The 143,598-nt window shown below is 43.7% G+C and overlaps 4 protein-coding genes across 8 annotated transcripts; 1 reads left to right on the top strand and 3 right to left on the bottom strand.

Annotated features, from left to right (window-relative positions):
- Nucleotides 1–7,783: 7,783 nt before the first annotated feature.
- Nucleotides 7,784–23,845, bottom strand: COQ2 (coenzyme Q2, polyprenyltransferase). Of its 2 annotated transcripts, XM_058667109.1 has the most exons (8): nucleotides 23,567–23,696; nucleotides 20,836–20,950; nucleotides 19,920–20,086; nucleotides 15,749–15,870; nucleotides 14,425–14,510; nucleotides 12,518–12,651; nucleotides 10,490–10,678; nucleotides 7,784–8,437 (listed from the first exon to the last, which is right to left on the bottom strand). In XM_058667109.1, exons 2-8 carry the CDS (start codon nucleotides 20,873–20,875, stop codon nucleotides 8,273–8,275), a joined length of 903 nt encoding a protein of 300 aa, XP_058523092.1. In that variant the 5' UTR covers nucleotides 20,876–20,950; nucleotides 23,567–23,696; the 3' UTR covers nucleotides 7,784–8,272. The 2 variants fall into 2 exon arrangements, with proteins under 2 accessions (XP_058523092.1, XP_004590703.2); XM_004590646.2 differs by lacking the exon at nucleotides 20,836–20,950 and having other exon boundaries at nucleotides 23,567–23,845.
- Nucleotides 23,846–32,689: 8,844 nt separating this feature from the next.
- On the bottom strand, nucleotides 32,690–61,630 carry HPSE (heparanase). Its single transcript, XM_058667108.1, has 13 exons — nucleotides 61,478–61,630; nucleotides 60,848–60,972; nucleotides 51,833–51,978; nucleotides 49,184–49,309; nucleotides 45,147–45,320; nucleotides 43,958–44,126; nucleotides 43,591–43,638; nucleotides 42,916–43,009; nucleotides 41,694–41,800; nucleotides 40,592–40,706; nucleotides 38,616–38,734; nucleotides 37,389–37,535; nucleotides 32,690–32,855 (listed from the first exon to the last, which is right to left on the bottom strand). Exons 1-13 carry the CDS (start codon nucleotides 61,625–61,627, stop codon nucleotides 32,696–32,698), a joined length of 1,680 nt encoding a protein of 559 aa, XP_058523091.1. The 5' UTR covers nucleotides 61,628–61,630; the 3' UTR covers nucleotides 32,690–32,695.
- A 33,563-nt stretch (nucleotides 61,631–95,193) lies between these two features.
- Nucleotides 95,194–95,934, bottom strand: LOC101532548 (mitochondrial import inner membrane translocase subunit Tim23-like). Its single transcript, XM_058666711.1, has one exon. The coding sequence runs from the start codon at nucleotides 95,932–95,934 to the stop codon at nucleotides 95,311–95,313; it is 624 nt and encodes a 207-aa protein (XP_058522694.1). The 3' UTR covers nucleotides 95,194–95,310.
- An 11,875-nt stretch (nucleotides 95,935–107,809) lies between these two features.
- Nucleotides 107,810–143,212, top strand: KLHL8 (kelch like family member 8). 4 transcript variants are annotated; one of them, XM_058667103.1, is made up of 10 exons: nucleotides 107,810–108,071; nucleotides 120,310–120,665; nucleotides 125,669–126,217; nucleotides 129,432–129,618; nucleotides 133,367–133,510; nucleotides 135,508–135,619; nucleotides 138,711–138,879; nucleotides 139,093–139,252; nucleotides 142,108–142,309; nucleotides 143,073–143,212. In XM_058667103.1, exons 2-10 carry the CDS (start codon nucleotides 120,453–120,455, stop codon nucleotides 143,194–143,196), a joined length of 1,860 nt encoding a protein of 619 aa, XP_058523086.1. In that variant the 5' UTR covers nucleotides 107,810–108,071; nucleotides 120,310–120,452; the 3' UTR covers nucleotides 143,197–143,212. The 4 variants fall into 4 exon arrangements, with proteins under 4 accessions (XP_058523086.1, XP_058523090.1, XP_058523088.1 ...); XM_058667105.1 differs by lacking the exon at nucleotides 107,810–108,071 and adding an exon at nucleotides 108,089–108,383; XM_058667104.1 differs by lacking the exon at nucleotides 107,810–108,071 and adding an exon at nucleotides 108,089–108,398.
- The last annotated feature ends 386 nt before the right edge of the window (nucleotides 143,213–143,598 follow it).

Here is a 143,598-nt window from a genome sequence, read left to right as displayed (position 1 = left end):
CTAAACACTTGGACCATCTTCTGCTGCCTCCAAGGGTGCACACTGGGAAGCAGCTGCATCAAAATCAGAGCAAAGGGGACTTGAACTAGAACTCTAGCATGTCCAAGCATTGGTTTAACTCACTCCTCAAACTTCAATTCTTACTCTAATTCTCCTGTGGCAATAAATGATCTGATTAAGAGCAAATTATTTCTTCAGGGTTTAGTTTCTTTATATGCAAAACTAAAGAACAGTGTGCAGTGATGTTGCATCCAACCTGAGCCTCTCCCCAAGAAGTGCAGCCCAGACACCTCTGCTAAGTAGCAAAGTTTATTGAGGACGCAGGTAACCAGTTGGGGTCAGTTCTCCTTTCCTTCAGAGAACGACTTTGAGGTGAGAGTTAGATGGGTTTTTATGAAGAGTGAGTTATACAGCCATGGGAACCAGGTGAACTGGACAGCTGCAGGAGGCTGCCATGGGAACAATGGGTGGACAATGGGCAGGCTATAGCAACCACAGGAGGCTGCCATGGGGACAATGGGTGAACAATAGGTAGGCTATAGCAACCACAGGAGGCTGCCATGGGGACAATGGGTGGACAATGGGTAGGCTATAGCAACCACAGGAGGCTGCCATGGGGACAATGGGTGGACAATGGGTAGGCTATAGCAACCACAGGAGGCTGCCATGGGGACAATGGGTGGACAATGGGTAGGCTATAGCAACCACAGGAGGCTGCAATGGGAACAATGGGTGGACAATGGGTAGACTATAGCAACCACAGGAGGCTGCCATGGGGACAATGGGTGGACAATGGGTAGGCTATAGCAACCACAGGAGGCTGCCATGGGGACAATGGGTGGGCTTGAGCAGCCACAGGAGGCAGTCATAAGAACAGTGAGTGAATAAATTATACAATATTGATTCCTGGAACCTAAGGGTGCTAACAGGGCATGTTAGCCTAGTGATCTGGCCCAAAAAGCAGGAAAACTGGCAAAGCATCTTGTACAGAAGCATAAAGAGTAGGTTAGTAAACTTATGCAGGCCTGAACCAAAGTGACTCCATTTTGTGACCGGATTTTACAGTGATCCCTAAAAGCAAGAGGCGTGGAAGGCAGGCTTCTGGCATCCTTGCCCAGTTGAAGGGTCATCTCTCTGCTTTCCTTCCACATTCCCATGTCAGGGCGTTTTGTACAGCTAAATTTTCAGGAGTAGGGAGTGAGGGTGGGGGTAGGGAGCTATTACCATCACCTTCTTAACACAAGCTGGAAAAAGTTACTGCACTGCCATGTCTCCAGGACCCTCACCTGTTCCAATAATTCATTCAACCAGTAGCTTGGTTTGCCTACTCCCTGGGCTCTTCGCTGACCATTCTGGCCCAATGTTGAGTGAAAGGAAGAAGAGGAAGGGGGTTATTCTCCTTTAACGATAAAAATGTCAGGAGATAAGTGAACATTTGCCTACCTGCTGGTCTGCTTATCCATCCTTCCTTACTCTCATCCATCCATCCATCTTTTCCTTCCTTCCTTCCTTCCTTCCTTCCTTCCTTCCTTCCTTCCTTCCTTCCTTCCTTCCTTCCTTCCCTCTTTCCTTCCTTCCTTTATTCCTCATCTATCTCAAGCAATGCCTCATTTCTCCCATAGCTAATCGCCTTTCAAATGAAAGGAATAGAGGGAAAAAAGAAAGACTATCTTTCGAGGTTTTGGCTAGGGAGTAGGGATGGGTTCAATAAATTTTCAACTCTCCCCTTTGGAGAGTACAGTCATGCACCTCAATATTTCAGACTCTTGTGCGGGTGTGGGTGCACGTATGAGCCTAGGGAGCAGAGAAGCAGATTAAGTGAGGGGCTCAGACACCTTTGGGTCAGAAAGACATGTGATTGTAGAGAGTGGCCAAGGGCGGTTGCTAGCTGAGAGCCACTGGGAGCCACTGTGCTAGTAGCCGCATCTGCGCAGTTCTCCAGCACCCTCCTCTGGAGACCGGGCGATGTCTGCTTCTGGTGTTGCTGGCGTCGGTTGTGAGGCCAGGGCTGCGGTGGCTGCTGAGGGCCTAGTGGTGGCGGGGACCCTGTCCCCCAGCTCCTGAGCACCCCTTACCCCTTGCCATCCCGAAATGGAGGCTTTGTGGGTTATCTGTGGCCCGGAAAGTACCTCTCCCCGCAGACGCAATGACCAAGAGTTGTGCCACTCCTCGTGTTACCCAAGACCCAGGCTGCCTGTCCTCACCACTACCACCTGCACCTCTGAGTCACAGGAGCTTCCTCTCTGAGACCAACAGCCAGTGCTAGGCACTTTCCTTGTACTCAGTTTATTACCTTCCACTCCCACTATCTAGCATAAAAGATTTCCTGTCTTGATTCCATGTTGCCAAATTGCTTCCCCAAAGCGGTGACCAAGCCTGTTTTACCACCCAACATCTTCTCCACACTTTCCAACACTTCGGATCACTGAGTCAGGTTCTGGGACACACTAGTTGGGTTGGAGAGCTTAGCCTGGCCTGGCTGCTCCACTTCGGATCTAGCTCCTTGGCAATATGCTTAGGAAAGAAGTAGAGGGTGGCTCAAGTGCTTGGGCCTCTGCACCCATGTGGGAGCCTTGGAAGAAGCTCTTGACTCAGGCATGGGCCTCTCCTAGCTGTTTCAGCCATCTGTGGAAGGAACAGTAGATGGAAAGTCTTCCTGTCTCTCCTTTTCTCTCCCTGTGACTCTTCTGATTCAATAAGGGTATGTGTGTACACAAGTGTACGCCAGTGTAACAGGCAGTTCACCAGGTTGAATGTTCTTTGATGGTCTTTTCTGCTATAACCTTGGGCGTTGCAGGTGCTTTCCAGCCTGCGGAAAGCTTGCCGCCAGCTCAGTGCTCTGTACCAGATGGCTAACTTTCCCACATCTGCAAGTCTGCAGCAGCTGGTCTGTGCCAGGACACAGATGGAAATCTGATGCCTGACTGGATAGTATGTGCTAAGGAGAATATCTACAGAAGAATTTAGTTAATCTCATGAAGATGGCTCTGCATGAAGCATGAATCTCAAATCCCACTACTATTAATAAGATGTTGATCTTGTCAAATGAGAATATGGATCCAAGTCTGTCAAATGCCACACCTTGGGGTTGTGATCAACAACATGACTCCAGTCTTATTTTTAAAAATGGCTATATGCCTACTAGATATCTAAAAGACCAGCAATCTGTACATCTTTCTTTTTCTTAAAAAAAATTTATTATTTAGTGGAAATGCAGATTTAGAGAGAAAAGGAGATACAGAGAGAAAGATCTCCCATCCACTGATTTACTCCCCAAGTGTGTATGACCGCCGGAGCTGAGCTAATCCGAAGTCAGGATGCAGGAGTTTCTTCTGGGTCTCCCACATGAGTGCAGGGTCCCAAGGTTTTCCTGGGCCATTGTGCTGGCAACCCTGTGAATATTATTTTTTACAATTACGAGATGGGGCATGCATTTGGCTTGGTGCTTATGACTCTGGTTGGAATACCCATCAATCAAGGTGTTGGGTTCCAGTCCTGGCTCTGCTTCCAGTCCCGCCTTCTCCCCATGCAGACCTTAGGAGACAACAAGTGATGTGTTAGCTGCTTGGACCCCTGCCATCTATGGGATTGAGTTCCTGGCTCCCTGATTGGTTTGGCCCAGCCCTAGCTGTTACGAGCATTTGAGGAGTGAACTAGTAAATGAAAGCTGTCTTTTGTTTTGTCCCTCATATACATACATTTTAGAAAGTTTAAAGAAGATAAAAACAAGCTGTGGGTCACTTTTTGTGTCATGTCCCTGATCAATACCTGAAGATACAGTCTTAATTCTGACAGTGACATTTTTAATAATTCTGATATTGTGTAATGTGTCTAACTTATTATCCATACTACAAAGGCTTTTTGACATCATTGGTTAAACAGCACTGGTTTCATTGTGACGTGGGAATGTGACAGTTTTATAATGTGACTAACTGGTAGCCCAAGAGATACTCCAACTTTATTACAGCTTGGCTGGGGTTTTTAAAGTCTTCTTTTTCAGAATAGTAATTCTTTTTCAGATGTAGGCAAGAATTATGCTTAAGGTAAGACACTGAAATACGAGACTACTTATACATCTTCCTCTAACAATATTATTCCTTATTTTGAGAAGAACTTCTGAAAATAATATTACTTCTGTTTTTGTGGGGGCTATATATAGGTTAGCTTCTAGTCTGTTTTAAAAATGAATACCTTAAAAAGTACAACTTATACTAGAAGATTTAATGTTTGTAAGCTTAAATTTAAAACCAATGCCCTTCTATTTTCCATTTCAAAGCCATATTATAACAACCTGTGGTATAAGTTTTCCATTCCTTTGGTCTTTATTACCTATATTTTACATCATTCTGATCATGTATACATGACAATATTTTAATTATAGCATCTAATGTTATAAATTTCTTTTTACATGTTGATGAAAGGCATTTATAATTTCCAACAGTTACACCTAACACTGTGACAGGTGACTGCAATGCTGGCTTCCCCAGTGTACACTATTTGAAGGCTTACAGTGTAAAATTTGGGAAATATTTCTGTGAATTAAGACAAGGTCCATTACCATGAAATCCCTATTCGTGCAAGAGAGACTGAAACATTGTAAACTCAGGAGAAAAATTCTTGCTATCTCCTTCTTGAACATCTGGATCATGGAGCTGTCAGGGAACTTAGCAAAGCCACCACCTGCAACCCAGGGAAGCCACTGACAGGCTGTTTTCTCAGCTACCACTCTACTACCCAAGGATGGGCCAGACAGAACTGGAGTCATTGTAGTCTACTCATTGCTGCTGCAACAAATTACCACAATTCTAGTGTCTTAGAACAAGTTTATTACCTTAGAGTTCTGGAGATGAGAAGTCCAAAATCAACTTCACTGGCCTACAGTCATGGTGTCAGCCGGGCTGGTTCTGTAGGCAGGTGGAGCACAGATCCTGTTCCTTGTCTTTGTTTCCCAGATCACCTGAATTCCTGGGATCATGATGCTTTCCTCCCATCGTGCCATTTGCTTGCTTCTACAATAGCTTTCTCTACTTCCACCTTTTACTATGAAGGGCAATGCATCTGTAGGTTCTAGGATGGTGACATGGACCCCTTGGGAGGGCTTTTTGGAGCCTAGCACAGCTGTGGGCTCTGAAAGGCCAGAACTTGTGCTTTGGGACAGAAAAATAAGGTGGGACTAGAAAAGGGACCCTTTCTAGTGAGTCAGGTTTACAGAAAGCCTTTCCCAGGTCAGGTTCAGTGCTAGCGCAGTGGGGCTGTCATGACAAAATGTCACAGACTGAGTGCCTAATAACCAATTGCTTTTCTGAGCTCATGGTGTCAAGTTGGTTCAGTTTCATCAAATCCTCTCCACTAGTTTTCTTGCCATGTGTGAACACAGCTTCCTCTCCATGCACACTCTAGTGTCTCTAGTGAACCTCGATTTGCTTTTTGATGCCAGTCATCTCGGATTGGGGCCCACCCTGAAGTTCTAAGGCCCTGAAGGTTAGGACTTCAACAGAAGACTTTGGGGGCACCATTCAGCCCTAACATGCCTGGACAGATGGCTGACAACAGCCTGGTTTGGAGGTTTGAAGGGATGAACATGGGGCTGAGGGCTCTCAGCTAACTGCACCAGAGGCCAAGGCCTTCCCCACTCTGCCAGCTGGCAGGACAGCTGTGATGAAAGAGGATGACCTGTGGATGGTGAGGAGACCAGCCTAGAGGAAGGGAAGGGTGGGGCTTGACTTGGGGAAATGGCAAGGTGCGGCCTGATTGGGAAAACCTTTAGACTGGTGGGGCACTGGGCAGATCACTAAGGAAATCAGCAAGAGGAAGTCATACATTGTTGACCCTAGCACACCTTTACTTCCTTCCCCTCCCACTAAGTAACTACTATGGTTTGTTGTTTCACGTTTCTCTGTGCAAGCTCACAGCACCTGTGACACAACAGATAAGGGCAAGGCCATCTCTGGTGGACAAGTTTCCCCTCACAGTGTGCCCAGATCACATGATGCCAACATGAGGGAAGGCGGCAGCACTGTCCTCCAACCCTGTGGTTTGGAGACCATGTCTAGAGGCTGAGACTGCCTCCAGGAGTCCTCCTATCTGGATCTTTCCCTTTTGTGCAACCTTGTGAGCCTTTCCACTGTGAGAAAGGTGGAGAAATAAAAAGATTGGAACAATTTAAATAAGTCTACAAAGCCTTTTGGGAGAATCTGTAAATTTTACGTCCTCTTGTCCTTATTTATTATAACAGGAGCAGGATTTTCATGGGTCCTTCTTTTAACTCCCCCCACTCCACCCAAAAAAAGTCTCATCTGATTTACTTGAAAGGCAGTTAGAGGGTGAGGAGGGAGCCTCCATTTTCTGGTTCACTCCCCAAGTGGCCATAATGGCCTGAGCTGAGCCAATCCAAAGCCAGCAGCCAGGAGCCTCCTCCACTTCCGCCTTGTGATTGCAGGGTCCCAAGGACTTGCAACATCCTCTGCTGCTTTCCTAGGCCACAAGCAGGAAGCTGGATCAGAAGTGGAGCAGCCAGACACAAACTGGCACCACATGATGTATTGGTGCCGGCAAGCAGAGGATCCATCAGGCTGGCCCCAAATAAATGACTTTTTTAAAAAAGGAAATAAAATTGAAATATACTACAATCAGCCTCTTCCAACTGGAACCAGTGCTAAAGGAGTAAGATTTTTTGAAGAAAAAAAAAAAAAAAAACCACTTAAACATATAGAGTGATACGAAGAGAATGGAAAGGAACAGATTCCAATTCTGTCTACCTGGTGCAATATCAGAATTAGAGAAAACCAATTCCATCTCCTGAAAAGCAGTGTACAATGTTCCTGCTGCTTCTCTCAAACTGACTGCCACAGCAGAGCTAAGCTCTACCAACACCCTACATCTCAACCCTCTCAGCACTCTCAGCAGCTCAGTCAGCCCAGTCAGCTTGCTTATTTATCAGCACCCACACTCCTACATGCTCTACTGGTTGCATTACCATTGTTGAACATTATTACATAGCTGAACATTGACTGCTGCCCACGGTCTGAACAACCGCTGTCTCTCCCATACCCTGTCCCTGAGAGCCACTTACCATCAAGCAAAATGCACTGTAGGGTTACACTGCTACGTTCTGCAGGAAGAACAAGAAATAGCAGGGGGACAGGAAGGATGGGAGCATGGGCATGTGAAGCTTTACAAGAAAAGCCTCTTGGAGAAGATGACATCTGAGAAAAGCCAAAGTGACCAATAAATGCAAAGGCCCTGGGGTGGGAAGCTGTCCAGTCAGCCTGAAGAGCAGTGAAGCAGCCAACGTTGTTCTAACAGGTGAGTGCCAACAGCTGTGAGAGATGAGGTCGATCACGCAGGGCCTAGCAGATGACCCGGGAGACCCTGGAGGGTGCTAGATAAAGAAGTGACATAAGCTTACGTAAGTTTTAAGAGAATTACTCTGGCTGCTGAAAACATTCTCAGGGAGAGAAACGAAGAAATAGCTCACTCCATATGACACTGTCCTACCAATTATAATTGGATTAAGAAGGAAAAAATATATAAATTACAATTGTCTAGAGATTCCCCCAAATAAATGTCAGGGTTAGCAAAGGCAGGACTTACGGGCACTGACAGGAAACATTTTCTTGCTTAAACTCCCATAAGACACAAAAATACAGAATGGTCTCCCAAGTCACAGCTTTTGGCAGTAATGGTTATGATAAGGGATGATACGGCCAAACTTTATTTTTCTCTTCAAAAAATAAAAGTTCAGTTTTCTACATTCATTTAGATGAGATACACATCTGGTTTCTTCTTATTTTTTTTTAAGATTTATTTATTTTTATTGGAAAGGCAGAGAGAAGGAGAGACAGAAAGATCTTCTGTCCGCTGGTTCATTCCCTGAGTGGCCGCAACGGCCGGAGCTGAGCCAATCCAAAGCCAAGAGCCAACAGCTTCTTCCGGGTCTCCCACACAGGTACATCTGTTTTTTTCTAAAGTGCTAAAATGCATAACCTAGAACTTCAGTTGAGAATTACACTGGGCAGCAGAAGACACCAAGTGAAATACTCAACGTCTGAGAGCCCAAAAAGTCCCCGGTTTCTGTGACATAGGAAGCAGTCTGCTAGCAAATGACTGGGCTCACAGCGAGGTCACCGAGCTCCTAACTCTCCAGCTTCCGGTTCCTGATTCTTGAAGACAGTCCAGTAGAGTGCTGGTGCAAATCTCACTGTGGGGCAGCACGACCCAAGAACGTCCTGTAAAAAATCTGCCTTCACAATTTCCAGAGAAGCTTCAGTTGCTAATTTTCTATCCTATCATCTATATTGTTCTTTGTAGCCTCTGTCTTCTTTCCTTTCTGCAAGTTCCCAAGAACAATCCCGAGGAAAAGGATCAGTCCTACTGTCCGGTTGGAGGTAAATTTATCCCAGCAGTCCTCAGGTCTGTGGATGTCTAGAGTGTGAATCTGTAAGAGAGGAACACATCACTGCTTTAGGCCCGGGTGTGGACTTCTGGGACATCACAAAGGAGCAAAGTACAACAGTGGGGGAAGGAGCATTCTGTTGTATAATTTTGATCAAAGGGAAACCCTTGATATATACCAAACTGATCTCCAACCTAGAAACATCTCCCACATTGTATGATTCATTAACAATCACCCAAGCTGTGTCCTAAAACCTTCTGGAAGAGGAGCGCTTTGGAAGGCAGCCCAGGCTCCTTCTCGGCCTATGTTGTACACAGCTCTCTTAATGTGGATGGACCTAACACCCACTTCCCCGCACTCCCCACCCTGCAGCCAGGGCTCTCCTCTCCAGGGCAAAGCTCCTTCACTGGCAACAAGTCACTTCGGGGCAGGACAACCTTCAGTGTCCACGGCTGTCTGGTACCCTGGAAGAAACTTCATGCACCTGGCAATGTGACCCCTCCTAGTTTGTGAGCAAAAATATCCCCAAGCACTGCCGAATCACTTTCCCAGCCACTGTACAGAAAGGGAGCCAGGGATCTGGATCTGCTGCTTGTGCCCCAGACTAAACAAACTCCCTTATACCCTGTGGCATCACAGCCCATCAGGAAAGTCTCCTGCTCCTAGTTTGCACTTCTCTCTGCTCAGGGAGTCATCATTTATTTACGTGGCTACGGACTTAAAATCATCCTGACTTCCTTTCTCTTCAAGTATCAGAAGCTGTGTCCACTTAAAAATACTGCATTAAGGACCAAACGAAGGAACACAAATGAACTTTAAAGCATAGAGTGGGATCCCAATATCGCTTGTATTTGCGACTGGCATTAATGTTTGTTTCCTCTGCTGTCTTGATATTAACAGGGGTGGACAACCAGAGCAGCAGGTAAGCCGCTGCTTGGGGTGCCTGCATCCCACATCAGAGTGCTGGAGTCCCCACTCCAGCTCTGGGTCTAATCCGAGATTCCTGCTAATGACCACTGGCAGGCTGCAGGTGAAGGCTCAGGTACCAGGGGCCCTACCACCCATGTGGCAGATGCAGACTGAGGTCTTGGCTTTTGGCTGCTGCAGACGTTTCGGAAGTAAACTAGTGTAAGATCTTCCCCTTTCAAATAAAATTTTTTAAAATATCGGTATCTACTGATTCTTCACACCATAGAACAAATTGATGATGACAGCTCTCATGGAGCTGGGTTCCCATCCAATGAGGATTCCAGGAACTTCTAAAGAGGAGCAAAACCACCAGATCTTGGTTTTTCACCTCCATCCACAGGAAAACAGTGTGGGGGTATGCAGCCTGTGGCCCACTCTAGAGAACAGATTTCCCGTCCCTCCATGGCTAAGTATTGGCAGGTCCTTTCCATGTTGTGAAGTAATTCGTAATCACAACATAGATCAGATAAATGCAGAATCAGTGACATCTTCTGATGCCATTCAGCAAAAACAACAGTGACATAAAAGTAGGGTCCATTTGTCAGTAATTGATTTGATTCAAATTGGATCGTGTTCATTCATTTTATAAGTCAAAACCGAAGGCTTTTTTTTTTTATGAATTATTATGCATTATGTGACAGTTTAAAACCGAAGGCTTTTAATGGAAGCTGGTGTGGGTAAGAGGCAGGGTGAGGTGAATTTCCTGAACTGAGTCCCACTGTCTAGGCAGGATTTGGACATTTCACGTCTTAGTTGGCCCTGTTCTCTATGCCAGTGAGACCCAAGCTGAAGGATGTACTGTCTGCTAGCCATCATCAGAAATCCAGATTTAAGATAAAAGCTTTACCAATCTGTTTACAGAGTAACTCAACCCACAAGCTGCAGACACTGAACATTTCCCCACACATGTTATCAGAAGTAATTCCATACAAATTCCAGGGGAGAGCCCAAGTTTGGCTGTCGGAGAGGACAGAGTTGGGCCGGGGAGGAGGCAATTCCAGGTGGCACAAACCAAGCAGCTGTTTGTTTTAAGCATTCCCATGCCTAGTTAGCACAGGGGCATTTTCCTGGAATCATTTTTGTAGGGTGTCCCCAGGAAAATAAGAGGAAAGCAAAAGGTCAAACCTGGTGCGCCAGATGGGCCCCTACGGCGACCACAGCGGCGTAGTAGGGAGCGGTCTGATGGCAGCTCATGCCCGCCAGGCTCAGCGCCCCCAGCATGGCGACTCCAAAGCCACCAAGCCACTGCTTGGTGTTCTCCCGGAAGCGCAGCGCCGTGGACTTCAGGCCAAGCAGAGCATCATCTCGTTTGTCCTAACACCGAAAAGCAAGAAGGTTTTTGAGATTTCATTCACATGGCACAAAACCCACGGGCTGTGTGGAAGCAGCTGTCTGCTGGAGACGGCTGCTGTGTTACCCTGAGACACAGGGTGGCACACACCAAGGGGCTGAGCAGGTTGCACCCTCCTGCTCTACACTGTACTACACCTGCCAGGACTTTCAATTCTGCTTCTTCTACCTTAGGATGAACACTCAACCCCTTCTCTGTCTCATTTCTTGTCCCTTTCAGTTTCAATCTCGCTAAAGCCACAGACACAGACAAGTACTCATAATAAACCTAGCCTAACCCTAACCTCCACTCAGCTCCACTTCTAGTCTGATTTAGCCCTTGCCTCGCCCATCACATTCTCACTTTATACAGAGCTGGACCTTGATGATGCACTACCGCCCAGGCTCCTCCAGCCACCTGACTTGTCAACATTCCCGGATCACGTTGTCACGAGTGGATGCAGACATTTGAGGCTGCATGCTGAACACCCTACTGACTCCAGATGGACAGCTACCGGCCAGCCAGCCTATCTCTTGCGACTCAAATACAAATAATGAGTGTGGGATTGGCATCTGTTTTTCCTCTCATATGGCAATCCCTGTATCTCTGCAAACAATCTGTTTATGTAAATCACAAAGTGTCAACGAGTAATGGCATTTTGCTGAAGAAGTTAATCTATGTGGAGGACAGTTATATTAACTCCTGGTTTCAAATCTTACTATGAAAAGGATAAGTTTCTCTCCTAACCAAGTCAAGTGTCACTTTGGCAATCGGATCAGTTACAGTACTGCTTCTCCCTGATACCACAGACATGATTCGGTGGAGAGATGAGTAGAAGAAAGCAGGTTGTAACTCAGCTGGAAGATATGAGATGTACTCTTTTATCAAATGCTTGGGAATACATAACTGTATTTTGGAAAAAAAATGTTGAGAAAAAAATGTTACAATAAGCTCCTAAACTTATACAACAAAACATTACATAACAAAGTGATATTACACAAACGAAAGTGGTAGCTGTAATGATGGATGTAGTGATGAATGCGATCCTGGCAATCCTTCACACCGCAGGTGTTTATCAAATGGTCACCTTGTGCACTCTGAATACATAAACACAACTTTTACTTTTGTCAATTATGCTGCCATAAAGTATGTGTGTGGGGGGGAGGGGACTAATAAATATCAAAGGAAAATTAAGCCCATGATCCAAGAAAAGCAAAACATTTCTTAAAATGAACTGTATCAGAAAACACAGTATCAAAAGCTATAAAAATGGTTCACCCTTCAATTACTAGTACCACTCCCAAAAATGTCCTGGGGAAGTTCATACTCACAAAGTATGCCTAGAAGAGTACTGCTTATTCCTTATAACTGTGAGAACTCTACAGTAGCTTACATGGCCAAAACAGACAAATGCTGCAATTTTACAAATTATGGTATAGCAAATCAGTGGATGGCACTATGTGGCCCTAAAATGGCGATGGCAACTAACTAGAAGTGTGGTGAGATGGCCATCACCTCCACCAAGTCAACAGGTGTATGCCACAGTGATGAGAGGCACATGGGAGGATGGAGGCGCTCAGTAGATTCTGGAAACCGCTTGGGTCTGTCACCCTCCCACCATGTGACACCAACAGGTCTGTCACCCAACACCATGTAACACTAACAAGTCGTCACATCTCCAGCACTTCCTCACCTGAGCACGGAAGACAAAAACACACCTTCCTTGTGGGCTGTTTTGGAGACTAAGTCAGTATTTTGTTAAGCAGTCCAAAGTGTATAGCAAGTTAGAAATCTGAGTTAACAAAAAGGGCTCCTTTTCTTACCTGATGGGCATAAATAGTGTCATATATTAAGGTCCACATAACTCCAGAGAAGTACAGAGGCAGGCAGACGGAAGGCTCACAGGAGCCCTGCACAGCAGACCAGCCGAGTAGTGCCCCCCAGTTAAAAGTCAGCCCTGAAGTTGGGAAACACAAGAAGGGAGACACTGCAGTGTGACCGAGAGTTCCACAGTGAAGACAGGAGTGCTGGAGTGTGTGAAGGGCCTGCAGTGTTCCAGACTGTTCCTTTAGTGGTTCCAGTCCAGGAAAGGGGGCAGGCTCAGGGAGACTAAGCCACAGCTGAGGCAGCAGGGCTCGCAGGGACAGCCACCAGCACGACAACACTGGCACCTGTGCTGGGGAGTGGCTGCGGGGCAGAATGCAGACCGATGCTCCCAGACCTCGGCTGACCTGTCTGAGCTCCAGCCTGGACATCATGTGCCGACCAGGCTCGGTGTGCACCAATGCCTTTCCCAGCAATCCTGCTCTCTCCTTTCCTATTTCTACTCTACACCTTGCCCTCGTGGTCCTTGGGTACTCAGGTTTTCCACTGGACAACGACCTCCTGTCACCTCCTTCCCTGTGTTCCTTAAAAGTGGTGGATGTACTTCTGATATTTTTATTCCCCAAGAAAATGTCTGGTTCAAAGTCAAAGTAGAGGTTCAATAAATATTTGACGTAAATACAGCAGTGTCTTATTGGTTTGTAGCTAGGAAATGCTCACGCTTCTTTTCCCAAAATTCCCCAGGTCAGCTGAGGATATATAATCTTCCATCACTTTCTCAATTATGCAAAGAAGGATTATTCAATGAGGATCTTAGAAGCTGAAGATTCCACCACAGGTTTCCCACAACAAAGGTTTGTCTATTTATTGGAAAAGTGGTTCAGGGAACTAGAATCATTCCAGGAATATTCCAGGACCAAACCAGAATAGCTCAGGAGCAGGCAGGCTTGGCAATGGGCTGTGAAGTACCCACCTACCTGTTTTCCTCTTTAGCACCTGCACTGTGTCTGGTGGTAGGATACATGCTGGACATCACCTCCACCAAGTGGTAGGATAAAGGGCAAGGACCACCCTTTAGTCATTTATAACTCCCTCATGGGGATGCATGGGAGGCCCTTAGCGCTTTGCTGTTGAGTAAGTGCTGCTGAAAGGCGTGCCACCACAGAGCACTCTGGAGGTCCTGTTACGGAGAATATGTCTCCTCCCTCAGAGCTGTCTCTGCCATCACACAATTTCCACTCCACCCTGAGACCGTCCAGTGCTTCCTACCTTACCCCCAAATCTCGAGGATACCAGTCCCCTTTACCTGACACCTCAATTTTTTAAAAAAGCATGTCAGAAAGTACTGAAGTGTTATGACAATCTTAATAAAAACGCACAATTTCAGGCCCGGCGGCGTGGCCTAGTGGCTAAAGTCCTCGCCTTGAACGTGCCCAGGATCCCATATGGGCGCCAGTTCTAATCCCGGCAGTTCTACTTCCCATTCAGCTCCCTGCTTGTGGCCTGGGAAGGCGGCTGAAGACAGCCCAAAGCTTTGGGACCCTGCGCCTGCGTGGGAGACCTGGAAGAGGTTCCTGGTTCCTGGCTTTGCATTGGTGAGCACCGGCCACTGCGGTCACTTGGGGAGTGAACCATTGGATGGAAGATCTTTCTGTCTCTCCTCCTCTCTGTATATCTGACTTTGTAATAAACTAAATAAATCTTTAAAAAAAAAAAACCCGCACAATTTCTCAGCTAATAAAAATGGCTCACTGCCCACCTTCAAAAAAGGAAAACACCTGTTCTTGATTGGGAAAATCTCCTAACCAATTTGACATCAACACTTCATCCCTGCCACTGTAATCACACTACATAAATAAACTCTGAGAGTCTCAAAAGGAATACTTAAAAGTTACTTTCAGCTCACCCAAGGCTAACTGAGGCCAGTAGGTAATCCTTTTCATCAGTGGGTAGGTGACGACAAGAAGCAAGGATGCTGCTCCCAGAGCTATACTGCAAACAAAAACCATGGTCAAGATTTAGTCACCATCCGTGAGAAATCATTCACTACTTTAAGACAGTAACATTTATACTCCTAAAAGCAATTTTTAAAAATTTTCAACAATGTTTGCTGTGTAAAATTCTCTTCCTAGATGCTCACTTTCCTTATCGTGAAAGAGGATTAGAAAAATATTTTGAGTGTTACAGAAAATCAAAGTAACAGCTACCATCACCACATATAGTACTTCCAGGTTTTAGGCAAATGCCGTGTATTTGCTAACTCACTGTAATCTTCACAACAGCCCTGAGATGCAGGCAGTTTTATTCTCCTCTTTTTTTCTTTTTAAATAGATGAGGAAACTGAAGCATCAAGAGATGAAGCAACTTGCCAACAGCCACAGAGTGGATCTGGAGCTGAGTTCCCAACCCAAGGCAATCTAGCTCCAGGATGCCACCCGTTACTCCCATCAGCTATAGCCTCCCTAAACTGGACCGGCAGGAGGGTGTCTGCGGGACTGAGACACCCCAACAAAGAACTCAGAGAGCCCTCCCTACATGGACCCCACAGTGGCTAGAAATGGGACGCACCTACAAAACCTGACAGAGATTCTCAAGGTGCCTCTAGGTTCACCTAATTCCAGCCTAGGGGAATAAACCTCCCAAAGGGTTTTCTGCAAGTTACTGCTTGGTACCAGGACTAGGCAAGCAATGACATCTCTAGAAAGTCATACTTATTTGCTGCAGTCCCATCTCTTTGTTTTCCTCTCCTCACTGAAACATTTTGGGCGCGCTTATCTGATGCACAGAGGTTTAATTCTGTCTCAGAGGCACACGGATGAATCCTCACACTTTTGTCTTTTGCCACTGGCCCTGGGGAAAGACAGTTTTTCTTGTAAAATGAATACAGTCATTTTGACTTTCATTACCTTCAAAGAATACTGTCAAAACACACACACACACAGCACATACTTATGAATCCCCTGCAAGGGCCGTGCCCTGCAGGGACTGCACAAATACTGAAGGTAGTCCTGACTAAGTTAAATGTTGGTGTCTTAACTCCTGTGGCTGAAACCATTTGCCAAACAGGTTACACAAGGCATGCTGACTTTCTTACACTTGCTAACTTACAAATGCTCAACAGTTAGCCACTGAACGATATTGTGATAGAGATATTAGATTTCAATATTTTACTTTATTCCTACTTTCTCCATTTCGAGGGAGAGATTTTATATACAACACATTTACTATACCTGTAGTAATTTAGACACAGAAGAACACACAGTGCCAAGGTCAGCTGTCCCCCGAGGAAAACAAAGGACTGGAAAGTTGAAATGTGTCCAGCGGCTATGGGGCGATTTGCTGTTCTTGTAACCTTAACACAGAAAACAGACACCTTAGCCTCATGGAACAGTTTAATCTCAGTCTCAACATTTAATCAAGGCTGATCCATAGCAGGCACTAAGGCAGAAACATGAATAATGAATAAAATCAACATGTGAAGTACTGCCAAGAATCAAAACTGCATATTTAGAATAGCTTTGAAAAGAACAAAATTTCTACCTCTTAACTCTTTCTTGGAATTTCCCATTGCCCATCACCAAATAAATAAAACAAAACCTTCCTTATCTAGCTCTGTAACAACTCCGCTTACCAAGCATGTGCTCAACTTCCAAAGTGCAACAATGGGAATTTCTGGAAGGAGGAAATTGCAGTGGTGTTGGGTAGGCACATGAATGCTCTGGCATGGCCATGCACTACCATCAGAAACCAGATGTGAGGAGAGAAGGAGGGAGGACGGAAAGACTCCTTATGGATGAATCTATAATATTATATCGGTTGCACCCAAATGCAAAGGGCAAATTCACTGCAAGAATGAGGATTAAAGAGGCTGTGGATATGATTCTACTAAATTCAACCACAAATAAGGAACTAAAGCAACACTATCAACACTGCAGTATCTGGGGTGAAAGCCTAGTATTTGAATCTCATTCTGCCACTTAGTGGCGGTGTGAATTTTAGCAAATTACTTAATCTCTCTTGGCTCTAGGCAGCTACCCATTGGAAGATAAACAAGGAGGAGAGGTACTAACAGCACTTACTAAAGAATTAAATGCATGACCGAGGCATGCAACTCTACAATGCTGGCATTAATTTAATATGTTTATGTATGATGAATATGAATTGTTCGTAAGCCATACCCTGTGGGTCAAATCTACAGACCACTGTTTGTTTTTATTTATTACAATATTCTTAATCTAATGCTTATCCCATATCACATGGACAAATTACCTGAATGAAGATGTGGTAAGCATTATAACTTGGCTGAGATTTTAAAATGCATCTTTTAAAAGAAATGAACCTGACATTTTGAAATTCAGGTTAGCAAAACTGCTTCATCTGCTTTAAAACATTCATCTAGTGCCTTATTTAATGTCAGTAAAAAAAAAAAAGGGTTCTTCTAATCAGAGAAAAGAGGCATGAAAAAGATACAAGACATTCAGGTAGATACTTTTTATCAAAGGGAGGGGAAAAAATCACTGTCTCACTCCCCAAATGGCAGCCATGGCAGAGCTGAGCCAGTATGAAGCCAGGAGATTCTTTCATGTATCGCACACAGGTGCAAGGGCCCAAGGATTTGAGACATCCTCTGCTGCTTTCCCAGATTATAAGCAGGGAGCAGCTGGGGCATGAACTGGCACCCAGCACATGGGAGCTGACACCATAAGTGGAGGATTAGCCTACTGTGCCACTGCACCAGCCCTGGATGTATTACTTTTTTTTTTTAATTGAAGTTTTCCCTTTTGAGATAGTAACAGGTTTATATGCAGTCCTAGCATTCCAGAGCACAATGGGGTAGGCTTTGTAAGCAAATAAGAGAAGCTCCAAGGCTGCAAGCTTCAAGAAATAACAGGGAGAGGGCAACACTGACTGCCCAGGGCACACTGTATATCCACTAAAAATCCCATTGTCCTAAATAGAGACACAATTATTAAAGGAGAAACAAAACCAATTTTCTGAATGTTGAAGAAAGTGGAAATGCTAACTAACCTGTTTTAATAAGCACACAGTGAATACATGTGCTGTATTATCACACCATATTCCACAAATATGTACGATTAAAACAATCACAGTACTGCTTTTCCAATAAAAATAAACAAATCTTAAATAAAAAGAAAGGGGCGGCATGATGGCACAGTGGCTAAATCCTCCTCTTGCAGGTGCTGAGATCCCACAGAGGTGCTGGTTCATGACTCACTTACCATTCATTGCTTGTGGCCTGGGAAAGCAGTTAAGAATGGCCCAAAGCCTTGACCCTGCACCCATGTGGGAGACCTGGAAAAGGTTCCTGGCTTCAGATCAGCTCAGCTCCTGCTGTTGGGACCACTTGTGGAGCGAGCATCACTGACTGCCACATGCCAGCCAACACAAAAGCTATGGCTGGGGACCTGCCTGGTAGAGCTAGATTCCAGTACCTGACTGTCAGAACAGGGGATGGGTCACATTAGGTAGGGTCATAACACTAACCAGCACACAAAACAATCAGGCCGGGGGTAGATTCTGTAGGGTGATAGGTGGATACAACCCTATTGAAATACAAGTCCCACTGGTAAGCTTAAGAGTTGGGGTGGGGATGGTGTGAACTAAGAGAAACCACGGAATCCACCAACACTCAGGGGTGCTGGGACTGGAAACAGGCTGGACAGGTCCAGGCTGCAGCACCCTCACATGCATCCTAAAACAGGGTGTGAGGCAGGTTGGGCCACAATGTCCTCCAGCTCATACAAAGGACAAGATGGAGTGGCAGGCAATGTGGGCAAGGGCCTCGCACCTGCTGGAGCATGTGAGAACTGGGGAGGGGAGTGGGCCAATGGGGGAACCTGAGACACTCCCCTGTTGGGGTCACAGCTACCACTGGTGATTATGTGTTCCAGGCCTGGGTGTTGGGCAGCCTGGGCAGGGTAACTCTAACTGCTGGCTAATGTGTGGGGTAGTTTTCGAGGGAGGCTGACCAGCCAGGGCCTAGCCAAACTCACCTCACCAATAAGAGCAGAAACCAGGCTGGAGCACAGGTCAAGCTCAGCTAGACTGTCACACCTACCAGGTTGCATGAGCCTGGGATGGGAGCAGACAGAGCAGGGCCAGGTTACAGCACCTACCAGCAAGTAGTGGGACTTGGGGTAGGCTGGGTCAGACCAGGCTACAGCATCCAAAGGCAAAGGTCATTACAGGTGAAGGACTAGGCCAAGTTGGGTCAGAGCAACCACTGCAATGTACAAGATCCATAGCTGGGAACAGACCTGGTTGGAGAGCTAAGAGGACGCCCTGGCTGGGTTATGGTTCACACTGGTAAGCACAGGGCTGGAATGGGAGCTGTCTTCTGATCTGGACATGGCTACAGTGTCCCTTGGCACAAGTGTAGACTGGGGCTGAGTGTAGCAGACTGGGCTAGACCCCAGCATCCACTGGTGCTTTTGAGGACCAGGGTAGGTATAAGACGGGCTAGGCTAGGTCAGAGGCAAACCAGGCAGGACCAATTCACATCACCCACTGGGGAATCTGAGCACCAGAATGGAGTGTAGGTCAAGCTGGGTTTGGTCACAGCACACACCAGTACACATGAGGGCTTTGACTGGGTGCGGCTGGGCTGAGCTAGGCTGTAGCCCCCACCAACCTGAGCTGGAACTGGGGGTGGGTCAGGCCCAGCCAGGCCACAGCACCCACTGGCAAAAGCTGAGGTGAGGCAGGCCATGGCAGACTGAGCTGCGGCACCCAACCAGCACACACAAAACCTGTCGGGGAAGGGGTGGCAGAGCTGGTAGGGGGATGTGGAGTGCTCCCCTGCTGGATCACCACTCCCATTGGAGAGCATGAGTTAAATGGAGGCAAACTAGACCCGGCAGAGCTACAACACCTGCTGGCCTCATATGAACTGGACCAGGAAAAACCAGGCTGGGTAGACTGTTCCTACTGTCTACCCAGAGTGGGTGTGGGTTGGTTGGGCTCTGCTGCAGCATCAGCTAACAGATGCTGGCATGGGGGGCTAATTCTGTCAGGCCAAACTGCAGAACCACTTAGAGAATGCCTGGTCTGGGAGTAGGAGTGGGTCCAGGACTTCAAGGGTTCAGGACAGATTTTCCACTTTCACACCTGTTAACTCCATGACCTTTGATATTGTACATTTTCAATTCACTTGGTAAAAGAAGTGCAGCCCTTGCACCCCTGTGGCCACTGCTGTGCTGTGAAAGGCAGGACACTGCATTAGCAACATTAGCTGTGCAACCAGCACCAACAACTCCTGCACTAGAATCCCATGATCATATTAAGCCATCTTATTGCTTGGTGTGAGATTAAAAAGTGATGCCCCCACGTATTCTGCAGAGCTGGGAAAAGGTTCTCTGTTCCTTTCCAGGACAAAATTACCTTTTTATCGTAGTCCTGGTCCCACATGTCATTTATGGTACAGCCTGCTCCACGCATCAGAACAGCTCCAGCGCCAAAGAGGGATAATAGGTACCAATCTGGAAAACAACCTGGTTCTGCTGCCAGACCAATGCTCCATGTGCACGGCAGATACAGCAACCAGGTGCCTGAGCAGAAACAGGGAGACCAAAGGAAAGCACAACTGAATTGGTTTACTGTTATCATTTGTCTCAACACCAGAACTCAAAGAAATAAGCAGCAGTATTAGCGGAGTCAAACACATGCTAAAACTGAACTATCTCCCTAACATGCAAAGAGATCAACAGTCTAATCACACACATAATAAAAGTTCACAGAAAATATACCAATGACTCAATACATATGAAGAGACACACTTTGAGAAACACACTTGAAAACAACACTGAGACTGCAGTTTCTTAAGATTTTTTCCATACACTAAATATGCTAAAAGCAAAGAGATTATGCAGATAAGAACTTGACAAGTAAGTCTACTTTGTAAGCAGTGACTCAAACAGTGACCCTGAGACCGACCCACCATCCTGGAATCAGATTCAGGACTCTTGGATGCCTTCAATACCTGTTTATCCAGAACGATCATAAATCCCCTAAGTCTTGGCCCCCTCAAGGCCCATTTACCTAAGCAAGCTTAGGGACCTTCAGGTTTAAGCTGTGCACTCCACCAATGCCTGAGGTATTTATCGCTGGTGTCCACTTATAACTGCATCTGCCAATCCTTGACCTGGTACCCCCATACCCACCTCAAGGCTATAAAGATGCCCCTACCCTTTGTTCTCTCTCTTCCTTGTGCTATCTCTCTCTACTTTGCTCTTCTCTCTCTCTCTCTGCTTCATGGCTACTTCTCCCACTGAAATAAAGTCCATCTTGAGTGACTTACTACGTCTGGCTTTTGGGTTTGTGGCAATAAAAGCTAACATAATTTCCAAAGAAAATTTTCCAACTAATGCTTGGAAATGATGCTTATTAGAAAAATTCTGGGGTTTCTTTACCACCTAGAGATCAAAGAGAAAAGAGGTTCAGGGCTGAAGAAAGATTATCTTCAACATCAATAAAAGTCACAGAAGTTCCTAAGACTGTAAATAAGCCTCATGAAGTGCAAACTTTATTCAATGCAAGTCTTTATGACAGATTCTGTCAATTCTGTGCTAACTGGGAATACGCTGCTGACCAATGGACAGGCAGAGCTGGCTTCTACCTTCCTGCAGCTTACAAGCAAGAGATGCCATTAACACAGCAATAACCAGGAAGGACCAACTCCCCAACAGGGCAGGCAAGCAGTCCTACCGAGGTCTGTTAACTGGAAGAGGGAGAAAGTCATCAAGGCTTTCCAAGGAGGGCTAAGCCACATGGCAGAAAGGCAAGAGGCCTGGGGCTTCCATTTTGAGAAATGACCAGTCCCACCCCCAAGTAAGGATGTCCTGGACAGACTCCAAGTCAGTGGGTGCCACCTGAAGCCTAACAAGAAGAGCTGACATTGATTTACTGCACACTTAGGGCAGACCAGGCCGTGTTCCAAACGCTCTATGTTAGTGTGCACAAACTCATTAAGACCTGAATAGCATGCTTATAAGGCAGATACTATCAACAATCCTTTCTTACAGATAAAGAGGTTACCTAATACCTATTAGGCTTAACTACTTCCTTTACCCTGGAGCTACCAATTTCCAGCACACAGCAAGGTGATCCTGTCTTTCTAGGCTAGGAAACAAAGACCATGTCTGCATTCTTGTCCTGTGCAATTAGAACTGAAGGTTGCATTAAAAAAAGAAATCCCAGTGAGGAAGAGGAGTGACCACAGTGTTTGGCTCAAGTCTGTAAAAGTACTGCACTTATTTGCTAATAGCTACAGAGCTCCCACACAGATGCAGAGGCCTCCTACACACCAGATGCTGAAGAATAACCCCAGGAAAAATGGAATGAGGAGAGAGAAGTTGATTCTGGTGCCAAAAATATCAAACATCAAACGCATACACGTAATCTAAGGTTTCAAACGTCTCAATTTCAATCCTGAAGGAGGGAAAATAATGCCTATCCCCATTGTTCTTACGGTATTCCCAGTGAGGGCTGCAACGACGACACAGCTCCTACTGTGTGCCAGAGGCTTTAATGGGACACTCTGAATTCACACACAGTCCCATTTGACAAAGATGGAAACTGAAGTACAGAGGGACTAACTTGCCTAAGGCCACACGGCTATAGAGTGGCCAGGGTGGACAACCCTACCCAGGCCCTAAGTCCAGGGTAGCACTTTCTATACCTGAATCTCTACCTCCACTGACATTCTTCTGCCCCATTGATTTCTCATGACATTTCTTTTTCTGTCTTGCCTCAGACTGCTTCCTTATGCTTCTTCTAGGTAGAAAGATGCCAAACCATGTGTCTGGTCTTTTGGTAGGATTCCTGTGTCCCACCCCAAAGTGCCTGGGTTCAACTTCCAGCTCTGGTCACTGACTCCAGCTTCCTGCAAATGCCAAACTTAGGGAGAGAGCAGAGTTGACTCAAGTAGCTGAGGTCGCTGCCACCCACGTGGGAGACCTAACCTGCCGTTCCAGCATCTAAGGAGTGAAACTGCACAATGGGAGCTTTCTTTTCAAAAAAAAAAAAAAAAAAAGTAAGGGTATGATGCAGAGGTGGCACGGAGAAAAGACAGTCAGGTCAGAGAAGGAAATGAGTATTGTAGAAATGGAAGAACGCTGGGAAATGAACTAAAATGAGTGAGTTCAGAGAGGTGACAGGCAGAGAAAGAGTTGTGGCAATTGGGTTGGTGATTCATCCACCAGCTAGAGTGCAGTTATGACAATCAATTGCCCAGGTATGTAGTCAAAGAATTAGGCTTGCAATTTACTGGAATGAGCGCCACCTGCTGCAGTTTCCTGAATTCAAGGTCGCTGACCGAATTCTCTGAAACAAGCAATGCTTTCTCAAAGAAACCTACTAATGGTGTCTGAAGGCAACAAGACATAAAGATGAAACAATGAATATAAAACTGTCCCCACAAAAGACCTGAAATAAATATCAAATTCTGAATTCTAGTGCTGTCAGTTATTGTTCCCTGAATGTGGTAGGGTCCCCAAAATATGATGAATGAATTCTAACACACTACTGTTCTCTGAAAAACCCTGCAGTCATCATCTTACACAGGTTGGTATTTTTAACCAACAAAATAGCTACAGACACAACTTTCTCCAATACCTGCTTCTGAAGTGACACCGGCTAACATTTGAGCAATTATTATCGATGGCAGGCATTATTTTAAGCACTTCACATGAATGGATTTTCATGACCCCCTTACAAAGGTCTGCTTTAACAGTATTTCCTTTTTACACACCAGAAACGAAGGTCCAGAGAAGTAAAGCAATTTAATTAAGGGATCTCCTACGAGCGACCCCAGGGACTGACTGCAAGAACTCTGCCGCCTCCTGTCGCGTGGCGAGATGCCCCTGCAATTGTGGGAAGCTGATGTTTGCTGGATGACTCTGCCCAAAAGGCAGTTCTGCGACGCAAACCCCAAGTACGGCAATTGCAGGCGCTGCACCTGCCGCGCCCTCATCAGCCACATCCCAGCAGGTGACACACAAGACCTTGGGACTCAGCATCCCAGCACTCACCGATGGGCTTGTCCAACCGCATGAGGCGCAGGTACGGCTGCAGAGGGCGGGGCGCCGAGTTCACCACCGCCGCGGCCGACAGGCTGAGGGGGCGCCCGCCGGCCTCGGGCCCGGCCGCCGGCTGCCGGTCGGCAGCGCGGGGCGCCAGGGCCAGCGGGCGGCCGCAGGAGGAGCCCCGCAGCCATCCCCGCGGCCCAGCCAGCACAACCCGCGCCAGCCCCACGCCCCGCCAGCCCAGCATGGCGTTCCAGAGGGCGCGGCCCCCACCCACCACCTTGCGCCGACGTCATCGCCCAGCGTCGCCTCGCGCGCGGGCATGCGCAGTGGCATCAGTGGCGGTGGTGGGGCCAGCCCTAGGTGTGGGCAGAGTTACTTGTCTAATAATCACAGTTGACCGCGCTGGGCCCAGGCCCTTTGCCCGAGTTACTCCATCGAACTCCTTCCCCGAGGGAACCCCGGCAAGCCAGCTGAACGCGTTTCAGCGTATGTATTTGTTCTGGGAAATCTTAACGTCTTCCAAATACTTCCCCAGAGTCACCTGCCAGGCCGCGTCGGGTGTAAGCTGGCAGAGGGCGCCCTCGTCTGTGCCAAACCTCAAAAGGATGGAGGATCAGTCAGTCATCTATCAGTTTGGGCTCAAGTCCACCGACTTGACATTGACCGTATTCTACTTTTCCAAACATTGCCTTCTCACTGTTTCTACAACCCTTGTCCCGGAGGTAGCAGGTGATTGGAGTGCCAAACTCAGGAGGCTCTTCTACACCTGGAAGCTATTTCCATGGCCTGTTAGCTTGCCTTAAGTCTCCACCTGTTGGTCTAAAATTCAGGAGGCATTATGAATGCTCTCCACGTTAGAGACAAAGATAATAAAGCTGTTTTTTTTTTTTACAAGGCTTGAAGTACACTATATTCAAATGTAGTAATTGTATGTTATAAATAAATCCTGTTGGAAGATATTGGCATTTGTTTTCAGAATCAATGTCGCTCGCAGTTTTAATTTACTTACAGATAATGACTGTTCATACAATTTGAACACAGACAGGAGCCCAACTGACATACAAAAGGAGATAGCAACATTTATTGCGCCCAATTTTCGTTCCAACCGTACACTTACTTGGGATGGTTCTCCTTTTGTGCTGAGTAAATCCATGCTTTCTTAGATAGGTGGCTAGACAGACTCTTAGGATCCGGCATACAGTAGTGGTTTTGAGTCTGGCTGGATTTACTTTGTTCAGCACAGCGGCAAAGGGAGAACACTCGTGCATGGCGCATGGCGCATGTCTGGAGGAAATGACGTGCCAGCTTCCGTGACGCCTGTCTCAGTGGGCTCACACAGAAAAGAAGTGAATTCCTCTAGCTACGAGGGCATAATTTCACCAGCAGGGCAGCTCATCAGTGACTCGGGGACCAGATTGGAGCTTTTTGTTTGTTTTGTCTTTGTTTTTATTTTTTGAATCAGGTGTTGGTCACATAATCATTCTTTGTGTGGCATATACTACAGTTCCAGCAAGCTGTGCTGATCTGGAGGCAGGAGCCAGGGTCCAGGAACTTCTTCCAGGTCTCCCATACGGGTGCAGGATCCCAATGCATTGGGCTGTCCTCTACTCCCCTCCCAGGCCACAAGCAGGGAGCTGGATGGGAAGTGGAGCTGCCGGAATTAGAACCGGCGCCCATATGGGATCCCAGTGCGTTCTAGGAGAGGACTTTAGCTGCTAGGCCATGCCGTTGGGCCCATGGTTTATTTATTTTTATTGGAAAGTCAGATGTACAAAGTGAAGGATACACAGAAAGATCTTCCATCCACTGGCTCACTTCCCAAGCGGTCACAATGATCAGAGCTGAACTGATCCAAAAGCAGGAACCAGGAGCTTCTTCTGGGTCTCCAATATGGGTGCAGGGTCCCAAGGTTTTGGGCCATCCTCCACTCATTTCTCAGGCCATGAGCAGGGAGCTGAATGGGAAGTGGGGCAGCTGGGACATGACCTGACACCCATATGGGATCCCAGTGCATGCAAGACAAGGACTTTAGCCACTAGGTTACTGTGCCTTGCCCAAATGCTATCTCTTCAATAGTCAATTTGATATGCCTGCCTTCCCAGAATGCACCTGTTGGATCAAGGACCAATGCGCATGCTCACACCCTATCCTGGTTGTGTATTTGATGGAGGCTACCGTCCCTTTCCTTATATGAAGAGGTGGAAGAAGGGAAAGGACTCTCTACCACGGGCCCTTGTAAGTATTGTTCCTGAATCCTCTTCTTACTAGCACTACTCCTGTTTTCTCTCCTTCCATCATGGATGGTCTTGGATGGACCTATCCCAGTCTCCCATCTTTAGTGGACCTCATCCACTGTAGTATTGTTTTCAGGGATTTTTTCCCCACTCTTTTTCATGGGTGACTGATCCACACATGTTGCGCAGGCCACACTGGCATGTGAGTGTGTGTTTATTCCTTCACTGTTACATAAATTCTCTTTCTTTTGTACATGATACTAGTCTTTGCTTAGTATTTCTCTGCGGGAGGCAAGAAATTGGATTAAGTATACATATCTATTTATATATAATATAGTATATTGTCTTATATATTATCAAATTGTATGTTTGTATATAACATATTTAATATTTATATATGTGGGCATGGGATGGAGATATATCAAGTCTGCATGGGGGTTTAGCTAGGAAGCAGCCTTGCTATAGGGGCCTCAGTTTATGCAGCCATCCTTATCCAGGTGTTCAGTGCTACATCCTTCTGGATTCTAGACCGCAGATAGACATTCTCTCGATCTTTGCAAATATGGTCATACATCCTTTCTGTAGCACACTGAGTCCTTAGGTTGTCATCAAAGCAGAAAATAACCCACATCATGTGGTTCTAGAAAACTAATCAAGTTTCCACAGAATTTGGAGACCATTTCACCTTTTTTAAAGTTTGCTGATGCTGTGAGAATGCTGTCTGTTGTTGACTCTCTCTTGGATCAAAATAACTCAAGGAGACCTAGAGAAGACAGAAACTTCCAGAGTGGCCATCAGCTTTCTGCAGAAGCAACAGTTCCAAACCTAATGCCATGGTCATCACAGATCATGGGAGTACCCTTATGTGGAGCTAGGTTTCTTCCGGCTTCCTTGGTAGTCAGATCTTCTTTAGAGCGATCTTTTGACTTGTAATCAGAGTAGTTTCTGGATTTTGCTAGGGGAGAGAGACAGAGCCCCAGGTCCTGGATGTCTCATGGGGTAGACATGAAGGTTGAGTTTCTGTTTGCTGCCTTGACTCTGCTCTCCATAACTGAAGCCGATGTGCCAGACAGTGGCCTCCCCATGCCACGGACATTTGGAATGAGACCTAGTTCTTCAACTATAACAAGTTGTTTTTCTCTCATTAAAATATGAATAGAACTTTATCTATTTTAAAGACATTATAATTTCATTTATGTAATTTTTGTGCTTACAGTTATTAACAGGTCATTTTGATCACAAAACCCTTAAAGTCAAAGATGGTAAATAACACACCACATGTTGGATTCTTACATTGTTAAAGCACAGAGCACATCAAGGAGAAAAAGTTCTATTCTCAAGAGACACACAGGCTGGAGAAGAAAACATGGCCATTTCCCAGTGACTCTCAGTTCTCTAACACCACCTGTGTGTCCTACAATTCCACTTAATTCTGATGCTTAGAAGCCTGGTACCATCATGGAACCCAGAAATTAGGGAATTGACCTCAAAACACTGCCTCCACTTCAGGCACCAGCCACAGATGATGTCACCAGGTTACCTGCATTCCTCCCTTACCGACTATAACTGTGAAGGTCCCCACATGTGCCTTGCTGAGATTTGATAATTGCCTAGGAACTCAGTACTCACAAAAGTCTTAAACTTGGGAGTTTAGTTCATTATACAGGCTCCAAACCAATAGCCAGGTGGACAAAGCTCTGAAGGGTCCCACACCCAAGGATTTCTGGCCATTGGAGCTTGAGGGTGCTACCCTCCTGATGCATGCACATGTTCACCTGCCTCCAGTGATTCCCTGCTAAGTTCATTATTCAAAAGAGTTTGGGAACATTATTGCATGGGCATGATTCATGAAATCACTGGCCACTGGTGATCAAACTCAAATTCTGAAAGTTCCAACCTTCTAGTCTCCTGGGTTTGCCAGCACTTATCTTGAAATGATTTGAAAGCCTACCTTGAGTGACACCTCATGAGCATTAGTTAACTCAGGGATGATAGCAAAAGACTCCTTATGAATAACAGCCTATCTGCCTATCATTTAGGAAATCCCAAAGATTTCTAGAGCACAGTGCAAAGACCAAATACATGTATTTTGTTGTTGTTGTTGTTGTTATACCACAAGTTCCCAAAGCACCAGGAAGACTACGGCACTATCTCCACAGGGAGTAGCATTTCAAGGAGAAATGAGATCTAGAAGTTTGAAGGTCCCTCTAAGTCATAATAGCTACTGACAAGTGGGGGCTTTCTGGCCCTGAAAGGATGCTATTTAAGGACCCAGAACACCTTTCTACCAAGTGCAAGGGTTTTTCTCTTTTCATGGGGTGTACGGGAGGCAACTGCCTCTTTCTCCTGTATAGAAACAGGAAATCTACTGGCCTCCATTCCTCATTGGTGATAAGATATTGATGTTTGTACAGGATTTGGCTTTCGTTGCATTGCCCAGGAGGGGAAGCATGTTATCACTATAATACATGAATGGTAATGAGCTGTTTCTGATCTAAACACCCTGTGAAGATGAATATGAAAAGTCCAGCAGAGAACAAAAGAGACCTGGCTCATTTTTGGACGTACACACACGACTGAACTTGAAAGACAATGTGTTGAGGAACAAGACAAGAGGGTTGAGACTGATGCTCAGAAATGCCACCACGTGAGGACAGAAAATATGGACAGAGGAACAGAGACTAAGGAAAGACACAGAGGAGGGGCAGTCAGGGAAAATGGAAAGCCAGGGGAGATGATGTCATAGAATTCACAGGATTAGTTCAAGAAGGGGACGTGGTCAACAAGAGAAACTGAAATGTGTCCACTGAAAACATCCTTGATTGAATCTTCAGGAGGAGCTGCCTTGGTGATCTTTCTGAAAACCAGAGCTGATATATTTATTAAACTGAAAGGTAGGGAAGATAAGTACCGAATGGTGACTTGATAGCATCACTAACTACATAGCATGTTCTCTGTTACAAGAATTTAAAACTTTCTCACGACTGAGTGCAGCCTTTACAAAGAAAGTTTTCTCAGCTCCCTTTACCTGGAATGTTAGGAACCTACCCTGTCCTTATACAACATTCCAAAAATGATTCTCAGTGACTGCAAAATGGCTTCTTGCTTCAATGTGTCATAATTTTTTTTTTAGCCATTCTCTTGGCTGACCATTTTCTGACATTTAGACAGTTCTCAGTTTTCCTACTATATATAATTTTCCCTGCTATCCTTGTAGATAATTTTTTAGCCACACTATTTCCTTAGGGTAGATTCCTAAAATAACATCATATTTTTACATTCTTATTCAATTGTATAGCAGATTTTCATAAGAGCCGTAAATCACAGTGTCCTGACAGACGAGTTCAGAGATACATGAGAAACCTGCAATGGAAGATGCTTTTAAAAATCACTAAGGAGGGCCCGGCAGTGTGGCCTAGTGGCTAAAGTCCTCGCCTTGAACGCGCCGGGATCCCATATAGGCGCTGGTTCTAATCCCAGCAGCTCCACTTTCCATCCAGCTCCCTGCTTGTGGCCTGGGAAAGCAGTCGAGGACAGCCCAAAGCCTTGGGACCCTGTACCCGGTGGGAGACCTGGAAGAAGCTCCTGGCTCCTGGCTTCGGACTGGCGCAGCACCGGCCCGTTGCGGGTCACTTGGAGAGTGAATCATCAGACAGAAGATCTTCCTCTCTGTCTCTCCTCCTCTGTATATCTGACTTTGTAATAAAAATAAAATAAATCTTTAAAAACAAAACAAAAAATCGCTAAGGAGAAGTCAAGAGGTAAATCAGGTATTGGACAGAAGAGGTTCATGTGCTGGGCGGTGATGCCGATTAAGCAGCCTTTCCAAGAGCTGCTCAGAGAAAGCTTTACTGGCATGTCAAGGTGTACATGGGGAAGGTAGAGTACCCTAAGGAAATTGCCTTCCTGGGAAGTGATTTGCCAGGGGTCTACAGCCAGGATGGTAGTCTAGCTGGCTCTGATGTTCTAGAACATCCTCTGCCAGTCAACTGTTTCAGATTTTCTACTCCTGGACCCTCCTTTGGCCCAGATCCTACACTTACAAATTTAGCAGAGAATACAGATGCTGGGCATATGCAGAAGCTGAGTGGTTTATTCTTTAACCAAAGACAAGATTGATTGATCACACAATTTTTTTTAAGTTGCAAAATGCAAATATGTGCAATTGCAGAACTAACGACCCCTGAGCACACAAGTTTTATGGCTGAACTTTAGGGTTCCCATTCTCACAGAAATGGAGTGAACCGCAAGAACCAAATTAAAGTATTTTGAGGCAGTTCGATATATTGCAGAAAATAAATGTATTTGATCTAACGTCAATACATGGATATGGTCAAAAGACTATCACTGACATGACAGACAAGAGTTTCCCCTAAAAACTGTAAGAAAATGTTAATATTATGGAATTTCATCTTCATTGGCTTTGGCTCCTGACTCCAGCTTCCCGTCAACTCAGACCCCGGAAGGTAAACAGTAATTTGTTTTCTGCCCCCTCGTGGGAGGAGACCTGGGTTAGTTTCCTGGCTTCCACCCCAATCCAGACCCGGCTGTTATAGACATTTGGGAGAGAGACAGCCAAGCCATAAATAGAGCTCTTTTTCTGTCTTTCACCCAAATAAATAAAAAGTCAAAAATGTGCTTGTTTCTCATAAGTCTAGAGTCAAGTGGGACAGATATATGGATACAATTAAAAGGTACTATAAATGCCATAGGAAATGGGTGAAGTACTGGGGAAAGAGAAGAAAAATGATGAAAGCTCCCAAAATGACAGCAAAGGCACTGAAGCTGATGTTTGCACCCAGTGTTAGCAAACACTGATGTCCCATGTAGGGGAGTGTTGGAGTGGCCCAGGTAGTGAGCAGGAGGAGTAACAGGCAAAGAAGCATGGGCTCCCTGGTCTGTGTGGAGTGGGAGAATACCGTGTATGGGGAGAGTGACAAGAGCTGAGATCAAAGGAATGGGTGGTTTTTGGGTTATAGAGGAACTTAGGAGACTATAAGCAATGGGAGGTTATTGGGGGGGGGGGGGACCAGTTAGGAACTTTACACAAAGATGAGTGAAATAGTAAGTGATTATTGTAATAATAAACTTGTGACATTAAATCTTGAATTTAGGAAGTGGTGGAAGGGACAGGAAAAGGAAAGCAGACTTGACAGCATATTGATGGACTTGACAGAGGAGGTAGGAAATACTCTTCCTCCAGCTCAAACCTTGAAGTCTTGGGGCAGCTGAACACACAAGTAAAGGAGGTACAAAGTGGCATAGGAAGACAAGGCTTCCTGTATTTTCCACTTTTCTGAAAGGAATCAGGGACAGGCTTTTGGCCCCATGGTTAGGAGGCTGGTTAGGATGCCATGTGCTATCTTGGAGTGCCTGGCTTCAAGGCCCACTACTGACTCTAGCCACCTGCTGGTGTGACCTCTAGAGAGCAGTGCTGACTCAGGTGCCCACGTGGGTCTGTAGCTCCAGGGGTTAGGCACAAGTGTAGGGACTAGAGTGGGCACAGGGGGAATACATCAGCAGATGGGAGCTCTGTCTGTCTGCCTTGTCTCATCTTGTCTCACAAAGTTTAAGAATAATCATTTAGCATTAAGGGCATTAAAATCATTTTATTTAAAATGTGAAAATATAACAAATGCATATAAAACTAAAGAAGATTGAAGCCTCCAATGTTTAAAGTCTAGCTTTATAAGTGTACATAAATTCCACTGAGACAATATTCATAGCTGGCATAAATATAAATATTAATCCTTAAAAAGGATTGAGCTACAGGCGAATACAGTACATTCTGTCACTGCCGGAAAGCACAGGAATGTCATGTTCAGTATTGTAGTCTCTGTGGCACCCACTCTTCTCCCCAGGAGGATGACGTGGGGACACTGCTGTTTTGCAGTGATTGCAGAAATGGCTGCATAACCTACTCATGATGACCAGCAGGATGTGAGGAGACATCTGCTGGGAGAATCTAAAAATGACTTCAAGTTGAAGGAGACACAGAAATAGCTGTTCAGCTTCTGCCCTGGGTTGCTGTCATGTCTGAATGGGTCTGTGGGATAGCTACAGCCAGCCTGCTGCCAGCTTGGGAATGAAGCCAACACCAAACACAGCAGAACACCAAGAGGGAAAGGACCTTGGTGCTTGGGACCACCGAGCTGCTGGGCTCTCCTTGCTTGGACACAAGATGATAAGCTTCCTTCTGATTTAATCCCATGAACCATGGCTTTCTGTCACTTGCAGCCCATACTTCCCAACTGAGACAAGAACCAAAAGTGGAAGAAAGGTGACAGATGGCTCTTGTGTATTGGATGTTCTCTCTAAACTCCTCCCCCTGATAGATCAATCTTATCAGCAGTCATATTTTCATTTCATTTCAAACCATCACACCTCATCATCTGTGCTGTCACATGACTACTGCTGACACAGGCACGACACAGCAGAGCAGCAGCAGCTGTGCCTGGCTCTCTGTTAAGGGACAGATTGGTAGTTTCTCACTTACAACCAGTTTCAAGATAATGACTCTAAACTTTATCCTGTGGGACACCATAAATACGTCACATGAAAGTGAAGAATCTGACATCTTCCAGTGAATTTTTTTTTTGAAACGAAAAACACCTAATCTTTTTTAACTAATAAGAAATGCCTTTACTGACTTGCCTCCTGGCTGTATTGGGTGCACTTGTATATTTTTCATAACCTCAAATAAAAATAGCACATGCAAAGTGCTGAGTGTTATTAGCAGCAGTGTTCTACTTAGAGAGTGTTCTGGATTTAGGGAGCCTAAATCTAGCACTAAGAGTGTCCCAAGGACCCAGAAGCTCCCTCGGGTTGGTTTGTAATCCCTCCTCTAGCTTGAGTTTTGCTTGCTTTTATCGATGCATTTGACCTCATCCTTTCATCATCAGATGCAAGCAGCAACCTTGGCATTTCTTATCACAAAAAACCCATATGAGAAAGGCGGCAAGCCCAGTGAACTTCCTGGGCGCAGAGGTTTTTCTATCAAAGTTGGGAGGGTTTGGTCATCCACCATCCTCAGAGTTTGCCCATTGAGTTGGATGGATCTGCAAAAAGGAAAGACAGGAGCAAGTTAGCCAAAACCTGCAAGCCCTATGACTCCCTACAAAAGTCCAGAAATCAATTTTAGAATCAAACTTTTCTTTGTGTGGCCTACATGATGTAACTAGTATTTCAACACCAAGTCAGTTACATATGGGACTTATGTAAAAACTACACTCATAGCATGCAGTGATTGGAACAGAGACCATGTGCCCCACAGCACCTGACATAGTCACCAGCCTTCTCAGGGAAAAAAACACAAATCACCTATCAAAGGTGCCAGGACGGCAGGATTAAAAAGCAGAAGCATAGGCTAATTTCTGGAGCTGTGGTCATTTTACTGACCCATAATAAAAAAATTTTTTATAAAGTTGGAATTGTGGCGTAACTGTTAAGCCACACCTGCAGTGCTGGTGCCGATTCAAATCTTAGCTGTTCCATTTCTGATCCAGCTTTCTGTTAATGAACCTGGGTAAACAGCAGAGACCAACCCTAGTCCTTGGATCCCTGGTGAAGCTCCTAGCTCCTGGTTCAAGCCTTGCCTAACCCTAACTGTTGCAGCCATTTGGGGAGTGAACCAGCACATGGAAGATCTCTCCTCTCTCTTGGTAACTCTGCTTTTCCAATAAACCAAACAAAGTATGAAGCAAATAAGATATATGTAGAATGTCACATGAATTTTTGTGGACATTAATCTAACACAAAAATGGCAGTCAGTTGGTTTTTTTTAATCTGTAAAAACACCCATAAACCTCTCCCATAGGACGTATATATTTATTTGCTTTAACAAATATTTTGGTAGAATGCATATTGATGGTGTGAGATAAATATAACTTCCTTTTGCTAAACCACAGAAAAATTTGTTTCCTGCATATTTCACAATTGGAACACAAATTCAAAAGGGAAAAGAAAATGTAAGATAATGTTACTGTTTTTCATATATATCTCTTTTTAAATTTGAGAGACAGAGGGTGAGAGAGATGGAGACAGAGAGAGTGATCATCCACCAGTTCACTCCCCAAATGCTTGCAACAGCCAGGCCTGCACTGGTTGCGACCTGGGAGCTGGTCCTCAGATGTCTGGCGGGATCAATTGTCTAAGTCTTCCTCGCTGCCACCCAGGGTCTACTCTGACAGGATGCTGGAATCTGGAATGGATCCCGGATGTGAGGAGCAGGCATCCTAACCACCAGGTCAAATGTCCACTACTAAGTGTGATTCCTTACATGTATTTATTATCATTTCAATCAAATCAATGCAAGCTAGTGACAATAAATCCAATATGGGCAAGAGTTCATGGCGAAAAGCTTTCATTCCCCTGACAGTTAGTTCCATAATTCTAAATAATACTTACATCTTTATGTTTTTCTCAAATGGTTTTTAAAAAGGCTTACATTTTTTTATTGCTGAAAACATGGATGCTTAGTCAATATCAGGGCTTTGCTTGTGATATAGGACATCAGCAGAACACCTGTCCACAATAAGCACTATAAAAACATTGTCTATATCATCATCATTGTTCAGATAAATGAATTTAAGAAGCATAATTTTAGTGATAATTTTTAGTATTTTGATGTATATTCATTCCTTCATCTCTTTTCTATGCCTATATACAACTTTTTACTTGAACAAAATAGGTGTGCTACACATATATTTTGAAAAGACCTGTTTTATTTATTTATTTGAAGGTGGAGTGACAGAGGGAAAGAGATCTTCATCTGTTGGTTCATCTGCCCATATGGCCACAGTGGCCAGGGTTGGGCCAGGCAAAAGCCAGGATCCAAGAACTCTAGGTCTCCCATGTGGGCAATGGGTGCCCACGTGTTCTGGCCATCTTCCACTGTTTTCCCAGGCACATGAGCAGGGAAAGCTGGATCAGAAGTGGAGCAGTTAAAACTTGAACAAGTGCCCATATGTGATATTGGGACTGCAGGCAGTGGCTTAACTTGCTATACCACAGTACTGCCCCAAACATATTTTCTTAAAATCTTATTCTTTATCCCTTAAAAGAGCTTCACCATTCCTCACACTATTAAACATACTCACTACATCATTTTAATGGTAGCACAGGATTCCACGATGTAAGTGTATTAGCTTATTGACCTAATCTTCTAACATATGGCATCTTGTGTCTATGTAGCATTATTATATCCATTTCATCCTTAAAGATCTCTTACAGCTGGTCCTCACTATGTATCAGGAAGCAGAGAAACTGGTTCCCTTTAGCCTTGGTTAGCTGCTCAGCTTTTGGGTTCCGTAACATAAGACACAAAAATACCACACCCAGAAGCTAACAGGCCTGCATTGTTATTATACTCAAAACCACATAGGTCAGCTCTTTTATCACACCAGTTTCTAGATGGGGAAGGAGAGGAAATGCCATGACCATCATTTGGAAACCACAAGCAAAAATAAGTCTTAAGAACATCTAGAAATGACAGTAGGAACAGTTTGTACCATGTGAAACTTAGAACCTTGCAAGAATACACTTAAATGTCCCACATATGCTTTTGGAGAATATATTTGCAATCTTAGGAGAGTGCTTTCAGGTAAATATGATCCTTGTAGATCATGGTGGGTAAGATGAGGAACACAGCAGGATACTGCACAACAAAAGTGTATGATTTCATCAGCTATAAATAGATCTTAAAAATTGCTCTCAGCATACTGAGTACAAGCTGAAGGCATGCTAATTATTTTGTGCAGTCTTTATAAACAAGTGTACAGACTATGTATTCATTGTAATTTTATAGACTGATACACACACATATATGTATTTGTAGTAAAACTTTTTCTTTGAGAGACAACAAGAGAGAAAAGAAGTCTGTCTGGTTCACTCCCCCAAATAACACTATGGCTGGGGCTTCACTGTGAGAAAGCAGGAAGCCAGGAATTCAATCCAGGTCTGCCCCCTGGGTGGCAGGGCCCCCATCACTTGAGCTGTCATCTGCTGCCTCCCAGAGCATGCATTGGCACAAAGCTGGGATTGGGAGCTAGCCAGGACTTGAGCCTAGACACTGATATGTGATGTGAATGTTCCAACTGGCATACTGAACTCTAGACCCAATGCCCAACCCCATTTTCCACAAAATTTAAAGAGATGAAAATAAGCAATATGTGGTTATGTGGTTACCAAAGATAATTCAAAAGAATAAAGCTTCTCCATAATCAAAATTAATATTCCAATTATAAAGGATAAAATGAGAGATAAAACACAGCAGAAAGAGGCATTTTCAAGCATATTTAGGCTAGAGAGACCATCCAAATGCCACTCAAATAAGAAAGTTTTGCTGGAGAAAATGACTCTATTACTCCAGCCTAGTGGTCGCAAACTCAAGTGACCATTAGAGCCAAGGAACTTGCAACTGTGTAGCCAGAAAAGCAACTTCCTTATCAACATTTAGATACAAACATACTAAAAATTACTCATTTCAACAAGGTTAAGAAGCTAACAGAGGGCCGGGCGAGGTGGGTCCTTGCCAGGTTCCTCTCTGTCTTTCCTCCTCTCTGTATAGCTGACTTTGCAATAAAAAAAAAAATCTTAAAAAACAAAAACAAGCTAAGAGAAAAGTATTTGTTGCCCAAAGATGCATTATTTACAAGGGGAAAAAAGGAAAATGGTAAAGTACACCATAATATTTATTAAAAACACACAACCCATTAACAGTGTCTACAAAGGCTGGTATGGCAAGGTACCTGGGAAGTTTGAGAAACTTCCCTTTCCTATGGTTACGTTACAGTGAAATAAAGCAGAGATGAGGGGAGTTAAGGAGTGGCACCCCAGTGTTCATAACTCAGAGGCCAGGCCTACGGAGCAAATGTGCTTACTGTGTTGCCGTCTCAGATTCCCATGCTAATGGACCCTGAGAACATCATCACTCAGTATTTGCAAAGAGGAGACAGTGAGGATTTGACCGACTCTTCATTTATTACACTCCAGCGAAGTGAGAATATTCCCTCCAACACACACTAGACAGGACCCTTTCAATGTTTATGTCTCACTCCCCAAGACCTGGTCATTCTTTAGCTCTCTGCTGAATGAGGACTTAAATAATATTTCTTTACTTGTTGTTTTTTAAAACCAAAATACATTTGAATCAACCTCAAATAATCCACCTAGGAGTATATTTATGGTCATTCCCCCTTTATTCTAACCAATAAAAATTTAATGCTATAGGAGAATTACATTCAACTCAAATGGTAGAGCATTTTATACCAAGACTAACATCAACATAAATCCATTAATCACAATTATACCTAAGTATGTTTCCATACATATATTTCTTGAACATTAATAACTGGTAAAACTTGGTATGAAGAACCATAATACAGTAATAATATAGGGGAACTCAGTGAGGGGTGGGGGAGACTTGAGAAGAGGGTAAAGGAAATCCCAGGACCTATGGAACTGTATTATAAAATATGATAATAATTTTAAAAGTTTAAAGAAGCTTGAAATAACTGATTTTTGTTCTTTATTCCCTACTAAAACTCTATAATAAATATAGTGAAGGTCTGAAATGAAGAGGCATCACTCACTTGGAGAGTAATCCACCAGAGCCTGCTGGCTTTAGCAGGTATTTATCCACTTGCTTGTTGAATAAATGAGACGGTAACTGCAAGCGCTTGGTGACATTGTGGAGGTTTAATGCATATAAGGTTAGATCTCCCTCCTTATACCTTGGGCTAAAAGAAAATAGGTTAACTCAGGAAAAATCCTTGTGTGATTGAGGCCATTTAGAGCTGTACTGCAACATCACAATACTTACCATGAGGCTCCCTAATGACAATGGCCTTGTTAGTACCCTCCTCCAGTGTTTACAGGACAGCCCTCCCATGGTCCTAGTGTACTATCATCATCATCATCATCATCACCATCATCCACTTCCCACTCCCATTGTCTGAGGTGTTGCCTGCTTGGCAAGGCTGAGTGGTTCACAGATCAGCTCTACCCTATTTCCAAATATAAGTGAAACGTGATTTGTGTGGATTCGTGTGAATTCAAATGGCAAACCATGTAAACAGTCCCTGGACTTACGAAAAAGACTGAAACAAATAAGAAAGGTAAAATCTATTGACACTTTCCAGATGTATCCATTCAAACCATTCTCCTTCTGCTTCCTTGTGGGGTCTCACAGAAATAGCAGGTGACTTTTAAAGCTAGAATTTATATTTTGCATCATTCTAACAGAAGAAGAGCAAATCTCTGGGATTTAGGAATATTTTTCCCTATGGACAGGCAGAGGAAGGAGCTACAGAAGTCTCCATGACCTCTCACCTCAAACGCTGCAGCTTTTGAAAATGAGATTGTTATTGTTCCCTTCTCCTTCGCTACTCCTTTTTCTCTTTATAAAATGTATAAGGCACAAAGCCAGATGACAAGTTCATAGAAAATGAAATAAAAAAGGATACTTTCCATGAACTTTTGGAAGTACCCATATACTCATAGTTAATCAGTAATTCAAATTACTTCAGAGTCTTTATATTCATTCCCAGTTTAATGAATTAGTTATTTATATTTAAATAGCTACCTTTTTATTTGTACTATTCTTATTCTTTTGGACTACAAATACCTATATATAAGCAAAAAAAAAAAGAAATATTAAAGTCTGGCACCATATCACTAATAATTGTTTCTTAAAAGGAAACAAAAAGAACAATGACACACATTGGACGCACAGCATTGAGCGGCACAATGCTCCAGTAGGAAGTTGCACGTGTCTCAATTAAGACCGTTTGACCTGGAAGGCTATGTTGCCTACTTACTGGTTGACGTTTGTGCAGTGAAGGTAAACTCGAAGTTTGCTTCTGTCTGGCCCTTTCACACGTGCTGTGAACACAGTGGAGCCCACCAGTTTCTTGTACAGAAGAGAAAGCCAGTAATCCTGGTCAAAAAGAGAGGGACAAAAATTTACCTTTATTTAAAATTTATCTTTGGATCTTAGCTTATTTAAAAAGACCAGTGGTGAGCCAATAGTTTTGCTACAATGAATGTGACTGGTAGGTAACCTATGGACGAGTATCTAAGTAGGATTCACTTTTTAAATTTTAATCTGATTAATTTAGCTTTTGGTACATGTAACTACCAAGAATCTGCAGGCAAGTGGTGCTTGTTGCTTTTATCACTGGAAGCCCATGTTTTTGTAATTCAGAGAACCATCGCCATGAACAGATGGATGTCAAGAATGTAATTTGGGGCCTGGTACAGTAGCCTAATGACTAAAATCCTCTTCTTGCATGCACTGGAATCTTATATGGGTGCCAGTTCAGTTCATGGCTGCTCCACTTGCCTTCCAACTCCCTGCCTGTGGCCTGGGAAAGCAACTGGGGATGGCCAAAAACCTTAAAACTCTGCACCTATGTGGGAGACCCGGAAGAGGCTCCTGGCTCCTGGCTTTGGATTGGCTCAGTTCCAGCCATTGCAGCCACTTGGAGAGTGAATCAGCAGATGGAAGATCTTTCTCCCTATCTCTCCTCTCTGTAAATCTGACTTTCCAATAAAAATAAATAAATTTTTACAAAATGTGATTCATTGCTCAGGGAATTTAAATATTCTTAGTTGACTTTCATTCAAGAATTAAAACGAAGCTTAGAGTGGAACCTTAAAATACATGTACTCACAAAGACCAAGTTTTGAAATAAAACTTCTGTCTAGAGAATAATTTTCCTCCAGCCTCTGTAACAAAGTAATGTCAGAAAGAGAGACCACCAGACGTGTGCTTCCTGATGCCAGCTGGCATTGCCTAGGAAGAACTCTTGTAAAAATGAAACAAAAACCTCAACGTTCAAGCTTCTAAGTATAACCTTCAGTTTACAGGAAATAGTGGCAGAAAAGGCCATGCTAAATAATAGCACAAGAATACATTTAGCAAATATAACAATATTGGAAACACTAAAGAAGAAATTACTTCCCTAAATTAATAAGCTGCAAGGGACATAAGCAGAAGGAGGGCAATTTAAAATTGAACAAACGCATCAACCAGACGGGATGTGTGTACACTGCTTGGGTTCTGATTTGAATAAATAGACATGTAACAATGTTTTAGACAATAAAGAAAATGCAAAACACTGACTCAATATTATGCTTCAAACAATTCTCCTATGAATTATTCTTAAATGCAATTTTACAAAATAATAACCAAGATCCTCCTTCTTCCAGCTACATCTATATTATCCCAATTTGTATACAAATATATCTTTCAGACAGATTTTTTGATACAAAGGTTGTATTTCCTGATTTAGCACCAAATGCAGTTGGCAGTAGAGTGAAAGTGAGACATTATTCATAAATATCTTGAAGATTATTAGCAACGTAATCAATTATCTTAAAACAGATCAGTACACAATACCGCCTGATTAAGTTGCACTAATGATGATTTCATGCACAAAGTTTTGAAGCTTCGTAATCTGATTTATTTTGCAAAACATCTGTTATACCAAGTTTATTATCTTAATGAATGAATCATAACATTTCAAATCATCCTTTTCCTAAAAAAAAAAAAAAAAGAAAAAGAATGCACACCAGATCCTAAATGGCCCACATTTAAAATGATATTCCTAACTCCTGATTGCTTCTCTTGAGGCACAACAATGTTGGAAGAGATGATTTTCAGGATTTTTTCCAACTTGTCCCGTGGCATAGTGGCTCCTCACTGAGTGGACTATCCCAGGGGAATAATACCAGCCCCCCTAACCCCACCCCTGAAGTTAATCACGGAAAGAGGAAATAAACAGCCACTCACGGGCAGAGGTTCAAAGTTCCTGTCCACCAGGTGGTAGTTTCCAGCTCCAAAGAGCACTTGCCGCATCACCACGTCCATGCCCATGCGGGCTGACACACCCAGTTTATCCAGCCACCTGCGACAGGGCAAGAGCCGACAAAAATCCTTCCATTCCAATCACACAATACCTGGGGTTTTTCATCTCTGAGAGAAGGATTAACGGAAAGCAAGAAAATCAGTCTTAATTAGAGAAGCCAGTCAAGGGCATGGTGAGTGCAAGCAGGTACAGAATCCTTGTCTTTAAGTCCTCCCCATTTGCAACCTGACAACAAAGTTTAGGACACTGCTGATCCCCCATAGGAGTTCCTTGAGGGTAAGACACCTTCTCCAAGGACAGACACTTCCTCACTCTGGAATGCTAGGTAAGGGCTGGAGAAAAGTTGCAATCAACAATGTTACCATTGTGAAATAAGTATAACCACACCTAACCTACTAACCACCTCCTTCCAGACTGACACTGCCATGCATCCATAACTGTTAGTTAATGGCAAAACAAACATCACTCTTCCATTCTGTTCCTCCTGCTCCCAGCACCAGACAGGGTTTGTGCTTTAGTTGAGGTTTGTAAGTGCAAGGATATAAGAGGAAAGAGAATCAAATTTTCCATGTGAGGATGTAGAACTATAGATTCAGAGTCCTAACAGTTACTGAACCTAAGTCATCAAGTATGTGCTTTGAACACAGGTGAATCAATCTTTTCATCGTCAGGAGGTAAATCTTTTGATTCACTGATAGTCCTTATACTGTGACCTCCTGCCATGCACTCTAAGCCTTGCGAGACTGGAAAACAAGCCCTGAAAACTAAACCAAAAAGCCCTAGCTGACTTCTTTTCGGGGGAAAGGGCATGTTGGCACAGACATCAACCATCATTGAGGATTGGAGTCCCTCAAACAGTGCATTCTTACAATGGCTCATGCGGGACACCTGTAGAAGATGCCCCGTAGCTTTCAACACTTTCTAGCCCCATCTGACTTCCGGGGCTGAGGGGCACATGCCATCAGTAGTCTGCTCTGGGGGATCCCACTGCTGTCTGGTTCCCGTGCTTAGCACAGTGTCACTCACATAAAGCCAGCTGCAAAGGTGTTGGACAACAAGGGCGCTCCGCCCCCGTAGGCAGAGCTGGTTTCTCCCAACCAGATTTTCTTGCCGGGTCTGGTCTCCTCCACCACCTGTGCAACACAGCAAAGTTTTCATGGTGATTGCAAACTGAGGTACTACAGATGACCATGCATCACCACACTCCTCCCTACCACAGAGTTCCAGAACACATTGTAGCCATCTGTGTCTTGGACCGTTTTCTTTTATGGGACAACTGGGATCCGGAAGGAATGTAAATAAAGCCATTTTTCAAGGTCTCCAGGAGTTAGCTGTACTAAAAGTATGTTGGAGGGGACCTGGTGCAATGGCTCAACTGGCTAATTCTCCACCTTCAAGCGCTGGGGTTACATATGGGTGCTGGTTCATGTGCTGGCTGCTCCACTTCCCATTCAGCTCCTTGCTTGTGGTCTGGGGAAGGAGTAGAGCATGGCCCAAAGACGTGGAACCCTGCACTTGCATGGGAGACCTGGAAGAAGCTCCTGGCTCCTGACTTCCGATTGGCTCAGCTCTGGTGATCATGGCCATTTGGGGAGTGAACCAGCAGATGGAATATCTTTCTATTTCTCCTTCTCTCTGTAAATCTGCCTTTCCAATAAATATAAACAATAATCTTTCAAGAAAGGATATTGGAAGTATCTTCAATTTCTTTTTAAAAAAATCTGTGTCATGTTGTTATTAAACAATATTGTAATTTTTTATTTTATTATTTTGTGATACAGTTCCATAGGTTCTGGGATTTCCATTCCTCTCTCCCCAAATCCTCTTTCCCCCACACTGATTTCCCCTATATTATTACAATAGTAGAGTCCTTCATAAACAGTCCTAAGTCCATCACATTTAAATGTGTCCTGACATTTTAGGCATGGATAATGGAAGAGAGTTCAGCATCCTATCATCAAGATATATTTAAAAGTTTCATTGGAAGTCCATCTTTGATTTGGAAGTACAGATGCATACTGCATTATATCTTCACATCTGGACATTATAGTCTCTTACAGTTACTGTTCAATTTTTAATCAACACACATGGGTAAGACCCTTTGCCAGGGGGCCACCAAGCAGAACATGGTGCTTGTTCTCTGAAACTGGGAAACATGGACATCTTTATACCTAAGGAATTCAGAATTAGCTAGCATATAAAATAAGAATGCTGGTATTATAATAAAAATACAAACACTATTCACTACCTGGAGCACTTTCTGCACAGAGGAAATAAAGGTGTCCAACACATCAGGGTTCAGGAAATCATCTTTGGTAGCAATTCGTCCATTCAAATAGTAGCTAAATTATTAAAAAAAAAAATTTTTCAGGGCAAAACCCAATTTAATTTTCTGCTTTTGATTAATTGCTGGCCTTGTTCTTCTAATCCCTCCCATCCCCATGCAATAATAATAATAACAATAATAATAATAATAAACAAAAGGTAGAAGTTCTACTAAGGAGAGACTAAGAGGGAAGGGGAAAAAGAGGAAGAGCCAATTCCATTCAAATAACTAGAAAACAATGACCCAGTCTCGAGACGATATGGACACAAGTACGTGTGTTGGTGGGTTACCTGTTCTTTGACAAGCAATTAATTTAAGCTGTTTTTCCTGTTCCATGGGTTAATGGACAGTGTAACTTAATTTTATAGAAATTAGCACATCATCTAAAATAATTTAGAATTTTTGATGTTTAAAATAATAATATATATTCTTATAATATTACATAATGTGTTATTTTAAAAATAATAATAATATAGTGCTATTTAAGACACTATTTCTTACCTAACAAGAAAATTTGAAAATCAAAGTTTTGATAACTTAGGTAATAAATAAAAGCAGTGTTACTTTCCTTGTATAAAGAATAGGACACATACTTACTGATGCCATGTAACTGAATCAATCACTGCTCCACCAACCTTCAGGAAACTAGAACAAAAATCCTATTATTATCATTCACTCATCATATGCAAAATAGCATACGATATATGCATAAAAGTTTCACTCCCTAGAAACGGCAGGTTACCTAGTTAGAATCAGACGAACCTAAACATCCCAAGTCTCACAGCAAACCTTATGCTAGGTGTTGTTTGCCCCAGAATCCTTAGCCTTCTGAGTCAATATATGTTCTTTCAGTGAACCACATGGTCAGACAATAAACTGTTTAATGACATAGGGACTACTGAGGATTTGCCCTGAGAGAACATTCATTTTCAAGCAAAGCAGCTCTGTATTCCCCAGCTCTCACCTGCTCAGCATGTTCACCGTCTTTCCTCGGGGCTGACCCACATCGGGACCATAGAGCTTCGCATTTTTGAAAGTGGACTTCTCCAGAAGTTTATGTAGTTCTATAAAGTCTTCTCCCAACTGCAATCCATCAATGAAAATACCAGCCTTCTTCCTGAAACTGTTAGGTTCTGAAAGACAGCCATTCTCAAACGACTTAATTACCTGGAGATATTTTATTTAAAAGCAAACACAACAGAACATCTTCCAGATTACAAAAGCTTAGACTTCAAAGTCAAAGAATATAAAGAGGATATTGTGGAGAAATGTTAATTATATGAGAGTATTCCACAAAGTTTGTGGAAAATGTGATTAAAAGATGAGTTTATTTTAGTGCAAAATTTTGAAATCCAGGCATAGAGTTTATAGAATATATATTCCCATGAAATCTTGGATTATTCTCATATAAATCAGGGTATTAATTTTAAATTAAAGCATAATAGTTTGAAGTTAAACGAAGACATAAGTAAAAATCATCTGTATCCAGTATTTAGTACTTCACTCTTAAAAAGTTGAGGAAGACATTTAATACTCAGAACAGTGCTTCGTCTATCAGTATGTGCTGATCATATTACCAAACCTCATTTTCCATTCTATATCCAGTGTCACTGGCTGATGCATGGAAAGTCAGTCTAAATATTTTGTGAACAAATGAGGCCAGCCTGAACATTACCATTTTAGTTATAAGGTTCTTACAAGAAGGAGTTCAAAAAAGTCAACGAGCAGCTTGACTTGGGTAGAATGCTAGCCAACTTGAACAATGTAGTGATAGTTGAGATGAGCAGGTTCAGAAACAGACAGGAAGGGAAGAATAAAGCAAATGGCCTCCGCACAGTTGGACCCAGTACAGTTTGTCAAGCATGAAGTGATTCTGAAAAATCTCTAGGGATTCTGGGAGTTAGGAAGGCTGCTAGCTGCACTAGCTGCTCTCACCTCAAATGTCACATCAAGTGGGATAAGCAGTAAACTCTGGAATATAGACAAGAGTTTTTTGCTCTATCAAGTTCCAAAAGGTGGCACTGGTAAGAATATGCCCAGGCAGAAAGCTATACTGCTGATAGTAAAAAGAACACCACAAATACAAACAAACAAGAAACCAACAATGCCAATAGGGAATGTCTTTACAAATTAAGTGTTCCAGGAGTGCTTACCATTGCCTAGTTCCCAAGAAATGTTGTAACTCTTGGAGGAACAGTAGTCCAGGAGCAGCTGAGCATTTGAGCTGTTCCACTGCAAATCTGCTGTCCTTAGTAAGGCATTCAGACCAAAAATCAAACTGAGTCCAGAGCAATTTGCAAAATCGTACAGCATATCCACCGAGCTCTCTGCAGGACAAGCATTTCAATTTAATGGTTAAGGAACAGAACCTCCAGGTTTAGTCTTCATAGCGAACCACTGCTTTGGTGGTTGCATCAAAGGAATCCCAGTCATGAAATGATTATAAATAAGATTAACAAGAGAATTAGGCTGGCAATTTGAAAAAAAAAAAAATCAGCTTGATGAGTCTGCTTTGACTGTTAGATGTGTATGGAAGGCACCAGAAACTCTAATCCAGCACCTGGGTTTTGTTCAAGTGACTTGGGTGAGTTGGGGAAACCACAGTTTGTGACTCAGTGCCCAGCATGCAAAGCCAGGTAGCTATAAGTCACCACAAACCCCACCCTCCATTGTCAAAATATTACAACTCATGAACTCAGTTACAAAATATTTTTAGCAATTTTAATTACATCTAAAATAATCAAGATTTATGTGTGTGTGTGTGATATAATTTTTTTTTGTGAGACAGGAGAGCACCTGTGTACTGATTTCCCCTCTGTACCTATAGTGGCTAGGACTGTACTGGGGACAGAAACCAGGAGCCAGGAACATGACGTGTGTCTCCCATGTGGGTGGCAGGAATCCCATTATGTCAGCCACCACTGGTGTCTCCAAGGGTCTACGTTAAAGGTTAACTGGAATCAGCAGCCAAAACTGGGAATTGAATTCAGGCACTTGAGTGTGGAATTGGATGCTTCAGCTGCTAAGCTATGCAGTTACTCCTACATTTGAAACAATTTTTTGAAAAATTCCTGCGTGGAGCATATGTACTTAAAATGAAGAAGCCCTTATATTTTAAAATTGGCCTCTTGGAGCATCAGTAGGAAACAATTCACTGAGGACTGTCTAGACCTCATATGTCATTCAAGAATTCTTATTTGTTTCCCCATTACATTTCAAGCATATTCTAATTATAAACTCTCTGTATTGTATTTTGATTATCACTTGCTCCCCTAGACTGAACATTCTCTAAGGGACAGGAACAAAATATTTTTTCACTTTGTTATTAGAAAGAGAGAAAGAGAAAAAGGAAAGAAATAAGGAAAAAGGAAGGAAGGAAGGAAGGAAGGAAGGAAGAGAGAGAAAGGGAAGGAAGAGAGAGAAAGGGAAGGAAGAAGGAAAGGGAATTGACCCAGCACTACAGGTGCTATAGTTTCCCAAACTATGTGCCAAGGCACACCGGAGAGAGCCACGGGAAATTCACCAGTACATTTGTCAGACTATGCCAACAAAAATATAAGATACTTAGTTAAATCGAGCTTTGGGCAAATGAGTAATTTTTAATTTAGTTAAGTATGTTCTATGTAATAGTTCAGAAACACTTAAATATTAAACAGCATAAAATAAAAATGTTTGCATTTTAGAGTATCCAACTTGTATTTACTCCGCCTGCATTTCTTCATTTCCCAAAATGTGCTTGAAATTTAGGTAGCTTTAAATTCTATTACACACTCCCTATAACATCATAAACAGTAACAATTGGAATAAACTTTGCATGTTGCTAAGACCAAATGCACTCTGCACAACACAAGGGGCAGGCGTTTAGGCGGGCCATGACAACACCTGTGTCCTGCATCCGAGCGCCTGAATCTGATTCCTGGCTCTTCCTGCCAACTCCAGCTTTCTACCAGTGGAGTCACTGAGAAGCAGCAGGTGATAGCCCAACTGAGTCCCTTCCATCCACGCACGGGACCTAGATTTCCTACTGTGTTGCTGCAGCTCCAGCCCAGCCTTTCTCCTAACAGTGGGAGTTCTTCCTAACCCCCAAGTTTGGTCTATTTCTGTCTTTCTGCCTCAGAAAAACCTTGTTACCTACTTCTTCTCTCAAATAGGGAAAAAATAAGTCACAACAAATATTCCACTGCTAATAACTTTCCAAACTTTGAATTCTGAGTATAAGGCTAGAAAGCCCTCAGGACGAAGATCATCTAGACAACACATTACAAAGGGGCATATTAAAGAATAGTGGCTTGCAGTCCACCAGGTAAATTTAAAACGGTGTTCAGCTTCCAGCACGAGTGCAGGGCAGATGGAGGGAGAGCAAAGCAGTAGCTGAATCAGCATGATCAGTTTAATGAGGGAGTTGTCCTTTCCGTAGTCACACCCAGAGTCACATCCATGGCACTGCTTCCTTCTCCTGTCCAAACAGGTTTACAGCGTGAATCTATATTCCGGCAACAAATGTTTCTGCGGTGTTTTACTTCAGTGGAACACATCACCTAAGGGGGCTTGCCTTAGCAAACTTACCTGTCTGTTTTAAGACACCTACTTTAAGGGTTCAGGCCACTAACTGGCCAGTGACCATCTCGGTCATCATAAGCTTTTTCTGTCTCTTCTTTGGTGAGGTGCCCCCAAGTCATGACCACGGTCATGGTCAGACATGACCAAACCCAGCCACAGATTGAGAACTACACGTGGGAACACCTCTCAGCTTCTGTGACATTTGTCATTATGGTGAGCGCTGTGATTCATCCAGAGAGTTCTATGTTTCCATGACATGCAGGTTCAAATGGACAATTTCAGACCAGAAGTCAAATGTTTGCACATACAGGTTAACTTTTTTTTATAGATCTTACACAGTTAACCATTGCTAGTGGGCTGATTGGAGTTATAACAACCCAGTGTGTATGAAGGTTCCCTGCTATGTGAAGGTCCAAGTCCCACAGGCAGGAAAAATGCTAAAACTGTACTGTCTCGGTAGCAGAAAGATCATGGGAGATAGCCAACTGTTTTCAGAAGCTGAAGATAAACTGGTACCGTGTTGAATGTGACCAAAGCCAGAGGGACACCAGTGACTGCCTAGTTCTGTGGCAGTCTTCTCCTAGCAAGTGTGTATCCTAATGGCTTCTCACAGATGAGGCCTGACTGCTGTGAGTCTCTTGTACTTGTCATCCCTTTGAAGGGATCCGAGATGGCTGTGCCCAGGCCAACAGTAAACCATGCTGACTAAAGTGTCCAAGCAGTTCAGAGGGCTGCATTAGCTATTAGCATGTGACCTATTTTCCGACTTCTATTGTATCATGCTTTTCTATACCTTATTAATTATACATATACACACATACACTTATATACACATCCATATACATTTATAAAGCTATCTGATACATTGGAATCCAGGTCTTATACAATAAGCTTTTACAAACATAACTCATTTATTTTAAATATTGTGCTTTAGAAAAATGTTAACTCACATAAAGTTAACTTTAAGATGACTTACTTTCCTAAAGTCGAAAGATAATAGCATGTCATAATTAAATGTATATCATAGTTAAATGTATATCATAGTTAAATGTATATCATAGTTAAAATGTATATCAAAGTTAAATAAGGGTTGGTTGTTTCATTTGTTATAAAGTTCTGCAGGACAAAGTCATCACATATTGCTAAGACTGAAAGCCACTTCAATGAGTGGAAATAGCTGGCTAGTTGAAGTGGTCATGTGTTAGCCACAGAAGAAAGGCAAAGTCGTTTGGTGGCCAGGATTATCTGGGAAATCCCAAGGTCCCTCTGCCTAAAGACATAAATCACACCATCCTCAGGTTGCATGCTGGAGTTTTAGATTTTTTACTTTTTGTGGGTCTATATCTTTACATGACAATCATACATCTTTCTTGATTCCTAGTTCTCATCAAGTGACGAAAGTGTTTACTAGTTCGTGAATGGTTAAATTTTGTCCCTTTGCTCTGTAGACAAAGTCCGACAGAAAGAAAAGAAGTTTTGAGGTTGAGATTTCCTGAGACTTCTTAATAGCATTTGAGTATTGCAGAACTTCAAGTAACTGCTAATAATACTTACTATATTCAAGCCCAGGTTCAACCTATCTACATACGTTTGGGGCTGGGACACCTACATGGTGCCTTTTGCTCCTTACTTGAGTAGGTGATGTTCTTGAACTTCTTCTGATACTGTTCTGTAAGCAGCAGTTGCTCCTGGGAGGGCCATTCAAACTGTAATCTCTCCTCCACATCAGATGGGATGGGTCCAAACTGGCAAACATCTGCAAGTAGAAGAGGTAACTTAAAGAATTTGTATTCACAGAAAGAAGGTTAACATCCTATACACATATCTAGTTAGTTGAGATGGCAAGGTGGGAGAAGTTTCTGGTTTTTAGACATGAGATCAGGGAAAGATATGAGGGTACTTTTTAAAATCCAAGGAAAACAGTGTTGAAAAAAATCATTTGATTTTGGTCTCCCCAAAAGCTTAGAAATCCATGCACAGGAGAGATCTTCAAAATGTTGATGGGAAATATACATTGTTAAAATCCCATGTTCAGATTTAAGAGTAGTTTTGCATCCAAACGTAACTTTTTAAAAAATATTTATTTTTATTGGAAAGGCGGATATACAGAGGAAGAGAGACAGAGAGGAAGGTCTTCCATCCAATGATTCACTCCCCAAGTGAGCACAACGGCTGGAGCTGAGCCAATCTGAAGCCAGGAGCCAGGAGCTCTTCCAGGTCTCCCACACGGTGCAGGGTCCCAAGGCTTTGGGCCGTCCTCTGCGGCCTCCCAGGCCACAAGCAGGGAGCTAGATGGGAAGTTGGAGCTGCTGGAATTAGAACCGGTGCCCACATGGGATCCCAGTGCGTGCAAGGCGAGGACTTTAACCACTACGCTATCTCGCCAGACCCTAAACATAACTTTCAAATTCCATTTTTTCACAAACTTTTGGAAGTACTCTCATATATTCTCTTGCACAAATCAAAGTGGCAGTCCAACTAACCACCACAAACACAGGCACCCAGAGAAACAGCAGGCATACATGGGACAGAGCCTCAAGTTACTGAACAACTTGAAGGCTCCTCAGAAGCAGGAGACAATCTGAGAATGTTCATAAAGAAGTCACCTTCCAGGCCTGGCGGCGTGGCCTAGTGGCTAAAGTCCTCGCCTTGAATGTGCCGGGATCTATATGGCTGCTGGTCTAATCCCGGCAGCTCCACTTCCCATCCAGCTCCCTACTTGTGGCCTGGGAAAGCAGTTGAGGACAGCCCAAATCCTTGGGACCATGCACCTGCATGGGAAACTTGAAGGATATTCCTGGATCCTGGCTTTGGATTGGCTCAGCTCCAGCCGTTGCGGCTCACTTAGGGAGTGAATCATCAGACAAAAGATCTTCCTCTCTGTCTCTCCTCCTCTCTGTACATCTGACTTTGTAATAAAAATAAAATAAATCTTAAAAAAAAGTCACCTTCCTATACATAGGAAGTTGTTCAATGTGAGCTCTGTCTGTTGTGGGGTCAGCTCCTCTCAACATAATAAAGGAAAGTCAGGGAGTGTTGACTTCTGTCACGTTCACTGTGGTGGTGTAGAATCTTCTGGTATCAGGATGTACATCCTTGGGAACTTCCACCACCATCCTGTCAGGCTGCCTGGCTTTCTTTATCACTTGACAGCAGGTCCCCCGGCACTTGGTGCCATGGCTGGCTGACCGGCCACCAACTTCCTTTCTGGGAAGCCTCACATTATGACTTACAGGTCTTGGTGCCCCATCCATCTCTTTACTCACAAAGGAATGTTCCAGAGGAACTCAGAGAATCCCATTAACCTCCACCCCATCCTATAAGATAAAGAAAACTGATGAGCAAAGGACAGAAACCTTTTGAATACATGCAACCAGGGAGAAAGGGGCAAGTTCAGGCACTAACTCTTTCAGTTTATTACTTAAATAGAACTTTCTTGCCTGCCGCCCCCTTTTTCTATTTTCTGCAATTACTACATACTGTCAAGTTTGGCCAGTAACTGATGAACCATTCTAAAGACTTTCTAGAGGAAAAGATGTAGTGTATGAAATAATTGGCCGTTATTTACTTATATAGGTGTTCATAGAATTCAATGGGACATACACTAGTTTTAGTCATTATTAAGATAATGATTTGACTCCTGTTTGATGCCTGATAGCATAAACACAAGAAAAATCCTCATGCCTCCCATAGGGCAGCTTTCTGCAGGGTCAAAATCACCAACGTTCCATATCAGAATCACCTGCTGAAATGAGCATCTCAGCTGAGATCCCGGAAATCACATTGTTCAAACTCATTGCAAGTGATTACAGATATTTAATAAAACTTGAGACCAATTGCCCAGGAAACTGCAACTTATGATCCATTCTTCAGAGTACATCTCCTTATGCCCTTGTTGTAATTCTCACCCAGACTCTATTTCCAGCTTGAAAACACTTCAGGCTCCGGCTGCATCCTTAGCTAGAAACACGCTGTTGGTGGGATGCATCGCTACCCACAGGCTCTCTCCCAGTAGCCCTGTTCTTCAGCTGCAGCAGCGGCTGCTCTGTTTCCAACATAACTGGCTCTCAGCTATGTAAGGCACATCAAACATGAGAAGTTTCATGCTCATGAGAATTGCATGAGGAAGAAATCTGCATGAGGAAGAAATCTGCCTACTGCTTCCACCTTCTGTTTAGGTGCATACACAGCTTCACCTTTTACTCACTGTCAGACGTGAGTATTCTCATGACCAACTCAAGTTCATGAACATCTACTGTTCATCTAGAAGAAGTTTTACCCTGGTTGACTTGAGATTGCCAGTATCTTCTCTCCTCAAAGGTTGGTTCCTTGTGGGGATCAAAAATGAGAAAGTCTGTCTTGGTGCCACCAAACCTCAAATATGCAGGAGACAGGCCTCTGGCCAGGGTACGTAGCTTTGGAGAACTGTAAGGAAAGTATGTGAGAAATGATTATTATTTTTTCCAAGACCTTTCAGTCAATCATTTTTCATTTTTTTTTAACCTCCTTCTCTCTTGGTAAGCCCCTATTATTATTTCTTCTTCTTCTTCTTCCTCTTCTTTTAAATAAACGCAGATTTTACAGAAAACAAAGTAGAGGCAGAGAGAGAGAGAAGTATTCCATCCATTGGTCTGCTCCCCAAATAGCCACCACAGCCAGAGCTGAGCTGATCTGACCTGAATCTGGGAGCCTGGAGTTCAGAGCTTCTTCCCAGTATCTCACAAGGATGCAGGGGACCAATGACTTGAATCATTCTCCACTACTTTCCCATGCCATCAGCAGAGAGCTAGATTGGAAGTGCAGCAGCTGAGAGAGAACTGGTACCCAAATGGGATGCCAGCATGACAGGTGGAAGATTAGTGTGCAATGTCACTGCACTAGCCCCAGTGAGCCTGTTTCTTAACTTCTGACTGTGCAGGTCTCGGAGGGAGACCTCACCCCACTATAAAAGGGGTGTCCCCTCCATTTGAATCTTTCTGATTGAGTTGTCCTTCTAGGCACCTGCAGGCATTCTAACCAGGGCTTTTGGTTTAACTTCACAAGTATGGCAATGATCAATACATCCAAAAAATTTTCAAAACCTTTTATGATGGGCAGAAGGAGTGGAAACCCAAAGGAAGATGACTGTCTCATGGATAAACAACTTTCCCCAAGTGATGGTGATGGTCCAAAGCTGAGGGACTGTGAAGGCTTGGTGCGGGGTGGGTGGGATGAAAAGATGGAGCCAAATAGTTCTGAAACATGCAAGGGTCTCCTTCACCTTTGGAGTGGGGGTAGCAGTGGTCAGAAGGGTTTTCCAGGGGAGATGATTTCACTGTTAGACAGCAAAAGGAATTCAGTTCACCCAAGTTAGAAAGAGTGGGGTGGGGCTGAAGGAAGTATCCCAGGTGACGTGGAAAGCTTAGACAAAGACCAGAAGTGGAAGACAGCATGAGACCTTGCAGAGCTGATGGCCACAGCAGGTTCCTGGTGATAAGGATGTAGAAAATCTGGGAGAGAACACAGTAAAGAGGCCAATGGGCCATCAGTCAGGCTGCCTGCAAGTCATGATGCCTGAGGAACCTCTCCATGGAGAGCCACAGATGATTTCAGCACTAGGAGTGACATAACTGGACTTTCCTTTCAGAAAGCCAGCTCAAACTGCATTATCAGCAACCGAATAGCAGGAATAAGACTGTGGTCATGTTCATGTGGACAGAAAGTAATGTGTAGAAGTGAGATGACAGCGGGAGTGGAGACAGATAAATTCATGATAAATTTCTAAAAACTTTTATTTTCATTCTATTTGAAAGCAGAGAGAGAGACAGAAAGGAGAGAGATCTACCAGCTGTTTCTTCACTTCTCAAATTATAGCATACCAGGATAGGCCAGGCCAAAATCAGGAGCCTAGGACTCCACGTGGGTCTTCCATCTAGGTGACAGGGACCTACGTAATTGAGCCATCACCACTGCCTCCCAGGGCATGCATCAGCAAGAAAGTGGATCAGAATCACAGAGGTCAGGATTCAAGCCAGGCACTCGGATAAGGGGTTCAGACATCCCAAGTGGCATTTTAGCTCCTGTGCTAAAAGGCTACCCCTTAAGACAAATTTAGAGTGAGAAATGGATTTGGGAATCACTTGGATGCTGAGGAAAGAATTTCTCCTGGAAAGCCCCTAGGAAGATGGTAACATCATTCACCAAGATGAGCAACAAGTGATAGATTGGAGAAAAGGGAGGAGACTCAGTAGAATTTGAAATGCCAGTTCAAATGCCCTACCTTGCCTCTGCTTGAGCTCATTGGCCATGTGAATGTGAAACTCAGGGAGCTGTTTTGGCTGGGGATATGCACATTCAGGTCCTCAGGATAAAGGCCAGGCTGGTAACCTTGACCCACAGCCCTACAACCAGTCCAAGGCAGTTCTTCAGAGAAGTCTCTCTCCACTGGCCTGGTTCCATGGCTTCCAGCCAGCAGCAGTGATTCTGGCCCTTGCCTTTTGGATTGATTTTAGTGATAAACGAAACTCATTTAGATATGTGCAGCTGGATTTGTAAGCAATTACTAGTACAAGAGAAGCTGGTATTCTTTGGGAAGCAGAGGAAGAAAAAGCTCTTGGAAAAGACTACTAACCCTAAGATGACCCAGGTGGAGGATGGGGTGGTCAGCACTTGGCATGCTATTAGAGTGCTACGTGGGATGCCCATGTCACATCCTGTAGTCCTTCTAATTCCAGCTTCCTGCTAACACACACGATGAGAGCCCACAGGTGATGGCTCAGGTAGCTGACTCATCCATATGGGAGACACAGTTCCTGGCTCCCAGCTTGGGTCTGGCTTACCCCTTGCTGTTATAGGCACCTGGAGTGGGGAGGGGGGGAGAGGCGTGGGCATAGTAGCAGAAAGGAGACTCTGTGTGTGTGTGTGTGTGTGTGCACTTATCTACTTCTCAAGTAAAATAAATAAATAAAAATACACATCTTGAAAAGAAAACAGGACCTGGGTCAGATATTGGAGCACCAGGGCCTGGTCCCCAGGGTTATGGACAGATCACATTGGGTCACTCTCCAGCATATTGTCATGTCGTTGTTTCCTTCATAGCACCTGCCACTCTCTAGCATTAACTTCCTCTCATGTTTCCTTGATTTTCTGACTGTCCCAGTCCCCCAGCCTGACATTAGGCAGCCTGATTTGCCTGTCTGGTTTATCAGTGTCTCCCCCAGGAAACCAGGACACTGGCCCTTACTGAATATTTCTTAACTGATAGAACAAGGGAGGCAACATGATAAAAAAGACAAGTGCAGGCCAAACAGCATTTTCAAAACCAAATTAAGTCAATGACATGGCTGCTGTCCCTTAAAGAGAATGCTGTATTTGAAACCTTTGGCATAAGGAATATCTTTGCAATGGAATATTTTGTTATGTTTTGAGAACACAGTATTGATGCTCTCAGACAAAACCAGGTCTAATACAGCTGCAAAACAGGCCATAAAACAAAACTGATCAAAGGTATAGTATTTTGATCATAACGGCAAAGAGAGGGGAAAAAATCCACCACTGGAAAGATCAAAAGAATGCACAAGGGCCTGGCGGCGTGGCCTAGCGGCTAAAGTCCTCACCTTGAACGCCCCGGGATCCCATATGGGCGCCGGTTCTAATCCCGGCAGCTCCACTTCCCATCCAGCTCCCTGCTTGTGGCCTGGGAAAGCAGTTGAGGACGGCCCAATGCTTTGGGACACTGCACCTGTGTGGGAGACCCGGAAGAGGTTCCAGGTTCCCGGCTTCGGATTGGCGCAGCACCGGCCATTGCGGTCACTTGGGGAGTGAATCATCAGATGGAAGATCTTCCTCTATGTCTCTCCTCCTCTGTGTACATCTGACTTTGTAATAAAAATAAATAAGTCTTTAAAAAAAAAGAATGCACAAAAGCAGTCGCAGCTATTCTATTTTCTTAGCTGAAAAAAAAGACCTGCACGTGTCTTTATTTTACCTTTTGTGCAAAACTAAGTTGTTTATCTCTGATACAAAAGCAGAAGTAGCTTATTAATATGCATTAAAACTCTTACTTAGGTATTTTTTTTCCATTTCCAGATTTGAGGATTGAACTCCTGTAGACTCCAAAGAGGGAAATATATTGATGGACTAAGCTATGTTTGGGGTTTTAGCCAGAAGAAAAGTGGTGAGGGGGCTTGAGGATATTATCACAAAAACGATTCACGTGAGAAATCAAAAAGCCCCAATGAGACGGGAGAACAGAGAGGAGAGGCAGCTATCCAGCTTTGGAAATAAAGAGCTGAGAGGGGAAGGAATAGTGGTCCATGAATGGAAGGTTTAAATTTAAATTTCAGGCATTGAAAGGTTACAAGTAATGGAAATAATCAAATCCCAGTCCTGGCCATGACGCTGCTCGTTAAAATAGACTCAGGCAGCCCTTGTGCCGATACACCTGCTCTTTGCTAAACAATGCTGTTTTTAGTGTTTGCCAATGGCCATGGTATACATCTCCCCACAGTGTCTGCTTCCCAGGTACCAGCATCAGGTCACCGCTCACAGAGCGGAGAAGAAATGCAGACATTTCCAGGAGGTGGTACAGACTGGATCCTTGACAACTGAGAATGCATAAGGAAAAACTGTGGGGTGAAGAAACCAACAGAGAACGTGTTCAGATGACTCAGAAGTCATCGAGGGCAACGAGGGACCTGGAGGAGCAGAAGCTGTGGGCTCAGCGCCAGTCTCCAGTCAAGAGGGAGTAGAGGGAGGAAGAGGAGAGTGAAACACCATGGCAGGAGTGCAAGCCAGGTGTGGAACTGGACAGCCTCACACTGCAAGTCAGGACTGTCATCCCAAAAGACCTAAGCACTATAGCCACAGTGAGCATTTTTATTTAGGCTGTGAAGATTCTTCCCCTAAGTCTCAAAATAACCCAATGCTGTGAGTGTCCTTTTACTGAGTTTACACATACGGAATCTGACAACAAGGGGGTGAGTAATTGGCCCATGTAAACAGAGGGGATTGGATCATAGCAGCTTGGAATGCAAATGAGTGGGTCACTTTTCTAGAAGCCTTGACTTTGATCACAGGGAATTCTATCAGCAACAAACACCTGGTGGTCTGTGTGGCTTTCCAACAGCAGTTAATTAACACCTGCATTTAACATTAGGAAATGCTTCTTGAAATAGGAAAACCAGCTCTGTTAATGAAGATGCGGATTCTTTCGAATGGCCAACAGAGATGAATGATCTTTGAAGAACAATAAGCCAATTCCTGGGAAAACCAAGCCCAGCTAGCTTAGCCTTATGGCTGATGTGGCTATTCAATACTGTTTTTGCTCTGAAGGGATCTGGGTTTCCTGCGCAGACCTGTGTGAATGAGCTGTGTGTAAACTGAAACACATAGTAACACTGTATCATACAGTAGGTAGGGTCCTGTGGCTGGCTTGGAAGGGTGCTTAGTCCAAACTGAGAGCTGCTAGATTTCACACACTTGGTTCTAGAAAAACACAAAGTGCACTCCAGATTTCACACACTTGGTTCTAGAAAAACACACAGTGCACTCCAGATTTCACACACTTGGTTAGAGAAAAATATGCAGCCATATTTTTATATTGGCAACATGTTAAAATGATGTCATATGAATTTAGCTAGATAAAATTATTACAACTAATTTCAACCGTTTTTTGTTCCCTTTTGAATATGGCTACTAGAAAAAATATTAAATTAAAGCCAAATACTTTTAGCCTAGCAATTAGGCAGCTGGCTAGGATGCCTGGGCAGCAGGTTTGATGCCCAGTTCAGGCTCCTGACTCCTGATTCCTGTAAATGCAGAGCCTGGGAGGCAGTGGTGATGGCTCAAGCAACTGGGTCCCTGACACCTACATGAGAGATTCAGACTAGGTACTCAGCTTCGGCTTTGGTCCTGGCCATGTGGGCATCTGAGGAGTGCATCAGTGGACGGGAGCTCCATTTTTCTATCTCACTTTCCCTCTCAAAAATCATTGTCTGTATGCCTTGCATGTGGGGCTCACGTGCTGTCTGCATCGGAGGGTACTGACCTGTGCCAGCATCTCTTATGTGTTCTGCAGAAAGAGGAAGTACTAGGATCGACTTGTTGTTAATTACCCCTGGGAAGAGGACAGACACACTGTAAAGCTCTCTTTCCCACTTCCATCTTGTTCTAACATTGGCATGAAAGCTGTGTGCACTTTATGTTTTAGGGTTGCAAATGTGAAGGGAAATAAATTGCCCCTGCAGGCAGCCAGAACCACGCTGTCCAGTCAAATTTGCCTAGGCGTCCTCTGAATTGTCTTACCCTGATTCACCTCCTCTCATGTCACTGCTTCTTTGTCTACCAAATCCTCCTGTTTCCTTCTTCCCTGTATCAGTAGTCTGAGTCCACTTTCAAACTGCTTCACCATGTGCTCTGTGGATCCCTGTGGCCTATTTATTTAACCTCCCCAAACCTCAGTATTTCCGTTTCTGAAATAGAAATGCCAACAGTCCTCAATCACATAGCATTGTAGCAAGGACTAAGTGAGTGAATGCTTGGAAGGTAATTAGAACAGGGTCTGGGAGATGACAAGTGCCAGCGAGCTGCTGCAGTCTCACCTTCCACAGGCCTTCAGCTGGCACCTGTCCAGCTCTGGTCATCTTTGTTCCACGCAGCTGCTCTTGTGAGGGACTGCAATGAAACAGCACCACCCATTGCACTCACCTCTGCTGGGGACACCTTATGGTTAGTGTCGTTTTGGAAGATGTGGTCCTCTCCCCTCACCCCACCCTGGCGGGCACCCATGTGCTACTTAGATGAGATGCTCATCCTTAGAACTTGAGTTAGAAGCTGGGGAGATACGGATGGGCTCTGGACTCTTCTAGGTTGCAGCGGAGGATGGGGGTGGCATGCTGCTTCTGAGGGACGGAGTACAAGGAAGTACAGCCAAAACCACAGGAAGGCAGCCCTAGGGAGAAGCTCGCATGGACAGGAGCAAAGAGGGCTTTGTGAACAAACCAAGAAAGCAGTTGTATCTATTGCATGCTCTATTCTCTTGGTTTCTTATGATCCTCCAAAGGCAGGAGACAGCATTCTTGCTATGGAAATTAAAGAAACATGCTGAAGAAGGGTCAAGTTAGCACCTTCACTAGAATACAGAGTGGATGTTCTACATACAGGGAAGGAGGGCTGTGCTAGATAATGAGGCTGAGCCTGACTGCAGTGGCCAGGCTAGACCCCGAAGGTCCTGCCATAGGTTTTCCCTTTTGGACCAGTTTCTCCTAGGAGTAATCTCTCTCTCACCCCACCTGACCTTCCCTGGGAGAGATATGGGGCCTCAGCCAGCTGCAGCAGAAAAACAGGATGTATGGGGCCCGGCTTGGTGGCCTAGTGGCTAAAGTCCTCCCCAGGATCCCATATGGACGCCGCTTCTTATTCCAGCAGCTCCATTTCCCATCCAGCCCCATGCCTGTGGCCTGGAAAAGCAGTCCATGACGGCCTTGGGACCCTACACCTGCATGGATGACCCAGAAGAGCTCCTGGCTCCTAGCTCCTGGCTTCGGATTGGCGCAGCACCGGCCATTGTGGTCACTTGGGGAGTGAATCATTGGACGGAAGATCTTCCTCTCTGTCTCTCCTCCTCTCTGTATATCTGACTTTGCAATAAAAATAAATAAATCTTTTTTAAAAAGAAAGAAAAAGAGGATGTGGGTCCTCATATTTCAGGTACTTCACACTTCATCTTCCCCATCTCATCTGCCACCACCCCAAGATAAACCTAGGGTCCTCATCCTCAGAACCCTGAGGCTCAGCATTCTGCTGCGTATTCTTCCCAGCCCACAAACATCTGTAGCCAGTATCAGCTTTAGTCCCAAGGATACGGGCAGGAAGCAGGAACTCTCCTTCCTACCAGTGAGGACCACATGGGAAATCATAAGTTAGATTGTGATCAAAGGAAATGTACCCGAGCAATGAGTGAATGATGAGCAAATATCATTTCTTGGAAATTATTAATTATTTCTCACACTGTTTGAGTACTTAACATCTCATCAAATCCTCAGTTGTAATCCCAAGTGGTGGGTTTTATTTCATTATTTAGATGAGAAGGCTTACTCTGCTGATCTTTCTCAGGTTGAATCATCAACTTTTTAAATAATTTATTTCTATTTGAATGGCAGAAAGATAGACAGCTACCATCTACTGGTTCCCTCCACCAAATGTTTGCAACAGCTGAGGCTGAGCCAGGCAGAAGTCAGGAACCCATAACTCAGTCCAGGATCTCCCCTCCGTGGGCTTCAAAGACTCAAGTACTTGTGCCTTCACCTGCTCCCCTCCAAGGTGAGCATTCACAGGAAGTTGGACTCAGAAGGAAAGCCCTAAAGTGGAACTCAGGCACTCTGGCCATGACATACAGGTATCCCAAGCAGTTTTAACCTCCGCTGATCCAGAGGCAAGTTTTCAAAATTTCATTCCCCAGATGGTTAGGCACAGCCAAGGACTCACTGTAGGAACAGTGAACACAAAGACCAAATCACAGCATTGCAGAGCTGGGAATCAAGACAAGGTGATGGGATAGCCAGCCTCTTCCCAAAGACAGCTGAGAGCAGGCATTCTGAGGGGCAGCACTGTGGCTTGGACAGTGGCAGCCAAAAGGCAAGTTGAGATGGGACCACATCTGGAGGTTCCTTGTGGCTTCAATAAGTAGCCCCAGACTGTCCCTAGGTCCCCATCCTGAGATGGCACGGATCAGGTGCCATGAAGCTGCAAAAACGCCAAGGAGAAAACCCGTGCAGCAAGTCAACGGGCATCCTGTGTGCTCATTTTAGGGAAACAGCTCTTTATCAGGGCTCTGCAAGTCACTGTCAACACATCCTAGGTCTCCTTGGTTTAATGAACATATATATATATATATGTATGTATGTATTTCTCTGCTTGGTTGCTCGTTGTTTAAACTGTTCCTGATAGTTAAAGGCTGTAACCGGATCCACTATCTTAATTGTCCTAGGCTGCACACCAAGTACTCACAGACCTTGGGTGTACTTGTACAGACTCCTGCAGAAACTGGGGTAGAGCAACGGTTTTGTTTCCCCCCAAATTTCCGTTTATGCCTTGTGTTTGGTGGGCGCTCGGCCCACACTTTATTGAGTGCAGAAAAGGCCGTTTCAAGTCCGGCTGGAGTGCGGGGTGGCGGGGAGTTGAAAAGAAAGCAAGAGCGAAACAGCAAGGGAGCGAGCGAGAATAAAGTTATTTCAGAGCCCAAAACACAAGAAAGTGAGTGGCGAGTGGGGGTGGAGGACCCGGGCGGAGACGGGTTGCGAAAGCTGGCGCTTACCCGAGGAAGGTGAGGAACCGCGGCTCCGTGGCCAGGTTGGCGTCGATGGTGAAGGACAGGAACGCGGGACTCACCAGGTGCTGCGGACGCTCGGTGGAGAAGACCAGCTCCACGGCCTCCTCCGCCTGCGAGAGGAGACCCAGCGGCCCCAGGAGCAGCAGCAGCAGAGGCGGCAGTAGCAGTAGCATCTTGGGCTCACCTGGCAGCCGCCGAGCCTGGGCCGGAGCCGGAGCCGTGCAGCGCACTTCCTCGCGCCGGGCGGCAGCTCCCGGCTCTCCCGTCCCGCCCCGGCGCCCGCCTCCTCCCTCGTCCTCCCAGCCCGCCCGCAACCCTCCCACTCTCGCTTTGCTCCGCGCCCCGCCTCCGCCGCTCGCTCCCACTTCCTTGTACGCTTTGCCCCCTCGGTGGCCGCCACGTCCACCAGGCGAAATCGCTCACGTCCATCACCAGGTCGTGGAGGTGGCCGGGTTCCTAGGATCATTTCCTCCAGCAGGTCCCTGTCCAGGTAGCCTCCGGCACCTCTGGTCCTCCTCCCATAGTGTTTATACATGTTTGCTTATCACTGGAGCGCGCCCAGATCCTAACAAACTGCCCGAGTTCTTCCGCCTAGGGTGCAGAAAAAAAACTCACCTGTGTCACTGATACATTTCTTTCCCAGTAAACATGTGACCTCCGCCTCGGCCAAACTGCAGCTAGCAAAATGTCAAAGGGCCCATATTGTGTTTGACAGCCTTGAAGTGTGAGATGCTCCCAGTCTTTGTTATGTCTGTTGAGTCCCATTCAAGTGCGCCCAAGAGGCTGCTCTTTAAGGCCAGCCTCCACCCATCTCCCTTTTCATGCGCTTCTCCTGAGCTGTGGGTGAGCCTGCAGTTGCCTACATGCCCAGAGCAAGCGCCACGCACCTGCTACTTACTGTGTGCTCTGTTTTGCTCTGTCTGTATCTCTCATTTTCACAACCTGTCAGGTGCAGATTTTCCTCATTTTATCCACGAGGACTGAAACTCTGAGATTTGCGAAATTTGTCCAAGCACCAATACTGACCTATGAATGTTGTTACACAATCCCAGCTGACAGCAGTTTGTCCTCTCTGAAATCTAGCTTCCTCAAGGAAGTTTTCTAGAAGCTTCCAGGCATGAAAAGTCCTCCAGCATGGTGGTCTCTGAGAGCATTTTATTCGCTGGAACTCAACCGTGTCGGCCGGTATGATGTATCTCAGCTCCTCTGCGGCAGAGGGGGAGTTTGTCTGGTGCACCACACTAGCTTCTGCGCACGCGTGGCCCCAGAACCATTTGCTGAGCAACAAACAAAGCTAATTTTACCACTTCCTTTACATCTTCAGTAAAGCAACAAAGAAACACTGTTTTAAAAGGTTTGTCCAATCTTCGTAGTTGTTTTACTTTTGTTTGTTTGTTTTTTAAAGACAGAGCTTCCATCTGCTGGTTCACTTATTTCCCAAATGGCTGCAATGGTCAGAGTGGAGCCAATCTGAAGCCAGGAGCCAGGAGCCTCGAGCCTCCTGTAGGTCTCCCACATAAGTGCAGGGGTCCAAGGACTTCGGTTCATAAGCAGAGAGCTGGATCGGAAATGGAGCAGCCAGGACTGGAACTGGTGCCTATTTAGGATGCTGGCACTGCAGGGAGAGGATTAGCTTGCTATGCCACTGTGCTAGCCCTTATTCATCTTTATTTTTTAATACTTATCAATCTATTTGAAAGGAGATGTATATAATATATAGATATTAATATAGCTATTGATATAGATATGGGGAGAGATGAGAGATCTGCTATCTGCTGGTTCACTCTTCCAGATGGCTGCACAGCCATGGTTGACCCAGGCAGGGGCAGGAGCCAAAGCCAGGAACTCCATTTGGGACTCCACTTGCGTGGCAGGGACACAAGCACTTGGACTGCCATTTACTGCTCTCCCGGGTGCATTGCCAAGAAACTGGATCAGAAACAGGGCAGCCAGGACTAGAACTGGTACTCTGATATAGGATGCCAGTCTCCCAGATAAAGGCTTAACCCACCACACCACAACCCTAGCCATAGATTTGCCTATTCTTGAGTTCAATTAGCTAATCCTCCATCTACAAGCACCAGGATCCCATATCGGTGCTGGTTTGTGTCCTGGATGCTCCACTTCCCATTCAGCTCCCTGCCTGTGGCCTGGGAAAAGGAATGGAGGATGACCCAAAGCCTTGGGATCCTTCACCATGTGGGAGAACTGGAAGAAACTCTTAGTTTCTGGCTTCAGATTGGCTTAGTTTCATCTGTTATGGCAATTTGGGAAGAGAATCAGTGGGTACAAGATCTTTCTGTGTCTCTCCTTCTCTCTGTAAATGTGCCATATATATCTATATATCTATATATAGATATACACACACACACACACATATATATATATACACACACACACTGTATGGTGAACTTTGCAAACTGAAATTGGTTCATTTTCTACATTTAGAGTATAGGAAGAAAAATTCATAGACAAGAGGAGAATGTATCTTTATTTATTCTTACAAGTATATATCTCCATATAGTCTATCAAGAGAGTATACAATCTTTCTATAACAGATGTAGAGATGAACAGTAGTTATGCAAACTGGCCATTGTCTGCTTGGGTTGTGTAGCAACATTGAGGGTTTTCTCCCTTTGCCATGACATCGATCCTACATTCCAACCCCATGTGCCTGCCTCCTGTTATTGTGGGGCCAAAGTCACACTAACTTCTTTGGAATGTTTGGATGATATTTAAAAATTGTAAGTTTTCTGTGTTACAAACCCTCGTGACATAATGTGGTATAGGCCAGTACAATCTCTGTGCAGGTTACTAATATTGAAACTGGCAAAACACAAATGAGGAAACAAACACAAGGAAGCTGCTCACAGGATGAACAGCATGGTGAAAACTGATATCAATCAGGCCATTTCTGGCTCCTGGCTCTAACTTGGTTTAATCCAATGCCTCAGAGAAGAGGACAATGTGGGTACACACGAAGGAGGAATACATGGAAACAGGAATAGAAATAAAGTACCATTTCAGAGACACTTTGTAAGACACCTTTTTTTTAAAGACTTTGTTTTGTTTTTATTTGAAAGGCAGTGTTACAGAGAGAAGGATGGAGAGATATCCTCCATTTGCTAGTTTACTCTCCAAGTGGCTGCAACAGCCATAGCTAGACTGATCTGAAGCCAGGAACCTGGAGATTTTTGATCTCCTATGTGGGAACAGGGTCCCAAGGCCTTGGGCCAGGCTCTGCTGCTTTCCCAGGCCACAAACAGAGAGCTGGATGGGAAGTGGAGCAGCTGGGACATGAACAAATGCACATATGGGATCCAGGTGTGTGGAAGGTGAGGATTTTAGCCACAGAGCCATTAGGTCAGGGCCTTCACAAAAACTTTATAAAAGTAGGTTTAGACTCAGATTTCAGATTCCAGGTCTGGGGTGTTTCCACAATATCACCCAGATTTAGTGACTCATAAATTACATGATAGAACTGTTAAGAGACAAAACATCTGATGAACTAGGGCAGTCCTTGTGACTCACTAAATAATTATAATGCAGCACAGCTTCCATGTGGCCTTTGAATTAATTTTCCATAGCAACTTTGAGCTTTTAGGAATTCACATAAAGCTTAAACAGTCAACAACTTTAAGCACTTGGAAGATCATAGGTTGGTTATAGAGTGTTTCCAGAAAATAAGGATCTTTTCATGTGTCTGTCTAGAAATTGAGATTTTTAAAAATAACAAACAAAAATTAAAAAAAAAAAAAAAGAAATTGAGATTTTTCTAACATAGAAATCTCTTAAAGAGGACAAACTTTTAGACATTGATGTTTATCTCCAAATACATAAACAATCATGTGCTGTGTTGTTTTGTGTCATTAAATTTTGGCTTAATTGCTTGGTGATCCAACTAACTCCGAAACAAGGAGACACTGAAAGTCTTTGCTAGGTGCTGAAAGGAAGGTAATATCCCTTGAGCCAAGTGAGTTTTACGAATGTATGACAAAGAATTTAAACTTGGGATGCAGGGGAGAAGAGCCCAGCTGAGATCTGAACAATGAGTAGAGAACTACAGAAAGGCAAGGGGAGTTACTCAAGGCCGAGGGGAGGGTGGCATGTGCTAAAGTCCTGGGGTAGAAGGGAACACAGGGTCTTTCAATCAGACAGAGCTGTGGAGGCAGTTGGGGATGCAGGAACAAAGATGGCAGAGACTTGCAGTCTCCGTGGAACACTAGGAAGCCATGGAAACAATATCAAGCCTCTGATGAGAAATGTGATATGATCAGACTAATATATTTAGAAATTAAATTGTGAATGTTCTGTTTCTTCCATGGCGTAGATGCCTATGATTAAGACGTGAATGCATATTCCTCTACAGATCTGGAGTTTCTAACTCTCTTTTACTAAGTTTATGTGCATGTGTGAGAGGATGCCATAAGTCCATGGAGAATGGAATTAAAAGAAAAATTTTTATGGATTGGAAAAAAATGAAATCTGTGGATACAAGTAGTCTACAAAAAGTTCATTAAAATGCATATGAAAAAATCCCTGCATATGCTTTTCTCCATGAACTTTTTGAAGTATTCATACAGACACTGTAGATAGATGTAGCTATTTGTGTGTGCAGGGAGCTGGGCATCAGGAACTGAATAGCATGCCACAGCATGTCAGAGAAAGCAGGAAGTGTTCTGAGAATAAGAACTCTTAAGCACCAGCAGCCACAAAATTATTAGACTTGAAGCTGGGGATTATTCAAAAGTTCCCGTAGAAGAAGAGTTGACTGCCAAATTCCAGTCATCTGTATCTGGAATGATGAAGGGCCATGACATTTCTGTTAATGCCAAAAAAAAAAAAAAAAAAAAAAACCCACAACAAAAACAAACAAAAAAAAACCCAAGATGTATTGACTGGGGTATTACTTCTTGTCATTCTTATGAACATAGAAGGAAGAAGTCAAACAAGTGCATTCATGGAATAAGGAAGTGGTTGGGTAGGAGGGTTGGGAGGAGGCAAGCTGTGCTGGTGTCATATGGAAGCTAGACTTCCTTCTACATTGGTAACTGCTGGCCATGTACCAGTTAGCTTCAGACTCTCTCAAAAAGTAAATGTTCTGAAGTGAGCAAATACTGTTTCCTATGTGGGAGCTCCAATTCTGGAGTTAACAAGGAAGGCCGCCTCGTGCAGGACAGGTTCACTGTGGCGGAGCTGGGTGAGTGGTGATGACTAAGGCCGTGGGAGAGTTACTATTAGCCTCCAGATTTGGCCAAAATGAATGGTGGTGTGATCCATGAACTGAATAGGCAGATGCTTCTTCAACTTTTGTTGAACAGCTGGTTGAGACAATTATTTGAAAATTATTCTTTTTTTTTTTAAATTGGAAAGGCAGATACATAGAGAGGAGGAGAGACAGAGAGGAAGATCTTCCGTCCGCTGTTCACTCCCCAAGTGGCCGCAACGGCTGGAGCTGAGCTCATCTGAAGCCAGGAGCCTCTTCTGGTTCTTCCATGTGGGTGCAAGGTCCCAAAGCTTTGGGCCGTCCTCGACTGCTTTCCCAGGCCACAAGCAGGGAGCTGGATGGGAAGCGGAGCTGCCGGGAACCGGCACCTACATGGGATCCCGGTGCGTTCAAGGCGAGGACTTTAGCCGCTAGGTCACACCACCAGGCCCTGGTTCCCGGCTTTGGATCGGAGCAACAACGGCCGTTGCGGCTCACTGTCTCTCCTGCTCTCTGTATATCTGACTTTGCAATAATAAATAAATAAATAAATAAATAAATAAATAAATAAATCTTAAAAAAAAAAGGATTGCAAATGAAGTAGGTTAATGAGACCCATGTTCCTATCGGCAGTATTTCCCCACTTGCTCTTCATTTTATAAAATGAAGAGGAGCCAAATAGAATTTTCAAATAATTAGGGTCCAGCGTGATAACGTAGTGGTTAAAGTTCTCGCCTTGAACACACTGAGATCCCATATGGACGCCGGTTCTAATCCCGGCAGATCTACTTCCCATCCAGCTCCCTAGTTGTGGCCTGGGAAAGCAGTCGAGGACGGCCCAAAGCCTTGGGACCCTGCATCCGCATGGGAGACCCGGAAGAGGTTCCTGGTTCCTGGCTTCAGATCGGCGCGCGTCGGCCGCTGCTGCCACTTGGGGAGTGAATCATCGGACGGAAGATCTTCCTCTCTGCCTCTCCTCCTCTCTGTATATCTGACTTTGTAATAAAAATAAATAAATCTTAAAAAAAAAGAGAGAGAGAGAATGTAGTTTCTATGGTATTACTGACAGTGCAGTAGCATCCATTCTCCTATTGTTGGACATTTGAGGTTTTAGTTAATTTTGGCTTATTATAAATAAAGCTGCTAAGAACATTTGTATCTCAGTCCTTGTATGTACATATATTTTCATATCTCTGATGTAAATGGCCAGTATGGAAACTGTTGGGTCATAGGTTCATATGAAATTGCCAAAACTTTTCCTAAAAGTTTTCCACTGTCGTGAATAATGTGTGAGTTCTGGTGGCTGTGACAAGAGTGCACAATTTCCGGCCTGCAGGCTGTAGTATCATTTGGCCTGGCCCTGCCAAAGCGATTACAGGTGGGACTTGAAATTCAGTGAATCAATAGCAGACTTATTATTTTTAAGTTAATAATTTTCTTTGGCTCATTAGTGATGTTATAAATATCCAAATGGCCCTTGGCAGAAAAAAATGGTTCCCAAAGTTTTTGCTTTTAATTTTAGAAATTTTAACTAATTTAGTGTGTGTATAATCACCTTCATGTGGTTCAGTTTTGCCTTGTCTGAGGACTAATAATGATTTTGTACGCCTCTTTACCTCTTGAATATGTTTCTTTATGATGATTTAAAGTTTTGTAATTGGACAACTTTTTATTCCATGTCAAGGTTGCGTGCCTTTCTAGCTAGTGAAAGCAAAAATAATGCAGAATTCTGTGAATTCAGGTATGAGAATATCTGAAGAGTCAGAGAAATGCAAAATGCGTTGATCTGCTGGGACTCAGAACTAGTAGTTGATGTGGGAGTTAGCGCCTGAAGTATATATAGGCTCAGCTGAACAGAAGTACATGCAAAATTTTTGTGGGTCATGGGCACTTGTGCCTTTGTAGGTAAAAGTACCCAAGATTGTATTTTATGAATACAATGGTGTCCAGGTGAATGTAATACAAGCCGGATTAGGTACAATATACTTATTATTAAATCTTCTGATTTTTAAAAGAAATTACAGTCAGAAATCATAGCACCTAAAAATATCGCTCCAGGTACTCCAGGTACCTGAGTACATTTATGTAAAAGGAACTATTGCATATCTGATATGGAAGCAATTAACAAAATTTGGCCTATTGAAGCAGAATGTTCATCTTATTCCAGTTAAATGTATAATTGAGCAATTAATTAAATTATGACTTTAGATTAAAAATTAGGTATTTAAATTATTTTTTGAAGATTTGTTTTATTTTATTTGCAAGGTAGAGTTACAGTGAGAGAGGGAGATAGTGAAGAACTCCTCCATCTGCTGCTTCCTGGGCATCTAGAATTCTATTTTTGTTGTCATTGATTTCCTTCCTTACCTCATTTGATAACTATTCTCAGAGTAGCGACGTCATATTGCTTGGGTAAGGGAATAAAGAAAGCCGCTGAGTAAAATGAACCTTATCAAGGTGCTGTATAAGAATGCATAGTCACATATAAAGAACATCATTTTTTAAATGTGAACGTTAAGTATCACTTCTAAAAATTCCAGTCTATCTAAATGCAGCCATCGTTAACAATGATGCCAATTTCACACCAAAGTTACAAAGCTCCCGCTCCTGGGGTAGTGGCAGCCACATACCGTGGCATGTTTGCCTGCTGTCTGTACCTCCCATTCAGCCACAGAAGGCACCCTGTGCTGCAACACAGCCAATGTTTCCTGTCCACTTCTGAGTGACTAAGAATGGGAATCTAGCTTCAACTTAGTCACTCCTTTCTGGGGAAATGAGATCTGGGGCCATGTTAGTGGAGCCAATCCCAGGCCAGGTCACAGGGGTTCTGAAACTGTTCTTGAGGAAGAAGGAGGAAGAGGGTGGGGTGAGAACCAATGCACCAATAATCCATAGAGGCCAAGGAGTTCATCTGCCGAGAGGGAAAGCAGAGCAGACCTGCCCAGCCAAGTAAAAGTAGAGAAGGATCTAGAAGCAGGACAGAGAGAAAGCTGCGACCCCTGGCATCTGATCCCGGCTTTTGGGAATTGAGTTATTTGTCCTATTCTTGGGAGCTGTGAGCCAGCGCCACCTGATCCTATGTAGCCTCTGGAATTCTTCCCATGAGTTTCTCTTATTTGCAAACCACAGCAAAGAACAAAATCGCACAATTGGAGCTAGCTTTAAAATAATTGTAATAATAAACTGATTTAGAACAAAAATAATGCAATACTTAAAGCCAGAATTATAACCTGCCATGGTTTGAAGATGGTTCATGCCTGTCCCAACTGCTATTGAGGTTAAATATCCATCATGAGGTATTAAAAACTGGGGCCCAGTGGAGCTTTAACGGGTGATGAAGGCTCTGCGCTCATGAATGGGTTGATCAATTAAAAAAAATAGTTGCACTCCTGGGCTAATAATAGGCTGTCTCTAAAGTGAGTCTGTTACGAAGCACAGTTTGGGCAGTGGATGTTTAGTGTTGCTGTCCTGGTACCCTCAGCCCATTTGGAGTACTGGGTTTTGTTATGGCATAGCTTGGCCGTTAGCTAAAGCTTAGGTAAGACAGAATTCTTGTAACCCTGCAAACTAGTATTTGTGTCTTTAACTGTCAGCCTGATAACGTTCACCTTCCCAGGATGCACCTCTCATCCAGGAGCAGGACATGTGTTAGGATCCCACTCTGCTTGTGTTAAGGTACCTCCACACTTCATAAACACAGGTGGAGAGTGGGAGAAGAGATCGCTTTCCGTGCTTAGAGGTACTACTTGTTTTCTTTTTCAGAGGTAACCGACACTGTGGCCCACTCAGGATGGGTATTTCTCTGGGGGAGGCAATGAGCAATTCACTCTCACGTGGGAATTGACGTTTAGCCTCTTGCTTCTGTCCACACACATTCTTAGTCTCTGTTTAGAAATGTTAGCTCTGCGTGAGGCAAGAATTTGAATTGGAAACATGATTCGCTCATTGCCCACATCCAGTTGAGTCCTGGCTCCTCTGTTTCCCCTCCAGTTTCCTACTAAAGCTCATCCTGGAGGGACAGCAACGATGCCCCCCACTAAGTGCTTAACTTCCTTCCACCTGTGTGGGAAACTTGGATTGAGTTCTGGGTTCCCAGCCAGCAAGTCCAGTGCTGGCTGATGCAGGCACTTGGGGGATCGGTAAATGGAAGATGGATGTCTCTTCTCCCTGTCTCCGTGTGTCTTTGTCTCTCTGCCTTCAAATAAAAGGAAAATCAAAAAATAAAGGCATTTTAAAAGCCGGTTTGGCTAGGTCTCTCACCAGCTCTCTGCTCTCTCTCCATGCTACCTCTCAACTATCAGTAAGAAGACTCTCACGAGATACAGCCTCTTGACCTTGGACCAGAACTGTGAGCCAAAACAAACCCCTTTTGTTTGTCATGGACTCAGGCTGTGCTGTTGTGCTGTTAGCATCAGGAAACAAACCAAAGCACGATTCAAGTAGTTCTATTAGGTTCTATCATGTTAGGGTTTCCAGTTCCAGCTTCAAGCAACTAAGGTGCATCACTAAGTTCAACCAAAAATATCAAACTGAATGTGCCCATAAATAACTATCTTGTCACCTTTCCTTGATGATCTCAGAAACTTTAATTTTCCAAGAACATTTGTGAATTGTGTAACATCCACTGCTCAAAAGCTCAGCTCAGGGACTGGTGCGGTAGCCTAGTGGCTAAAGTCCTCACTTTGCATGTGCCAGGATCCCATATGGGTGCTGGTTCTAGTTCCAGTGGCTCCACTGACCATTCACTTCCCTGCTTGTGGTCTGGGAAAGCTTTGGGACCCTACATCCATGTAGGAGACCCAGAAGAAGCTCCTGGCTTCGGATTGGCTCAGTTCTGGCCATTGCAGCCACTTCAAGAATGAATCAGGGGACGGAAGATCTTCCTCTCTGTCTCTCCTCTATGTATGACTTTGCAATAAAAATAATTTACAAATTAGAAAAAAAGTTTTTTTTAAAGTTCGGCTCAGATCCTATAACAGTTATTCAATGAATACTGTAATAGAGTGTGACAATCTGAGGCTATCGAATTATTAAGGATATTCTCTGGCCTTTACTGGGAATGTCTAACATGTAATAAACACAGGTGGTCAGTAGCACAGACTAGATGTTTGTGATTCTCTGCAAATTGTGTGTGGAAATCCTAACCCCGAATAAGCCTGGTGGTAGGAGCTGGAGATGTGGAGATATGGTTAAACCACAGGGGAAAGCCCTCAAGAATGAGATGAGAACTCTTATAAGTCTCCCACCCTACCCCCCAAGAGCTCTCTCTTCCCTTCCACCAGGTGTGAACGCAGCTGAAAGGCTCCATCCATGAACAAGAACCGAGTCCTCCCTAGATCCTGAACCTGCATGGCCATAGAGCTTGCACGTAACAGTTCCCAGAGCTGTGGGAGAGAACTGTTGCAAGTCTGTAAAGCGGCCCAGGCTATGGCGCTCTTTCCTAGTAGCCTGAATAGACTAAGACCATCCATATATGCTAAATTCCTCTCCTCCTGTTTTCCTGCAGTTGGAGCTCCATGGGGGATGGGAGTGAGCATGGGTGCAACTGCACCTTGCCAGGAGTCTAGACAGTCTAGACTGAGAAGCACCCAATAGGGGAACAGAGAGACCTGGGTTCCAGGCTGGGCTTTGCTAACACAGACATTGCTCTGCCAAATTCCTGTTTATTTCTACACCTGAAAGCAGGCCTCAAAGCAGCTAGGAAGGGAGCTGGTGTGTACACATCACTAGGGATTCATCTGAGCGATGCAGCTGCCACACATTTTAAACATAGAGGACATTTTTTTTTCATAAAGGTAATTAAGTGCTTGCAGAATGGTGAAGGATCGGGAGATGGCTGCAGCTTGAGCCTCTGGGGGTTCAGGGGCTGAAGCAGCAATGCTGATATATCAAGGCCACACGGTCATACCTTGGCCCAGGACACTCAGCAAGCAGAAGCAGCTAAGCCCTCCTGAAGAAAAACCCATGGATCTAGGGCAGCCTTGGCAGAGGAAGGCAACAAAGTAGGCAAGGTGACTCTGGTTTCTCTTCTACCTTCAAAACCAGTAACTCTGATTATCATTATAGTAACAAGTGAATGATACAGTGTGTCAAACAAAGCAATTGATACATTTCACTCACTTTATCTTTTCAAAAATCCTGCAAGTTGAAGCCAAGCTGCCACCTGCAGCTCTGCATCCCAAGTAGGTGCTGGTTAAAGTCCCGGCTGCTCCACTTTAACCCAGTTCCCTGTTAATGCACCTGAGAAAGCAGCAGAGGATGGGCCAAGGGCCTGGGTTCGTGCATGCATGTGGGAGACCCAGAAGCAGTTTCTGGTTTCTGGCTTGGACCTGCCCAGCTCAGGCTATTGCAATCATTTGGGAGAGTGAATAAGTGGGTGGAGAGTCTTGTCTGTCTTTCTTTCTCTTTCTTTCTTTCTTTCTTTCTTTCTTTCTTTCTTTCTTTCTTTCTTTCTTTCTTTCTTTCTTTTTCTCCCCCCCCCCTTTCTCTATAACTCTGCCTTTCAAAAACAACAATTTTTTTTGGAAAAAAATTCTACAAGTACATGCCCATTTCACAGACAAGGAAACTAAGGCAGAGCTATGCCACCCAGCAATAAGCAGTAGTAGAAAAGTGTTTGTCTACCTCCTTGGTATAATCAAACTTGATTATACAAACTTGTGTCTGGAACCCAGCCATCAGCAAGTCCACAAAGCCAAGTATGGCTCTTGGTTCTCTACAGTTTGTGAGGACTTAAAACAGCAGCTGTGTGGCTGTTGGGTTTGTCCCTATGCAACAACTACCGACCCAGGGTTTCCTGCTGCAAAGGTACATGGCCACCATCAGTCGTCACCCCACGTGTCCAGTGGGTTTGTTAGTTGTTCTCTAAGATCAGTTCACCACAAAACCCCATCAAGGCAATATATCTGGGAGATTGTATCTGGCAGATGTCCCATCTGGATAAGCTGAAAAGAGTTGGCTGCATATGATTCTTTGATGAACACTTGGCAAATTGACTCATTTTTTTAGGCAATTTGTGAGAGGCTATGAAAATCAGCACAGCTACTCTGATTGGCGATAGCAAGTTCAGTGGATGCCCCAGACCTCCTTCATGCCTCAGGACCAGACACAAAGATCACCTGCTTCATAAAGATTTCCCCCCTGGCTTTCAAGCCTTCCATCCATTCATTACAAACTAATGGGTTGTGTCTGTATTCCTTCCCTAGGGTACTATAACAAAGTCCCACAGCCTGAGTGCTTAGCTTCAACCACCCTAGAGGCTGGAAAGCCCCCAGCAAGGTATGGGCCACGTTGGCTTCTCCTGAGACCTCTCTCCTGGGTTTGTGCATTGGTCACCTTCTCCCTGCATCTTCACACAGCCATGGCTTTGTGGGTGCCCTAACCAACTCTCCTTCGTAGGGTACAAACTTACCACAGGATTTAAGTTCACCCTAATGACTTTGTTTTAACCCTCTCTCACATTCTGGGGTGTTGGAGATTAGGACATCAGCACAGGAATTGAAGGCTGCAGGGCACAGTTTAGCCCCTTCAGTGTGCTTTGCCCACTAAACCCTTGTGCGCTCAGCAGTTCTCGCACCGATTGACATGAGCTATTCTGACAACAATACACGAGTCCTTGAACTGTCACATTCACTATTGAAGGAGGGCAGAGCATGCCACCTCCAAAAACTGCTGCTCTAGCATACTGACTATTTTGAGTGAAAAGTGCTTGCAAAAACAGCAGATTCAAGAAAATCACTCTGATCTTCCTTTTTCTTAAAAGCAGGAGATGAAATTCCCAGGTGAAAGAAGCCTTCCTAATTATACTAGAAGGAAAATGTCCCTCCGTCATCAAAGATGGACAATGGAGGCCAAAGCAAGTTGTGCACATCACCAGTGAATGCCCCTCACGCAAGCCCTTTGATGTTGTCTCATTTCCATAATCTACTACTCATCTAAGGCAGTATAGGAAAGTGCTTCCAAAAGCTCATGGAAAATGGAATTAAAAGACAATCCTGTTTTAGTTAAAATGCCATCACTGTAAAACTATTTGGGTCAGACTGAAACCCAAATGACTGCATCTTGCTGCAAGTCTTATCAAGTTTGATATAATACTTACCAGATATATTTAAGACAAATATCTATGACTGATTGCCACTACATCTTTTGTCTGTTTTAATTTTTGTTTTTAATATTGCTTACGTAGTGGAGAAGGATGCATGCCCATGTGGGTCTCTGATTAGGGTGGGGAGGGTCAGGTATGGAGGAAGGTAGATGGGATATATGCTTCAGTTGGTTTTTCCTGTTGTGTCCTCAGGAAAGGAAGGGGGCTGACTCCTTACTGTTAAACCACATCAGCACCCAGATTTTAGGGACATTTATTCGATGATGCCTTAAACACCCTAGTGTAGGGAAGAGTATTCTGAGAGTGTTACTTGAGTGGCTTTGATAATTATGAGCAGTTGTTGGTTTCATTACTCCAAGGTTGAGAAAATCTTTCCCAGGTCATTCAGCTGATGAAGTCTACCTTGGTGCATCCACACTCAAGAATAGATTGCAAAGCTTCACCAAGAGAGTTGTCCAACCTTTTCTGCTTTCCGTCCTCTGAGGAGGCAGTTGACATCTCCTGCTGGCCTAGATGTGCTGCCCGTCATGTCCTTCATGTGCATCTGGGCATGCTGTCTGCTGCATAGGCATCAGCCACTGAAGAAGCCCAGTCTCAATACATGCACTCCAAGGTCAGACCACACATCCTGTGGCATTTCCTGTGGCCCAGGTCTGAGTCCAGCGATCTAGTCGGGGATTCACCCAAGAAACATCATCTGAGGTAACCTCAGACTTGACTGTTACGTGCGCTAGCCAATGCAGGGTCAGATGCAGCTTGTCACCCATACCAGCCAATGCACATGCCATTGGATGCAGCTTGATCAGTTCTGCCTCAGCCCCATATCTCACGTGAACTGATTGCTGCTACAGCCCAGCCCAGTCAGCCAGCCACAAAACTGATCCTCACACATACTAGCAGTTGCCACAGCCTAGTCGGGGTGACCCCCAGCAGTCTCCACCAGACTAACCCCAAGCCCCAGTTTTTGTGCAGACCAGTCTTTGCTGTGGCCTCGCCTATCCCAGCCCACATCCCATCTGACTCTTAAGCACACCCTGGCCCACCCCTAGCCCTGATTCTTGTGCTCACCATAGTAGGTACAGCTTAGCAGGGGAGTGCCCATAGTTCCCCTGTCAGGCATATTCCTAGCCCCAGATCTTGTGCCTACCAAGGGGTACTGTGGTCAAGCCTGTCATGACCTTGCACCCACTCCCAGCACTTGCAAGCTGGGTGCTGTGGTCTAGTTTGGCTGGCCCACACCCATTATGGCTCTTATGCACCCCAGTGAGTACAGCAGTATTGCTCAGTCTGGCCTGCTCCTAGATCAGCCTACCCCCATTCCCAGCTCTAATGCTCACCAGCAGAAGCATCATCCTAGCATGGGAGTCCCCATAGTTTCACTACGAGGTCCACTCCCAGCTCCAAGTTTTGCAGGTCAGCGGTGCTGCATCCTAGTCTGAGATGACCAACCCCCCAGTCTGGGCACTAAGCAGCAGGTGCTACAACCTGGCTTAGTCCAGTACACCCCCAATCCCAGTTCACACAAATGTTGAATGCTGCAGCCTTGCCTTGCCTGACCCATCTCCAGCCTAGCTCTCATGCTCCCCAGAGGGAGCTACTGCCTAATAAGGGAGTTCTTCCAAGTTCCCCTACCAGGGTTGGTCCTAGCCCCAGATTTTTCACATGCCAGCAGGGGCAGCATCCCTGATTGGCACAGTCTGTTCTCAGTTCTGGTCCTTGCATGCACTGGTGGGGGCTATAGCCTCACCCCACCTGGCCTTCTCCTAGCCAGCCTGAGTCCCTGTGAGTGTCGGAGATTAATGTTAGGTGAGCTCCATGGTCCAGCCTGGCTCAACCTCATCACCACCCCAAACTCTGTGTAAACCAGCAGGTGCTACAGTCCCAAAGAGGTGACCCACAACTCCTTTACAGAATCTGCCCCCAGATCCAATTGCCTTGAGTTCTAGTGGGTGCTGCAACTCACACTGATGTAGCACGCCTCTTGCTCCAGCATTTGCAGGGAGGTACTGCCCCCAGCTTTTCCAAGCACCATTAGACAGTAGGTGATGCTATTTAGCTCAGCCCAGGTCTCCCCCCATGGGAGGGTGCCTTGGTCTGACCCAGACATGCCCTCCGGTTTTCCCCCTCTAAACCGCTCTAAAACCTCCCTTGCTTACTTGTGATTACAATGGCCTGGTCTGTGGAAGATCTCAGAAATCATTCCTTTCCTGTCAAACATGCCCTCAGCCACCCAACTCCAAAAAGTCCCCAGACCCCTTCCCTGGGTAATCTGCAGCACCCCCACCTGCAGGCCAGAGAGGTGTGCCCTGGCCTGGAGTTCTCCACTTTCCCCACTCGAAAAAAAAAAAGTAAAATAAAAAAAAAAGAATAAGCAACTACGCTAGCACACTGGTATAGTTAACACAAATTTGATATTAACCACACCTGGAATGCTGCCAACTAGTGTCTGGTTTTCTCCCATCAGTGTAACATGTGCCTAGGTACAAGGCAATCTAGGCAGTTACCTAGCGCTGGGGAATGCTATCCCCTTTTAAAGGATCATGATCATATGGTTGTAGCCTTAATACGACTCTAAATGTGACACGCTGAAAACACGGTAGGTGGAAGAGCAGTGAGAAACATCACTTTGGAGTGGTCTAAGATTTCCTCTAAGCAGAAAGCATTCACTCATTAAGAGCTGCTTTGAGAGCATTGAAGGGCCATTTAGAGCTGGCTTCATAGACCCTGGTTATAAACAAAGGAAGGGGGAAATCCATTATTGCATCAGAATTTCTATCATAAAAATATAAACACAAAAGTAAGATTAGGCCAATGCCCAGGGAGTTTTATTACCTTCAACTCTAACAACTGCCTAACAAAATACACTTAATAAATCATTTGCCTGACAATTGTGAGAAGTTAATATCACTATATGATTATAGAAATAAAGTTTTAGGCACCTTCCTTGCACCAGCACCTAGGTAGCCTCAGGGACCTGGGGACTTGTGCTGGGAGCCAGCAGAGTGCAGTGGATCTAGAAGCTTCCAAAAGAAGAGTGGTAAAGAAACTGTTACATCCACTCTATAGAATATTATTCAGCTATTAAGAAGAATGAAATTATGCCATTTACAACTAGGTGGTCCCAACTAGAGATCATTTTGCTCAGTGAAATGAGTCAATCACAAAAGAACAAATGCCATATATTCTCTGTAATATAAGGAAACCACTATGGCAAGTGTAACTTCAATAACCCGATCCATACTGGTGTTTGTTTGTTTGTTTGTTTTTGGCTGCGTCCTATGTGTTTTGATGTTTTTTATTTCAGTTTCATTTATTCCAAATAGTTTCTTTTCCCTTGTCGAATTTATCACTGGCTCACGGACTACACGGTGGCATCATTTTTCCCAAGAGACTTTTGTGTTTCCTTTTTGTGTTGGTTACTCAGTGGAATATTTTTTTCCCATCGTGTTATAATTTGTTGTTGTTGTTGTTGTTGTTGTTGTTGTTGTTGCTATTGTTCTAATTCATGCCAGTTGTTGACCTTGTTTCATGGCTTCCCATTTATGGAAATGTATAATGATGGAGAACTGGGGTCTACCATATCCTGATGTGGGGGTATAATGCAACATGCATTCCTGCTTCCAGACAAAACATGGACTCTCAGTGAAACTGTTGGAAGTGTGTGGGCAATGGGATGCCAGACTGTCTGACACTGTCTGTACCAGCAATGTTGGGGCACACTTAAATAAGAGACTGATGAAATTATAACTCCTAAGAAGGACTATACAATTGTAGCAACATGGGAAAAACCTGTCAGTGGGTGGGAGTTTGGGGGGGGGAATCCCAAATAAAATAAAATTAAAAATAAAAAAAGAAATAAAGAAAATGAGAAAGAAACCTGGAACCTGCAACCCCAGCTAATCTGGCACAACTTGGCAATGTCAAATCATGTTTTTCACCCAGAAGTGGAAAACTTTGAATTCTGAGATTGGAGTTAGGCTATCCTCAGAACTTGTCCTCACTTGCTGTCACCTGTGTCTAATAAATGCCAAACATTCCCAAGCTTTTTCTTGACACAGAACATAGGGATAAACAGTCCATCATGACACCTGCATAGTTTTAAGTTACCTGAAAGGACACCCCCAGACATAGGGCTGAGTAGTAACTAAGAAGCGTGGCATTGCTCTCCTAGGCTGTTGAGGACAAGAGCTGCTAAGAAGACTTCATCTGTGAGTGTATTCACATTCAAGTCCTCAGTTCCACAGCACTGCGGGCCTGCAACACTGCAATGACTACGAGGGTGGCAGTTTTCCTGATGCAATCTATTAATGTCAAGTGATATTAGGAATTTGCCCAAATGACACCCTCAAATAACAGATAGTGATTAATGAAGAACCTTTGTATGCTCCAAGCTCTAGCCTTTAAGGAAGTGTTCAGCTCTGTATGTAACTGTAGAAGGACATTGCGATCCTAGGTGGTCAGCAAACGCAGGATTACAATTGATTGGATAACATTTGTATGAGAACAACCGGATGGATGCCATTTGTGTGACTGATTGGATATCCTTTGTATGAGAACAACTGAGTGGGTACCTTTCGTATAACTAATTGGATGTCATTTGTATGAGAACAACTGAGTGGGTACCATTTGCATAGCTAAATGGATAATCATTCGTATGAGATCAGCTGAGTGGACAGCGTGTGAATGAGAACCTTGGTGGAATATACAAAACAAAGAGTTCCAAACAAAAGTATAGAAACAATCGATGGGTTCTGTTGATAAACTCAGTACCTCCTCCCTTATCCTATATGACCCTCAGTCTATAAAGTCTGATGCTACTAATAAACTTCGGCTTTCAACCACCAGCTAGAGTTATTATCGGCTGCGTGCACCAAGTCCATTGCTGCAGGATAGCTACTTGTAAGGATAGTTGTAAGAGCTGTATGATCTAGCAACATAACTGCTTTCAAGGTCAACTGAAATTCACAGAGGTTGGAAAACGTATTTATGCCAGAACCTTCAATATATCCAGTGAAGACCACTGAGTGCAGATCATTCAGTCGGGCATGGGATAGAGAAGCGGGCGTGATTGTCAAGTGGCAATTCAGTAACCTCGAGCAACCTCCATCAGCAAGCTTGATTACTGGTGCAGAGAGATAAACTATATGAACCTAAACTTATTTTTACTCTTAAAATATGCCACCTGCTTCTCTAGAAATATCCCCTTAGATTTACCGCTGCCCCCTGGATTCCCTGAATCACACCCAGTATTAGCTCTGCATCTACAGAGTATAACAAAAGGGAACAAGCAGTGATTTAAACTTCTTAAAAAAAAAACTGGGAACAAGGGTTGCTGTTATGCTGCCACCCCTGGGGGAATCAGTTTTGTCTGTTTGCTTCAGCTCCAGCTCCCTGTTAACTGAGCCTGGGAGAGCATCAGAGGATGGCTCAAGTGCTTGGATTGCTGCCACCCCTGGGGGAATCGAGACGGAGTTCCTGGCTCCTGCATGGCAACTATTGTGGCTCTTTGACCAGTGAACCAGTGGATAGAGCATTCTCTCTCTCACTCTTCTTTCTCTGTAATTCTCCTTTTTAAATAAATAAATAGATCTCTTTAAAAATTGATATTGCTTTGGAAAATTAATAATAGGAAAAGAAGTGTTACTGAACTTTTAACTAATTTTCCAAGACCATGCGGCTACACTTTGAAGGTTTTGGCCGATTTCTGAAAGGGAAAATCCCCTTCTTGTAACTAGTTGCGTCCAGTCACCCCATATTTTTGTCTTGCAAGGACAAAGAAAACATAGAAAAGAGACTTTTATGCAGATTTCTTAGCCAAACCGCGTTTTCCTTTAAACTCTTGATCGTATGCGGAGAGAGAGAAAACATCCAACACACAAGAACCAGTTGTTCTCTAGCAGGTCTTCAGCTCCCTCTGCGTATTGTGCACTACCCGTCAAGGACAGCAGAGGGCAACAAAAAAAAGGAAGCAGCCCTGCACAGCTGGCCCAGGAGTAGCAGATGGCCCTGAGAGCCAGGGTCTACAGCAGCAGAGAACTTCAGACCTGCAAAGAATAAGAACACCTCACTGTAACCCCCCCAAAAACACCAAAAAACAAACAAACAAAAAACTTAAAAAATGTAATAGCAATGTATTGGAAAATAAAAAGTTGAGGGCCCGACGCAATAGGCTAGAGGCTAAATCCTCACCTTGTGTGTGCCAGGAGCCCATATGGGTGCCAGTTCATGTTCCAGCTGTCCTACTCCCCACTCAGCTCCCTGCTAATGGTCTGGGAAGGCAGTCAAGGACAGCCCAAAGCCTTGGGACCTGCACCTGTGTGGGAGATCTGATAAAATTTCCTGGCTCCTGGTTTCGGATAGGCTCAGCTCCAGCCATCGCGGCCACTTGAGAGTGAATTAGGCGATGGATCTTTCTCTTCATATCTCTGTCTCTCTGTATATCTGCCTTTCCAATAAAAAATAAATAATTTTTTTTTAAAAAAAGAGCTGAGCCATCATTGTTTATGCCATGCTTGCAGAAATGTGCCCTTTCAAGAAAAGTCACTTCCCTTTCAGGATTATCTGCACAACTGCGAATGGCAATCTGTGCTCAGTTGAACATAGACTCGTGGGCTGTTTTGTCAGTACTCACTAAACAACAGAGCGTAGCAACCACTTCCGCGGATTTCAGACAGTGTTATGTCCTATACAGCAATCCAGAGATGATTTCAAGTACACGGAGGATCTGACTAGATTAAAGGCCAAAGCTACACCATTTTACAGAAGGCATAGCAGCACCTGCAGAATGTAGTATCTATCATAGACTGAATTCAGTATCCCAGAAGCGGTCCCCTCCGGACAGGACAGTCCTTACTCGCACAGAGGTTGGACATAACCTTGACTTGACAAACGCAGGCATGGTGGAGAAGTGTCTATGTGAAAGCGTTCAAGTTCAGCCACTGGCGCTCCAACTGCAGGATGGAAGTCATGAAACGAAACTTCCCAAGGTGACCTGCAGGCTTGCGGGGGGGTGGGGGGGGGCGTGGTTACTGACATACTCTGTGCCACAACGCTTTAGCGCCCACTCGCTCCCTACAGCACTAACACAGAATACAGGGTGAGTCCTAAGGCAGCAGCCTCGTTATTTCTCCAATTAGCTTGGGGCTACAACAAACTGAAACAAGAAACTCCCAACAGTGGCTGAAAGGAAACTGGCTGTCCCACAGCCTCACCATCATTAATTTCATTTTAGGGACCTTTCTCTGGAAAGCCAAACAGTTTGTTTCAGGTTCTCATCTGAATTTTTGTTTCCACTTTGGATTAACATGTAATATTTGCACGTTTCTACAGTTTTCAACCCACTCATAGGTAACCAGTCAGCCGTATCACGACGCCAGCCCTCCCAGGAGATGACTAGCAAATCTGCCATGTGCTTCCAGTATAAGGAAAACTCCAGCATCTTTTTGATTAAAAAATTACTCATGGTCCCCCCAAGTATTTCATTTGTATAATCACTTTGGCACTTGTAGCAACGTCAAATAACTAATTAATTCAGCAGTTTATCCGGGCGGACAAGCCGGTGGGGCGGGGTGCTGCTGTGGATAAAAGCTCCCTGACCCCACGCAGGGGAGCTCCGGCGGCACCGAGGTATCCCAATCTTTCCACTCAAAAACCTGGGGCATCTTAGCAAACCCACAGCCGCAGGGCCGCGGGCGTGAGGTCCCTGGTGAGTGGGTGTGGAGGCCGCTGACCCTGGGGTAGCCCGGCTGAGCACAGGCTCCGAGGCCGAAGTGGCGTTGCAGCGAACCCAGCCCACCCGGCGGCAGTAGGCGGAAGCGGGGCGGTGCATTCCCCCTCCCACCCCCGCCATGACCTCTCCGAGGCGGCAGCGATCCCTGCCGGTGGCCGCGCAGATTTGACCCTGCAAAAGCTTTGTGGCATCTTCTAAGGTCTGTCTCGCAGGAGCTGACAATTACAGAAAGTTCCTGTAGAGTACCCATGTAGTAGCATTAAAAGCTGTTTGTTTCCAGCCTATGTTGGAATTCTTTGGGCGGTAAAGCACAGATACAGCCTGCAGGCATAGGACTGTGGAGAAGAGGATGAAGATACAGGATCAAGCCAGGACATTAGGTTTGTGCAGCCCAGGGTCACCTAGGGACTGTCACGAAGACCACCGCGGGAGAGTTTCCAGCAGATCTCAACAGGAAGGGAGTTCTCAGCCACCCTGCCGTCATGTATGGATGTGGTGTGGGTCTAGCTGTTCCACTTCCACTCCAGCTGGCTGCCTGCTAATGGCCTGGGAAAAGCAACAGAAGATAGCCCAAGTGCTTGGGCTCCTGACACCCACCTGGGTGACGCGGATGGAGTTCCTGGCTCCTGGCTTCAGCCTGGCTCAGACAGGGCCATTGTAGTCATTTGGGCAGTAAACCAATGAATCAAAGATTTCTTTCTCTGTCACAATGCTTTTCAAATACATACATAAGTTATTTTTAAAAATAATTTCACACTTAGAGAAAAGCTACGTGACTGCTCAAGACCTTAGCTGTACTCAGATTTATAAATAGTTCCCAAGCTTTGACCCATTTGCTTTCATCTCTCTCTCTCCACACATACAGAGAAATTTGGACATGCGTCCATCAATACAAATGTTTACATTCATGTTTTCAAGTACCAGTTGAGAATACTTTTGTATTAAAGATCTCATACCCTTTGCCCCTAAATAATTTAGGGTGTATTTATAAAATACAAGGAATTTTCTGACATAATTTAAGTGTGAAGATAAACTCAAGAAATGTACTTTTAGGGCTCGGCAGTGTGGCCTAGTGGCTAAGGTCCTTGCCTTGATCTCATATGGCCGCTGGTTCTGATCCCAGCAGCTCCACTTCCTCTCTGTCTCTCCTCCTCTCAGTATATCTGACTTTGTAATAAAAATAAAATAAATCTTTAAAAAAAAAGAAATGTACTTTTATATACTTTCGAGATGGATGATCAATGTTTAAATTGTATCTGCTTTCTCAGTAACATGCCTTCTATGGTTTGTTTCCTTCAGTCCTTGGCCTAAGCCAGCAGCATGCAATGCATTTAATTATCGTGTGTTCACTCACTCAATCTGCAAGTTTCTACGATCTTGCTATGACCTTTGAAGGACAGTTCATTGACTTTGAAGTGGTTTCCACTGTACTCTGTGCTATATCCAGCTCTAAGTAGAATCCTACGTGACAGAGAACATTCCATGTAAGGTTAACAATGCAGTGCTATTGAAATATGTTGGAACATATTGATGTAATCAAAATGTTCATGATGATTCTTGAAGCAATTCACTAAGCACAAGTGGGTATGTTGAACATGTCACAGGAATGTTTGAGTGGAACTAAAGATTATTTGGTGCTTAATAAGAACTCGATGTTGGCTGAGCTCAAGAACTTGGTATTGGTCAGTGGAAAGCCAAGATCAGAGCTCACACCCTCATGCTGGTTCTTGGCACAGCGCTCTCTCTGCAGTTGGCCCCCAACGATGAACCACGTACACATCCCCCTCGAGCTGCTATCTTGATTCCAATTTGTGAATGGGTAGTTATCCAATGTATGTGATTAATCCATTATCAAACGAATGAATCTTCACCAGGAAGATTTTTACTTTAAGGACTAATTCCTTAAACATGTTGGTAAAATTAAAGGGTTCTTTGTGCTCCCCAAAATATTCTCACTGTCAATAGAAATGCCCCCCCATAGCCAGATGAGCAACTGGTTTTTAAAGTTTTTTATTTTTTGCTTTTATTTATTTGAAAGGTAAAGATACAGGGACAAAAAGGCAGAGCCCATTCTGTCATGCACTAGTTCACTCAGTCAGGGTCTCTCTGTGGGTGTCAGGAACCCAAACACTAGCATCATCACTCACTGCTTCCCCACATGCAGTAGCAGAAAGTTGGAATCCAAAGGAGAGCAGCCAAGTCCAAGCATTCCAGTTTGGGCTGTGGGTATCCCCAGAGTCGTCCTAACCAACGCACCAATCCCTGCCCTGTAACTCAATTCATTGATATCTCATGTTTCGATTCTTAATGTTTCAGTCAGTATTTTTAATTGGGAAAAGGAATCTCTATTGTTTGATTTTAGGAACAGTGCCTTCTGACAGAATGCAGCCCCAGGCCTCTCACGGGTGACAAAACAGAGAAAATGCAGGATTCCCCTTTCATCACAGAGAAGTGATGGAAAGGCTGTGTTTGATAGTTAAATGGGCACAGAATCAGCCAAATGAAATTCTAAAATCTGTATCCGTCAATACTGGACAAGAAACATTTCTTCAGATCCTTCACCCTTGTAATGGGAGTGATGGCATCAGTTACCCGACCCTGACAGGTAAGTGCTCTTTGAGGTGACAGCAGGTGTGTTTTGAAGTGTGTGAAATGGCATCCCTGCCCCCATAGATCATGCTGGCGAATATTTTCAGTTAAGTAATTGTCCAAGAGTGAACTTTGAGTAGGTAGCAGGAAACATCACTACAGAACGAGACAGCTGGTCCAGCTTGCACAAGAAGAATCTGGCACTGTCATGAACAGTCCAGGGTGATCATTTAAACTTCTTCATCCAGGCTTTAAGATTGGCAGGTGGTAGCAACACACCTCTCCTCTGCCTGGTGGGTTAGATTAAAATAAATAAGTAAAGCTCCTTTGACTTTTCAAAGCTTTGTTTTAAGCTTTATCAATTTTACCAATCTAAAATTGTTTTAAATTAAGGAGTAGTGGTAGCAAGATTGTTCCTCTTGGGTGACCGTTTGCTGGACTTACATGTCTCTGTTCCTTTTTTCTTTGAAAATGTGGCCTAAGTGTTAACTCACCTAGACAGGATGAAGATATTTCTTGAAATGAAATATCAAGCCTATGCTTTTTTGCTTTTCTACTAGTCCTAGCATCTCAAGAGCCAGCTGGTAAAATAAGCTTCACAGACTTTCATGGATTATTCCTTCCCAGGTGAAAGTCATGTCAAGTTTGTCATGAGTTGCAAAGCTCTGGAAATGACACCCTTCATGGAAAGCGCAGCTCAATCCTATAATGATACAAAGCTGGGATGCAGGCTCAGTCACGCCTGAATGAATTACTCTACTTTCCAGGACTGTAAAATTGTTCCTCTTTTCCTGCTTGAACAGGAAAAATATACCACTGTAGCAGCAATTATCTGTGTGAATCAGGTGTTTCTTGGTGTGGCAGTTTTCTTGGAAAATGTTTTGAAAACACTGCGCCCAGCACATGAAAATCTTAGACTTGCTGATTTGAGGGGGGAAGGCAATGGGGAACAAACTTCCTACCCAGGTTTGACCAATGACCAATGAGGCTCTTTAACACACCAGATGATCTTCTCAGAGAAAAATAGATTCCTTTCACTTCATTTTAATCGTCTTCAGAAATGCAAGTGAAAAGTGAAAGTTTGAAGCAAACCTACACACATGCACTTAACGTGTTACAAGAGCGATGTGCTGGGCAGACCACTAAGCTTGACGGTGAGCACTGGGCATTTTCAAACAGCATCTCAGAGCCAGGTGTGGTGCGTGTGCCCAGCGGGGAGGTCCCAGTCACGAGCAACACTGAAGTTCACGTTGCTGGTGTCTTTCACAAGGAGCCTTGTAAGTGAAGGGAAAGTTGGACCTGCTGAAAATAGAAGTCAGTGCGATGACGGGGTCACCAGCTTTATGTATAAGGAGGCTTATGTAACAGGGGATTCTTTTTCGCTTCCCTTTTGTATAGCTGTGCATTGGGGGATGGTTTACTGATCAGTCCTTCCAGCCACAGACAACTATTCGGGTTGGGCTTCTCTACCACTGCCTTATGGTACACATGGGGTGCTGTGTGAGGGTGCAGGAAGGGCGGGAGGAAAAGCACTGTTATGCATGAAACAGCGACACCAGGTGGAATACCTAGCGAGCTGCAGGGATCTGCCTGATACACTGCACGAATTCCTTCTCCTGGCTCCTGACCTTGCCCCAGTCACAACTCAGGCGTTTTAGACTTCCTCATTTTTATTTCATCGTGTACATTTGCTTCTGATTTTATTTGTCGTGAAAGAGAAATACCCAAAGGGAAAATTCCTAATGTTTTTTTGAGTGCCAGATTTCCGCTGAGACTTCGCTCAGAATTGACTTGTTTCCCATAGCTTGAGTCTCTTACTCTCTGCATTTAGAATGAAAGTTCTTATGTCATCTCTTCTTGAACTCTGGCACTACCTGAGGATCATATAGTGAAGGTCACTGTATGTTTACTTGCTGTTGGAAACAACTTTTTAAAGATTCACTTATTTATTTTTATTGAAAAATCACATTTACAGAGAGAAGGAGACAGAAAGATCTTCCTTTCTCTGGTTCACTCGCCAAGTAGTGTCAATGACCAGAGCTGAGCTAAGCTGATCTGAAGCCAGGAGCTTCTTCCAGGTCTCCCACACAGGTGCAGGGTTCCAAGGCTCTGGGTCTTCCTCTACTGCTTTCCCAGGCCATCAGCAGGTAACTGAATGGGGACTGGAGCAGCCGAGACACGAATCAGTGCCCATATTGAATCCCAGTGCATGCAAGGTGAGGATTTAACCACCAGACCATTGTGGCATCCCTTTGAGATGACTTTTGAAAAACCAGCTGAGCTGGCTGCAGAAATGAAATGTTTAGTCATTCCTGGACACTAGGGTGTGGCCAGAACAACCTGTTCACTGGGCTTAAACAGTGATGACTTTCAAGACTCAATCCCACTAATCCATCTGCTCAGCAAGGCAATTTTAAATGTCAGCCATGATTTACGAATGGTCTTCCAAGTGCCAAGGACACTACTGTGCACTTTGGAGAATTACCAAACAAACAGAAGATACTCATTAAATTGCAAAGCCCCTAAGAATCAGATCCAGCACAAACAGATACCTGCAGATAGAACAGGCAAGCTGAAAGGCAGCCCTACTCTCCCGCTCTAACTTATGTTCCCTGCGCCTGGCAACATGTGTTACTCCTGTGTCAAAGTACTAGTAACAGATAGCATTGGGCATTTAGAAAAGAATTCTCACTATTTTGTTTCCTCTTTTGCCTTAAAAATGATAACAATAGTGTCATAGTTCCTAATTAGTACAAGTTGAAACACAGCTGTGACTGTAATGTTCTCAAATACCAGAAATAATGCTTGAATTTGCAGAATCATGCTTGAAGTAGTCAGACCCTACCCCATGCAATCATTATACTGTTTGGGAACTTACTAATCAGGAGAGCATGTGAGGCACTCTGAGATTAGACTTCATGATTTCATGGATCCAAACTAGGTTTTTCTACTGAAGACAATTTGTGAAGGACTTATTGAGTGTCACCTACATACCTGACAGTGTTCTAGATGGTGAAGGTTTTTTGGTTTTTTGGTTTTTTTGTTTGTTTGTTTGTTTTTTAATGAGTAAAGGAGCGGTCTGACAATGAGTTCATAGCAGGGGCTTTCGTGGGTCAAGGGGAAGATCCAGTTGGCATGTAAGTAAGTAGGAACTATTATGGCATGCATGGTGGAGGCTATAATGACTTATTTTGCATCTCTGGACACTGTGGGGGGGGGTTGGCAGCTGGACTAGTGCTAACATTTCTGAGGAGACAGACTGTGAAGGATGGTTCTGTTGTTGGGTATGAGTCGGAGAGTGAAGGAATGAAATTAAACACTGACTCCTGGAATGCCAACGTTCTGGGACACTGACATTTTCCAACACAACTCCAGGGGGGAAGACAGCAAAACTCACTGTCAGTGCCCGGCCCATCTCTCTGCCACACTACTGTAGTTCAGCACCACAGTGTACTGCCAGCAACATGAACATTATCACTGGCATTGTGGGCAGGCCGGAGATGCCAGAGATTCAATGCTGCCTTCCCAGCCCTCCAGTTGTACCAATGATGGTTGAAAATGGGTGTGTAAATAGCCCAGCTCCTTCACTCAGCTCATTAAAATACGAAACAAAACAAACAAAAAAACCCTCTGAGGTTTGACTCACAGAGTTCTACAGAATGATCAAATGCCAGTCGCCTACTGTAGTTAACTAGTCTGCACATGCCTTTAGCAGAGTTCTTTGCCCTGTTTCACCTTCTGCTCCCCTCTTTGGGATGTCACTCAAATACACTGCAACTTTCAAGACTTGGTCTCAGGATTTGCTCTGGAGAAATCCAACCTTTGTAAACAAGTGTTAACTGACACCTTGGCTAAAAAACTCAGCCAGCTGGTAAGTGCGCGAGTTTTCAAGTGATCTTGGACAGCTAGTGAGGACAGTCTTTATCCAGCCCCCTCTTCAACCAACCCAAGTTCTTTCCTTTGCTTGACCCAAGTGAAATAAAGAACATCTATAGGTGAATGTCAGGAGATAAATAGTCATCTATGAGGGCTTGCAACAGACTCCCACTGAGCAAAGTAGACTTTCAAACCTGTTGCATGTAACTGGTCATGTTCCATATCAGGTCACTGATGCTAACAGTGAGGATGCAATGAGGTAACACATGGACCATCTTTGCCCTGGCCAGTGGTGAGAAGAGTGGAGCAAGACCAGTAGTTAATTCAAACACAACAGGAAAATATTCCTCAGTATTCAGATACTCAAAGAACTCCTTTGTCAGTGCTTGTCCAGCCTTCTCTTCACAAGCTAAAGATGTCCAACTCATGGTTTTACTTGCCTAAACAGAAGGGCAGTGAAAGACTGAAGCATTTTTCTGCACATAAGAAAAACAAAAGCACCTAAAATGTGGCTTCTCTTTTGAGCTCACTGCTCAAGTCTGATGTTTGCCCACTAGGATGCAATAAGCGTACCAGCTTACCTGCAGGTCAAAAGGAAAGAGAAAGTGCATTTTGTTCCCCTCACTGTAGCCACCATTTGTCTTCATGTATTACCTAAACATCAAGCATTTCAGGGAGTTAACAGCTAAAGCAACATCCAAGTAGTTAATGAGTGGAAGAATTAAACAAAAACAAAAACCAAAGAACCATCACAAACTACAAATTAAGGGAACAGCAAAACCCCTGCTGGCTTAAAAATCCCATTGGACCTTGCCAAGACACTAATTAATATAATAAACAACACAATGATCTCTTGCTTAAAATTAAAGGAAATGGCTGCCCACAGCTTGCTGCCCACTCTCTGAGCTAGCATCTGCTTAGAATGTAACGAATTGTCCTCTTGGGAGGTTAAAGGAAGACAGTGAGAATTGCTTTGGCACAGAGTTCAACACTTAACTATGTCCCCTTTGAAAAGAGAATTCTTTCCCTGTTTTTGATGCCAAGCACATACAATGTCAAGTAAGTTGACCTAAATACAAAACATGACAGAACTGCAGCAAATGGATGCAAGTGCTACTATTTACACTAGTAAAAAAAAAATATATATATATATATATATATGTACATATATATATATAGAATTTCATAGTTAATCAGTGTCTGAAAATGTTCTCCCTTCCTAACTACACTTAACCAACAATAAAATAGGGCTTACACATTTTGGGCACTCAAAAAAGAAATAAACATCACACCCACTGACATTCCATGGGCATTGTTCATGTGAGAGTTGTAATACCAGTTCTCTTTTATGTTAATTTTTGTTTATTTGAAAATCAGACACACATAGAGAGATATCTGGTTTACTCTCCAAATGTCCACAACAGGCACAGCAGGGCCAGGCCCACAGCAGGGGCCCAGAACTCAATTCAAGTTATCTCTTACAGATGACCGACGTTAACGCTGGGTCCACAGTTAACAGGAAGCTGGAACTGGAACTGGAGGCTGAGCCAGGCCTCAAACCCAGATAATCCACCATGGGATTCAGGTGCCCCAAGCAGCATCCAAACTGGCCCCAAACACTCAACCTCAATATTATTCTTGATGTCTAAACTCAGAGGCCAAATATCTTGGTTTGCTTAATTCAATAATGATGTATTTTTTTTTTAAAGATTTATTCATTTTATTACAGCCAGATATACACAGAGGAGGAGAGACAGAGAGGAAGATCTTCCGTCCAATGATTCACTCCCCAAGTGAGCCACAACGGGCCGGTGCGTGCCGATCTGAAGCTGGGAACCTGGAACCTCTTCCGGGTCTCCTACGTGGGTGCAGGCTCCCAAGGATTTGGGCCGTCCTCAACTGCTTTCCCAGGCCACAAGCAGGGAGCTGGATGGGAAGTGGAGCTGCCGGGATTAGAACCGGCGCCCATATGGGATCCCAGGGCTTTCAAGGCGAGGACTTTAGCCGCTAGGCCACACCACCGGGCCCTCAATAATGATGTATTATGCCTAACGATGTGCTGGGCACATTGGAGGGAAAAAGCTTCTTTGAACAGTTTGCATTCTGGTATTCAAGAATTAAAGCATAGATATATGAAGCTAAAATAGTAATGAGAAATGGAGCTGGCACAGTGGCAGAACAGGCTAATCCTCCATCTTCAAGGCCCTGTATTCCATATAGGCACTGGTTCGGGCCCCAGCTGCCCCATTTCTGATCCAGCTCCCTGCTTGTGGCCTGGGAAAGCAGTAGAGGATGGCCCAAAGCCTGGGGATCCTGCACCCTCATGGAAGACCCAGAAGAAAAAGCTCTTGGCTCCTGGCTTTGAATCAGCTCAGTTTGGGCCATTGTGACCATTTGTGGAGTGAATCAAAAAAATTGAAGATTTTTCTCACCTTCTCTCTTTCTCTGTGTAAATCAGCCTCTCAAATGATGAGGAATAAATCATACCAAAAAACAAACGTAAATAAGAACTGAATAACTGGTGACAGTGAACATATTGGTGCTATTGTTTCTTGATGAATAATAAAAGACGCCATTAAAGCATCTTCTATGTGCCAGGTACTAGAGTAGGTGGTTCACACACATCATGTATTTGTGTTCTCATGGCAATGTTTCAAATTGGGCTGTTGCATCTCTAGTTTTACAGAAAAGAAAACAGGCTCCAAGAGGTGGTCCAGGGCAATGCCAAATAGTAAAGGACAAAAAAAAAAAAATCTGATGTCTGTCTTAAGAAAATATATATACTCTTTCAAGGATCCATCTCCTGCTTACAAACTTTAGCAAGCACAATTGTGCTTCTTCTCAACAGACTGAAATTCTAGAATTGCTGCACATTTTGTGAAGTCTTACGAGACAAAAAGTGGTCTAACAATTTGAAATATGAATTATTTAGCAAAATCTGCATTCTGTTCCTGCTACATGTATAGAGAATGAAAGATTACCTTAGCAGTTTCTTCACAACGCCAGACTTTTAAATGCACATTTTCCTTTGGGTCCAACATTTCCCCTAAGTGATCACAGGATATATAGAGGTATTTTTAAGTCAATAAAAGAAGGCAGTAAATATTTAAGAAGCCAATGCTTTTAAATGAACATCTATTATATTCTTGATAACAAAAGTGAATGTAAAACAAGTTATAGTCTTAATCCCATTTCTTCTCTGCAGAGAAAGACAGCTGTCATATAAGGTTAGAGAAATTTAAAAATATGCAATTTCAGGGAGGAGATTTCTCCTAGAGGTTAGGCCACTGGTTAGGACACATGTATGCTACATTGGAGTGTCTGGGTTCAAATCCCACCTTCAGCTCCTGATTTTAACTTCCTGCTAATGCAGTCCCTGGAGGCAGAAGTGACAACTCAGGTACATGGACTCCTGCCACCCTCTTGGGACACCTGAATTGAGGTCCCAGGGCCTGGGTTTGATCTTCCCCGTTGTTACCAGCACTTGGGGAAGTGAGTCACGGCATGGGAGCATGTTTGCTTTGCCTCCTTCTCTTTCTAAAATAAATAAAATCTTTAAAACACCAAACTCGAATGAGAATAGGACTTTTATATTAAAAATTAAGTCAACATGGAAACATTTAAAATAAATCCTAAATTCAAAGATCTCTTCCCATTGGTGAACTGATTCTATTTTCCCACTTGGTATTTTCCAGAAGCAATTACTCAAAAGTTTGTTTGTTGTAGAGTCAAAGACCCAAGGGAGGACAGACTGAATTTTAAAACTCCCAGGGCTGAACAATGCAACAAGCTTATCAACCATCTTTAATAAGTATCTCCTCATAGCCAATCAATTCTTTTGCACTTTCTCACACTCCCCTCTACCCACTAGATTATATAGTAGGTATTGAATTACCTCACCTGTATTCTAGAAGATAAGGACTTTCTTAAAACATACAATCATCCCTATTACACCTAAAACTAACAATAGTTCTTAATACAAATGACAAATTTGTGTTACGCTAATTGCCTCCTAATTTTCTTATTGTTTCTTGTTCAATTCAGAAACCAAACAGGATCCGTATATCCCACAGGTGGCTGATAGGTCTCTGGTTTCTTTATACCTACCATTCTCTCTCCCTTTCCTTTCAATTATTTATTGAAGAAATGAGAAGTAGACAGGGTCAGATACGCAACCGAGACTCCTGTTTTGTAAGACTTCACAATAAAAGTATAACGACCTTGGGGTGTGAGTAAAATATTGTGATTGCAATTTTCTTTAGCCTCGTCCTTATTGTGGCAATGGTGTAAACCACAGGACAACAGTAGGAAAGAACAGAAGCACTCGGCCATTGCTGTCTGCAGCACACAAGCACTGCACTTAACCTTGTGTCCCTATGCTACAATTCAACATGAAGCTATTCCTAGTCTCAGGATAGTCAGTAGCTGCACTGGAATTACACCTTTCCTACTCAACAGCCCTTCTGGGGACAAGAAATGGCTTTCTTGTCAGGATTTTAGGTTAGGAACATGAGTGTGCACATAGTAAATTAATCCCAGCATGTCAGAAGCGCGTGCTCTGAAGAGCTCCCCTCTGTGCAGGGACAAGGTGGACTCCGGCCAGACACAGTGGGAACTGAATCTCACTGTTACCAACAGCTTGCAACACGAGCTCTCCGAGTCGGCTTGAGTTGGCAGCATTAAAAGAAACTTTGCCCTTGCTAAGTGTCAGAGCCAAGTGTCCCATCTCCTGTTTTCCCAGCTTCCCCTTCAAAATGAAATGATTATTTCTCACTACCGAGTGCTGGAAATAGAACTCAAAGCATTAGTAAAACTCACCTTTTGAAGAAAAGTAATATGGGAGGTTTGGGGCTTGCACACTGTAATGTAAGTCCCACCTAAGGCCTTACTGAACTCAGGATAATCTATTACAAATGGTTTAATTCTCCTGTGGGTGTTTTTTGTTTGTTTGTTTGTTGTTTTTCTTTTTAAGGTGTATTTATTTATGTCAAAGGCAGAGAAACAGAGGTGGAAGTACAAAAAGAGATCTTCCATCTGCTGGGACACTCCCCAAATGGCCACAAAAGCCAGGGCTGAACCAGACTGAAGTCAAGAACATAGAATTCCATCCTGGGCCTCCAAGTAGGTGGCAGGGACCCAAATCCTTGGGTCAATTTGCTCTGCTTTCCTGGGCATATCAGCAGGGAGCTGGATCGGAACTGGAACAGTCAGGACTCAAAGCTGTGCTCACTTTGAGATATCAATGTTGCAAGCAGCAACTTAGCTCACTGTGCCAGCACCTTTCCTGTTGAAAAAGATCAGAATTTACAAAATTCCAGTAGAAAGCTCAGGAACTTTCGTCACCAAGAATTCTTTTTGAAAAGTGGTTTCCTGTTTCTCCTTCCTTTGGCTCTTGTCACCATGAGAAGTCAAATAATGTACTGGCTGAATATTTTCCTCTTGGATCACTGGGGTTCAAATTCCAACTCGGTTCTTCCCTTACTTTTTGTTAATTTAGGAAAGTTCAGGAAAACTGAGTTCAGGTTTTCTTCTCAAAAAAAAAAAAAAAATGAAGACAGTACCAGGACTATGCTATAGACTTATGAGGAGAACTAGATGAGTTAAAATCCATAATAGATTTTGAACACACCCTGGTACACAGTTAGTGACATAAAAGATTAGAGATTTTTATTGATTACCTCCATAGTATCAAAATGTTGGCCGAATTACAGTTTTCTCATCTTAGTTTGGTTGCAGTACATTCACAAATGTGTGCCATCACCACTATTATCTACTCCCACAACATTTTCAGTGTTGAAAACACATTATACATTCTTTTCTGCTCACCACCCACTCTTCTCTCCTTAGCTTCTGGCCCTCAGTAATCACAAATCTATGTTTAGTTTCTTTGTGTTTGCCTGCTCTGGATGTTAAATAAAAATAAATGGAAATTACAGAAAATGAGGCATTTCTGTCAGTCCTCTTCCACTAAGACTAATGTCTTCAAGTCTCATCAACGTTGTAGCATATATCAACATGTTTTCATTTATTTATTTGTATTTATTTTAAGGACAGGAGAAATATGAAGGGGAGAAAGGAGAGAGAGCGAGTGAGCGTGAGCAAGAGCTACTCCATCCTTTGATGTACTCTGCAAAGGCCCACGGCAGCTGGAGTTAGACCAGGCCCCGGCAGGAGCCTGGATCTCCATCAGCATCTCCCACTGGTGGCTGGGACGCACGCTTACATCTGCATTAGTAAGCAGGTGAACTGGAAGAGGATGTGGGACTCAAAATCAACCAGCTATGCCAAACAGAGGCGTAATCGCTATGCCACAACTCCCACCCATTATCCCCTACCCCCACCTTTGTTTTTTTCATGACTGTTGGACAGAGTATTCTAGTCCACTACTTTAATGGTTGACCTGAAACATCGTGAGGTTTAGCATCAACCTCTTTGGAGGAAAATCTTACTCCAACTGTGATTATCACCAGTAGCCCTTCATTTCACCACAAGAAAGAAAAAAAAATGTTTTAGTCTGTAGGGGCAGTAAAGCCAAGAGAAACTTTTACATTACAGTCAGATACATGCTTTAAAATGGAAACGCCCACTCAGTTGAAGCTGCTATCTTTGGTCCCGTTTTTTACTCTCTATTTGTGGTCTAGGGCATTATGAAGAGTTTCGGCTCCCTCAAGTGAACAAACTTAGTACAGCATTACAAGCAATCAGGACCTGAATTCTGGGAGTAAGTGGTTTTCCAGCTGAAGGGGAAGGGCGGAAAAGACCCAACATCACTTGGCCACACCCACCGCGGGGTTTTGGCTTCAACTAAGGGCAAGGAGGCGTGTCATCCATGATCTTGATTGCAGCAAATCAAAATCTCCAATTTTTAAAAAATAATTGTAGGCAGAAGACAGAGCAGCTTCAGATTGATGACTGAGGTGTCCTCCTCGGAGTTGGCCGTGTCTTCAGAGCGACCGCTGGAACAAGGAGCCTTTCATGCGCTCCCAGTTGTCACACAGTGCATAGAGGCTGGTAAGGGTGAGTCCTGCCAGACCACCTCGTGCTACTCCTCGAAGACCACCTGTGCATTTGTACAACATGCCCGTCATGGTTCCGGCCGCTACCGTGTTGAAGTCGTCTTTCGCCCCTCGTGTTTTCTCAACAACAGCACCAAATGCACTATAGGGCAAAGTCAGAGATCCCAGAGTATTAGCCCAAAGTGCTCCTTGCCTTGGCACCATACTCAGGATCTGTATGTTTCTGGGCTTGTACCAGGCCATGTTCTGGGTTTCCTTCAATCTTACCGAAGACTGTTCACTGCCCTGAATGCAGCCCGTCATGCAACATCCTCCAAAGGTGAAAAAGGCCAGCTCGAATCGGCCCCGGGTCTTATTAGCGCCAATTGGTAAAATAAATTCGTCGGTATCCTGTAGAAGATACCGTGGATCCACATTTAAATGAGGAAACAGAGGGTTCATATCAGTTAGCGGGACACCGGCCAAGTGCGTGCGAGTACTCCGTGCCGCCCACTCCCAAAAGCCGTCCAGGCCCCCCGTGGTCCTGTTGCCGCTTGCTCCGCCGCCCTCCATGGCCGTCCACTCCCCGCCGCGGTCTTGGGCCAGCAGCCGCTCGTGTTCGTGAGCAGAGGACGGTGCCTCAATCCCACAGCCTCCTTCCCATGCTGAGCTTCTGGGCGTCGGCTCCTGCCAAGCCTAGCCGCACCTTTTAAAAATGATGTATTTTTATGGGAAGGGCAGATTTACAGAGAGGAGAGACAGAAAGGTCTTCTGTCTGCTGGTTCACTCCCCAAGTGGCTACAATGGCTAGAGCTGAGCCAATCCACAGCCAGGAGCCAAGAGGTCCCAAGACTTTGGGCCATCCTCTGTTGCTTTCCCAAGCCATAAGTAGGGAACAAGATGGGAAGCAGAGTAGCCATATGGGATCCCACCTCATGCAAGGCAAGAACCTTAGCCATTAGGCTACCACACCAAGCTCCACCCCCCCAATCTTCTTTGCTGAAGTTTCCATTTGTTGCTTTCTATTCCATATTTATCAAGCATTTCTTTCTCTTTATGTGCATCATAATTTCTTGATGAAAATTGGAAATTTCCATCAATTTAATGTGGCAATTCTTGAAACCAGACGCTCCATTTCCCTTTACATTAGTTATGGCTTATTTCCTTTTATGTTACTTGTGACTTATCTGCACTGATTACATACAAGCTGTATTATCTGTCACAGGTGGTCTTTTGAAATTTGTGCTTAGTTGGCCTATTTGACAGCTAATAATTCAACCAAAATTTTTAAAAACACACACACCACTTCAAATATATATATAAAAAAAGCCCCAGTCTTGTAGGGGACTTCTGAGAGCACACGGCAGCATGCCTTCAGTGCCCTGGTAGGTGATTTAAACTCTGCCTAAGCCTTTACCTTTTACCTATGCAGAGATTCAAGGTCAGTCAAAGGTGACCTTACAGGACCTTCTTGGTGTGTCCTGCTCAGAACACATCCTGCACCTTGTATGTGTCTGGTTTTCCAACTCAAGGGAATGCATCAGACCTTTTACAGGCACCCTTATGAAAAGCTCACTCGGGCCCAGCGCAGTAACCTAACAGATAAACTCTTCACCTTGCACGCACCGGGATCCCATATGGATGCCGGTTCGAATCCTGGCAGCCCCGTTTCCCATCCAGCTCCCTGCTTGTGGCCTGGGAAAACAGTCATGGACAGCCCAAAGCCTTGGGACCCTGTACTCACGTGGCAGACCTGGAGGAGACTCTTGGCTCCTGGCTTCCTCTGTCTCTCCTCATTTCTGTATATCTGCCTCCCCCCCGCAAAAAAAAAAAAAAAAAAAAAAAAAAATCTTAAAACAAAAAGCTCACCCATTATCTCACTTTCCTTTTAAATTTTTTCCCAACTCTCAACATCCACCAGGCAGACATTAACAATAAACAAGTACTCCAGGGGCAAAATTGTTCACAGTGAATGAGCCCTGTCACTCCAGGAAGGATAAGCACACGTGCCTAGGTTTTCTAGGAAACTGCCAAACAAGGCAAATGAAGACAAATCTCAGGAGAAGAGGCTGTATGGAAGTTCATGTCCATTCTGTCCAGCTCCACAGAATGCTGGATGGCTGGTTTATTATCACAGAGGCTATGGCTTCCAAGGCTAGGAGGGGACTGGGAAATACAGCAAGTTAAAACTCCAAAAAAGCTTCTTGCCATTTTTAAAAATAAGATCTTGATTTCACCATAAAAAATCAATTCTATCCATTTATTGGATCCGTAATTATGAAATGTCTCAAGGACAAATCCTACACCTTGGAGAAAGGTTCTACCAAAAAACTTATATATACACTGGCTATTGGTAGAGGGAAACAGAAAACATGAAGCTGTAATAAGTAAAGTTGGGACACTCCTATTATTACAACTAGCATTTTTTTAAAGATTTATTTTATTTTTTATTGCAAAGTTAGATATGCAGAGAGAAGGAAAGACAGAAAGACAGAAAGATCATCCGTCTGATGATTCACTCCTCAAGTGACCGCAACGCCGGTGCTGTGCCGATCCAAAGCCATGAGCCGGACTCGGTTTGAGCGAAAGTTTCGCACCAAGAAAGAAAGAGGGCTTGGGAAGACGTCCACTCACCTGACTCTGAGCTCCTTCACGGCTCCTAGGGGAGCTGTCAAAGCTCAGCTTGCAAAACTCGTTCCAGCCAACCCCGCAGTAGCCCAGTACCAGGGCAGGAGCAGCGGCCTCCCGGGCAGGGGGCAAGGATGAGTGCCAGGGCTCCACGCACAGCCTGTTTTCGCTCCAGGAAGGCCAGGGGCCTCCCTGGGGCCTTGCCGGGTAATGCCAGCAGGATGTGGGCAGATGGGGGCCTAACAAATGTATTCGACTGGACTTTGTATTATCAGCACCTCTGAATTTATTTATCGTTTCACTTCCTGGTCAAACAAAACCTAGTTTCTTTCTCTGTACCCCAAATCCCCGGCTATGCCTTGTGAAATGTTCTTAGGGTTGAATCTTTAAGGCGAAGGGGGCTGGGTTTGCTGCAGCTGTTCCTAATGACTTTCTCCACGTGTCCCACACCGGATACACAGAGCTGCGTGGGTTCATAAACAGAAACCTAGGGTTGACGTAAGTACCGGCTGCTGCAAACCCTTGCAAGTCAAAGCGATGCCGCAAGAAACCAGCTGTGTCGGGGGAGGAATGTGTGGGTGAGGATGTGGCTCAAGAAAAAGCAAAGAACCCCAACTTTAAAAAAGTATATTCCTCTAATAGTGTCTTTTGTTAAAGCGACCTCGAGTAATAATAATCTCAGGACTCTATTTCAGAAAATATCTAATCATATCAATTTTGTTAACATTAACACATAAATACATGTTGATTTCGCTAGGAAGATGCATTTACATATGTATCTGTCCGAAGAACCCAAAATGATCATCTGAATTTGAAATTTCATTTCTAGAAAAAAAAATTCTTTCTTATATAGAAATAAAATCTTTTTAATTTCAAAATGTTCTGTGCTAGAACACTGTTATTGTACAAATATAATGTAAACACATTTACAAGGTATACCAAGGTCGATTTTAAACAGGAATAAACTACAATCAAGTAAAGTTGGTCTGGAACAGAGCAAAAGACAGTACTTGGGGCCTGGTGCAGTAGCCTAGTGGTTGAAGTCCTCACCTTGCACACATTTGGATCCCATATGGGTGCTGGTTTGTGTGTCCTGGCAGCCCCGCTTCCCATCCAGCTCTCTGTTTGCGGCCTGGGAAAGCAGTCGAGTACAGCCCAAAGCCTCAGGACCCAGAACCCATGTGGGAGACCCAGAAAAAGCTCCTGGCTCCTGGATTCAGATTCGTTTAGCACTGGCCGTTGCAGCCACTTGGGGAGTGAATCAGTGGATGGAAGATCTTTCTCTCTGGCTCTCCCCCTCTCTATATATCTGACTTTCCGATACAAATAAATAAGTATTTTTAAAAAGAGAGACAATACTTGTGCACCAGTATAGTGGCTCAACAGACTAATCCTCCACCGGCAAGCTCTGGAATGCCATTTGGGTACCAATTCGTATCTGTGCTGCTCCACTTCTAATTCAGCTCCCAGTTTGTGGCCTGGGAAAGAAAGTGGAGGATGACCAAAAGCCTTGCAACCCTGAACCCACATGGGAGACCTGGAAGAAGCCTCTGGCTCCTGGTTTTAGATCAGCTCAGGTCCAGCCATTGTGGACATTTGGGGAGTGAACTAGCAGACAGAAGATTTAAAAATAATAATAATACCTGAATACAAAGGGACCTTAAAATGTTTACATAAAACATGAAATTAGGAGTCAGTGTTGTGGTATGTGAGTCAAGGTTCCACCTGCAACCACAGAATCCCATGTAAGTACAGACTGGAGTCCTGGCTGCTCCACTTCTTTCTCCCTGGTGCCTGTTAATACACTTGGGAAAGCAGTGGAAGATAGCCCAGAGCTTGGGTTCTGTGTTCTCCCCCTACCGTTGAAGTCATTTAGGGAGTGAACCAGTGGATGAAAGACCTCTCAGCAGAGGATGGCTCAAGTCCTTGGGCCCCTGCTTCAGTTCCCAGCTCCAGCTCCGGCCCATGTAGGAGTCCTAGAAAGAGCTCCTGCCTCCTGGCTTCAGATGAGCTCAGCTCCAGCCACTATGGCCACTTGGGAAGTGATTCAGCAGATGGAAGATCTCTCTCTCTCCTCTCTGCAACTGTTTCAAAAAAATTAAAAATAAATCTTAAAAAATTATATCCTAATAGAAAGTTTTGAATTTTATATTCTGAACTTTTTAAAAAAATTGTCATATACTGGCATGCAACAATCCCGCAAGAAACAAGACTACCCTTCCTTTAGGACAGGAGTTGAAAGACTTAGAAATGCAAGATTTAAGATTAATCACAGGGACCAAGGGACTGGATGCACTCTCAGGTGAGTGAGTCACTCCCAGACACTGGTTTTATTAGGTTTCTTCCAATACATCATTAAAAAATCTGAGGGAGTTGTTAAAAAAAAAACTCAGAGACACAATAACACAACAGTCTTATTATTTATCTTAATGGTCGAGGCCATTGCGTTGCAGGTGGTTGACTTCCCACTTATCCTCAGATTAGCACTCAATCTACAACAAAGGTTCTCCTGCCAACCCAGCCTTCCCTACATTTATCATCACCTTCATCAGGCAGTCAGCCAGTCAGAGCCTGGGAGTTCCACGCATCCTATAAGGTTGCCAAGGATACCCCTGTGAGGAAAGAGTGCCCAACCTTGCGAAGACAAGCAGAAGCCTCACACATGCTCCCTGCTTGCCACAGCTTGCTTCATTCCTAGACCTAGGCATGCTACACTGCAAAGAATCCCCAATAAAAACCATGTGTGCAATTCCTTTTACAAACTGTCTGTAGACGTGAATTTTCTTTTGCCCCCTACTAATGAACATATATAAACCAAGACTACTTGTATCTACTCACAAGTCAAGGAAATAGACCTAGTATTTCAGGATATGTTTCGGCCAAAACACAAAATATCCCAGGCATTTTCTAAATCTGACAAAGAAAATCTTCTTAGCTTGGATTCATTTCCCCAGCATCATCCAAGAATGAACAGGAGCAGCCCATAATAACTGAGGGCCTTGGGGACTGCTTCCTGAACCAAAGTCCTGAGACATTAACACAGGAAAGAATCCGATCACATCTGTCGATTCATGATCCAGTTGAACTTTAGTCAGAATAAGTTGCAGTGATTTAACTTCAAAAGACATTTGCATTTAAGTCTGGATCTCTAATCCTGAAATCAAAGGCTGTATAGCCTCCAGAAGGATTTTCAGCTGTGGCCTATGTAGGGATTTGGCAAGATTGATGAAAAAGCCAACCTTATTTTCATTAGCTTTGGAGGCACAGTTTGCAGCCAGATGGCCAGTCCCCACACAGCTGCCCAAGGTCTCTGTCTGTCTAGGAAATGTCCTCAAAGCACTTGAATGCCAGCCGGCTCACGGCCTCGCTATCTGGGTCAGAGGACTTGGCTTGTAGTTCCCCACTTCCTGTCTTAGCACCCTTATCCACAGTCAGCCTTTCTTGTGGGGTTTCAGTTTCTCTTAACAATCGTTTCCTACCTTCTACCCCAAGACACACTGCAAGGCTCCATTCTCTGGTCTTGTGCCAGTGGCCCATCTAAGCTATTTGACTAAGTAATCCACAGGTATGTGATGTCTCTGAAAACTTTCATTAGAACAGGACTCTGGTATTCTGTTTGTTTCCTGATACTACCTTCACAATAATGCAATAAAACTTTATTTTCATTTTTGAAAATTCACTTTATGAAGTTTTCAAAATTCAAAGAAATTCAACATAACAGTACTTATTGCTCATCTTGCCTTCAGCCTTAGTATGAGTCCCAGGATTTTGGGATAGACTGGACCAGTCTGCTGCACATACTGGCATGCACAGGAACCAGGGGGTGGGCCTGGTGGAAGTTACTGAGGCCACTCCAATTGGGCTGCAGTTCCCTTTGATGCATGTGAGGGCCGAATGTGCAGTGGGCAGGGTTAGGCTGGGTTGCAGCATCAACTGGTTTGCAGAAGAGATGGGGCTAGAGACAGAACTGACGCAGCAACTGCAACCACCAGTGTGTGTGTAGTCTGATGTCCATGATGGACTAAGCTGAACCCCATACTAGCTGGCACACATGGGAGTCAGATCTGAGGTCACCTATGGTTAGGTTTATTTTGGAACCACCCTCCACAACTGGATCACTGGACTCGGAATTCTAGCCATGGGCAAAAATCACAGGCTCTGTGGTCTGACCATGGAGTGCGCGTGTCAGAACTGGATCTTCTCAGTTGCTCAGGCCTGTGCAGTGGACAGCATTCCCAGATGCTTATGGAGGACACGACAACCAGTTCATTGTGGACTGCAAAAGATGTCTAGTACCATGGAAGGCAGAACAAATTAGACAGCTCTCCCAGTAAAGCTTTGAAAGTAGGTATTTGGGTGAATGGAGATTCTAAGATGGACTACATCAGCCAGTGGACCTTGGAAGAATTTCCTCAATCTTGCAGCAATGAAATCAACAGCATTTCAGAACTATCAAAACCACTTGAGCAATACCCTCGGAGCGTGCTCCGCATCAGGAACCCTGGGATGACATTGGGTGGCCATCCCCCAACCCCAGGTACTGATACAGTTAGGATGCTGGGTGTGGCTTATTTCCTTCTCTCCTCCCTTTCCCCATATATAGGAAGAGTAAAAAATTTGAAACAATGATCTCATCTATTGTTCCCTATTCCTCGACCCTTTCCACCCTAAATAGTGGTCCACATGGGCATGCATCCTTCTCAACTATGTAAAATCATCAAAAAAAAAGTTTTAAAAAGGTTGTGAATCCATAACCCTTACACAGATGGTACAAACAGAAGCTCAACTGCTCAGATCTTCTGAGTGGTTGCTTTTGGGTAGTTGCAGGCAGACTTCATTGTGGTAGGGTGAAGCTGGATGACGGCACACCAAAGGAGCACCAGGTTAAGAGTGTGGTTAAACACAGCTATCTGTGTCTGTAACTGATTGGCCTAAGAAGTTAAAAGATTGATTTATAATATGCACCACCTGAATTGATTGGAAATCCCTGGCTGCTGCGTGTTAATGAGAGCTTAAAACCCCTTGACTTCAACTATGAGATGCAGTGATTTCTGAAGTGTAGCAGGAGCTGTAATTGCCCTGCTTGGCAAATAAAGGCTCCTCCTAACATCTTACATGTTGTGACTTGCTCTCCACAACATGGTAAAGGGGAACTTGCAATTGCATTTCTTTTGCAAGGAAGAGAACCAGAAGAAAAGTTTCAGCCTGTCACTGGACAGGCAAGAGCGGATTACTAGAGTAAAACAACCTGACAACCTGTTCTACCGATATACAAGCTCTCGGTTGTCCTTTTTCCAACAGCTGAGACTCAATTTATAGAAGCCCAGAGGGCAATTGAACACAGACCTACACAAAGGTAGAGGCACTACACAGACTCTTTATGTTCATAACTGTTGGACAGGAAAAAAAGATTCACTTATTTATTTGAAAGGCAAAGAAGGGAGAGAGGGATAAAGAAAAAGAATCTTTTATTTGCTGCCTCAGCACCCAGTCGTCAGAGCCTAGCCTGGGTCCATCTGAAACCAGGAGTTAGGAATTCTACCCAATTCTCCTACAGGTGTGGCGGGGCCCAAGTACTTGGGCCATCTCCTGCTGTGCCTTAGCAGGACGCAGATTGGAAGCTGAGTAGGGATTCAAACCAGTGCTTCACTAAGGGGTGCCAGTATCTTGATCTGTGGCTTGGCCTGCTATACCACAATGCTGGTTCCACATTCAGGCAATCCAAAACATTTAAATAAACTGCCAGAAACAGTGGATTATATGTGTTCCCACTCCCTTGATCGTCCTCCACAACCCTCATCACTTCTTGTCTGTTCAGTTCTCTGTCTCACTACTGGACTGCAAGTCTCCACAAAGGGCAGGGACTATTCAGTTTTGCTCATGGTGCCCAACCAATATATATTTTTTTGGCCATCATTTATTTTATTTTTTTTATTACATTGCATTATGTGACATGGTTTTATAGGCACTGGGATTCCCCCTCCCCCCACCAAATGTTGGATTCCTCCACCTTGTTGCATTACCACAGTTCAAGTTCAGTTGAGATTCTTTCATTGCAAATATCTATCTGGCAAAAAGTCCAGCATCTTATTGTCCAGATAAGTTCATCAGCTTCTTGGGGAGACCATCTCTGGTCTGAAGGTAGAGCCGGCAGAGTGGTTTTGATAGTTCAACATATCTGAATTGCTGCCACTCTCACCACTCCAAGCACGATGCGGTCGTTGGAGAATCCACTGATTGACATAGTCCATCATAGCGTCTCCATTTGCCCAGTATTTTCATTGCCAACATATAGCTGAGATGGTTGACTTCTGTGCTCTGTCATTTGATGGTTAGCATTCTGAGACCGAAAGCTTGATTGGCGGGATCCCAGAAGAAACTTTGTCTGAGGTGTTCCCAGACCAGATTTTTGTATGTACTAGCAAGAACTGAGCCCAGCACAGTCCATCACCCCTATCAGCTGGTGGTTGCAGTTGCTGGGTTGGTTCTGTTTCTAACCCTGTTTTCCACTGGAACCAATGGGTGTTTGCAGTCCAGCCTGGTTCTGCCCATCACATACTCGGCCCTCGCATAAACCAGTGGGGGCTGCAGCCCAGCCGGAACGACCCACACTAACCCCAACCAGGCCCACCCCCTACCCTGGTTCGCTAGTATGTGTGGCAGACTAGTCCAGTCTGTCCCACATCCCCTTCTGCTTTCACACGTGTCAATGGGTATTAAAACCTTGTCCCATCTAACCAGCTCAACTATCCAGCCTTCACAGATGTTGTTCGGTGTCTCTCTGTCTAGCCACCTCAGCCCCTGTCCTAGTTTTCGTGCCCTTCCGTGGAAGTGGTAACCCAAGAGGGAGGAGCCCCCTATTACCCTCCTGGGCCACTCCCATTCCCAGATTATGTACTCTTCAGGTGGTTCTGTGGTTTAACTTGACAGAATTAGCCCCCAGTGCCAGCTTCTGCCAGCTGATGCTGTGGCTAAGCCCAAACAACCCTCACCCACTCTAATTGTAGATTGCACCGGTAGGAATAATCAGCCCAGCCTGGTTTTTCCCTGATCTGGTCCACATGAGGCACACAGGTGTTGTAGCCCTGCCCAGTCTGGTCTGCCACCATCCCAGCTCACACTCTCCAGTGGGAGTAGCTGTTCAGCAAGGGAACCATCCCATATTCCCCTGCCATTTCTGCCCCCTCCCTTCCTAGTTCTCACGTGTGCTGGTTGGGTGCTGGAGTCACATCTGGCACAGGCAACCTCACCTTGGCATTCCGTGTTGTGTACTGCTTTTGTCGCGACCTAACCTGGTTCGACCCACACTCTGTTCTGGTGTTTGGATTTGCCAGTGGATTACGTGAACTGACTCAGCCTGGTCTGCCCCCGACCCATGCCAAATGTATGCCAGTGGGACACTTTCCATGACCTCTTGGCTGTTTCCTTCCATGCTTCTTGCACTTACCTGCAGGGTCTGTGTCCTGCCAGAGGAGTTGCCCAGGCTCCTCCATTGGAACCCCTCCAAGTGCCAGATTTCGCACATACCAGTGGGTCCATGAGCCAGCACTGCTCAGTCCACCTCCTGTCCTAGCAGGAACAGTGGCTTTTCCCAAATGGCCTTCAACCCATTCTGGTTCTTGCTGTTGGATGTTTCAGCCCAGCCACGGCTCGTCCATACCCACATATAGCTCATATATGGCACAGTTGGGGTTAAGACCTAGTCTAGACCGTCCCACATCTACCCTGGTCCTCCAGAACACCAGATGATGTTGGGGTCTGGCCTGGCCTGGTGTGTCTTGTCCCAGTCCACACTTGTGCCAAGGGAGACTACAGCTGTATCCTGACCAGAATGCAGCCCCTTTCCAGCTCGTGTGCCCCTTGCTGAGAACCTCCACCCAGCTAGGGTGTTCTCTTAGCCCCCCAACCAGGCCTTCAACCAATATTCTTTTTAAAAAGATTTTTACTTATTTTGATTGGAAAGGCAAATATACAGAGAAAATGAGAAACAGAAAGATCGTCCATCCACTGGTTCACTCCATGAGTGGCAGCAATAGCTAGAGCTGAGCCGATCCAAAGCCAAGAGCCAGGAGCTTCTTCTAGGTCTCCCAAGCAGATGCAGGGTCCCAAGGCTTCGAGCCAACCTCTACTGCTTTCCCAGGCCACAAGCAGGGAGCTGGATGGGAAGTGGTGCCAGCGGGATTAGAACCGGCACCCATATGGGATCCCGGTGTGTTCAAGGCGAGGACCTTAACCATTACGCTATCGTGCCGGGCCCTGGAAACTTTTTGAAGTTCCATTTTACATACAAGTACAGCTTTATCTCATGTGCCAAATTTTACTTTTTATAGCTACATCCCTTTTGTAAAAGATGTAGTTATTTTTATTAGCAAGGCAGGTTTTACAAAGAAGCAAAATGAAAGATCTCCCATCTGTTGGTGCACTGCCCAAATGGCTGCAACAGTGGGAGCTGAGTTGATCTGAAGCCAGGAGCCAGGAGTTTCTTCCACATGGTGCAGGATCCCAAGGCTTTAGGCCATCCTCCACTGCTCTCCCAGGCCACAAGCAGGGAGCTGGATGAGAACTGGAGCAGCCAGAACATGAACTGGCAGCCTTATGGGATGCTGGCACTGGAGGGGGAGGACTAGTCACTTGAGCCACTGTGGCAGGCTCCGCACTCTTTCTTCAAAGTGTTTTTGCTTTTTTTTATCCTGTCTCTCCTCCTTGTAAATCTGATGTGCCTTTCCAATAAAAGTAAAAAAAAAATGTTTAAAGCTCCCTCTCCCACCCCTTCTGTCAGCGAGGCAATGAGTCAATGGCTAAATCCTTACCTTGCATGTGCTGGGATCCCATATGGGTGGGTGCTGTTTCAGATCCTGCCTGTGGCCTGGGAAAGCAGTAGAACCTTGGGACCCTGCACCCATGTGGGAGACCTGCAAGAAACTTGGCTCAGCTCCAGCCATTGTGACTATTTGGGGAATGAACCAGTGGATGGAAGATCTTTCTGTCTCTCCTCTTTTTAAATCTGACCTGCCTTTCCAATAAAAATAAATCTTTCAAAAAAGTGGTTTTGCAATACATTTTTAATGATGTTTACAACAAAGCTGAAATATAGTAATGCTTTAGAAAACAGCATTTTGATATATTACGCGTCCATTATTTTTATGTAAAAAGGAAAAATATTTCTTTTTTCTGGAAATAAAATTTCAGATAATCATTTTTGGATTTTTCAATCAGATGCCTCTATAAATACTTCTTTCTAGAAAACCAACACAAACGGATGTGTTATTGTTAATAAATGTTCTATCATGAAATTGATGACAGAGTCCTAGGATTGTTAACACGAGGCTGCCCTGGTAAGACACTGGTAGAATAGAATGTCCTCCTTTGCCTGCTTGAGCCACATCCTGGCTCACATATTCCTCTCCTGGTTTCCCGCAGCATCACTTTCCCTGGCTAGGGCTGGCAGCAATCAAGACTTAGGTCAACCCTAGGTTTATTCGCTGTGTTTATTTACAAACGCCAGCAGCTCTGTGTATCCGGTATGGGACACGTGGGGAAGCGCAGCCAGCTCCGCCCCGCCCGCTTCTCCTTTTAAAGACATTAATAACTGAACACAAAAGACCGCGCGGCAGGGAATCAGCGGACAGCAGCTGAGTTTTGCAAGGCCCGGAAGTGTACCAATGGAAACTTCGGAGGCACTGGCGACGCGAGGGCCTCTCTAAAATTTCGAAGACGTTTGCTAACCTCTGCTTACCCTTACCCACCAAGCATTACCCTCAGCGCCCGGGGTGGCACCCCCCAGGGAACCCCAAACGAGGGCGTGGGCATGGCCTCCGGGCGATGACCGAAAACTACACTTCCCAGGGTGCCGCGCGCGGACCCCTGCGTGCCTCCTCGCCCCGCCCACGCCGTCCCTGGAGGCCACGGCTGGCCAGGTCTCAGGAGCGAGGACGGCCGGCACCGGCCCGGGTTCTGCGGAGCCGCGCATTGGGGGCGCGCGTGCCCGGCTGCTCGTGCCGGGCCGGCTGTGACTTGCTGTGGGGCGGCCTCGAGGCGTCGAGGCCCCGGAGTGGGCGACGCCGCGGGGAGCGAGAGTCCAGGTGAGCGAGCGCTCAGCGCTGCCGCACGCCCTCTGCCTCGTCGAGCGGACGGCCGCTCGCGCCCATCCCGACCCCGCGCCTCAGCTCCGACTCGGAGCGCCGCCGTTGCTTGCTCGCTCCCGAGTGGCCGAGCGAACTCTACAGCTGAAAGGCTTTGGGCCCCGGCCGACCTCCTGCCCCGCCCCGCCCCGTTTCGCCGCGGCTCCTGGTGCCCGGGTTGGCGGGAGGAACTTGGCCCTGCTCCCCGCGGGGCAGCTCGCGTCTGGTTCTGTCAAGCCTCGCCGGGTCGCTCCTTGGTCGCCTCTTCTGCAGGTGCATCGCGGGGAGGTGCGGGGCGAGCGCGGCTGCGTGGGTTCGGGCCCCCGGGAGTCCTGCCCGGGTCGAGGCTGGGGGGCTCGGAGCCTGCTGGGGCTTGTCCGGCGGAGGGCTTGCCTCGGATCTGGGACTGGCCTGTGCTGGGGACGGTCTTGAAAGAGGGACTCGGGTGTGACGCCAGGAGTCTCAGCGGGAAGCCTCTTCCCAGCCTGCAGTCGCTGCAGGCAGTTTTGGGGGACGCGCCCCTGGTTTCAGACGGTAGCCGATTTGTGTGCAGGTGCAGCCCGCGCCTGGTCCCTAACTGGCCTTGCAGGGGAGTTATCCTAGTGTTGAGACGCCTGGGTTTGGAAAGCTTTTGAAATCCGATCACTTTGTACATTAAACGTTTATTAGTATTCCTTTTCATCTGCTTTGATTGTGTGCCTGTATTTGGGGCTCTGATCCCGAAGCTTGTGTTATTGCTTCTCTGGGAGGAGACTTTGGGAGAAGGCTCTTAGAACCTGGATTGATGGGAGTGTTGTGCCAGCCCTGGCACGTTTGGATCTTGCCTGATTTTCCCGGGGCCTGACACAATTAGAAAATGCTGCCGATACTGGCTCCTGGAAAGCTGCTTGGAGGTGGCTTCTTCATTAGCTGCTGCTTTTCCTCCTGTTTCTTTCTAGCACCCCTTGTAGCATTGTAAACTTAAAAAGTAGAGAGGCACGCATCTAGCGTCTCTGGGTTACGTTCCAAATGTTGGTAGCAGCTGCAGCTGAGCCCCTGGGGCAGGTAGCGGTCTGGAACTGGACTGTGTCTCGCTCCTGTCCAGCAGGAACCCAAAGCCCCGCACCGCCCTCACCTGCTGCCTTTCCGTTGTGCCTGAGGAGAAAACTCGGCCTCCGCGGTGTGGTTGGTCTGTGGTCACTTGAAAACTTAGGGCTCTTTTACCCACTTCCTGGAAGGTGACAACCGCATCAACACAGACAGCTTAGGATTCCTGTATTGCACTTTATGTTGCCATTTTAACATTGAAGTCTGCTGGTTCCTTTAGCATTTGGTGATACTTCCTACAGTGACTGTTTTCTAAGGTGGTGTGTTCTGTAAGAGTAAGTTTTGTATGCTGACAAACTCAATGCACAGAGTATTTTTTAGTAATATTTTTTTCTTGAGTAAATGGGATACAATTAGAAATCTCTTTTGAAGAAATAGATTTTCCTTTATCTTTTTGAGATTTATGCATTTTACTTGGAACATAGTTAGGAGAGAGAAATCCACCTTCCATTGACCGGCTCACTCCCAGATGGCCACAAGAGCCACATTGGGCAGCAGCCTGGAGCTTCATCCTGGTCTGCCAGGATGCCAGCTAATGGGCCCAAACACTTGGACCATCTTGCGCTGTTTTCCCAAGAGCGTTAATAGGGAGCAGGAAGTCAAGTGGCTGAGACACAAGCCAGGACCTATGGAGTGCAGGTGTCACAGGCAGCAGCTTAACCTGTTGCGCCACAACAACCACCCCCAGAAGTAGATTTTCTTTTCAGAGGAGCTTTAAGCTTAGTGAAAAGTCTAGGGACTTCCTATGTGTCTCTTGTCCCCACAGCCTCCTCCCTGATCAAAATTCCTCATTTTTTTTTAAAGATTTATTCATTTTATTACAGCCAGATATACAGAGAGGAGGAGAGACAGAGAGGAAGATCTTCCATCCGATGATTCACTCCCCAAGTGAGCCGCAACGGGCCGATGCGCGCCGATCCGAAGCCGGGAACCAGGAACCTCTTCCGGGTCTCCCACGCGGGTGCAGGATCCCAATGCATTGGGCCGTCCTCAACTGCTTTCCCAGGCCACAAGCAGGGAGCTGGATGGGAAGTGGAGCTGCCGGGATTAGAACCGGCGCCCATATGGGATCCCGGGGCTTTCAAGGCGAGGACTTTAGCCGCTAGGCCACGCCGCTGGGCCCAAAATTCCTCGTTTGAGTTACCATTGATTTTCCTGTCTTGACATAGCAGTATCACTTAAAGTGCATAGACTCCATTAGAAGTCAGTGATTGTATTGTACACTGGGTAAACTGAATCATTTTGTTTATTAGATGCTTTTGAGTTGTAGAGAACTAAAGTTTAGTATCACTGAAAAAATATGGAAATATTTTTAACACCCTAATTTCAAATAGCGTCTGTATGTTAAAAATTGGCACTTAAGCTTAAAAATTGGCACTGTCTCCTGTGACATCAGATGTCAGATATTAGCTATAGAAACTGACACCGTTTTAATTTTAAAATTTTTTTATGTATTTATTTCGAAGGAGAGAGAGCAGAAGCTGCCCTCCACTGACTCACCACACAAATGCCCTAGGGAGACAGGAGGGAAGGCTGAAGCCAGGTTCAGAAATGAAATCCAGTCTGCAATGTAGGTTGTTAGAACTCAGCCATTTGCACCCTAGCACTCTAACTTGTAGAGTCTTTGTCTACAGGAAGCTAGAGTCAAGTGCTGGCACCAGGTATCCAGCTTGAAAGAGTTATGCAGAGAGGAGTGGGAGAGACCGAGAGAGATCTTCCATCCACTGGTTCACTCCCCAGATGACAACAGCCAAAGCTGGGCCAGTCCAAAGCCAGGAGCCAGGAGCATCTTCCAGGCCTCCAGCATGGGTGCAGGAGCCCAAGTCCTTGGAACGTCTTCTGCTGGTTTCCTAGGCAATTAGCAGGGAGCTGGATGAGAAGTGGAGCAGCCAGTACTTGAACCAGATTCCATATGGGAGGCCAGCACTACAGATAGCAGATTTGTTTGCAGTATCACTACGCTGGCACCAAGTATTTTATTTATGTGAAATACACAGCTACAGAGAGAAAGTCATCTTTCTTCCTTCTTATTTGTTTATTTACTTATTTTTTGCTACCCAAATTCCTGCAATAACCAGGGGTAAGCCAGCCTGAAGCCAGGAACTGGTACACCATTGAGGTCTGGCAGGGACTCCAGTAAATGAATTGCCTCTTGTTGTCTCTCAGGGTATGTGCTAGCAGGAAGCAGGATTGAATTGGAAGTGGAGTGGGACTGGAGATCTTAGATTAGCGTGTGGGTTTTCAAATGCTTTAACTGCTGGGCCAGGTATCTGATCTGTTGTTAGCTAGATACTGTCTGTCTGCTTCTCGGATGGACAGTAGAGTGCATGGTGGAGAATGGCACTCTGTATTCCAACATGTCTGAATATCACTTAAAATGCTGAAAGATTGTTATACTGTAAGATTTTGACCTTTTATTCTGGACAAAACACCAAGTGTGAAAGAACATCGAGTGCTTTTCAAACTAGATCATGTTTACATCATACGTCTGCTTTATCTCCAGCCTCTCACAGAGTGTAAAGTTGTATTAAATTTTTCTTGTTTTATTAAAGAATTATTTTTATTTGAAAGTCAAATTTACAGAGAGAAGGAGAGACAGAGAGAAAGATCTTGTATCTACTGGTCCGCTTCCCAAAAAGCTGCCAACCTGAAGCCGGGAGCCGGGAGCTTCCTTGGTCTCCTTCTCCCAGGTCTTTCTCCGACTCTCTGGTGCAGGGTCCCAAGGCCTTGGGCCATCCTCTGCTGCTTTCCCAGGCCACAGGGAAGGAGCTGGATCAGAAGTGGAGCAGCTGGGCCACGAACCGGTGCTCATATGGGATGCTGGCACTTGCAAACAGGATTAGCCAGTTGGCGCCATGATGCTGACACCTACATTAAATCTCAAGTGATCTTTTTGACTTTCACTATTACTGGTTAGGAAATAATACAGGTGTATGTAATTTATTGGAAGTTATTTGCTTATGTAGATTATTTTAGAATTTATAATTTAAATTCGAAATAAGCCTCATTTTTCATTTTTAAAATTTCAGCACTAGAGTACAGTTCTAAGTTTGAGTTCTGTCTCAGGGCTCGGAAGTCAGCTTTATTTTTTTGTGTGTGGTGATAGGCTGCTGGCCTGTAACATGTTCTAATTGTAAAGGTGGATTCCCTTGCTGGATCTGTGAGCAGTAGCATTCACAAGGCCTGGAGAGATGGAGGTGGATCAAACAATGCATGGCAAACTTTAGAATGAATCAGTCTGTTGAACTAATGCTATCTTTGTCCTTGAGTCTTACTTCTCCTTTGATAGTGATTGTTCAAATTTGTTTTGTTTTGTTTGCCACTTGAATGCTTTTGAAAGGTCACTGTTTTGAATCAGTACTTGGTAATTTGAGTATAAAGGAACATACATATGGTTGTCTAGATTTGGCCTTTTCAGGAATATTCTGAGAAGTCTGGAGATCTCAGCTGTCAATTAGAGAGGACGGAGTTTGCAGAATACTGTAGATCTAAAATTTAGGTAACTATGGGTGGGCTTTAGGCAAAAACTGTTAAGATGCTGCTTGGTACCCGCTCCTCCCCGCCCCAGCAGCCATATCCCGTATCATGGTGCCTGAGTTGAAGTCCTGGCTAGACTTCTGATTCCAACTTCCGCACCATTAGAGGCAGCAGATGAAGGTGGAAGCTGTTGGGTCCTCGCCACCCGTATGGGAGACCTAGCTGGGTTTCCAGGCTCCTGGCTTGAGCCCAGCCCACTGTGGCTGTTGCAGGCGTTTGGGGCGAACCAGTGTTTCTCTGGTTTCTCTGTCTCTGTATTTCAAATAAATTAACAAGTATACTACATCTTTGATTTTTTTTTAATGCAACAGAATACTTCATTTTAATACCTGAAGTCTTTTAAATTAAGACAGGGGAACTATTTCAGCTAAAAATTTACCCGTTGGAATGACATTGTTTTTATGAAGATCCATAATTTTTAACATTTGTGTAAGTACAGTATACATACCAAGAAGTGTACATAAATGTACAGATAAATGGATGTTTTGTCCTCTGAGCTCATTCATGGCTAACACCGAAATTAAATGAGAAGAGTCCTCATTATTTGTCCCTCTCCATTTGTTTTTTCTTTCTTTTTTTTTTTAAATAAAACAAACATTTATTAAACTGTGATAAAAACATTCCATCAAATTATAAAACCTGAGTAAGAAAAACAAACGGCACATGCTCAACTGTAGTTGACATTCAAATAAAATTTGCATTCCCAAAATATTATACAGTAATTAGAAAATACCAGCCAAAGTAGTATTAGGATACTTTTACGTGCAGTCTCAACAAATTTGAACAGAAGCAAATTTTAACAAAGGTAAATTTTACAGTGAAACATAGCAGTAGATTAAGGATCTTAACATGTTTATTTTACTGCTATTTGACACTATGATACAAAAATAAGAGGATTTACTTGACATTTTTAATAAATATCTCATGGGCTGTTGAGTGCCTTACTGGTGAAAAGATTTAACTGGCTAATCTCATCAATCCATTTTGTACATTTAGTAAGCATCATCTCTGCCCTACATAACTCTTAATGCAATTCACAGCACACAAATGGTTATCATATTAAATACATAATCAACTCGGACTTCTCAACAACGAGGAAATTAGTAAACCATCAAATGGACTGCTTACCATACACTTTCCTCATAACTAAATAACACACAAAAAAATCAAAATAATATTTGTCATCACTCTAAACTATTGCCAGCAACTGACGGAAACTGCCAATTTGCCATATTCATGTTCACAGCATGCTAAATATACTCTGCTGTTACTTCATCCATGAAATGCCAACATGCCTAGAACAGAGAATTTTCATCATCTCATGCCGTGGGACCTGACTTGCAGCAATCTATATTTAGATCAGAACTCCATGGGCACTTGATGAACTCTACCTTTCCATGTTGGCTTTCTTATATGAGAGAGAATATATGGTATTTATTCTTTTGTGATTGACTCATTTCGCTGAGCATAATAGTTTCTAGTTGGGACCACCTGGTTTTGAATAGAATAATATCGTTCTTCTTGACAGCTGAATAATATTCCATTGAATAGATGTACCACAGTTTTTTTAACCATTCTTCCTTAGACGCACATCTGGTTTGTTTCCATGACATTGCTATTGTGGATTGTGCTGCTGTGAATATAGGATTACAGATCCTCTTCTCGTATGCAGATTTTACTTCTGTTGGGTATATTCCTAAGAGCGGGATTGCTGGGTCATATGGCAGGTTTATTTGCAATTTTCCAAGCACTCTCCATATGGATTTCCACAATGATTGTACCAGCCTACAGTCCCACCAGCAGTGAAGGAGGGTACCTTTTTCCCCACATCCACGCCAGCATGTGTTGTTTTTTGAATTCTGAATGTAGGCCAGTCTCACAGGAGTTAGGTGGTACCTCAAGGTGGTTTTCTTTCTTTTTTAATGTTGGAAAGAGTAGAGTGTTAGATATATCATTGGAGCTAGTGAAGCAATATTTATATTAAATACCAACTGGTATGACATCCATACAATTTTTATATTGACCCTATGCATTAGCTTCCACTGAAAATAGAAAATGTGATATTTATCTTTCTGGGTCTGGTGTACTTCACTTAGCATAATGATGTCCAGTTGCATGCATTTTTGTTGCAAATCTTAGGGTTTCAGTGGCCAGCTTTGTGGCTTAGCAGGTAAAATTACCACCTGTGATGCCAGCAACCAGTGTGTGCCAGTTTCTGTCCCAGCTGCTCCACTTGCAATCATTCTCCCTGCTGATGGCCTGGGAAAGCCTCAGAAGTTAGCCCGGATGTTTGGACCCCTGCCACCCGTGTGGAAGACATGGAGGAAGCTCCTGCCTTCCACCTAACCCAGCTCCAGGCTGTTGCAGTCATTTGGGAAGTGACCAACTGATGGACAATCTCTTTGTCCATCTCATTCTCTCTCCAACTCCCTCTCTTTCCATATCTCTGACATTCAAATAAATAAATCTTAATAAAATTTAGGGTTTCATTCTTTTTAATACCTGAGTAATATCCTTTTGTGTGTATAGGCCATAGTTTCTTTATAAAGTCAGCAGTTGATAGATATCTGCTAGGTTGAGTCCATATCTTAGCTATTGTAAATTGAGCTGATTTCATTTTCAATGGAAATCTTCCCAGGAGTAGGATACCTGGGTCATATGGTTTTAGTTTTAGTTTTCCTGAGGACTCTTCATACTGTTTTCAGAAATGGTTTTACTAGTTTGTATTCCCACCGAAGTAAGTTGGGGAAATTTTTTGCACCTTTTTTTCTATACAACCTTGTCAGCATTTTTGTTTGTTTGTTTTTGGATAATAGCGATTCTAGGTGGAACAACAATACCTCATTGTGGTTTTTTATTTCATTTTCCTGATAGCTGGTGAACTTCTTTCAGATATCCCACATGGGTGCCTGAGACCAACAACTTTGGCTGTCCTCTGCTGGTTTGCCAGACCATTAAAAGGGAGCTCTCAATACCATTTGTTGAAGAGTCTGTCATTTCTGCAAGTAATGATTTTTTTTAAAGATTTATTCATTTTATTACAAAGTCAGATATACAGAGAGGAGGAGAGACAGAGAGGAAGATCTTGCGTCCGATGATTCACTCCCCAAGTGAGCCGCAACGGGCCGATGCGCGCCGATCCGATGCCGGGAACCTGGAACCTCCTCCGGGTCTCCCATGCGGGTGCAGTGTCCCAATGCATTGGGCCATCCTCAACTGCTTTCCCAGGCCACAAGCAGGGAGCTGGATGGGAAGTGGAGCTGCCGGGATTAGAACCGGCGCCCATATGGGACCCCGGGGCTTTCGAGGCGAGGACTTTAGCCGCTAGGCCACGCCGCTGGGCCCAATGATTTTTTTTTAAAGATTTTATTATTATTGGAAAGCCGGATATACAGAGAGGAGGAGAGACAGAGAGGAAGATCTTCCATCCGATGTTTCACTCCCCAAGTGAGCCACAACGGGCCAGTACATGCCGGGACCAGGAACTTATTCCGGGTCTCCCACGCGGGTGCAGTGTCCCAATGCATTGGGCCGTCCTCGACTGCTTTCCCAGGCCACAAGCAGGGAGCTGGATGGGAAGTGGAGCGGGCTCTGCAAGTAATGATTTTAAAGTTTATTTATTTTTATTGGAAAGATATACAGAGAGACAGAGAGAAAGATCATCCATCCTCTGGTTCCAAGGGTTCCAAGGCTTTGGGCTGTCCTCACCTGCTTTCCCAGGCCACAAACAGGGAGCTGGATGGGAAGTGGAGCAGCTGGGAGTAGAACCGATGCCCATATGGGATCCCAACCATGCAAGGTGAGGATTTAACCACTAGGCCATAGTTCCAGGCCCCCAAGTATTGATTTTAGCCCATTTGTCAGTTGATTGTAGATGTGTGGGTTACTTCTTGGGTCTCCAATCAGTTTCACTGATGGACATGTCTGTTCCAATTTCAGTACTGTTGTTTTGAATATAACTGTAATGTATCTTGAAATCTGGTATTGTGCTGCCTTTAACTTCATATTTATTGTATAGAATTGCTTTGGGGCCCGGCAGCGTGGCCTAGCGGCTAAAGTCCTCACCTTGAACGCCCCGGGATCCAATATGGGCGCCGGTTCTAATCCCAGCAGCTCCACTTCCCATCCAGCTCCCTGCTTGTGGCCTGGGAAAGCAGTCGAGGACAGCCCAAAGCTTTGGGACCCTGCACCCATGTGGGAGACCTGGAAGAGGTTCCTGGTTCCCGGCTTCAGATCGGCGCGCACCGGCCGTTGCAGTCACTTGGGGAGTGAATCACCGGACGGAAGATCTTCCTCTCTGTATATCTGACTTTGTAATAAAAAAAAAATTAAAAATAAAAAAAAAAGAATTGCTTTGGCTGTTCAAGGTCTTTTCTTTCTATAGCTCAGAAAAATATGTTCATATTTTGATTGGGATTGCATTCAATCTGTAAGTTTTGGATAGTATAGACATTTTGATGATATTAATTCTAATCATGAACATGGGAGATTTTCTATTTTTCTCTTCTATTTCTTTCTTTAATGTTTTGTAATTTGCATTGTAGAGATTTCTCACATTCTTGGTTAAATTTATCCAAGTATTTGGTTTGAGAGACTGATGTAACAAGTTCTTTTCACAATGGCATTTTTTATGTGTAGCAAGGCTATCGATTTTTTGTTGTGTTGATTTTATATTCTTTAACTTTCCTAAACTCTAACCAGTGCTGGTAATCTCGATGTTTTTTGGTTCCTGTGTCTTTTTTTTTTTTAAGATTTATTTATTTTATTACAAAGTCAGATACAGAGAGGAGAGACAGAGAGGAAGATCCCGATCCGAAGCCTGGAACCAGGAACCTCTTCCAGGTCTCCCACACAGGTGCAGGGTCCCAAGGCATTGGCCGTCCTCGACTGCTTTCCCAGGCCACAAGCAGGGAGCTGAATGGGAAGTGGAGCTGCCTGGACTAGAACCGGTGCCCATATGGGATCCTAGGGCGTTCAAGGCGAGGACTTTAGCCGCTAGGCCATGCTGCCGGGCCCGGTTCCTATATCTAGAGGGTCATATCAAATGCAATTAGGGATAACTGGACTTGCTCTTCTTCTGAATTATTCCTGTGGTTTTTTTTCTTGTCTGATGACTCCCTTATGGGAGACCTGTTTTGTATATGTGCTGCCAAAGCAAGCCTGAGAGACCTGGCTTGAGTTCCTTGCTTCCCACTTGGGACCTGGCCATTGCAGCCATTTGGGGAGTAAGCCAGCAGATGGAAGTGCTGGCTACCTTTCTCTTTGCTGTTTCTTTGTCTCTCAAATAAATGAATAAACTAAAAAAAAAAATACAGAAATGTATTACCTCACATTTTCTGTGGGTCAGGATTCTGGGCACAGCCTAGTTGTGTGTTTTGGTTAGAATCTCACAAGGCGGCATTCTGGATGTTGACCAGTTACATTCTTATGTTGCAGTTCAATTATGGGGAAATCTGCTTCCAGTTGAATCAGTGGCACAATTTTACTTCCTTGTAGCTGAATTAAATTACTTGAAAAAGTTCATGAAAAATACATGATAACAAAATTTTTGCAGCATAGTAAACTTAAAATTTTTAACTTTTTTTTCCACAGATTTTCTAAAGTACCCTTATAGGACTAATAGCCCTTGCTTTTTACTGAGTATAAGGTGGCGGCCTCCTTCAGGTCGTGGGACTCTGCCTGTAGTTCTCTTCTCTGTGGTAATCTGTTCTTCAAGATCTGTACCTTCAGGCACTTTTTCTGTTGTGTTCATGCAGTGCTGTGCAGTGTCATTACGAGAGTGCTTCATTGCCTTGCGGTGTTCTGGTGGTTAAAAAACAAGTCATAAGCCACTCCTATGTATGTACAAGGGGATTTGAAGACCTGGCTTGTTGGTGTTTAGTGTTGTGTGTTTCTACCACAGAAATTTAAAAGAAGATACTAATAACCATTATATGTATTATTTTTTAAGATTTTTAGTTTTAATGGAAAGTTAAATTTTACAGAGCGGAGACAGAGACAAAGATCTTCCATCTGCTGGTTCACTTCCCAAATGGCTGCAACTGCTGGAGCTGATACAATCTAAAGCCAGGAGTGAGGAGTCCCGTCAGGGTCTCTCCCATGTGGGCAGAGTCCCAAGGCTTTGGACCATGTTCCACTGCTTTCCCAGGCCACAAGCAGGAAGCTGATGGGAAGTGGAGCAGCTGAGACAAGAACCAGCACCGATATGGAGTGCTGAGACCTACAGGTGGAAGAGGATCCACTGTGCCAGCCACAATTTGTAGTCTTAAATTAAGCATTTTGAATCCTATCAAAAGCTGGAAACGGTGGGATTAACCATACAGACCCTAATTCAATTAGCTTTCTGGCTAAGATATATATATATATATATTTTTTTTTCTGAAGTTGCTTAGTAAGCATAGCATCCTATACTAATGGAAATACTTGCAAAATGACTTGTAATTTCATAAGTACTTATAAATCCATTATTACATTTTATGTAATTCTCAACATAAGATTGATAGTTATTCCTTTTGGTAGGTGAAAAATGTCAGTGAAGCCTTAAAAATATCATATTGTGTGTAAATGATGGAATAGATGTTTTTATTTAAAATTTTTCCAGTCTAAATTATATGTATGTATATTTCCATACTTATATGTGCGTATATATATACATATACACATACACATACATTTAAGTATTTTTTTTTCTTGCAAAAGATTTATTTGAAAGAGAAATCTTCCATCTACTCATTCATTTCCCAGATGTCTGCAACAACCTGGACCTTTTTCAGGGACTCCAACCTGGGTGACAGGAGCTCAGATCCTTGGGCCATGTTTGCTTTTCTGAGGCCATTGGCAAGGAGCTGGAATGGAAATGAAACAGCTGGCACAGGAGCCAGAATCTGCATGGAATGCCAGGAGTGGCCTTACCTGGTATGCTGCAGTGCTGGGCTCTTCCAGGGGTATTTGTAACACAGAATTGTTGATGATGTGGATATTCATCAGATACCCTTTGAGAATGAAATTAACTTTGGTTTTACATGTAAATACTAATATACTCTGTGAAAATAAAAGTAAAATGAGGTCTTCATACCAATTGAGCAATTCTATGCCAGGCAGTGTAATTTTTCTCAGTGTAATCCTCAAAATATTCCTGTTTGTGATATCCATTACATGGTTGAGAAAACAGATTTAAGCAGGTTGTCATTTGCTAAGTTCCGAAGTGGTGGCACTGTGATGTAGCTTTATAATCTAGGATAATGTAATTCAATTAAAATAGCCCTCTGTTTTTGCCTTGCATAGCTGGATAAAGTCTCTAAGCAGGATTTGCGGTTCAGAGCGCTGTTTCCAAAAAATAAAACATTCTGTATCTCATGTATTGCTGAGTTGTTTTCATAGTAGAATTTAAGAGCTCCTTTAGTAAGGTACAATAATCAGTTTGGATTATGTGATGTTTAGCATGAACATTTCAGTGTTAAATTATAAGCTTTTGTTTGATAAACAATATGGTAATTATACATGTAGTCTTTAATAGTAGGGTTTAATGTTTCTTCTGGTTTGTTTTTAACGTGTGTTGTGTTCTTTTCAATCTCAGCAAATTGTACAGTGGCAGTTACGCATGCTTTTAAAAATGCCTAAAGTTTATGGCTGCCTCTACCTCCTGCCTTCTCCCCAACCGTTAAGGAATAACCCATGTGATGTCTGAGAAAAAAAGCACATTTAAAAAGAGTGTTGCAAATGGCTTCAGAATCTGTGAATGCAAAACAAGTGAGGGGTCACTTTACAAAGGGCAAAAGGCAGCAGCACCAGCAGACGAAGAACAGATCCTCACTGAACGATGGCGATGGAGAAGACTCCTTTATCTTCGAAGCAAATGAAGCTTGGAAAGATTTTCATGGCTCGCTTCTTCGATTTTATGAAAATGGAGAACTCTGTGATGTCACACTAAAGGTAAGACTATGCTTTCTTTTCTCCCAGCTTCTGATTACTGTAAAAAATGAAGGTTTCTGTATAATTTTTGGTGATTTATCTATTTGTTATGGTCACAATGGTCTTACTCCGAATCCTGTTTTATTGAAGGGGAAGAGACATAATGAAGATGTAATGAAGAAAGGTTAACTAAGATAAAGTTACTAATTTGATGTTGACATAGTTCCTTATTTAAGAAGTCTAGAATTACAGAAACAGAATTACAGAACAGCAAATAGGCATGATTAGTTAAATTATTACCATTAACCAGATAGATGTTTAACTTGTGAGTTAAAGTCTTGATGTATTTCCTTGTCACAACCTAAAAAAATCAGGAATTCCTGGTTGTATACTCACTTGTGTCCCAGTTTTGGTAACTTAGTCTCTAAATCATCACTCTCCTTCCTTCCTTCCTTCCTTCCTTCCTTCCTTCCTTCCTTCCTTCCTTCCTTCCTTCCTTCCTTCCTTCCTTCCTTCCTCTCTTTTTGAAAATGTATTTATTTCTTTAGAAAGTCAGGGTTGCAGAGAGAGAGAGAGAGGGAGAGACAGAGAATCTTTGATCAGTTGGTTCAATCCCTAGATGGCTGCAGTTGCCAGCACTGGGCCAAGGCTGAAGCCAGGAGCCAGAAGTTTCATCCAGCTCTGCCATGTGGCTGCTAGGGCCCAACACTCAGACCACCGGATGCTGCTTTTCTCAGGGCATTACTAGAAGGGATCTGGGATGGAAGCGGAGCATGGACATAAACTGTTATCCATATAGAATGCCAGTGTTTACTTGTTTCGTCACAATGCTGGCCCCACTGTCATTTCTTAAGTGAGATTGTTTATATTACCTGATAGGGAGACAGTTTGTTCAGATATGATGAAAAATCTTTAGTGAACTTTAAGTCTGTGTTCTGTAATATTAAATTGTTCTGCTACAAAAGACAGGTTTTAAGAAGATTAGAAAAGTAATAAAGCATTGTGAAAGAGTGTATGTCCCGTTGCGTATTTGAAGTACTTTCCTACACTTAGAACAGTTTTTTCTTGAGATTCATACACATCTACGCAACATTTTCCACATAAAACTTGCCACTTAGAGATCTTAGATTTTGCCAACTATGTCTGATAGCAGTATCTGGTAATACTAAAAAATCCTTAAATGGAAGGAATTTCAGGCCTGGAATTTCTAGTAGTGCAGTGCCCAGAAGGGTTTCTGAAACGGAGCTCCAAGGTTCAAGACAGCCAGTATCTGCCAGCATGGCAGCAGCAGTGTCCGTGATGAGACCTGATTGGTTGACATAAAAATCACATTGTACAGCTGCCAGGGAGTGTCTGCTAACTTGGTCTCAAAGCTTGGGGTGGCAGCACTTTAGTGGTGAGTATTTGTCAGTAGAACGAACACTAGAAATTGGTTATTGGGTGTAATATTAGGTAAGAGTACACGTTCTAGTCCAACTGAAGTGTATTAATCCCTTTTTTAACTGTGAGGTGTGTCCTGGTATTGATCCAGGTGGGTTGTGGGGCACGTGTAGGCAAAGGAGGGTGGGCAGGGAGCACAGCCAGTAATCATTAGCAAGATGTGTGTGTGTGTGTGTGTGTGTGTGTGTGTGTGTGTGTGTGTGTGTGAGATTTAGAAGTGAGGAAATGAGATCAAGTATATGTGCTGGGTGGCATGCAGTAAGTAAACCCTGCATGGGGACAGGACAGGAGGGGACTGTCAGAAAAAACAACATGAGAATCATCTTTCAAATCATTAGAGCTCAAACAGGCACCCAGCAGTGTAATCAACAAAGTGAGCCTCAGCCAAATGAAACACTTGTTGTGTCCGGATAGGAGCGGGGGTAGCTTTTAGGAAGAGTCAGGACAAGATCATAAGATCGTCTAGGATCAGATATTGTGGGTGTCTCATAGTTTTGTGAACAGGCATGTTTTCTTCAGAATCCTCTGGAGTGGCAGTGAGAAGCAGGGAAGTGAAGGGGTCAGGGCTTGTGGTTTCCACCAACTCTTTGGATCATCTCCTTGGTTGTCTTCAGGGCCTAGTGAGCTTTAACCTGGAGAAGTGCATCCAGGAGGGAAAGCCTAACAGCTTGGCAGCTTGTGCATGGGCAGTAGTTGGAAGGGCCACCGCAGCTGGGTTGGAGTTAGAGTGGCTGTGGGGTAGACATTTTACATAGACCCAATCCCCTGGTTAAACTGCAATGGGAAGGGGTCCATGAGGGATATTTTATGGGACTGCGTAGTGTCACAGTTTAGTTTACTTGAACTGAGAGAGTAAAATAGAGTTTTAGAGGTACAGAGTTTTATTAAAAGCATGGTGAAACTAACTTGCTAGCCATTAGTTTGTACAACTTGATGGAGAAGTCAATATGGAAATTGTAGAGTCCTATTCCATAGTACTGTCATGTATTAGAGTGTTGGCAAGTTATTTAACTGAGGAAGTTTGTAATATACATTTTACAAATACTCATAGAAACTGAATCCTAGTGGTAGACTGTGGAAATGATTTTTGAAAGGACATTTTCAGGCTATATTCATGATGCTTAATATCAGAATTCAGATCCCATTTTAGGGCTAAAATGAATTTGAAAAAATGCCAAGCTTTATGCTGTAGTCTACATTATAACTTGAGTCTCAGTAGAATCTAAATCCTGCCTTGTGAGTTCTGCTAAATTTAATATGGTACAACAGACAGAAATGATCATCTGTGCTTGCTGAAGTAAGTGATAGCCATTCTTCTTCTACATTTGTGAAAAACTCTGTGCGAGAGCCATTTATAAGCAGAGTCATTAATCTCTGCCAAGTTTTCACATTAAAATTATCTTATGTAATCAAAATGTAAAGTAACTGGAAAATTTGATTATTACTATATAAAAAGAAAATATAATATAAAGCATAAAATTATTAAAGTGGTCAGTAAATATGAAAAGTAAATACTTATTGAATCTTGGAATAGTTATTTTAAGCAATCTACCTACCAGGAATCATAAAGATTAATTCCATAAAAATTTATACAGGGGAAGAAAAACGAACTATAAAAGAAAAAGGAAATTTGAAGTATGTATGACACATGTTTAATATTCTAAATGAACTGGCAGTTCTTACACATAAGCCAGAAAAATCCATAGTTCACCAAAGACCAGTAGCCCAGATTTTACCAAAAAAACCCCACAAGGAAGTAGTAGTTTTACTCATCAAACTGGCAGCTGTTTCTTAACACTCAGGATCTGACAGAGATACTGTGAGGTCGCTCTGTGAAGGTGGGCCTTGTGGCACTGTGGGTGGGCTAAGCCTCTGCTTGGGTCACTCACATCCAGTTTGACTCTCACCTCGATTGCTGATTCCAGCTTTGTGCTAATGTGCACATTGGGAGGCGGCAGGTCATACCTCAGGTCCTTGGATCCATAACGGCCGTGCGGTGGGCCTGAAATGGAATTTGGAGTACCTCAGCTGTGGCCTGGCCCAACCCTGCCTGTTGGCATGTGGGAAATCAGTCTCTCTCCTCCGCCCTCCCTCTCCCCTTCTCCCTCTTCTCTTCCTCCGTCTCTCAGCTTGCTCTTTCCCTTTCTCCCTTTTTCTGTTCCTTCCCCCTTCCCTCTTTTTCTTCCTCTCTCACTTTCCACTTCTCTTCTTCCTTCCCTCCCTGTATTGCTTCTCTTCCAACTTGATATGAATAAATGTTTTTAAAAGTTAATAAATGTGTTTCAAAGTTACTGCAAGAAGGTTTAAAAAAAAATAGCTCAGCAGTGGACAGATTGGCAGTCATGTCTGTATTGTGGCTAACCTGGAAGCAGCCTTTATTAGAGAACTTCACTACTACGTTGCTTGTAAGGGCACACTGTTGGAAGCAATTTCACTTTTCATTAAGGTGGTGAGATTTCAGGATTATTTCTGCATTATTACATAAAGTGTATCATTTTTGAAATAAGTAGAAATGGAAACCTTTGTTAAACTTAGTAAATACTAGATATTAGTTTATTTACCCTGTGCTTCAGTTTTTCAGTTGATCAGTTGCAGATAATAATACACCTTGAGCATCCCTAACATCGAAGTCCTAAATTCTCCAAATTTGAAACTTGAAAAAAGCTTCTTCTTTTTTTAAATCACTTTTTAAAAGGCAGAAAGAGATAGAAGGAGATCTTCCATTTGTTGGTTCTTTCCTAAAAAAGGCTGGGTCAGGCCTAAACAAGAGTCCAGAACCTCAGTCTGGCTCTGCCACGTGGGTGGCAGGGAGTCAAGCGCTTGAGAGCTGTCTCCCAGGATGTGCGTTAGGAGGAAGCTAGAATCGAAAGCAGAGCCAGGACTTGAAAACCAGGCATTCACATGTGAATAGCCCAAGTGGCAGCTTGGCTAGTGTGCCAAATGGCTGGCCCCTAGTGTGCAACTTTGGAGCATCATTCCAGTGCTCACAAAGATTTTGTTTCAGACTTAGAGCTTTCAAGTTTAAGGACTTTCAGCCCATAAAATCTGTGCATGTTGTTAAATCTTGGAAACCTCTGGAATCTGAAGTAATTCTAGTATCCAGCATTTGAGATAAAGGATATTCAACGTCTAGTACCTATTCATTAGGTATTAAATGAGTTGGGATATGGAAATTATCTAAAATAATGCCTGCATACAATATGTACAAAAGAATATAGGTTGCTGTTCTCATTAATTCATAAAATACTCCTGAAATATGAGATAGTACGGAAAAATTACAGTTCCTTGTTCATACAGATGCTTCAAAAAGTCCATGGGAAATGGAATTAAAAGATCAAGTTCACTTTAGTGCAGAATTTTTTGAAATCCATGTATAGAGGGGTCTTTAACAACTTAATAGAAACTGTGTATATAAGACTGCATGAATTTCAAAAATTTTGCACCAAAATTCATATTTTAATTATATTTTTCCATGAACTTTGAAATACTCCCATACATTTTAGAAGTAGTTATTTGAAAGCTGGAAATGGCCTTGGTTTAGATAGCTGGCCTGAACTGTCCTGTTTTGTTTTTGTTTTTAACAGGTTGGTTCAAAGCTCATCTCTTGTCACAGACTGGTGTTGGCTTGTGTTATCCCCTATTTCAGAGCCATGTTTCTCTCTGAAATGGCTGAAGCGAAGCAGACGGTGATTGAGATCAGAGATTTCGATGGTGATACGATAGAAGACTTGGTAAAGTTTGTCTATTCTTCCCGGCTCACCTTGACTGTTGACAATGTCCAGCCTCTCTTATATGCAGCCTGCATTCTGCAGGTTGACCTGGTGGCCAGGGCTTGTTGTGAGTACATGAAGTTACATTTTCATCCGTCTAATTGCCTAGCAGTCAGAGCCTTTGCAGAAAGTCATAACCGCATGGACTTAATGGACATGGCAGATCAGTATGCCTGTGAACACTTTCCTGAGGTTGTCGAGTGTGAGGACTTTGTAAGTGTGTCACCCCAGCACCTTCAAAAGCTTTTGTCCTCCAGTGACCTGAATATTGAGAATGAAAAGCAGGTCTACAGTGCTGCCATCAAGTGGCTTCTTGCCAATCCTCAGCATCATTCCAAATGGTTGGATGAAACACTTGCACAGGTATGGGCCGAAATCAAATTGCATGCAGAAATGAAATGATGTGGAAGCAATTTTATGAACAGTGGAGATCATTCAAAGGAATATGGAAGTCATTGATGTGATACATTTATGAAAATGACTAATTCTTTTCTGTTCTTGTTACACCATGTAGGGGTTAGTCTCAGTTTGTCGCATTTGAATTAGTAATGTTGTCTATTTCATAGCCTGGATATTTACAATATTCCTTTGATTGTAGTAGTAATGGGTATTATGCTGACAAAACATGGCTCTGAGCAACTTTAGATGAATATAGTATTTATCACTTTATGAGGCTTCTAAATTTTAAAAAATTATGTTGAAAATGAAAGTACAGCTTGCTAATGCAAGTAGATTTATTCTAAGAAGTGTAAGACACCACTTTCCATTTATCCCCTCATCAGAGTTTGGCTTTTTAAAAAGAAAATCAGAAGTGTTTTTCTATTATTATCTTAATGTTTTTTACTGCCCACAGTGCTTATTTGATAACTGGATTATAAATACACACTTTGGAGTCTGTGTCTTTTATTTTCACTTTCCTCTCTCTTCCCTGTCTCACTTTTTTCTTTTTAAGATTTGTAAAGTTTATTCAAAAAGCAGTCACAGGAAGAGGAAGATGCACACATACACACACACATGAGTTAAAGTGGCCACGGTGGCTGGGGTTGGCCAGGCTAAAGCTAGGAGCCCGGGACTCCAGCCAGGTCTTCCACATGAGTGACAGAGGCCCGGATGCTTGGACAGTCTTCTGCTCACCCAGCCACATTATCCTGGCAGGTAGATCAGAAGTGGATTATTGGGGCTGGCGCGACGGCACAACAGGCCAATTCTTGGCCTTGCAGACGCCAGTATCCCATACGGGCACCGGTTCATTTCCTAGCTGCTCCACTTCCAGTCCATCTCCCTGCTAATGTACTTGGAACAGCAATAGAAAACAGCCCAAAGCCTTGGAACTCTGCATCCATGTGGGAGTCCTGGAAGAAGCTCCTGGCTCCTGACTTGGGATGGCACAGCTCTGGCCATTGCGGCCAATTGGGAAGTGAACAAGGTAAATAAAAGATCCACTCTTCTTGTGTCTCTTCTTCACTCTGTAAATCTGCCCTTCAAACAAACAAACAAAAGTTTAAAAGAAACTAAAAACAGGAAGTAGTGGAGTAGCAGGGCCTGAACCTAAATTCATATGGGATGTGTTGCAGGCGGTAGTTTAGCCCACTGTGCCATCCCAGCCCCCATGTTCTTCATGTATTCTTGAGAAGTTTTTTTTTTAACAATTAAAAAGAAAAATTTTTAATGATTTTTAAAAAGATTGATTTTTGAAAGGCAGTGTTGTAGAGAAAAAAGGAGAGATCTTTCTTCTTTTGGCTCACTCCCCAGGCCACTGCAATGGCAAGAGCTGAGCTGGCTCAGAGCCAGAAGCTTCTTCCAGATTTCCCATGTGATTTCAGGGCCCCAGAAACTTGGCCCATCTTCTGCTTCTTTCCCAGGTGTATTAACAGAGAGTTTGATCAGAAGTGGAACAGCTGGGACTCCAACTGCTTGTCTATATTGGATACCAGTGTCACAGGCAGAGGCTTAACCTACCATGCCATGGTGCCTACCCCAGAATGAAATCGTTTTTAATTATTGCTCTTTTCTGTCTGGATAGTTGTAGACAAGTGAAGTATGCTTAAGTGTAATTTTAATTAGACTAATATTTTTTGGAGCACATATACAGTATTTATGCAAAGTTCAGAGTACTTTTGGATCTCAGAATTACTTTCAAAGCAAAATTTGTCAACAAAAACATAGTTTCTTTATCTTACAGCTGTATCTTGTATGTTCTTTTTTCCTGTTTTAGGATAGGCAGAATTCATTCAAGGGAATTGTGTTGAAAGGTATGGGGGCCACTCTAGTGGGGGAAAGAGGTTAGACTCAAGCCTTCATGTGTATATGCTTTTAACTCAGAACGGTACCACCTGCCTCGATCCTTCTTTAATCCGCCAGGAAACAGTGCATGTGTAAGAGAAGAAGGGTGAGTGCCTCTACTGAAGGAGGAAATACATCCTTTAGTGCTAGAGAGTCTTAAAAAAGTTCATGGAAATTGCTATGAAGGAACTATGGATTTTAGAATTGTTTGCACTTGAGTTTATCCAGGTAGGCATGTTGTGCTGTGCCACTCAGGGTGCCTGTGTCGAGCCCAGCTCCTCTGTGTCCTGTTCAACTTCTTGCTAACGCACACCCTAGAGAAGCAGCAGATGGCTCAGGTACTCGGATGCGTCCCACCTCTCTGAAAGGCCTACCTCCAGTTCCTGCCTCCTGGCTGCGACGTGGCTTAGCCCTACGTTTTGTGGGCATCTGGAGAGTGAGTCGGGATGAAAGATCTTTATCTCAGTATGCCTCAAATAAAATTAAAATAAATGAAAGTTGAACAAAAAGGAATTTTTACTTCCATTTTTCCATAAACATTCTGAAGTGCATTTGTAAATGACCATTTAATACCATGGTTTTGTAGGAAACAATGTTTATTTCATATGTGAAGGCATTTTTTATGAGAAAAAAATGTTACACTTCCATATGTGCGATCTTAACTTAAAAGCCAAAAGAATAAAATGGAACAATTTTATTTTGATTGCTGCTTTGCTTTAGCAGCTAAGGGGCTTTGTGATTATGTCAGTTTTGGAAAGTGAGTAATTTGAATAGAGACAATTATTTTATCTACTTAAATCTGTGTGTGTGTGTGTGTGTGTGTATTTGAGGTAGATACCTCTATCTACTTTCCTGTCTGCTGGTCCACTCCATAAATGCCTACAATAGGGCCAGGGCTGGGATTATACCACAGCTGGGACTGGGATACACCAGTGGTAGGAATGCAGTTGTTTGAGACATAACTGATAACTGAAGCCTCTCCAGGTCTGCACTAGCAAGAAGTCCAAGTCAGGAGCCAGGAGCAGTATCAGATCCTGATATGGGACACAGACATTGCAACCAGTGATGTAACTGCCGAAGAAAATGCCCACCCCAACCTAAAGCTATAGTTAAAGTTAGTGAATATACATAACATTGTCTGATTTAGAATTGACAGATTGAATTTTATTAATGTGTTTAAAAGTCCTTGTGAAATAAATGTATCTTAAAAAGAGAAAATACTGCAGTGAAAGTAAAGGAATAAACTAATGTATTACCACTTAGGACTTCATATCACAACTCTTCATGATCTTAGGTTCGTCTGCCATTATTGCCAGTTGACTTTCTTATGGGTGTTGTGGCAAAAGAACAGATTGTCAAGCAAAATCTAAAATGTAGAGATTTATTGGATGAAGCAAGAAATTACCACCTTCATTTGAGTAGCAGAGCAGTGCCTGACTTTGAATACTCCATTCGGACCACCCCAAGGAAGCATACTGCCGGTAATGAAATTATTCATTGTATCAGTTCTGCTGGAAGAATCTTTGTTGTGTTTGAGTGTTAGTTTCCAAATTTACTTGTAAGAGAATTAGTATCTGTTTTAAAGCAACAGTTGGCAATGAAGCTTTAGATGATTTTAGTGATGAGCCAGAGTTTTAGAATGCCGTAACAGATCTCACACATTCTTAAGAGCCTACTAAAACACCTCTTCCTTTGAGGTCTTCCACAATTCTTGTAAATAGAATTAACTTGTTTTATTTATGCTTTTCTAGCAGTTTGTTTGAACTGGTTTTATTGTGTTGGGGTTTACTTCCTTGATGTGTCTTAAACAGTTTAAACCCAGGTAGATTTATTATTTAGATTTAGATTTACGCTAAGTGATGGAACTTGATATATATTACATGATTAAATGTTTTTTTAAATCTTGTATATGGACATGAAGGGCTGAAAGAGTGTTGTCTTCCACCCACTGGTTCAATCCCTAGATGCCTGCAATAGTCAGGCATGCACCAGAAAACAGCAGCTTGGAAATCATGCCGGACAAATGTCATTGAGCCATCACCTACAGCCTCTCAGTGTGGTGTGTTAGCTTGAAGTAGGCACTCCAGAATGGGACTCAGGTGTTCCAAGAGGCATCTTAAGTGTTAGGCCAAATGCCTGTCCCTAAATTTTTACATTTTTCCAAATCAAAAGAATGTTACTAAGCATATCCCAACATTTATATAACGGATCATATTACATTCTTACAATCTAAAGCTCTTGGCAGACATCCCACACCAATTTGTGTTCTGACTTCTCTGCTTCTGATCCAGCCCCCTGCTATAGACCTTGGGAACTCAGCAAAAGGTGGCCCAAGTGCTTGGGTCCCTGCACCTGCGTGGGGGATCCAGGTGAAACAGGTGGTTCCTGGTTTTGGACTGGTCCAGGCCTGGCTATTGTGGCCATTTTGGTAGTGAACCAGCTAGTGGGAGATTCTGTCTGCCTCTTCTGATCCTTCTCTGTAATTCCACCTTGCAAATAAATAAATATTAAAAAAAAAAGAATCTAAAACTATTCTATTTTAGGAGTCTGTTGAGTTCACTTTTATTTGCCACATTTTTTTTACTATATTTTCACAAGGACATTGTGTGTGTGTATGCATACACATATATGATTTTATTCATTTATTTGTGAAGCAGAGATAATTCCAGTCTTCTCATTCATGTCCTGAGGCTGGGCCAGGCTGGAGCCTGGAGCCTGGAGCCTGGAGCCTGGAGCTTGAAGCCAGGAGCCTGGAGTCTGGAGCCAGGAGCCTGGAGCCACGAGCCTGGAGCCAGGAGCCTGGAGCCACGAGCCTGGAGCCAGGAGCCAGGAGCCAGGAGCCAGGAATGTGATCCAGATTTCTCTGCACAGGAGGCAGGAGTCCATGTGATAGGGCTTGAGGCATCCCTCTGACTCCAAGCACCTGCATTGGCCTAAACCAGGGACTGAACGTAGGCACCCAGAGGTGACACACGGGCATCTTAGTCCCTTGCCAACTCCCTTTTCTGTATTCAGAGTAACCTGTTTGAGAATTAGAGAATGAGATCCAGAAATTCAGGAAGAGAAACTTGGAATAGGGATTTCCTCTAAACATATTTGCTGCTTCCTGATGTAGAGTTCCTGATGTAGTGAGTTCTGTAGAGCAGCCTGCTCTACCAAGTACGAAAGGCAATAGTTTTGTCCTTGTTATCAGTGGGTTCTGTATCAGCGAATTTCACACTTGTGGGATTCAGTCAATTGTAGATTGAAAGTATTCTTTGAAAAAATTGTGCATATATGAAATATTAAGACTTTTCCCCTATCACTACTTCTTTTTAAGATTTATTTATTTTACTTGAAAGTATTACAGAGAAACAGAGGGAGAGACAGACAGATCTTTCATTGGCTGGTTCTCTTCCCCAAATGGCCACAACAGCCAGAGCTGGGCTGTCTGAAGCAGGATGCCTGCATGTGCTGGCATCCCATATGGGCGCAGGTTCCTGTCCTGGCTGCTCTGCTTCTGATCCAGCTCCCTGCATGTGGCGTTGGAAAGCAGCAGAAGATGGCCCAAAGCCTTAGGACTCTGCACCTATGTGGGAGACCTGAAGAAAACTGGCTCCTGGCTTTGGAGTGAGTCAGCTCCAGCCATTGCAACCTAGTGGGGAGTGAACCAGCAGCTAGAAGATCTTTCTATCTCTGCTTCTCTGTAAATGTACACTTCTAATAATAAATAAATAAATAAATCTTTTTTTAAAAAAGTAAGCAGTAGTACCACAGTGCCTGTTCGTTATTTTTTTAAATTATTGAGAGGTGGGAGGCTTTATTTTATTATTATTATTGTTTCCTTTAAATTTGCTGTAGCTATTCCAGGGCCTGTTTCTCTCCATGATAGCTCTCCCACCTCCATCCTGCCAAGGGTGACTGTGTAGAGCACATTTCTTCATCTCTCAAGACCGCAGAGTATTAATAAACTGTTTAACTGCATGATTGTTAATGTCTCTTCCAACTTTGTTTCTCTGACTTAAAATATTGAATTAATTGGGAGAGAAAAGTGCAGGTAGTTCTAGTCAATAATTTGTGTAGTCATTTACTATCCAGTTAAATGAATTCATTGAAGTATTTTCTTAAGTTTTAATGATTTTTATGTAGCTGGAATCAGAAGGGACATGGTGTATCCCAAGCAACATCTTAATATCCAAACATTCTCCCAGCCTTCAGTGAAGTTTTTGAGAACTGCTGGTATAAGTAATGGCTCTTAAAAGAGCCCTTTAGTTCGTTCATATTGCTGATAACCAAAAAAGATTTGTAAGCAATAAGAGGACATGTTTTCATAGTACTGTTGTTGGGTAATAACTGATGAGGGCTTTTTTAAGTAGGTAAGAAAGGGAATCTCTTGAAACATGTTGAATTTCAGGTAGAAATATGGATTCAGAGGTATGACACTGAAGGAATTTAAAACAAAGGGATGAACTTTTCCTGTTGATGATAAAATATGCAACAAATAGACTAGAACTTGAAAAACATGAAAATTTTTAGAGACTAAAGGAAATTTGGTCTTGCAGAAATCAAGAAACTAAGGAATTCTTCAGAAAAACAGTATGTATCCGCTGTGTTTGATAGGAAGCTGGCTTAGGAGGTGATTTGTTACGGTGAGTAGTTCTGCAGGATAAGGTTGTACAGCACTGTGTTGTTTAATGGAATATTACAAGCATAAACAGCAGACATGCTTGTTTTTTCAGTTTCTCCTTCTTTTGTTAAGATTTATTTTTATTTGAAAGGGAGATTTACTGAGAGAGGGAGAGACAGAAAAGGTCTTCTGTCTCCTGGTTCGTGCCCCATATGGCTGCAGTGGCAGAGCTGAGCTGATCAGGAGCCAGGAGCTTTTTCCAGATATCCCACACAGGGGAAGGGTCCCAAGAACTTGGGCCATTCTCTGCTGCACTCCCAGGGCATAAGCAGAGAGCTGGGCTGGAAGTGGAGTAGCCAGGATACAAACTGGCACCCATATGGGATCCCGGCACTACAAAGTGGAGGATTAGCCTGTTGAGTCATGACACTGGCTCCCAGTGTACCCTGTTCTTGAAAAGTTCAATTAAGGGGGAGGAGTACTAGATTAATTTCCAGTAATATAACAGTGAATACCATCTAATTAACTCATTTTTTCCACTTCTCAGTATTTTGACTTCTTATTTTTTATACTTTTTTTTTTAATTGGCAGTGTGTTTTTAATCTCTGTGATTTTCCTTTTAGGTGTGCTGTTTTGTGTAGGTGGTCGAGGTGGGTCTGGTGACCCCTTTCGTAGTATTGAGTGCTACTCTATCCACAAAAACAGCTGGTTCTTTGGTCCAGAAATGAATAGCCGAAGACGACATGTGGGTGTAATCTCTGTGGAAGGTAAGTCCCCTGTTGTCTAAAAATCACATTGCCTAATAACAGTCCTCATTTTAATTAATTAATGAATAATATTTGAAGAGCAGATTTACAAAGAGTACAGAAAAAAATATTTCACCCAGTAGTTCACTCCCCAAATGCTGCAGTGGAGCTGAGCCAATCCAAAGCCAGGAACCAGGAAACTTTTCTGGGTCTCCTACGTGGCTACAAGGTCCAAAAGACTTGAGCCATGCTCTGCTGTTTTCTCCATCTGTAAGCAGAAAACTGGACATGAAGTGGAGCCGCCGGGAATAGAATTGGTGCCCATGTAGGGTGCCAGTGGCTGCAGGTAAAGGACTGACCTCTCGAGTCACCATGCCAGCAGCACAGTGATTTTTTAAAAAAATATTTGGATTTTGAGAATTTCATTGTTCAAGCAAATTGATGAATTATCATCTTTTTAAAAAGTCAGTAAAATATTTGGGCAGTGATTACTTACCTGCATTGGCCACAGATGTTCAGCGTTGCATATACTCACGGGTGCATGAGGTGCAGATGAGTGTTAAAGGAAAGGGATGCAGTGAACCTGTCCTGAGTTATAGGAGATATTCCAAAAAACCTCATGCAGGAACGGAAGTAAAAGATAATGCACAGTTTTCAGAGCTTCTGAAGACCCTTTGTATTTGAAAAAGAAAGAAAAATATTCATTGAACTCAAACTGTAAATATATGCGTGTGTATATATATATCAGCTTGTTCCTATACTCATGTAATTGTTATTATTGAAATTAAATTTTAAGAAAATTTGTTACTGAAAGTGAGTTAATTGTGAAAGTGTGGATAAACTGTTAGAAAATGTTAAAAATTTATTTTCTGATTGTAAAGTATAAAGGCATTTTGGAAAATATAAAGACACGCTTTAAAGTTATTTACTTAAAAAGGCAGAGGGAGAGATGAAAAGAGAAGAAAGAAAGAAAGGGATAGATCCATTTTCTGTCCCTGGTTCATCAGGGCTGGGCCAGGCCAAAACCAAGAGCTCAGAATGCCACTGCGGTCTCCCACGTGGGTGGCAGGGGGCCAAGCACTTGGAACAACTTCCGCTTCCCCAGGCTTTAGCAGAGATCTGGATTGGAAGCAGAACAGCCAGGATTTGGAAACTGCTGCTTTGATTTGAGATGTTGGCATCAAAGGCAGACCTTAATCCACTGTGCCACAACACTAGCCCCATAAAAACATACTTTAAAAAAAAGTCATCTGTAACCCAAACACCCAGAAATAATCACAGTGAAAATTCTGGTGTGAAATACTTCCCATGTTCCATTGTATGTATTTTTGTTAGTTCGAGATGGAAGAAGTGTTATCATTGGTGTTAATACTTGCACTTGGGCCCGGCAGCATGGCCTAGTGGCTAAAGTCCTCGCCTTGAAAGCCCTGGGATCCCATATGGGCGCTGGTTCTAATCCCAGCAGCTCCCCTTCCTATCCAGCTCCCTTCTTGTGGCCTGGGAAAGCAGTTGAGGACGGCCCAAACCTTTGGGACCCTGCACCCGCGTGGGAGACCTGGAAGAGGTTCCTGGTTCCCTGCATCGGATTGGCGCGCACCGGCCCGTTGCGGCTCACTTGGGGAGTGAATCATCGGATGGAAGATTTTCCTCTCTGTCTCTCCTCCTCTCTATATATCCGGCTTTCCAATAATAATAATAAAATCTAAAAAAAAAAATAATACTTGCACTTTCTAGACATATTAAGAATCCTTTATCATTTTAACTCCTAGTCATCTAATCTACTAAGTAATTAAAATTAGGAAACCTGAGTGGGGGGTAATATGGGAGCATTTGAATAACTGTGTAGAATAGTATGTTTAGTGGAAGATTACATTGATTATGACTCTTGAAATAGCATTTATCATTAGCAGTTGTTGGAAACTAACTTATGATGGCCTCTAAGTTATGCATTCATATAAAAATCACATTAATACTACCATTTATTTTGAATCAAATGAAAATACTTTTCTGTTTGACAGGTAAAGTGTATGCAGTAGGCGGACATGATGGAAATGAACATTTAGGTAGCATGGAAATGTTTGATCCTCTCACTAATAAATGGATGATGAAGGCATCAATGAACACAAAGAGGTAGATCCCCATGGAAACCATCTCTTGAACTTGTGACGGGGAAAATAAATGCCTTGTCAAACACATTTTGCTAAAACATCCAAAATGATGATTTGTTATACCTTTCTGTTTTATAGGTAATTAAAAAAGGAACTTGTTTTTTTCTGGAATGCTATTTTAGATTACCATAGTAGCAGTCACAGTTCCCCTTACACCTGAGCACTGATTTTTCCCCCCTTTTCGACAACACTGGGCAGTGTGTGGAGAGCTTTTGGTTGTCACACATTGGAGGGGGGAAGGTTGCTGCCACCACGTAGTGGGTAGAGGACAGCACCCCAGAGTGCACTGGGACAGCTGCCCACAACTGGAGGAATGTTCTTTCCTCCAACGACAGCAGTGCCAGGGGTTAGAAACTTTGCTGTGTACCACACACATAGCTTCCCATAGTGTTAACATCTTACACAACTGTAACCCAAAAGAGATGAAGGAGATTCCTCATAGTTTGCTTAGGAATTCTTTATGGGATATGATCTGGTAAACTTGGAATTGTAATTATAGTAAAGGAACTGATTTCTCCCTTGATGTTAATATCTAGATCTTAGATAGCATTAAACATGGGCCAGGCATTTTCAAAGTGCTTTCCCTGTAGTAAGTCATTCGTATCAGCTGCATCTCAGGTGCAGATGCAGTCTAGTAAAGGTTTATAATCCTATTTCATGGTTTTGTCTACGGCCATACCACCCTCAACGCGCCCGATCTCATCGGTTTCATGGTTTTCAAGTTAGTGATAAAGTAGGTTTTCTTATTTTTTTTGTTCTTAAATTCTTTATTTAACTTATTTTTCATGATACAGTTCCATGGGCTCAGTGGTTTCCGCTTCACACACCCTGATTTCCCCTATTTAGTATAGTACTGTAGTCCGCCAACAACAGTTACAAGTCCATCATTCTGTTTAAGTGTATCATGACATTGTAGGTATAGATAGCAGTAGATAGCCCAGCATCCTATTGCCAAGATACATTTAGCAGTTTATTAAGAAGTAGAGATGCATGGTCAGTGCACCTTCACTTTGGAATGCTAGTCTCCAGTACACAGTTCCTCTAGATAAATATATGTACATACAAGTTTACCTGTGTGTCTATTGATCTACGATATTTGTTCTTTGGGGATTGGCTTATTTCACTGAGAATAATGGTCTCCAGTAGGGAGTTTTGTTGCAAATGGTAGATTTAATTTTTTATGACTGAGTAGTATTCCATGGAGTAGATGTACCACAGTTTCTTGATCCATTCCTCTTTCGATGGGCATCTGGATTGTTTCCATGTCTTTGCAATTTTAGATTGTGCTGCTGTAAATATAGGATTATAGGTCACTTTCTGATGTGCAAATTTTATTTCCTTTTGATACATTCCCAGAAGTGGCAAAGCTAGGTCATATGGCAGATCAATTTTCAGTTGTCTCAGCACTCTGCGTGCTGACTTCCATAGTGATTGTACTAGCCTACTCTCCCACCAACAGTAAAGTAGGATAACTGTCTACCCACACCAGCAGGTGTTGGTAGTCGAGTTCTGAATGTTGGCCGCTTTTATTGGAGTTAGGTGCAACCTCAATGTGGTATTTGTATTTCCCTGATAGTTAGGGAGCCTGAGTATTTTCCAATGTCTATTAGCTATTTGAAATTGTTCTTTTGAAAAAATGTCTATTGGGACTGGCGTGGTAGCCTAGTGGCTGAAGTCCTCGCATTGCACACAACATTTGGGTGCCAGTTCTGATCCTTCCTGGCAGCCCTGCCTCCCATTTAGCTCCCTGCTTGTGGCCTGGGAAAGCAGTCAAGGATGGCCGAAAGCCTTGGGACCCTGCACCCATGTGGGAGACCCAGAAGAGGCTCCTGGCTCCTGGCTTCAGGTCAGTTCAGCTCTGACCATTGCGATCATTTGGGGGAGTGAATCAATGGACGGAAGATCTTCCTCTGTGTCTTTCCTTCTCTCTGTATATCCGACTTTCCAATAAAAATAAATAAATCTTAAAAGGAAAAAGGTCTATTAATTTCCTTTACCCATTTCTTCACAGTGTTTGCTTTACTGTCATTGAGTTTCTGAAGCTCTTTGTAAATTCTGGATATTAGTTCCCCGTCTGTTGTGTAGTGTGCAAAGATTTTCTTCCATTCTGTTGTTTACTTCTTTACTTTGTTGATCGTTGCTTTGGCTGTACAGAGCTTCTTAGTTTGATGTAGTCCAATTTGGTTTGGCTTTGCCTGTGCTTTTGGTGACTTTTCTAATAAGTCTTTCCCAATCCCTATATCTTGGAGAGTGCTTCCTTTGTTTTCCTTTAATAATTTGGTGGTTTCTGGGTGCAGATTTAGGTCCTTGATCCATTTAGAGCTGATTTTTGTGTAAGGTGACAGGTGGGGGTCTTGCTGCTTACCTCTGTAGGCTGTTATCCAGTTGCCCCAACAGCATTTGTTGAATAGACCAGACTTTTCCCCTGGATTATTTTAAAACATGTAGTTCAACTTTTGATTGTTGCAATGCTTTCTGTTTAAAAAATTGAAGTAACTTTTTTTTATAACTGCTGTTAGAACAAATTAGCATTGAAGTGGGTCTAAGTCTCTTCACATAACAGAAATGAATGCCCTGCAGAAACAAAGCAATGTGATATAAAGCTTAAAATATCAAAATTAAGGTGGCTCTGCTCAGCATAGCAAAACTGTCAGGAAGGCTGTGTAAATCCCTGGATTCAGAAATGAGATTAGCTTTTGACTTCCACAAATCATTCCCTGTCAACTCATGTACCTTTTAATTATGCAGCTGTGTTGTGCTAACTCATCATGTTATGAAACTTGGGACTCCTTAAATACTACTTTGTTAAGTTTTACTCTTTAGCCTGTGTAGGCCATGCACTGAGCAACTCCAAGCCTCACTATCCTCAGATAATTGCACAATTTGGCAACATTGTTAAGAAACTTTGATAAATGTAAAAATGTTAGAAACAAAACATACCATCTTATGGGAAAAATGATAAATGACTTGCATTAGCGTAACTGTTTTTGCTACTTTTTTTCCCAGAGGCAAACTGAGATGTTGAGCTGTTTTTGTTTGTTTTGCCTTTGCAGGCGGGGAATTGCCTTGGCCTCCTTAGGAGGCCCAATTTATGCAATTGGAGGGTTGGATGATAACACCTGCTTCAGCGATGTGGAGAGATATGACATAGAATCGGATCAGTGGAGTGCAGTGGCCCCAATGAACACACCCCGTGGAGGAGTTGGCTCTGTGGCTCTAGTGGTAAAGTTACATGGCACCTTGCCAGGGAATTGCATTGCATTTTCATCCATGATCAAATGAAGGTCTGATATATTCATATCACCAGTAAGCAGATACTGTTGTGTGACAGTATTTTGTGAAATACTACTTTTTATACATAGTGACCTACTGCTTGGGCAATGTATAAATCCAATCAAAATCTAATGTCATGTGTTTTCTTTGTATTTCCTTTAGAACCATGTTTATGCAGTAGGTGGCAATGACGGAGTGGCTTCTTTGTCTAGTGTAGAGAGGTATGACCCACATCTCGACAAGTGGATAGAAGTTAAAGAAATGGGTCAGCGAAGAGCAGGCAACGGAGTCAGTGAGCTTCATGGTTGCTTGTATGTCGTCGGTGAGTGGATGATGTTTTTGGATACATGACAAGTGTCACAAAGTAACACATAAGTGCATTTGTTTAACCTTCGCTGGGATCAGTGCTGAGATATAGCTATGAGTTGGTTTTAAAATTTTTTTACTTTACTTAGAAACAGAAAGGAGAGCGAACTGGCTCCCATCCCTGCATCACTCCTCAGATGCTTACAGTGGCTGGGGTTGAAGCTGGGAAGCAGCCACACGACCTAAGAGTATCACACTGCCCCCTCCCCGCGTCTGCACCGGCAGCAAGCCTGGGTCAGGAGCCAGAGTTGGCAGTGGGTCTCGTCACCACTAATCTAAGTGCCCTGTCCCTGCCTTTGAATTCTTTTTTGCTTTTGTTTTTATCTTTGGTGTTTAAAGCTTATACTTGACATTTCTCTAGCAGTGACAGATTGCTCCAAAATAGGTAATTATATTTAAATAACAAATGTTTCAAAATACAGAAGTACAAATTATGTTTTGTGAAAGTAAATCCCCCCCCCCTTTTTAAGATTTATTTATTTTTACTGGAAAGGTGAATTTACAGAGAGGAGAGACAAAGAGAAGTCTTCCATATGCTGGTTCACTCCTCAGGTGACCCAATGGCCAGAGCTGGGATGAAGCCAGAAGCCAGCAGCTTTTTCTGGGCTTCCCACATATGTGCAGGGACCCAAGGACTTGGGCCATCTTCTGCTGCTTTCCCAGGCACATTAATAGGGAGCTGGATTGGAAGTGGAGCATCTAGGACTCAGTGGTACCCCTGTGGGATGCCGGCACCTACTATACCGTGGACTGGACCCATGAAAGTAAATCTTAAAAGATCTAAGACTTGTATTTCTTTTGAACTTCATATCAAAGGAAATTAGGCTGAATATGTAAAGTTAGCTAGTAGTTATTTCAAATAAAGCTGGGTCAGTCTTTATTAACCATTTTTATTTTACTGACTTTTAGAGTTAGAAGGAACATCAGAGTGATGCTTTCTTAAACTTCATTACACACCTTCCCTGTAAAGGAGAGGCCCCGGGATGTCACTGCTGTGTCTCATCTGCTCGACGCAGCTCTGTAGCAAGGCTTCCCATGACACGGGTTATAACGCCTGTTCTTCAGAATTGTTTAAGAATTAAAGATGTGAGAATACTGAGGTGGAAAATAGAATTAGAAGATAACTTTAATTTGATTGCCAGAAAACTGAAGTTTAGATTTTTTTTTTCAAAGTAAGCATGTTTATTTTATGAGCTTTGAAAAGAACCTTTGTATGTGTTAAGTATCTCCCACTGTGTCTGACACTTTGTAGTTAGCCAGTAAATGTGTAGCTGTATTATGTAAGAGGTGGGGACTAGTTAGAGGGTGGCATAGCATCTGCAAGGTTTTCGAAAAGCCCATGCAAATTTTGTATTAGGAAAGAATTATGCATGGATTTGAAAATTTTTCATTCCAAAATAGGCTTCCATTTTCATAAATGTTTTGAGGTGATGTTTTTATGTTACATATATTACTTATGCCTGTAGAACTTATTTAGTTCTTGATAATAAGAGGGAATAAACCTGTGGATGGAAGCTCTGTCTTCTCTCTGTAACTCTGCCTGATCGTACCAGCAGCTTTGTAGGTAGTCAGAGATGCTGCTGGACACATGAGTAAACAAGTGACCATCTTGCTTAGGGACCAACATAGGCTCCTGTGTCAACAAAACTGCTGTTATTTATCAAACTGTTTGGCTCTTTATACTTAGGGCCAGCATGGAAAAAATAAGAATGGCTCCAAGTTGAACATTTTAGTGCTCTTGACCACCTCGGTCCTACTTGAAACAGCTACAGCTGATTTAAAGAATAAAAATTGAAAGTCATGGGCATGTGTAAAACCTAACTGCTTTGTGTTTCGCTTTTTTGTTCTTCTGTTCTGGGTTCTTTATTATTATAATAAATATATGTGGATTATTTAGGGAAATGATAAGAAATCACAGGAGAGGGTGGAAATCTGTAGAAAATATAACTGTTAAAATGTAATCCTCTGTGTAATTAAAAGCTAAATCTTTTGCTGTAATGAAAAGCATTTTAAATCATTTATGTGGTGATGTTACACTGTGTACATTTGTCAAATTTTATCAAATTTTGTATGTAAAATTGGTGTGAATCTTCAGTTAAGTTGAAAAAAATTAACTTATTAGGGGATTTTTATTTATTCATTATTTATTTATTTATTTATTTATGAAATGTAGATTTACAGAGTGAGGGAGGGACTAAGAGAGATCTTCCATCCACTGGCTCACTCCCCAGATGGCCTACTTGGTACGTTCTTGGGATGAGTTATAGAAAAGACTGTCATCCTCTCAAGTATGTAAGAGGAAGATGTGGTTTTGGCAAAATTTTGTGAGAATTTGACTGTGGTCCCTTATCTCTATGGCCATGATGTCAGCTGCAATGCTGAGGAAATCAGTTTACAAACCTCAGCATGTATCTAGAAGGGTCATATGATTTAGTATAGTGAATTCCCTTTTTTAAGCCTTTTTACTGTTTAAAATGTAATACAGGGGTGTCGCAGTACTGTCTTGCTTGCTAGCAGGAGGCAAAGGACAAATCACGTACATGCCTTTGTTTTTGTTTTTCTGAATGATGTGCTTAGTTGCAAGGAGGACAGTTCTCACTGCAAGATTTTTAGTCTTACTCTTGCAGTAAAATAGAAATCATATTGAGTTATATACATTATCTGGAAGTGGCTGATAATGGTGCTTGGATGAAATTTTTTCTCATTTTTTTGTAAACCATTCTAAAATTTGTAAAAATTGGGTTGTGGAAGTTACTGAAATACAGTAGTTAATTCTGTGACATGTTGCTGTTTCAACATCTCTATGTCTAGGTGGTTTTGATGATAATTCTCCTCTGAGTTCAGTTGAGCGGTATGACCCTCGAAGCAACAAGTGGGATTACGTTGCTGCGCTTACCACTCCCAGAGGCGGAGTGGGCATCGCCACAGTGATGGGCAAAATCTTTGCCGTGGGTGGTCATAATGGCAATGCATATTTAAATACAGTAGAAGCATATGATCCACTGCTGAATAGGTAATCTACATGTTTTCTGTATCCTGTAGTGGTATATTCTCATCCCAGGTTACTGCAGAGCGTTAACATATAGTGGCCATCCCTTCTCCTGGCGGATACCTTCTCAGACTGTCCAGTGGATGGCTTAAAACCACAGAAAGTATCAAATGCTATGAATACACTGTTTGATTCCATACTTACATGCCTATTATAAAGTTTAACTTATAAATTAGGCACAGTAAGAGATGAACAACAATACTACGAATAAAATAGAAGTTAGAATACTATGTTATCATAAATGGGCCAGCATCTCCTCTCTGGTACTTTGGGGCCATCATTCAGTAAAATAAGGATCGCTCGAACACAAGCACTATGCTGCTTCACTAGATAATCTGGTAACCTAGCCAGCTGCCAGATGGTTGGTGCCCGGTACAATACACAATGAGGACGGGCACTCTGGGCCAAGGGCTGATGGACACGCATGGCAGGTTGGAGTGGGACAGCCTGAGGTTTTGGCACACTTAGATGGTGACATTTGTAAACATGATTTCTAGAATTTCCCATTTAGTATGGCCAGAGTGTAACTGACTTCTAGTAACTGAAACTGTTTTGAGCTAAAGTGCAGCTGAAGAGTGAACTGCTGCTTCTGGCTGCAGCTGTTAACATGAGACTTAGGAATCTCTTTTCTCCCTCTGAAAGCTTGCTGTCTTTCAAAACAAGTCTCATGATAGGGAGATTTTGTCTTGAGTACTTTGAATAGATGGAATTCTTTCTCCTTTTTCAGGTGGGAGCTGGTGGGCTCCGTGGCACACTGCAGAGCTGGAGCAGGTGTCGCTGTGTGTGCGTGCTTAACCAGCCAGATCCGAGACGTGGGCCATGGCTCCAGCAACGTGGTTGACTGTATGTAACTTGAGTCCCAGGCATCAAAAAACAAGCAAGAATTTTGATTTTTCCACCTTTGAGGTTTTAACTACAAGTACACAACTAGAGTCTTATTTAAATGTTAACTGTCGTATTAAGACAAGTCAGCTTTTAGAATGAGAGCTAAAGAATTATTAGTGATGAATTTAATATTTTCTGCTGTAGCAAATAAGGGAAGGAAAACAGTGTAACTTGGAACAAGACCTACTCTGAAAAATGTGTCAAGTAGTACCAAATATCTGAAGTTTCTTTTAATTTGAATGATTCATGTTGTAATATTTTGAGTTTAAATTTTTTTCCTTTTGTTAGTCTGCGGTGTTAACCTCGGGCGGAGGATTTTCTCTGGCGTGCCGATCAGAAGTTGTTCACCAGCACAGGAGCACATGAGG

The sequence above is a fragment of the Ochotona princeps genome, chromosome 7 (assembly GCF_030435755.1).
Source record: "Ochotona princeps isolate mOchPri1 chromosome 7, mOchPri1.hap1, whole genome shotgun sequence".
Classification (NCBI taxonomy): Eukaryota; Metazoa; Chordata; class Mammalia; order Lagomorpha; family Ochotonidae; genus Ochotona; species Ochotona princeps.
The sequence above is the reverse complement of the archived record's forward strand: the minus strand, read 5'-3'. Positions and strand labels throughout refer to the sequence as shown.

Excerpts from the sequence above, each read along its gene's own strand:
- KLHL8 (XM_058667103.1), top strand. The coding sequence starts at position 120,453 with ATGGCTTCAGAATCTGTGAATGCAAAACAAGTGAGGGGTCACTTTACA. Across the intron at positions 126,218-129,431 it reads TGGATGAAACACTTGCACAG|GTTCGTCTGCCATTATTGCC; the intron begins GTATGGGCCGAA and ends TCATGATCTTAG. Across the intron at positions 129,619-133,366 it reads CCCAAGGAAGCATACTGCCG|GTGTGCTGTTTTGTGTAGGT; the intron begins GTAATGAAATTA and ends TTTTCCTTTTAG.
- HPSE (XM_058667108.1), bottom strand. The coding sequence starts at position 61,627 with ATGGGACTCAACAGACATAACAAAGACTGGGAGCATCTCACACTTCAA. Across the intron at positions 44,127-45,146 it reads TTCTTGGGAACTAGGCAATG|AACCTAACAGTTTCAGGAAG; the intron begins GTAAGCACTCCT and ends GCTGTCTTTCAG. Across the intron at positions 43,639-43,957 it reads ACGGTGAACATGCTGAGCAG|TTTCCTGAAGGTTGGTGGAG; the intron begins GTGAGAGCTGGG and ends TTTTTGTTCTAG.
- COQ2 (XM_004590646.2), bottom strand. The coding sequence starts at position 23,807 with ATGCTGGGCTGGCGGGGCGTGGGGCTGGCGCGGGTTGTGCTGGCTGGG. Across the intron at positions 14,511-15,748 it reads CTGTGTCTAAATTACTACAG|TATAGCTCTGGGAGCAGCAT; the intron begins GTATAGTAAATG and ends TTTTGTTTGCAG. Across the intron at positions 12,652-14,424 it reads CTGGCCTCAGTTAGCCTTGG|GGCTGACTTTTAACTGGGGG; the intron begins GTGAGCTGAAAG and ends TCCCAACTTCAG.
- LOC101532548 (XM_058666711.1), bottom strand. The coding sequence starts at position 95,934 with ATGGAGGGCGGCGGAGCAAGCGGCAACAGGACCACGGGGGGCCTGGAC.